We start from the raw sequence: 133,671 nt of genomic DNA, 5'->3' as shown, positions 1-133,671 counted from the left end.
TATCATGTATCTTGTGGCTACATGTGAGTCTGCACCCTCCCCAGATAATAGTGGAACTATAAATGACAAGAACATCCCAGGGGCATTGCCAAAGCAAAAATCTCCAAGGGAGCTCTTCCTCATGCTAAAGATGATCTGATACATGAGCTGATACAGGTCAATGTATGGACTGATACTGCCTCTGTATGCTTAGACCTTTATATACTCAACCAATCATGTCTCAGCATTAAGAAAACCTCGGTCCTTTGGCATTTAAAAAACTGCATTGCAGACCTTGTGTCTGCAGGGGCTTTTTAGCCTCTAGACCTGACATTTAAAGCCTCTGGAAGTCAAAGACACTCAACTTTAACCGCTGCACTGAAATGCCAACAGATCTCAGAGAGTAGACTTGTATTAAACAAGCAAGTCACAATTTGTATTCATCTTTCAGCCCAGCCAAGTGTGGCTGGGATCACTGTGTGCTTGTGTAAGTGAGTGTTAAACGCAGTAAATGCATGCAGTCATAGAGCTGTGTTTGTATGACTACAAAACGATTGTGTCTGTGTGCTTTTACATGTGTCAATTTGTAAAAGACCAAGCCATTGATTGATTGGCATGTCACAGACATCTGAAGGTCATGGGCACAGCAGGCAGTAAGTAGGGCACCATCGATTGGTCACACTGGCTACTGCTGGACAAAACTTTGTAAACGGCAACAACAAGCTAAACATGCTTAAAGTCATGTCTTTGTTCTGTCGATCTCGTAGACTTTATATGCTGTTTATGGATCATTTGATCATATCTGCCTCTACTAACAAGATTCTCCATTGTGTATTGAGATTCATTTAACCACGCATCAGCAACCCTATATACTGTCGTAGATTAGTAACCCAATAGGCAAGTATGATACCAAACAGGGGCACAAATAAATCTGCCCCACAAAACACACAGACATATAGATAGAAATGAATGCATCATTGCGTGCAGATTCATATTTACAGATACACAAACATGCCGCTACAGAATGCAGCTATTACAGCAACACTACATGCAGGGCCTTTGGAAAAGAAACGTTCTGCGCAGGGACCCTGAAATGGCTGTGTGCGCTTTAAGTGCACAGGAGCGAAGCCAGCAGTTAAAACAAAATGGAGGCTCAGCTTCCTCATCGAGCTTCTCAGGAAGCTGCAGAGGTGCGCGGGTAAGAGAGGCAGCTAATGTGGGAACTTGCTATTTAATCACACAGCTGTGACTACATAACAGCTCTGAACAACTATTTGCAGGAATCCTTGCGTGCAGGTGATTAATCATTTTAACCAACAGTGTACGTGGAATGCAGCTGATACGACATCAGATGCAGGGAGAGTTTGTGGAAGGGACATTTGCAGTAAATAGGGAACCGAAATCTGGCATCTAGTGGTTGCACAGTGGGTAAGTTCAAACAAAGCCAGGGAGGGAAATTGCTGTAGGGCAATGTGGACATTTCTGCTCTGCTTACCTGGAAGTGATTATAAGGGTTTCTGGGTTTATATTCCCAGATATAGCTGGATGGTTGATGGCCTCTGAAGGGATCGGTGAGTGTGAAAAGCATTAAACACACACAACCATAATTGGAAATTGGAAATGGAAATCCCCATGAGAAGTTGGGGCTCTAAGGTGATTTTAGATGTGTGCATAACACTACGAGCTTCAGTTAGTAGTTTGGTGTTAGTGCTGTGAATCGGAGCAGAATGATGGCCATGCAAAGAGACAGACAGACAGACAGACAAACCCAGACAGATACACGAATCAAATCGCAGAGAGAAAACACAGGGGAGGACATCATGAACAAACAGTTGGAGTAAATACATTTGTAGTGGCAGATGAGGGGACTGAAAAGTTAGACGAAGATTATGAATACAAAGAGGATGAATGGAAGGACAGAAAAGGGAGAATAAACATGAGGAGAGTTGGGGCGTACCTGACAGATAATGTTGTCATAGTACGCCAGGTTGTGAGTGTGAGCTTGGGGAGCAGACGGAGGGGTGTCGCACAGTTTCCTTACGTTTGGCTGCGAGCCGTCGGCTGTGGTGGAAACGGAGAGGCCGTCTGTCTGTGGCTCGGTGCTCTGTGGGCGGTACTTACTGCAGGAGGGCAAGAGAGAGAGATTTGTGTCAGAAATATTTGCAGGTAATATGTTTTTTCTTTTTAGCATTCTGTGCATTGCATCTCCACGTCCAGATTTCCCTATGTACAGTGTGAAACTGGGGTTAAAACCTCAAAAATATATCATCACAGTCTAAAAACATCAATAATTCAGTGGTTACCATATAGAGTTAGAATTACACATTGAGGCTGGTGACTATAAAATCTCATATAATAAATTTTTCTTCATCTCCATTTAACTCCATTCTCACCCGTCTCCCTCCCTCGCAACCCATAATTTGACATTCTCACCTCCAAGTCACTCACACACACACACACACACATACACACCTGCGTTTGCGAAGGCGCTTGTTCTCATTCTTGAGGCGATGCAGCCTCTTGGCAAAGAATACGATGATCATGAAGAAGAAGATGACCACCACTGAGGACACGCCCACCACCGCACACATCACCTGGAACTCTGTGACCGCCCAATCGCAGCGTGTGCCTTTGTTCCAGATGTAATCCTGCACATTGCACCTGGATGCAAAGTAGCAATAATGTTTTTGATCATCAATGTAACACTTTATGGTCAGAAACCCAGCACTAAATAATGTTCCTCTCTCCTGACCTGCTGTAAAAAAAGAAGAAGATGTTTATTATGAATTATGAAAACCCATTGCACTAGCATATTTCCCATAAATATAGTCACAGCATGTACGCCAGTGAAAAGAGTGTAAAATGGTACTCAGAGCTGATGACACGTTCTGTCCAGCAAAGCAGGGATTCGGCCTGCAGCCCAGCTCTTAATGAGATCAAAGGATCAGGATATGTGCGTGCATGTGTGTGTGTGTGTGTGTGTGTGTGTGTGTGTGTGTGTGTGTGTGTGTGTGTGTGTGTGTGTGTGTGTGTGTGTGTGTTTCTTTTCCATATTCCTGTCTTTCTCTGTGCAACTGCATGCAAGTTTTTGAACTTCTCTTTGAAGTGTGTCCGCATGAGTGAGTGTATGTGTATGTGTGTGTGTGTGTGTGTGTGTGTGTGTGTGTGTGTGTGTGTGTGTGTGTGTGTGTGTGTGTGATCTTACTCAGCAGGTACGATGATATGAGCAACAGTTTACCTCTAAGTTTACACTGAGTCTGCTGGATAGGACAGATGGTGCTATCATGTATGGCGTGTGTGCACGCAGAGCAAGTGTGTTTATTTGTATGTGTGTCCCTCCCTGACCTTACCATATTGTCCTGATACTTTCTATGTGTGCATACTGTGTGAGTGTGTGTCTATATCAGCTGTCCCCAGCCAATGAGCACACATACATACTCTTTACCACCAGCCTCCAAAACTGAGCTAATCCGTTCGTGACCCTGCTGGGATCTTGACGAACTATTGGCACAATAAGCCAACCTTCTAGCTACGTGCGTGTCTGTGTTTTCAGTGTCTGTACGCTTGTCTAAAGTGTCCTAAATCTTTTCTTTTGTGTTGGAGAGGGAAATCATCCCAATAAGGTATTTTAAAAGGGGGATATATTTAGAGCCTAACACCTCCCCCGCCCCCCCAAATGCCCCTGCTGCCACTCACATACTGTACAGTGCAGTACCCATTTTTCTCTAAAAAGGTCACTGCCTTCTTGTAAATGCTACAAAATAAAGTATTTTTTTCATTCATAATTACTTAACATGGTGAAAAAAAATGAAGAAGAGTGTGATCATCCTTACAATTTACTGAAGGAACGACAAACCAGCTTCTGTAATTAACAACTTTTTGTGTTTTTTCTCACCTGCAGAAGGCTCCCATTCCTGCTACTACAGGTGCACACTCCTCCATTGAAACAGAAATTGAGTTCAATGTCACACTGAGACACACAAACTCCAGGGCCAGAGCGCACAAAGCCCAGCCTGCAGCCGTCGGCCCCCATGGCCCCACCTAAGCCTAACCCATCACCTTTGTCCAGGTCTGGCATGGGCGGAGCTGTTAGGGAGGGTCCGCTATCCACGTTAGGCCTCTCGGTGTCAGGAACAGCAGGAGAACCAGCCAGGAGCGGATTCTCGTCTTCCATTTCAGGCGGGGGTGAAGGGGTGGGCTCAGGTTCTGGGGTTGTATCTAACGCCGAGAGGTCATCATCAGGGGACAGGTAATCGTAAAAGTCAGAAAGCGTCCAAGCAGTAGGGTCTCCCCCTTTTTGCTTCTCGGGTTTTGGGGCTTTGGCCCAATCCAGAGCAACGTCAGAGGGCACAATATCGGGCGCAGGGCTGTGAAACTCCACGGTGATGACGTCATCGGACATGGGATTTCCGGGCTGGTCTGGACCCGCCCCTCCGGCAGTGAGCTCCTCCCCTACAGTTGGGTCTTCCTCTACGACGTCTAGGTGGGCATGTTTATGAGAACGGCGGTATGTGGTGAACCTGACTGGGAGTTTAGCCCCGAGCCCGAGCCCTGCTCCGATCAGGTGGTCCCTCTCTGCCGAGTCGTCACTGAGCACCATCCTGGTGTTCAAAGCTTCCTTGTTGACAGATGATTGGTTGTGGTGATGATGGCGCCTGGCCATGGAATGTCTCTCTGTCAGTCAGACACAAAAAGGACATTAAATAAGCAAGCCTGGAATTTAGCATTGCATATCTATAAAGTTGGTGGACTCGCCAGAGAGAGATTACAAAAAGAATGGTCAAAAACACTTGACGCTACTCAACTCAACTCAATTTTGTCTTTTTTATCAGACCCTATCTACCTGGTTAACACCCATGTCTTGAAAGAAATGGTTCAACATTTAGGGAAATGCCCTTGTTTGCTCCTTTGCCAAGAGTTAAATGAGAAGATCGATGACACTCTCATGTGTGTCCGATCAATATGAAGCTACAGCCTGTTATCTTATTTGAGTATTAAGATGGGAAACAACAGGAAACAGCTAGTCTGACTCTGTCCAAACTGAATGATATCCTGCCTACTTAGTCCTCACTTATCTATACAAAAAACGGTTTAAATGACATGTAAAGGGGTTTATGTGCCAGGAGGAGTAACTTCATGTAGTGAATCAAGCAGTGGAGACTCAAGGAAGTTGCTGCACTTGGCAAAGAAATAGTCCCGCATATGACCCTCCTTAAAACTGCAACTTGACATTTTCACACTTTGGATTTATACAGATTAAATAAACAGGATGTGATGTGTTAGAGAGTGAGCTTCAGAGGTGCTGGTTGGTGGATTTAGTCGCCTTTGGACATACCATGCTAGCTGTTTCCAGTCCTTAGGCTAAGCTCGGCTGACTGGCTGCTGTTAGCCGGCTGTACATATTTAAAGGACAGATTTGTCACATCTGTGCTTTTAATCTTCTCATCTAATTTGTGATAAGAAAGCTAATTTTCCAAAATGTCGAACCAGCGCATAACACAGGCTTTTCCAGTGATTAGCATTAATCCACATGACAGGTAAACTGACTTTGATGTTTAAAATAACAATACTCTTATTCTTATTAACATCATCTTATTGTCTACACTGCATTGATGCCAGAACACTGTGCGAGTTTGTCAGTTATGTTCTGTGAAATGTAGATGACAAAATGATGAACATAGACTTGTACACATGCACATCTATAACTTTTTTTCAGTTCGGAGCTAATCCCAAGGTACTGACTGTGTTTTGTTTGATAAAGATTTTGGCCCAGGGATGTGAAATGAATCATTTAAATGGCTCCCTACAGTATACTATCACGATGCCTTAAGGTTGTACCAGGCTAGTTTTCTAAAAGAATACTATTATGTCACAATATCCTTCACTGTAAATGCATCTGAATGTGACAAACACAATACAATAAATATATGCAACAGGCCCTTGTAAGACTGCCGTGTAATCAGACTGTAGTGATGTAGGATTAGGCACATTAAGTAACTAATGTGCTCTAGTGACCGAGACTGAGTGAGGATTAGATTAGGATTTAGAGCAATAGGTTAGAGGCCGACTGGCACTTGTCTTGTACTTGGAAATCTGCAGAGAAAGACAGAGTTCAAACCCACAGAACGCTTTTAGTCCAAGTGGACATCCCAAAGTTGCCAAAAATGTGTAAACAATTAGGCTTTTTACAGAATGGTGCATATCATATGACTTCTATGGAGAGAAAAAGTTGGAAGCTGATAGAGATACTGTAAGGCAGTGTAGAAAAAATGGATTTTAAAGGAGTAATTCAACGCTTTCTTGCCAAGAGTTAGATGAGAAGATTGATCGCACTCTTATGTTTCTATGCTAATTATGAAGACACCACCAGCAGTCAGTTTAGACTGGAAACAGGGAGAAACAGCAAGACCGTCTCTGTCAAAAAGTAATTAAATCTACCAGCACGTTTAGCAATTATTTTAATTCAAAGGTGATGGGAAGTGGATTTTGTTACTTTTACAGTGATTTTGCTGAGCTAAACTAACTGACCTATTTAGCGCAGAAACATGAGGGTGCCATCTTCTCATTTAACTCTTGGCAAGAAACCAAATGTTTGCATATCGCAAAATGTCAAACAACATCTTTAAGGGAAAAGGGGACAAGAAAGAAAGAAGACTCTGCTGTTACACAGTAATATAATGTTCCCACAGTTGACTGAATTTCAAGAAGCCACTTCTTCACACTTTTCCACTGACCTGATACATCTGTGCAAACGGCCAAACCGTACCAAATACTTGGCTGGACGGCTTCTGTCCCACTGCCACCCTGAAATCACTGTGTCCAATGAGATCACTGCTTTCAGTGTCTGGTACTTCATTCAGCGCTAATACTAAAAAAACATCTGAACGTGCCTCGAGTCACAAAGACTAATGGTGGCATGAGATTCACCTCACACACACACAAAGACACACACACACACACACTGCAGTTGCCATGGTGAGATGTAAAGAGGTGCCATGTTGAAAGGAAGGAGTGGAGCGAGGGAGTTGCAGTGGAAACAGAGAATCCAGTGTTTGCGCTCTCTCTCTCTTGTTTTTCAATCAATCAGCCAGCCAGGCAGTAAGTGTTATATGCCAACTCCATCTCTGGGAAAACCGAGCTGGAATGAACTTGAATGCTTCACAGTTTGTGAAAGAGATAGTCAGGCTCCACCAGTTAAAACTGATTACAACTGATTCAAATTACATTTCAAAGTTCAATCTGCCAATTTGTTCCTTGTTGAGACTTCGATGCACAGCGTTCTGTTTGCAGCTGGCGGTCTCATAGCGTTTACAAGAGCAAAAGGGAACATGAAGAGATTACAAGGGCAAGACGAGCAAACTGAAGGCACGAGACCCTGCTTGGCAATTTCCATCGTAGAAAGGATGAGATTCGTGTCTTTAACTGCTGCTCAGCTCTTCCCCTCTGGCATCACGCTGAGCATGTTGCCATGGTAACAAGTTTTACCTGAGGTCACTGTGATTGGCTAGAGTGCAGATTCCCAGCAGCCTTGTCACCTTAACAGCAGAACACGGCAGGGAGTAGGTATCATGCACGCTTTTGTCGGATGGAGACACAACTAGTCCTTCTTTGTGAGCGTGCATGTCTACACACTCTTCGTACTTCAACCAAAATTACAACCAATTAATGATTGGTCGACCTGCAACATCCGCCCATATAATATTCTTTCTCCACTTCTGTGAACACAAGGGAGTCAGGAAGATGCTGATGATCTGATCTATCATGACATATCATGAGCTTTCTGTGGCTACAGGACAGATGGACCTCACAGTATGCACTCACTTAGACAAACACACAAACACATGGCAGCGCACCGAGAGTCTGGATTTGATCCAAATTGCTTTACATGGCTATGAAGGAAAATCTGTGTTTCTGTATGTTTCCGTGTACCAATCAATCATTAGATTAACAGCCAATGAATCAGCAACCATTTTAATAAGGGATATGTTGGTCATTTTAAAGTAAAATTTACTAAAATGTTTTGAGTCCGACTTCATAATTGTGAAAATGTGCTGCTTTTCTTCATCCCTTTTTATCGTCAATTAAATATCTTTGGGTTTTGGACTATTAGTCGGGCAAAGGTCTAAGTACAGAGGGTGTTGTGCTTTACAGATTCTAAACCCCTAAAGCCTAAAGTGTCAATTTGGTCTTTAGGAGTTTGTGATGGGGATTCACCCTTATGTTCTGACATTTATAGCAAAACAATAAATCGATTAATCTAGACAATAATTGGCAAAAGAATCAATTATATAAAAAAAAGGTTTTAGCTACTTTTATATGATCATTTAAAATGACAGACCTGCTATGAAAAGATTATCTGTGCATGAGTTGCAGCGTCGGTTTGCCTGAAAAAGGAGATAATAATAATCTATAAACCTTATAGGGACATTAGGAATATTAAGGCTATGTGTGTAATTGTCTCAGTTGTGGTCTTCCTTTTTATTGGCTTGGTCTATTACTGTTTAAGGGTCATGGAGAATAAAAAACACTTCTTCTTCTCACACTTCTCTCCATATTCTCCCCAAATGGCCAAAGAAATGAATGATGATTCGCCGACTGTACTGCTCATGATTCACATGCTGTATGTCGACAGCCATGTGGTCTCTGGGGTTGTAAGCATGACAGACAGGACGCCTGGCGTGTATTTACCGGTCAATATGTCACAGTGTTAACGCCTGGTTACATATTGAGGGCGCGAGAGGCGGCGAGTGGGGGGTGGGAGGGGGTTTGTGGCAGCGCGTGCCCAAGTCAACCCCGGCGACCCTCAGTGCACGAGCCACCCTGTTGCTGGGCAGCGGCAGCATCTAGAGCTCATTTCTACATTTCCGAGATTTGACACCTTTTCACTATACTGTCAGCGCGCGCGTGCGTGTGTGTGTGTGTGTGCTAGACAGAGCAGAGACTGGTTGTGACAGATTTTCGTTCCCACACTGACTGCTTCCGTGTCTCCAGGGATGGACAGTTAATGAGAAGGCGAAAGGGGGTGGGGGTGTAGCGGACCTAGTTGTCTCGGGCTTTCCCTGAATGTCTGGAGGAATTCTATCCTTTCAGCACCGTGAATAGGCCTCCTGTAGCCTGGCCACGGTGCACCTAATCCCGCCTTTGTCTGGGCCACGCACCGCGGCGGCGAGTCGCAGCTGCAGCAGGCTACTGAACTGTCATATGTCTCCGTCTCTCTCTCTCACCCCCATACCTGCCTGCCTTCTTCATACAGATGTTCCCTGCTAGAGCTTATGACATTAAAAACAAGTCAGTAAAATATAATTGTTACAGGAGGGAGAGGCTCCCCCTCAGACTATGAATGGACATGAGATTGGCCGGACCATGGTAACGGTTAAAGTGTCCTTAATGTTCAATGCAACAGCTCTCAGCATGACAAAAATATATGTGTGCAGACATTATTAGATCATACTACTGGATTTGTCAGCACATACTTGATTGCAATGTTAGGCCAAATGCACAAAAGAAAGAGGCCAGTGATATTAGTAATGCCAAAATGGATTATCAATGCATTTAAAAGATCAGTGTCCATAAAAAAAACCGGATTTAAAATCAGCCTATCAATACCCAGCGTGTCACTGTCAGTACGCTCAAATGTTATCAGTGCGGACAATAAACATATTATTGAATATTTGACCATGTCCAAATTTCCCTATGCCGCATACATTGACAATTGTAATTTTCCACATGCCAATACAGGTGTGATTTGAATCACGCACGTGCAGCGCTTGCTTGTCACACACGCACAGGGTGGGACTCCAGTAGTGCAGTGGACTTACTGTGAGCAGACAAGGGGCTGATGACTATTGAGATGGTCAGTAGCACCTGCCAGGTGCCCAGACGACTGTCACCGCGCGCCATTCTGTTGGCTTTCCCTTTGACACACTGATGCAAACTGTGATCCCGTTCCTCGTTGTGCCGGTCAGATTGTTGGGCAGTACGTTATCCTCACAGCAGATCCTCCAAAGTTCAGATCTTTCCCGTTTTCGCCATTAACCTCCACAACGTTTGGTCTCTCTGTCAGCTGCTGTGTGTGCGTTTATCTCTGAACCTTTTAACGGCTCGGGTTCGGTTCCATTGTACCGAGTGGGTTCCCTCTCTTCCACACCTTTAGCGCGCGCGTGTGTCGCTCTGCGCTTTGAGATCCGTCGGCAGCACCAGCAGCACCGCAAGGAGCTGTTGTAGTAGTAGGCTACTGCGCGCGACCGGTGGAGGGTCTGCAGACGAGATCTTAATGAGCCGGGTTTGTCGTTGCCTCCCTGTCTGTGTGCGAGCCGTTAAGCCTTTCCCTCTGGCTGCAGAGGCGATGAACGGCAAATCACGGCACGGTGCGGCGTAGAACGGCGCGGCACGTCGTGCGCGCACAGTGCGTTTGGGTGTCAAAGTGGCAGCACACACACGCAGACACACGCCCGAGTAAATGCTCGCCAGTGTCCAGCCTCAGTCTGCTGTAGCTGATATAGAAGGGAGCTGAGAGGGGGGTTTAAGCAGCTTCTGTTGTCACTGGAAGTCAATATGCTCCATTTTACACCATAGCTTAATGTGCGTGAACATCATGTCCAAGAGTCTCTCTCTCTGGGTGGGTTTATATGTCAGTGGGTTTGGCCAGCAGTGCGGTGTGTGTGTGTGTGTGTGTGTGTGTGTGTGTGTGTGTGTGTGTGTGTGGATGCAAGTGCACAGTGGGTGGATAATCCTCTTACTGTTATACTGTGATATATGCTCCAGACAATGACATCTGCTGCTGTATTGCCCCCCCTCACACACACCCGTACCACTAAAAAGTCTGCTTTTTCCACATGCCCTACATTGTTTAATTCACTGTCTCTCAATTTCCATTGTATTCTTCCTCTCCCCTTCCCATAAGACACTCTAATGTACACACATCACTTTTCACACTGCCTTTGCACCACTTGATTTTACTCCCTCTACCACCCTAAATGCTGTAATAATATTGCTTCTAAATACATGTATGTGATTACTGCTCTGTGACACTAATCCATTTTCCTGTTTGTTTGTCTTCTTTACTGCCACAAACAGCTAACAAAACGGCCTGTGGACTATCTGACTAGCCACTCTCCTTCTAAATGGGATTATGTCAAACACATAATGAAATATTATGACCAAATGCTCTGTTGATTGTGAAAAATTGCAGTTTCACTCATTACTCATTGAATCGGGATTGAATTGATCCCAGCCCCTGCTGTGTAGACTGTCCTGCTGTGCCCTATAAATTATCCTCCAAAAAACTGAATCCATACTTCAAATCCTCACTCTCAGCGACGGAAGTGATATATTGTACAAGAAGGACCTGGAAGTGTGAGAGGCAAAAGAGTGAGATGGAAAGATAAAGAAAAGGACAGCTACACGAGAGGAATGGAGAGAGAGAGAGAGAGAGAGAGAGAGAGAGAGAGAGAGAGAGAGAGAGAGAGAGAGAGAGAGAGGGTGTGTGTGATGGGATTCAGAGGATGGACAGACATAGGCAAGTGTTAAAGAGAGGGAGCTGGAGAAACAGAAAAATGTTCACTGATGCACTGCCAAACAGAGCAGAACGAAATTGCTTCCGCACCCGCCTACCCCCCCCTGCACACAAACACACACACATATCTGCCATGATAAATACACACAAGCATGCACATCCCATCTTTCAACTCTCCCCTTCCTATAGCGATTGTATTAATTCCAGTATTTGGATTTTCACAGGCCAGATAGATGAGTTTTCCGACTGTATGTGGACGAAAGAGAAGTGCTGTCTTGCGCATGATGAACAGATGGATCCCACTGAGAACCAGAATGGGAGAATAGCACACCTTTAGACGATGCCAAGCTCTCTGCGTGCATGTGTTTGTGCATGTTGTGCTTAAGCCACGTTTGCTTTTCCATCCTGTTCTTGTGCTGAACAGTGAGGGGTGGACAGGATGTCCAAATCCCCTCTGGAGCATTCCTTGTGTGTGTCAGGGAGTGTGTCCAATGTTGCAACGTCTACTCTAGGGAGAAGAAGAGGCTGCTTATTAAACTATGTATACATTCATAAAGCGTACAATATGCATAGTTAACAATGAGCGTAACAGTGAGGTCTTTTAAGAGTAGCAGAGTCTGGAATCTAATCTATTCAATGAACATTATACCCCGACTTTTATCACATTCTCAATTTCTTTTTTGGACCTCAATAAAGGCCTCTAAAGCTCATCAGGGGCCCTTCCTCACTTCCGACCGGCCTACTTCCAGAGATCTGTGGTCTGACCTGCCATCTTCGAATTCAGCCTTCATTTAGAACTCAACTACACAGAGTGTAAAGTTTTATGGAGCCAAATCTGGCCAATGTGTGTGGACCACGCTCATCTTTTAACTTGACCTTCAGTTTGATCTGAACTACACATCTGTGAAGTGCACGGTTGCGACGCTATCACGGTCACAAATATCTGCCCACAGTCACACGCAAACATAGAGACTCACAAGGCCAAAACAATACCAGCATCGCTGTAACGTCTGGTAATAAATAGCCTACATTTGCTCTTCTTTTTTTTAGCTGGACTAACAGTTGAACCCTTAATCCTATTCCTGTACGTATTTTAACTATCACAACTGTAAATCGACCTGACGCTTATTCTGTGTGATTTAGCACAATATTCACAGTGTGAGATGATGATAGGGGGGTGTCAGTCTGTGGATAAGTACAGAAAATAAACTCAAGGGAGCAGTGCGGCCACTAGGTGATGACAAAGCTTGTGAAGTCGGGCATCTTACCTTTCCTTCTGCACTGGTTAAGTTGACACTCCCTGTGTCATTATAAGAACATTGTGACTGCAAGATACGTACTATAATCAGAGGATGATAACATAAAACACAAAGTGGGATAGAGTAGTATTCTATTTTGTATTTGTTTGTTTTTTTAATTTTAATTCTAGTTAAATTATACAGTAAATTGTTGTAAGGCAGCAGTATTCACACAATGGTGATTTTATATTGTTTTTACAAATAGGGCACCATGAACAACAGAGCTGTTCAACATTGACCTAAAGATGCCTTTTGATGCAGGAGCTTGTTTGTATCTTTAAAAAGTAAGAAACTGAAAGAGTTATTTAATTGTTTCATTGTGTGCTGAAACGCAACACTTCAAGAATCCACACGGGAAGGGCTGCCACACAGTCCTTCCCGTGATGATTTCACAGGAAGGGAATTTATGTTTTTTTCCATTTTGTATCACATCTTAGTAACCCTTTGATGACCTTGCCTTCTTCGTTGTTTCAGAGTGCATGAATATGCGTGTATTTCAAATGTTTAGCATACTAGAAATACGTAGTATGATCAAAGTCATGAAGAACAGAACTTTTCAACATTGGCCTAAAGACGCCATTTGCGGAGGTGCGTATTTTTTTTTTTCTTGAAGGAGTAAGAATGAACTGAAGTGTCATTGCACATCAGTATTTTTCCACCATGGCACACACATTATATACTGTAACCATACAGCATTGTGCAAGAAATATAACTTAAAATACATAGATTAGTCAGTACAAAAGAATAACCTTACCTTTTGTGTGTTAAAATATCTACCGGTAAGTACTTCCCTGCTTTTAAAAACTATGACATGGCAGACATGGCTTTATTAATGTGTTGGAAACCACTCCCTCCCTTCATTCCTCTGGCATACAATTAAACCAAACACACAACTTTGAATCTGAACAAGCTGTACCCAGACAGAACTACTGAGGAGAGAGGATTAAGATATCGAGGATGACTTGCTTCATGTAAGTAATTTTACCTTCAACTATAGGTGATAGAGTCTGTCTGTGAAGGTGGTGTACTGATGAAGTGACAGAGTTCATTTCTAAGCAACATTACTGGGTCGGTAAGCTCACAATTAGTAGGTATTATTTCAGCCTACCTAACATTAGCTGGTTCGTACAAAACACACAGTAAAAAGCTGATGTGAGTGTTAGTAGTTTTGCAGATGTTTTGGTCATAGGCCCACACTAAAGTACAAATGAAAATGGTGTTAGATGAAGTTAGAGAATCACCAAAGTTATTACAATTCATCCTGAGGGGAACATAAATGTCTGTAAAAAAAAGTCCTGGTATAAATGAAATGCTGACTGTTTCTCACTCTTTTTTAGCGCAAAATTGTTCTTTACGGTTACGAGGCAAGGCGTCTACACAATGGGAGCGCAGGGTGTGGCTATATCCACAACTTGCGGGGTGTTAATCGTAGTTGGTGTAGTGGCAGTGGTGGCAGGAATATTAGTGTGGAAGTACCTGGTAAGTGATTCAACAATATCTCCAAAAGAAGCTTCTTTTGTCTGATAAAAGAATAAATTGCAATATATTCAAATGTTAAATTTAAACATTAAAACATGTAAAACTTTCACAATATACTGTAAGTTGTACTTATTCTTTTTTTGTAGGATAACCAAAAGACCTGACTGAAAGAGTTGATTGACTGCAAAAGCATCGATGGAATTATAACTCTGCAATAAAAGCAAAGATGGCAGACAACTGGTGGTTTTGAAGTTTTTGTGTGTGACATTTTTGACTGAGCCATCTCTGGCATTCGGTTGAGTCCTGAATATTAGTGCCAAACAAATCCCTAACGTGCACCGAGGATGTGGCTTGTGTATAATGTAAAATAGTTTCAGACGGCTTATTAAACAGAATGATGTAAATGCATAACCTCAAACCAGTCTGATAACTTTATCCGATTACAAATATATACATTATTTTAGACTGTAACCTAAAATGAAAGGAGCTTGTATGAAACCCCTAACATGTCCTTTGCTTACAGACTGATAAGAGACTAACAGGGAAACGTTTGTATCACCTGCTTATGACTGAAGCCTCCGCAGCACAATTTGGAAAGACAAGGGTCATCTCACTGGAGCCAAGTAACAAAACTGCTTAAACAAACTAAATGCTTTTCTCAAGAAGATGAATCCAATCCAGTTGCGGGTACCATCACTTCACTATTGCTGTGTTGAACAGTGAGGGGTGAGGACGTCCAGATCCCCTCCAGAGCATTCACCGTGTGTCAGTGAGTCTCAATGTTGCAACGTGCACTCCAGGGAGAAGAGGCTGCTTATTAAACTATATCCACATCCATAAAGCGTAAATGAGCAGGTAGCAGAGTGTGGTCTTAAGAGCAGCAGGGAATCTATCTCTTCAATCTTTTCAACATTGGCCTAAAGTTGTTTTTTTCTTGAAGGAGTAAGAATGAAACTGAAAGTGTCATTGCACATCAGTATTTTTCCACCATGGCACACACATTATATACTGTAACCATACAGCATTGTGCAAGAAATATAACTTAAAATACATAGATTAGTCAGTACAAAAGAATAACCTTACCTTTTGTGTGTTAAAATATCTAAGTACTTCCTTAACTACCGTGATGAAGAGACATTTCTAAGCATTATTCGGCCTACCTTGTTCAGCATGTTAACATTAGCTGATTATTGTGATGGTAATTAAAAAATAATCACCTTCTGGTAAGACATTAGCAAATATAGAAGTTATAGAAGCCATGTGTATGACAACTTCACAACAATTAGTACAAAACACACAGTAAAAAGCTGATGTGAGTGTTAGTTGCAGATGTTTTGGTCATAGGCCCACACTAAAGTACAAATGAAAATTGTGTTAGATGAAGTTAGAGAATCACCAAAGTTATTACAATTCATCCTGAGGGGAACATAAATGTAAAAAAAATAAAAAAAGGTCCTGGTATAAATTAAATGCTGACTGTTTCTATCTCCTTTTTAGCGAAGGTTTGGCGTTTCGACTACCGGCTACACAGTGGCAACGGAGAGTGTGGTTATATCCTTGCTATGTGGGGTGTTATTATTTGCTGCTCTAGCGGTAGGAGTAATAATATGGTGGAAGCACCTGGTAAGTGATTCAACAATCTCTCCAAAAGAAGCTTCTTTTGTCTGATAAAAGAATAAATTGCAATACATTCAAATGTTCAATTTAAATGTTAAAAGATGCAAAACTTTCCCAATATCAATTGTACTTTTTTTTTTGTAGGATAACAAAAGACTTAAAGAGAAGCATCGAAGGAATTATAACTCAAATGTACTTAACATGTTGGATGAATACGCATGCAAGTGGGACCCAGATTCCCCTCAAACAAAACCCTTCTGTTTGCTATCCTGGCTCCAAAATGGTGGAACGACCTCCCCATTGATGTCAGGTCAGCAGACAGTCCTCACACCTTCCGTCGCAGACTGAAAACTCACCTGTTTCCACTGCACCTCGATGAATAAAGAAAATAAAAATAATCTTGTTCTTTGTATGTTGTGCTTATTTGTAGCTAATAGTTGAATTCGTATTCTATTGTTTCTGTATGTTGCACTGTTGTTTGGCTTATTTGAAGCTATTGTTCTGCACTTAAAGGATTGCACCTACTTGAAGCTGATGCACTTGTAAGATTCTTGCTGTTCGGAGTTGTATCCTCATGATTGTTTGCACTTATTGTAAGTCGCTGTGGACAAAAGCGTCAGCTAAATGAACTGTAATGTAATGATGATTACATTAAAAACTAATGACAGTGTACTTAATGAACGGAAAAGTTTTATATTATCTTACCTGTGCACCACGAGTAGACTGCAATAGTTTTTTTTTTTACACTAACCTAGACCTAATTTTAACCTAAGCTTAAAACCAAAGTCTAAAAACACACACACACACACAAGATGAATTCAGTTTCATGTAAAACAACTTTAATGAGTTGAGTTCAATCTTCAGATATCTCAACTCTGACGTCAGAGCACAAATATTTCACAGATATAAGACGGACTGAGCCGTTGACCAAATTACACATTAACTGCATCTACGTGTTTGTGTGTCTATAAACATGTCACTAGCACTGAAGAGTTCAATTTCTTAATTGGTACTGAAGATTTCGGCCAGAGTTTACACGTGTGTTTTTGGATGAAGGAGGACTGGTATGTGTGCATCTTGTTTTCTGGTCAGTTCAGCTGTGACTGGACGCTGGAGGTCCCGGCTGAGCTGGTGCTGTCCCATCAGGCTGCGAGGACGGGTCTGAGACAGTAAGAAGAGGATCACACCCACAGAATCAGACCATGCTCAAAATAACACAAAACATCCCCATTGAAGCTAGTAAAGAATACTCACACATGCCATTGGGAGCTCCAGGGTGTCGAGGAGCCATGGCCTGGATGTTTCCTCCACCAGGTATTATCCGGTTGGGCATGGGCTGGCCTGAAGGAGGAGGCACGGCTAAAGTGTAACGAGAGAACAGGTAAGAAATTAACACACTGGGTGGGTTTTATTGTGTCATTAGAGGGTAACTTTTTTTCTTAGATGGTGTTTAATTTCTGGTCTGCGTGTGGGGTCAGACCTGGTTGCTGCATTGTGTATCCCGGCTGCGCTTGCTGCTCCCTCTGCTGGCGAACCTTCAACTCTGCCTGTTTCAGCTGCTCAGTGTGGAAAGTCTGTCTCTCCGACAGGAGCTGCTGCCGCTGCTGCTCCAGCTGCATAAGACACACAGACACAAAGCATTAATAATACGGGCTGGTTTCTAAACATCTTACTGTTGCTTTGGGATACAAAGGAAATAAACAGATGTAAAAAAATAAACCATTACAGCTTTTTGACATTTTAAGGATTTATGGTTGTTCTAGGCCTGGGGTCACTAACAGGGGGACCTATAATCAATAAATTATTAAGAGGTTTTCAATTTTGACAGGGCGCTTCTATTTTAACCGGCACAGCTTCACTCCGCTGTGTTTCGCGAAGGGCGGGGCTTCACACCCGACACACACACACAAACACGTGCGCACACACCTACAGTCAGAAACAGAGCGGAGGAGAGGAGAGAACTAAACTCCCCCCCCGCCGCACGGACCTCATCCAGAGGACATTTTCTCTAACTGGACCTCTTTACATTTTAGTTGTATACCGCTGTTCTAGGCTATAGCAGATATTAACGTGCACTCACAGCCTCTTTCTCACGGTCCATGATCGTCTCCAGCTCCTCAAAGTGCCTCAGCTTAATCTCCAGCTTCTTCATCTGGGTCTCCACCAGCAGAGCCACCAGAGACTTGATCTTCCTCTCTTCTACTGCTGCCAAGTGCTGCAAACACATGAGGCAAAGATGGGAGAAAATTAGAAGGTGAAAGCTTAAAAAGAGACAACATAAATGAGCAAGGAAGTGGGTGCTAAGTGCATGGGAAGGAAATGAAAAAGGTAGCAGAAGTAAAGATAAAAGACGGAAACACTGAGGAAGAAGAGATCAAATAAGAGGTGAGAGGAGGGGAGAATAAATTGGGCGTGTCAGAGCGTGGCAAGGAGGGAGAGAAAAAATAAATTAGGAGACTGAATGAAAGAAAAATACCAAATCAAATCATCAGCAACAAGTAGTGCGACTATTACTGATGTAACTCATATAGCTTTGTGTGTAGAGAGAAAGTGACACAACACCTCACTGGGTTACAATGAACCACACATTTGGAATCAAATCCAATTATATTTATGTACCATTTATTTGAATTGGTAAACTACATTAAAACAAACTTTTTGAGATAATCCCAGTCTCTAATCTGTCAGATGTACTGTATATCCTACATATACTCAATTATATGTGAAAAGTAAGGTTATGTTTTTATAATCTCTTGTTGCACTGTGGGTTGGAAGAAGAAGAAGAAGAAGAAGAAGAAGAAGAAGAAGAAGAAGAAGAAGAAGAAGAAGAAGAAGAAACTAAATCTTGAATCTTAAAGTGATCGCCAAGATATTGCTATGACACAATGGAAGATTTTTTTTGACAACCACTTTACATCCCTGTGATTGGTCTGTTTTGAAGTGGAAGGGCAGGCTTTACCTTGGCCTTTGTTGCAGCTGAGGACAGAGCAGCTGCTGCTGCCGCGACAACGCTGCCCTCCACCAGATCCTGCTCCCTCACTCTCCCCTCATCCACGTCTCCCTGCTCTACGCTCTCGTCGTCATCTGCCCTTCCTGGATCAGGGAGAGAATTTCTTTAATACAGACAGACACGAACATTTACACACGTATAGTAAATGCATATACTGTAATATTTACATACCGTCTCTCTCCTCGGCAAGAATATTTTCGGCATTTTCTCTTTTGACTAGTTCTCCCTTCACTTTGTCCACACTGGGTTCCACTTTGAGCCCATCTACACTTAAAGGGACCTGAGAAAGAGCCTAACACGCACACGCACATGCACACGCACAAGGTAAGCCACACAAATCACCAGCAAATACAAGGAAAACTTTCTTTAAGCTCTTATTGCTGTTTCACCTGATTGGACGTGGAGTTTGTTTCAATTTTCTCGGCATCCATCGACTCTGAAGGACAGAGGAAGACAGAATAAGAGATGCTTTGTAGACAGCATAGAGAAATAGATTCATTTGTGTGTGATTATGTGTATGTATTACCTGTTTTGTCAGGCTGGATGGGCGTTTCACAGATCTTATCCACAGACTCCTCCTGTACTTTGGAAAACTCCTCTGAAGACAAAAATGTACAACACGCATTAAACCATCTCACAACCATACAATAACCTACACTACACACATAGTTACACTCCTCCATCAGTCCTCTTACCCAGTGCGGCCCTAGCTGCAGATGATGCCACCCGTGGGTCCACCACAGATGCCAAAAAGGCCACAGTGCTCATGACGGGGTTTTCTGATTGACTGAAAGGCACAGGCTGGAACGCGAGTGGGCCGAGGGAGGCCGAGGAGTCTTCTAGGTAAGGGTCTTCTATCGGCAGACGAAGGAAGTGCAGAATACACTCGTCCTGTGTTCTGGAGCCCACATGCTCGGATACTTTGTTCCAGTCATCTCTGTAGACCTCTAAGGCCTGAAAGGGGAACGAAAGAGGAACAAAGCAAGTGTGAAAACAAGGTGCAAAACTTTGGGGAAACGATTCTCATGAATCAAATTGACTGAAACTAATTCCCTTTAAGAAGAGGAAATGAGTCATGTGTAACATCTATGATAGAATGACAAAAGACGACACAAAATATGTCTTACCTCCAACAGCAAGAGCGTCTCTTGCTCTGTCCATTCCCTTCCTGCATTTGTTCCTTTAGTCTGAGGCAGACAAAAATACTTTTTAAAAAAAATCACTCCAATAACTTTTTCAACACAAAATTACAGAAATTGTTACAATGAGTAAAATAGTCAAATAAATAAATTGTAAAATTACATAAGTGTAGAAAACAAGATTTAAACTATTGTTACTGTGTGAGACCTTAGGGTGTTTCTTGGTGTAGATGTCGGAGCGCAGACCAAAGTTCTGGCACTCTGATGGCTTCTCTCTGCCCTTTTCCGGGAAATACAACATGTGCTGCGAGGATGACACCTGCGAGAGCGAGAGCGAGAGCGGGCAGCAGAGTTTATCAAGCAGCATTTCATATGATTCAAATGTGTGTTTCAAATACATCTGTGTACAGCTGTTGTCTTGCGCTCTGTGTGTGCTTTACCTGCAGGGGTTTGTGTTGTAGGGGGGCCAGCCCGGACGGTGTGTCGGCCAATACGTTAAAATGAGGGGTGGGTGGGGGTCCCATGGGCAGGGGTCTGCTCTCGGCATCCACCTGGTAGTTAATCAAACCCCACTGCTCCAAAAATGAATGGACCCTGGACACAAAAGGTATGCATTCATTTTACTGTGTTGCAGCTTTAAAACTGCCCCCACAGATGACAAAGTGTAAAAACACTGACAAATCCACCATGTGTCAAATAAAATCTGTTGTAAGACTCATTTGGTATACCACATGTTCCTTCTCAACATTAACAGATTTCATTCGTTAACACGTTCATACATCAGAACGCCCACATACCACACTAAATTTGCAGACAATGCATAGCAGGAAACACCCACACCCACCCACACACACTAAGTTATACCTCATGACAGCACAGACGTCTCCAGTGAGGATGCGTCTGCAGGACGTTGAACTGAGGTATTCCTGGGGGTTGAGTCGGTATGTGTCGATCATGAAGTTACGGTATGCCAGGTAGCTGCAGTGCACAGGAAAGAGCATGTGTTATAGTGATGTCATCTCCATCACCTGATAAGACCTGAAGTCTGAAGATCTGCAGTACTCACATTTCTGGAGATTTAGACTTGTTCTTTCCATTGAAGAACTCAGGCAATGCACGTTTCTCTATAGAGTGAATGCTGGGACATGTGGATAGAAAGGTTTTTTTTAGGGGTTCGGTTATAACGTTGGGATTTACTTAAGAAGGGTAAATTTGAAGTGTTTATTAACCTGTTGTTATTGAACCAAGACGTATAGCTTGGTATTATGATGTGATGGGTTTGTTCTGTGATGTTGTCGTCTCCCTCTGACAGGCGAGCTATCTCCCCTCTCCCCTCCTCATCTTCCTAGACACACACATACACACACAGTACATTTAATAACACTCTTACGTCACTGAAACAAAGATGCTAATAATTGTCAGAGTTTGAATAAGAGTAAGAATTTGGTTGAGAAAAAATAGCATCATATTTACCCTTCCTGGGAAATCATCCTCCAGTTCATCTGAAAAAGAAAAGTGAAGGAAGCTTGAAAACTCAAGGTGCATACACACAAACAAAAGAGCAAATGCATTTAATTATTTGTTTATGTTTTAAACAGGAAAAAACATTTACACATGCTACATTTCTCTTTAAACACTTAACTTACCCAGGTCAGTCATGGTCCCTCCCTTGACAGGAGTATTCTCACTGTCCTTCTTCAGGTTGACTACGAGAACATGACAAAATGGATTATAGACAAAATGCTACACTTTTATGGGAAACATTTCCAAGTCACTGTTTTATAGAGTTGTACCATTCTTGGGTAGTATAACCTCTTCCATGTTAGGGACAGGGGTAGGGTCCTCCATGTCTTTGGTCAAGTCCTCTTCCGTCTCTTCCTCCTGTTGTCCACGCCTTCTCCTGTGCACACAGACAAACATCAATGCAGAGACCTCACCCTGAAATGCCAAACCAAAAGAATACCCTCATGTTTGGTTAAAACGATTTTTTCTTACCCCTTCTTTCCTTTCTTCCTGCCTTCAGAGGAGGGAGGAGAAGGGGAGCGTCTTCTCTTTTTGGAGGGGGTGTGTTTGGAGTCCTGCAACACGGTAGAGGTAAATGGTGAGAAACTTAGAAAAAGGAGAGTTCAAGCTCCATTAAGTCCAAGTCATCAAGACTCTTCAGATAAAGAAAGAAAAATGAAGGTCTCCTGGTTCACAGGAAACTGTAAGATCTATGTATTAATAATTGAAAACATATTCCCTTCACAAACCCTCCAGACTGCCTACAAATTCACACAAACCTGCTCGTCTTTGAGGTGAATACGCCGGCGGAGAATGATTGGTACATTCTTCTCATTCACACAATAGTCTTCTTCGTTCATCCACTCGTTGAAAACATCCGTGTCCAGAACCCAGCCAGCATGGACCTGGAGCGCGCGCACACACACACACACACACACACACACACACACACACACACACACACACACACACACACACACACACACACACACACACACACACACACACACACACACACACACACACACACACGAGGATGATGATACCAAATGCCAGTAATATTTACTAAGACCTATTGATATAGTAAATAAAAGTAGAAAACTGTTGTGTAATTAAGTATATAGAGTGGTACAGCATCACGTTTTTTGCATGTGTGCTGCTGTACTTACCCGCCACGGCTTTTCTGAATGTGGTGGCTCTTCAACCTCTCCCTCGACATCACTTGAGGAGAGCCAACTGTCGTAGCTGATGAAAAGTGGCAAAAGACACAATAGGTAAGTGTTGTGTTTGTTTGTGTATGAGCATCTGTGTGTGTGAGTGTGTGTGTGTGTGTGTGTGCTCATGCATTACCTGTCAGGGTGCATGCCCCAGTGTACCAAAACATGTTTGTCTTTCCGCATGACAGGACGCATCCATTCATCTGAAAATACAAGTGTATGAACATTTATATCAAGTTAAATACACTTAAAAAAGGAAAACAAACACACATTCATGCACAAACTGTAACTGACCTTCGTCTGTAGAAGCAGGTGAGGGGTAGATGTGGTGACTGGCGAGCGTTCGGTCCTCAGTGAGCGTACCCTGTCGAAAGACAAAACTGTAACCCTGCAGCACTGATATTGAACTACATTAACAGCGTTACACAGAGTTTCTATCTCAGACGTCAACCTATAAACATTTTCTCCATCAGTCCGTCTAACATTGTCTGCTCATCAGTTTATGCAACTCTCCTCTGTAGCACTTTACCTGGTGTTTGGTGACAATATCTGTAAGTCTGCTAACCAGCTCCTGGTCCAGTGTAGAGTCCACATATACCACAGGCAGTGACTTACAGTTGTTCTGTAGATGCACAAAACACAATTAGTTCATCAGTGGTGTGTCCCTGTTGTGCTGATGTGTGCATGTATTTAGGGGTGTCTATGTCACCTGGATCAGTGCTCTTTCAATGGCACCAAACATCTCAACATTCCTCTCAGTTCTTGATGGATTCTGCAAGTCAAACCGCCGCCTGTAAAACAGAGAGAAGGGAAGAGATTTCACATGAAAGACACTACAATGAAGAAGCAAGGACATCGGAGGAATGCAACTCACCAGCCTTGCTCAGCCTTGAACTTGTAGGCAGTGCCAAGAATGTGACAGAGCCCACCCCCCGGCCTCAGGTCCAGGAAGCTTTGTGCCTGTGGGAAAAGTGTAAAAATCAACAGTCGTTTTGCTTTTAATGTTTTTAATCCATCTTGACAGATTTTCTGTCACCTGACTCTATCTCCTTTGGAGACCAGTAATGAAAAAGCTTTGTTTGTTTTTATATTCTTTGTTATTCTAATTATATGAGAAGCCTGAAATCAATCAAATCATGTTTATTTGTCACATCATATACAGTACGTGTAGTGAAAATCTTTTGAGCCAGAAAGCAACTAACAAATAGAATATGATTGCATGAATGCAGAACTACTGCAGTATTGTATTTATATTGTTGTGAAACAAATATATCTATCGAATTACCAGTGCATTTCATTATATCTTGTCATACAATTATATGGTGATCACAACCCACAAAAGACTTAAATCATAAAAGATGGAAACTTTGGATACGTATGAGATATTGTAAATCCCTAACACTTATTTAGACAAAAAGAAAACAGTTAGAGACGGACTCACAGGCAGTTTGGTGAGAGCAGGACTGTTAGCTTGTCTGCCAAAGGCATCCTCCTGGAACTGGAGAAGCTGCAGGGTCATTGCAGCCAGAGCCTGGCACGAGGGAGCATCCACCAGCACATACTGACAGACACAGATTTTGAGAGGGATATGAAGAGGAGAATGTTTCATCGTCATGCTTTAATGCAACCTACTGCATTTGACCGATTGTCTACCCAGTTTAACTGTTGTATTTGTACTGATTAAACTCTAGGATATAGCTACATTTGCACTTCATTATTTGTATGTATTGTTTTAAATAGATATAGCACTCATTAACTTAATCACGTAAATCTTGCTGGCCAGTATAAACGTAACGTTATCCAGCATGAGACGTTTGTTTACAGTCTGAGCCATTGGACTTGCTAGTAGGGGGCGGCTAGCTTCGTAGCTAGCTTCGTAGCTAGTTTCCTAACCAGCTAACTACCTTTTTGTAGTGCTTCCCGATCCACTGTCGCACCACCTCCAGCTGGGCTAAAGTATCCGGACTCTCCCAGAACCGAGCGGACGGACTGCTGTCTTTTTTCCGGTGTGCAGATGTTCCGGAGCTGACTAGGCTTGTCCCGGGAATGCCGAGGTTTGTTCCTCCGGACATTGTGGCAATAATAAAACGAGATTATTGTCAAACAGGAGAACAAAACTGGCTAGCGTGCTCGCTAGCTTTTGCGTTCTCGATTTCTCTCGCGAGACGCAGCGCGATTGTCTCAGTTCAACAGGGTTTTCTATTTTTGAATAATTAACTGTCTTTCATGTTCACATTTTCACTAATTACGGGCATTTTTTATTCAGTAGTAAACGATTAATATACCCCCTAATGTATTATACAGAATACATGCCTTTGTTACAAACCAGAGGACTTTTATTTTGAAGTAACGGACAAGGAAATAACTACGCAAGACATGTAAACAGAAGTGAAGTAATTTGACATTGGTTAGTAGCAGCTCGTATATTATAATACTCTAATTCCAAGCTACCTTTCGATTAATTGTTGAAAAATTCGGTTTAGTATGTGAATTGTTTTGTTGCCCTAATTTCCGTTTTGTCATATTTTGCCAAGAGACAGTCATATTGCCTGTTTGGAAAAACAAACTCCTGACCAGCTGGCTGTCGACTCAGCAGTTGCAGCGAGTTTGTTATGATTATTTTCCGTCTCATTCTATAACTGGATATCTGCAAACCCGCAGACTCCACACACACCCTCATACCAACCAGGCAGTGTAGACTACTGTGCGTGGCACTGAAGCACCAGCTGTGAGTAACTCATTCATCCTCTCACTCCATGTCTTCCTAGGCCGTGAGATCCCATGGGTGTGCAGGGTCTGACCACCTATGTGGAGGGGAACAGAAACTTCCTCCAAGATGTGAAGTTCAGAGATAGTCGCCTGGTCATTGATGGCTGCAGTCTGTATTTCCGCCTCTACTTTAGCCATGGTTTGGACCAGCAGCATGGAGGGGACTTTGATGCTTTCGCTTGCCTGCTCACCCAGTTCTTCTCTGCATTGGCGGCCTGTAACATCCAGCCATATGTGGTTCTGGATGGAGGTAAGAATGCTTTAGAATTGCAACGCCCTATCAGCTTGTATATTTTATGTATGTTTAAAGAATGTATCATTACATACATATTTACATGATAGAATATTGTCAGATGTTTTGGATGATCAGATGAGACAGTTCTTTGATGAATGAATTGCATTCAACAAAATCAGTTTGCTCACCTTTGTTAAAAGTGGATTAACAAATTAAAAGTTTGTCTTCAGTTGTAACACCCACAAACACTTTTTATTTATTTGTTTGTTTGTTTGTTTGTTGTGGTTATAAGGGATTGACCCCAGTGAAAAGAAGTTTCCTACGCTGCGTCAGCGTCTGCAGTCGAAGATAAAAGATGCAGACAGTCTCTCTCGCGGCCGCAATGGCTCCGTTCTCCCCATCCTCACAAGAGACGTCTTCATTCAGGTCCTCATCCAGAGAGGAGTCCCACTGGTCCAGTGTCCAGCTGAGGCTGACTGGGAAATTGCGTGTTTGGCTCACCAGTGGAACTGCCCAGTTCTGACCAATGACAGCGACTTTTATATCTTTGATCTCCCAGGTGTGGGTAGCGACAAGATTGTTGTACTTTAACAAAGATTCAAATAAGCCGTTGTAATTAATGGTAGTGATAGTATCTCACTTGATGCTTTTGCTTTTTTTTAACATCTTGTTTATGTGTTTTCTTAGGTGGTTATCTGCCACTCCATTTTTTCCAGTGGACCGACCTGAACGGGAAAGCCTCTCACCGCTACATCTCGGCTCGGTGCTACACCACTGACGGGCTGTGTCGCTGGTTTGGGGGCATGAACCAGGAGTTACTACCCTTATGTGCCGTCCTGGCCGGTAATGACTATGTCACTCCAAAAGATGCTCAAACCCTCTTGGGTCTGTTAGATGCAAGTGCATTTAAGAGAGGTGGTGGCAGAGGTAGAGCGCCCACTTCCCGCATTGAGGGCTTCCTCCTCTGGCTGTCTTCTTTTTCAAATCCAGTAGAGGCCCTGGAGGAGGTGAGCAGGCTGATGGGGGAGGAAGGTGGGAGTTGTAGGGGCAAGAAGGGTGGGCTCAGTTCACAGCTGTGGGCAGGTATGCAGGAGTACCACATCACCCCTCAAAGCTGTTTGGCTCGCTGGTTCTCTGGAGGTAAAGAAGCTCCTGGAGGGTGGACCTCTGGACTGCCAGAGTGCCTGTCGCTGGCTGCAGCACAGGGACTGTTGGCTCCCTTAGTTGTAGATGCTCTGGTGATGCGCAGGGTTCTCCTCATCCCACAGGTAGAGAATAGCAAGCTAGCTAGCAGCCATTGTAGTGCCAGCGCCATACGCCAGGCTGTATATGGGCTATTACTGCACAGAGGCCAAGATGTCCAAGCACGGGATATGAGGATACAGGAAAACATCAGCCAGGGTACGAGAGGTGGGAGAGGGCGAGGGGGAAGTGGTCAGATTGGTGGAGGTCAGGGCATATTTACACAGCAGGGTGTAAATATAGGGTTTAGCATTGAACAAGCAGCCGGTGCAGCTACAATGCTGTCTCAAGGCTCTAGTGCCCTGATGTCTATCGAGGAGTACGACCGTGTGGATCTGAACTTTAAGAAAAACAATGTAGAGGTACATCCGCTCAGGACTCCCCTACGTCTAGATACACTCGGCCAGGTAAACACAACAACAAAAATGATGCTTGTTGAATTTATAGTTTTTAAAAGGAAAGGAAATTGTTCATGTGATTTATTTACCTTTCCCGTTGTTATCCCATATTTGATCCAGGCTCCTGTGGCAGTTCGTCTTGGTGTCCTGTTAGAAGTCTTGAAGATGAAGGAGTCTGCCCTGGCTCCTGTTGCCTTCCACCTGAGGCTGGCTGTAGCAGTGACAGCCTTCTGGCTGCGAGAGGCTATGCCGACACCCTCACAGCTCCAGCTCCAGGCTTTGGTGCTGGGCATGGTTTACGGAGAGCTTTCCTGGAACAACCAGCCCGAAGCTACCCACTACCAACATGCCGGTTAGTTGTGTTGCATCTTCTGAAAAAAAAGAAAGAAACCGCAATCGATCGTTAATGGTATAAAAACCTGTTGCTGCTGTGTATCATCCTAGTCCCACAGCCAAACTGGGCTGCGGAGAGCAAAGTGTGCGCAGAGTTGGATCGACAACGCGTGAGGACAGGGGAGCGACGGGGCTTGGATGTCGGAGCGGCTCACAGTTTCAGCCAATGGCAGGCCTGCCTCTGGAGTGCACAGTGTCTCAATCAGCTGTTGCTGCTGCCTTTGCCTCAACACCACCTATCATGGTAGGGGATCATCATCAACCGTTTGCATTTTCCACCTTTGAGAACTAGAGCTGCAACCCTTTTCATTAAATTATAATTATAATAAATCTTAAGTTTTTCACAAATATTCACTTTTACAAAAACAATTAATGAAAGATTGTCTTAAATGACAGTCAAAGAAATACATTTAAAAAGGGTCATTCACCCAAATAACAAGAAGAATAGAGAGATGTTTGTCTCTCTGCTGCCACCCCAATTCAAGGTTGATGGAATTTTGGATGTTTTGATTGAACATTGAAATGAAAGCAAATCAAGAGTAATTGAGACACTGGTCCAGATATGCACATTGCTAAAGGATTTCTTTCATTGAAAGACATTTTCAAACTCCATTCACCTCCATATTTATCGGTGTAGACCTGGGGTAATCTCAAAAATATCTGCAGCTACCACCATAAGTGAAAAAAATATATTTTGTGTAATTAGATTGCTTCTCTCCCTCCCTCCCTGTGTGTGTGTGTGTGTGTGTGTGTGTGTGTGTGTGTGTGTGTGTGTGTGTGTGTGTGTGTGTGTGTGTGTGTGTGTGTGTGTGTGTGTGTGTGTCTCAGGTTGTACAGTGGTACCTTGGTGCACGGCCTCCTCAGGTATCTGAAAGGGGGCCGAGCTGCTGAATCCCTCCTAGCCGGAGGTTCCTTCTCCAGACAACTCTACTCCTCCCTGCTGGACACTGTGAGGAACTGCAGCTCCAAAACCCATCCCTCCTCTTCGGCAGCAGCGAGGAGGAAGAGAGGCGGAGGCCAGGGAAGGAGAGGGGTAGGGGGTGGTGAGAGAGGAGGAAGGGGAGGGGGTGGTGGTGAGAGAGGAGGAAGGGGAGGGGGTGGTGAGAGAGGAGGAAAGGGAGGGGGTGGTGAGAGAGGAAGAAGGGGAGGTGGTGGTGGGAGAGGAGGAAGGGGAGGTGGTGGTGGGAGGGGAGGAAGGAGAGGAACTGAAGAGATAAACAACAGGTTTGCCCTCCTGATGAGCGACGAAGAGTCTGATGACAATTGATGAGGAGGCAGAGTATGAAGCAGTTGTTAGGGGCCAAATGATGGAGGACATTCCAGTGTTTTATCAAACACACTCAGGGAATGCTACAAATAACGACACCTCTTAATATTGACCACTGAGCTTCTACCTTTATAACCAGGTTGCACTAATTTTACTTTCCTCACTAATATTTTCCCGCCTATGAAAACTTCTGTTGCCATCTGAAATCAAGTGGTTAAAACATAACAAGCAAAACGTCAGATCAGTTTTTCAAAAGCACATTCTTGCCGTATTTTAGCAGATTTATGAGAGCTTTTATTAAAGTAGTCACTGTAATCAATGCTTGTATTCAACCTTACCGTTTTATTCAGTTACATTAAAACAATTACAAAGTAAATAAGAAATTATTAATTAAAAATACATTTTTATCATCTCTGTTTTCAGAAACTTGTATGGCAGCTGAGTTTACTCATCTTTCTATAATAAAAAATACAAACCAAACTTGACATGATTTTTTTTTTTCAGCTAGTTTGTACTTGTACATATGGCTAACTCACAACACAACCAGTATTCAACTATTTATAAATGCAGTTCATCTCTATTCTGTCTGAATGCACAGATAGAAGGAGCTGGCAGGCTTGCTTTATGAAAATCAGCGCCACTGTCAACTGGAGGCCTGAAGTGTCATCAAACGTCACAACTTAACATATACGGAATCTTCTTCTTGTCCTATGAGGATGATGAGGTTGAGGCAGACGACGAGGTTGAGGCAGACGACGAGGTTGAGGCAGACGAAGAGGCAGAGGCAGCAGCTGCGGCATTTGACTGAGAGTCTATGAGGTCCATGTCTTCGTCTTCGTTGACTCCACACGTGTCGACCACGCAGATCAGGCAGCTGGTGACGGGAAACGCTCGCACCTTGCTGCAAGTCACCCACCTGAACACACAGAACATTGACTTTAGAAGCAGCATGAAATGGGAATCAAAAGATGAAAACCTTCAGTAATGGTGAGGTAATTAGATTCAGGGTTTAAACAAGCTATTTGCTTTTGATTCCCAGTGTGCCTGTTAGTGATAGAATGTACTGTAGATTTATTCATTTCTTTGTAATATTTAGTTAATACACTGACTTGTCTGTATCAATGTGGTACTCCAGGACTTGTCCGAGCCGGCCCACACCTTGAAACCCTGCCAGCACATAGATGACCTCACCGACTGCTGCACACTTCACTGTTACACCTCGCCATGACATGGCTGAAGCGGCATGCCACTCATTGCTGGCAATGTTGTAGTACTCCACAGAGTCCAGGCCACCTAAAAAGAAAACAGCATCATACAGAGGACACACATGCTACAACTACTGTGTTCAATAGTATTATTACATTACTATTATAGTAATATCATTTTTTCTGTACCCAGTGCCCCCTGCCCTCCAACAGCATAGATCCTGCTGTTGACCACCACCAGCCCATGGTTCTTCCTGGCCTCTTTCATTCCACACAACTCCTTCCATCTGAGGACGGAAAGATGGAGACAGACACAGGGACAAATAAGGGAGTAAGGAAGAGTGTAACAGAAAACACAGAACTGTAGCAGTGCAACCCAACAGTTTTGACCTTTATGTCTCCCTGCTCTTTTGTGGAGACATTTCCATGACCTCCTGGTCTGATAAGAGCTTTTCAAAGCCAATTCGCTAAAATAAAATAATTATTTGCAGTCTAAGAAGATAGCTATTTATCCTCTTTCCTGAGACGTGGATTTTCACCAAACACGTCCTTACATTTCCTTCTTTTGTCAGCCAGCAAATAGCAATAAGGCAACAGTCTTTCCACTCGTATTCCTTTTCATAAACACTGCAAACAAGCCAGAGATCATCCTTTGTGTTGCATAGTTCTGAACCGTATGTTTGTTTGACTTACTTTTGAGTGCTGGGGTCGTAAACCTCGCAGTTGTTGAGGACCCTGCCAGACATGTTGTTGCCCACCGTGCCTCCACAGACGTATATGAGCCCGTCGGCCTCCACTGAGCCGTGGCTGCAGCGAGCCGTCAGCATGCTGGTTTTCACCTGCCAAGACTCTGTTCTTGTGTCGTAGCATTCGAAAAGGTCGAGGGCAGAGCTGCCTGCACACACACACACACACACACACACACACACACACACACACACACACACACACACACACACACACACACACACACACACACACACACACACACACACACACACACACACACACACACACACACACACACACACACACACACACACACACACACACACACACAATGACTAAATGCTTTCAGAAGGGGGATGTCTTTCCTCCATGAAGGATCATTACTGTCAAATATCCCCAAATCCACTCAGTAATCCTCCCCAATCCCAGGTCCCCAAATTCACCCCTTCCACCCTCCCTATGCTCACCCACTTCCGACCCCCCAGATGTGTAGATCTTGCCCTGGGAAGCGCAGGCGGCCAGGCTGTCGCGAGGTGTGGGCGGACCCAGCTTGGAGTACCAGCTGTCCTTCAGGACGTTGTAGCAGTCCATACGCTTGATGGGGAAGAGCTGTGAGCCACCCAGGATGTAGACAACATTATCCCAGAAGATAGCTGAAGCGTCCCGGCGCTTCTCGAAGGGGCAGCGGATGTCTGTCCAGGCGGAATCCTGCATCGAAAGCCAGACTGACACTCAAACACGGGCAAATCTGATTTCAATCCGTTTCTGCAATATCTGATCGGATTAAATTGAAATGTACCGTTGAAAACTAAGGAGGTCAAATATATATTTTTCAACTAAAACCCAAAATTGAGTCCTGAAATTTCACACTTTTAACACTGAACAAAAGCATATTTCTATACAACATTTCCTGACTTGAGCCCGGTACCTTGGGGTTGAAGTAGCGGCAGGACTGAGGCTGGGAGCCTCCAAACAGAGCGATGCGGTAGTCGTGCTTCTTGCGTCGCGGCCGGCTGCTCTCTCCCAGATCCTCCCGATCCTCCATGGACAGCAGGTGGTAGCGCATCCCACCTGGGACAAAAGCACAGGCGGTTTTGTTTTTGTTGTGCGTCTGATTTGACTTCCTCTTGTGAATTTGAATCTCCAATATGAGATCATGTAGATTTAATTCATATAAATGAAGACATTGATTAGATTTAGGCGAGTTAACACCAGCTGTGTCGGTGGCTCATATGTTAAACATCTGCCAGAACCTTGAATTTTACCCTTAATAATAATAATAAATATTAAATCTGTCACTACTATAATAGAGTATGCTGCACATAGTTTAGATCCAGTGTAATGTAACATTTTCCTACACATAGCAGACATTTCCTCACTACACCAATGTTTTTGTGTCCCTTCATATGAAAATAATACACTCCATTGTGTGTTTTTATGATGTCCACTTGTCCTACTCACTGATGACCATCTTGAGGCACTGTGGGTTGTCCTGGATGAGGGGCTCACCCTGCACCGTCTTGGAGAGGAAGGTTTTGGACACCAAAGGAAAGCGAACGCACCCAAACACCTCCACCATGTACTGCTGTCTGTTACACACATCGTACTTAAGCCAGCGCATTGCTGCGTCATAGATCTGAACACAAATGCGACAACAAAACATGTGGGAGCATACGGGGGGATTGTTTGTTTTGCCAGAGGTAATACTCATATTTGTCCTGACGTGATGAAACTCTATTTGTTTGTAAAAAGAAGTAATTCTCATAATTTGTACAGATTTCTTACAAAAATTTAGAGACTTATGATTTTGCCATGTACCTGAATTTAGGCACCAAAAGTGAGTTTCTATGAACAACTCAGACAATTATTTTCTTTATCATATTCCTAAAAATGACAGCACAAAATAAATGAAGTCAAAGAATGTGTCATGTGTACCTGGGCCTCAGCACGGACTGTGAGTTTGTCATGGTGCAGTAGGTGTGTGAGCTGTGTAACATTCAGTTGCAGGAACTCGTCCAGTTTGTAGACTTCAGTGAAGTGGAGCTCGAAGAAGTCCTCTGCTGCTGCCTTCAGCTCGGGACAGTCCATACAGTCTGCCAGGGAGGAAATACCTGCAGGAGGACAGGACAAGGATCAGTCAATCCAGTGAGTAACATGTTTGGCACATATGTGGGAAAATTAACTTTAATATTTAATTAAACCGCAATGCTCTTGATTGTACATACCAGGAACAAGTACCAGTTAAACCAGCTGGAATTGTTTGGCCATTAGTAGTAGTTTAATAATTAATGCTGGTGACTCGATGCATAAATGGCTCAGCTAATTATGGGGTAACGGGAAACGAGATAGGATTTAACCTTGATTGCATTTCTGCTCTTACCAAGGCAGTTTGTTGCATCAATTTGTGCTTTGAGGAACTCCACACACATCTTCTTCACAGGCTCAATCTGGTACTGGTTGGCTGCATCAAGCAACGACTGGACGTTACTGCTATTCACAGAGATCCTGACACACACACACACACACACACACACACACACACACACACACACACACACACACACACACACACACACACACACACTTTTTGAACATGTATGTACATTTTAACTATATAACTATATATATATATATAACTATATATCAAGATGTACTTTTAGACAAGACTCTTACCGAGCCGTGTAGATAAATTCAATCAACATTTCAATGATCTCGGGCTCGGCACTCTTGAGCTCCACCTCGTGGGACATCGACTCCATCATTCTGGCTGGAAGTCAGGAAAAAGAGATGTAGACGTCATAGAAAATGGGAACATACTAACAATACATGGCTGCTATAAATGTTTTTCCTGCTCTGCTTCGCAACATTTAGGGGCGCACTGAATCATTAATAATGTGACCTGCCGACAAATACTGCTGTATTAGAAATCACATGTTTTTATATAGCAGCAGAGGGAATTTTTCCACAAGCAATGTCAGTCATGATCAATAAGATTAAATATAAGAATTGTATCAGTAGGCAATGCTGTGCCCAATAACCATGTCCAGTGATCAATCTTGGGCTCAATGTACACAATATCAAGCGTGGCTGTCCTCTCAATGGTCATGTGTTTTTATATTCACACTTACTGGTGAACATGAGACTAAAGAAGTGGCTGGCAGCAGCCAACACTACTCTGTGGGCAGGAAAGCGTTTCCCCTGAACCACCAGGGTCACATCACAGAGTGTACCCTGAAGAGGAAAAAACACACACAGATAGAAAGGATCAGGAAAAGAGACACACACTGACAGAAAATGCATCATGTCAAGCCCTGACATTCACTTGTATCTTCTTTTGTATATTCTCTCTAACACACATACCTGTTTCCTCAGGTTGTTGATGACTTCCATGATGCTAGACAGCTGTCTGTACTCCTCCTTGATGGCACTCTTCCTCTCGCTCTTCTTCTTGGTGCTTGCAGCCTTCTCTGGAGAGGCCACCCCCGTCATGTCAGCCTGATTCATGTAATCTCTTCAGTGAAATTAAAATACTTTTAGCACCACTGCCAGCAGTGTGTGCAGCTGCAGGCTCTTTGTTGTCGCTCAGCAACTGAGCTTTGCTTGCTAGCAGGCAGAAGCTTGTTGCGTTTTAATGAACAAACAATCCGCCACGTTGACTGCAGCTTTTCCTCGATAAAATCAGAGATTATCTTTCTGTCGTGTCAAATAGGGATGAAATAGGTTAGCGTAGTGTATTTAGTAAGTTTGAACTACAGCTGGGGTTGTGGTTACCTTCTTCTTCTACGGTTTCTACTTTGGTTGAAGATACTCGCGTTCGCCCTCTACCGACATGTGGGATAAATCACACTTTAACCTGCAGTATTGCGGAACTTGTTTTATTTATCATTTCAAATAGTTAGTAGACTTCAGTGAATACGTTTTGGTATTCAAAATAAAAAATATTTAAGGTGTTTAACTTCTTGGAAAGACACATTTCAGATTAAAGAGAGCCAGGGATCTGATACGGCGAATGGCAACAACAACAACAGAGTTGTGTTCTTTACCTCGCTGCAGCTCACCTGTGGGTGCACCTGTCTGTCACGCTCACATGTGTACACTAAAACAGAAAACATAACCAGGAAGAAAACTTTTTCAGGAGTCGCGTGACGTTGACGTCATTTGGTATGTGCGGACCTCAGATGCATTGCCAGAAATAATTGACCTGAAAACTAATTGAGAGACCCCAGAGCTGCAGAAAAATGCTCCGTTTTCTCTGCTGTTGCTTCTCAAGTGAAAACTCCGCCAACGAGGTACGTGTTTATTGACTTTTATGTAAAATTTAATGCCTTCTATTAGACGAGAAACTTGATCACTGCTGTGCTACAGTGAGTTTACTGAATCGACCCATTTCTGCTATTTAATGTAAGAATGATGAGGACTACACCCATTATACCGATTAAATGTATTTAAATCATGCTGTACAGTTGCCATAGAAAAAACTCCATGTTGTATATGTAATATTTTAATAGTCTCTCACAAGACACGCAGATACAAAGTGCGTTAAAACAAAAGCGTGAGTCATTCTGTCACGAGTATCCTGGCCCAAATAATTGCGATTCACGATATTTTACAAACTTTACAAATTTGTCAAAATATGGTTAACACTTTAAAATTGGCAATGAAATAAATGGAAAGAAAGAAATAACTTATTTTCATCGCATCACAGATAGGACACACAAACCAAACAATCTTAAATAAGTTTATCATAAATCATAAAGTCCCTCTGCATAAATAAAGCATACACAATTAAAGAAAATATGTGTGATTCTGTTCATTCTTACATGATAATTTCTGTATATTTAAAATCAGGCTATATTTTTCACTTCTGCCATGATAGCAGGCTAGACAGCTTTTTCACTTCACTAATGAGGATATTCGCAAGTATCCCCATAAAAGAAATACACCACTTTTTGTAAATGTTTTTATCACAATCTGCGATAAAATCCTATATAGTCCCATCCCTAGGTCTCCATAAAGGCAGTATGAACCACATGGTACACTTAAATGTTTGTTGTTTTTTAAATATGAGCACTGTGTTTGTGCATTAATTTTATGACAAAGTAATTACATGTGTCCAGGTGAACACAAGCCTTATTAGTGCCTGGTCAATTTTTATGTAAAGAAATCCACTCTGCTATTCTATTTCAGAGGCAGCCTCTCCTGCACCCCGCACCATCTGACTTGAATGAAGCTGGATCAGCCAGGCAGACCCAACCAGCACACAGAGGTACATTTCTTCAGACCTGTTTGCCTTCAATGCATACCAGTTAAAGATTGTTTTGTGTGTGTCTGTGCCTGTTGTTTGATATTCTCTTCCCCTCCAGATGTACAGACCGTTAAGCGGATCGGCAGGCTGGTGATGAGGCGATTGTGTGTGCCAGAGTTGGACCAGAGGTTTTCGGATATGGCTGAGACCTTCAACGAACAGCACGAGCATTATGAAGCCATGGTCCGACATATCAGAAACCTGCGTCAGATCTACGGCTGTAATCACAATGATAGTGTGGCTTTGACCGAATGTGTGGGGAGGGTCAGAGATGAGCATGGTAAGTGACACACTCAAAGCTCCCTGCCGGTACAGGCAACTTATTGGCAGGTTTCCTTGCTTCAAATTTCTGTTTCTGTTGTTTTTTCTGTTTCGATCTCCATTTTTCTCTCCTTCCAGAGGCCAGGTACAGGGTCTCCCTTAAGATAAAGGGCTATGAGTTCTCCCTCAATGTGGTTCCTGTGGGCAAAAGTGAGGAGGAACCACTGCCTCCACATCTACAATTGGCTCAGGATGAAGTGAAGGGCATTTCTGAAAGCGCCAAAGCCACCATCTCAAAGGGGACCACACTTCAAGAGTTGATTGGTTGGCTGCTCCGTAGCAAGGATAAAATGGCTGAGAAAGTGAAGGGGGCTGCAGCAACTTACCAGGAGCAAGGAAGACTGAATGAGAACCTGGAGGAAAACCTGAAGGAAGTGAGGAGGGCAAAGGAGTTTTCGCTGGGATACAGACAACAGGCTGGGGAAGTCATCACTGAGGCTGCACAGATAGCAGGGGCTTTTCTTTAAACAATTAGGCACACACAGAACATTGTGCATGTATTTAAAGTATACTCTGCTCTGCAGGTCTTTGCAGCTTATCGCACCGCGTTTGTATAAGAACACAAAGATTTGCGATGATATCTTTCTTTTAAATTTTTTATTAATTATTTTAAATTAAAAATAGTAGTCTTTGCTATTTGAGACTCACATTAACACTTACAAAATATTGTTTGTATAAAGACTTACAGTATTTTCCTGGATGGGTGTAATCTTACCAGCTAACATTAGGGGGCATTTCAGACTCACTTTACTATTCCCCACAGTTGCTCTTTAATTCATATTCCTCAGATTTAGTTTGTTTCTCAGGAAATTGCGCTACATGGAGGCAGATTCCCTAAATTCTAGACTCGGGTATCAACATAATTCATAAATGACACATTTTGTAGAATTTTGTACCTGATTAGACTCTTGTATTTTTGCAAAACTTTGCCACAAGAAAAGATTGTTCTTTGGCTGCACTGGATTATACATATCTTCTATAATGAGGATAGGACACAGTATCCTACAGCAGCAATGGTAATTGCTGCCAGATGTTTTTTATAATTGTTTGTGTAGTGTTTTATTATTGTGACATACAGAGAGAGCAGATTTACTGATTATTATCTACAAAACCCATGCATGTATTAACTGATTAAAGGCTATCCATCTGTTATTAATATGAAAGCAAACAAACACATGGTCATATGCCATCTTGATAATTAATTTGGGAAAATCCATTGTTCCAGAGGTCATTGTCAACTGGTCATGCATTATTTATCCGACAGAGACAATTTTAGAGTCCTGCTTTTGCCTTAAGCTTTAAAGATTAATTTGTCATGAAGTGTATGCAGGATGTGGTGGGTAAAACCTGAGAATGAGTTGCTTATTTCTAAATGAAAAAGTTTGGGAAATAAATAAATAAAAGTAAATTGACAACATTTAATTGAAAAATAATTGTATTTTTTTAATAAAAACAAACTGTACTAATTATGTCCATAATTTGATCACATTTTTGTGCGAAGATTTATTTATTATCTTTTACTAATTATGTTCATAATTAAAATGTAAATATTTTTTAATCAAACGAATCAACTGCAGTTTATATGCTGCAGTACAATTAATTATTCTTACAACAATGCAATTATAAACCAACTGTCAATAAATTACTTATTTTCTGTGATTCATAAAAGCATCTCTGGTAAATAACTCTGCTGTCAAAGAGCAGTGACTGACAGCGACAACCTACCTTGATAGTGGAAATTATTGACATGCTGTCTAGAGTCTAATTTGATTGGATGTTGCGTTTGGGGGGTGCGGCAGTTAGATTATATACTGCTCACTCATTGGCTCAGACGCCTTTCACTCTGTGGAGACCGAGTCTCCTCGTCTAAGGTAGTCTGAGTGGAGAAAGTAATGAAGATGGAAGGAGCTGATGTTAATGAATTATTGAGGAGATTTATGGAGTAGCGAAGTGATATCCGTTTACTCGTCTTGTCGAAACGATAGAGGACAGCGATACCAGGAAATTGACAGATAGCATGACCGTAAGTAAACAGTAACTTCCCCAGTTTACTTGGTGTCGCGCCTTAGCCGAGCTAGCTAACTAGCTAATCTGGAAGCAACCGTGCTGACAGCTCGAAGTCATTCAGCAAGCCGAGACAGAGTGTGTGACCGCGGACGATTAATTTACAGTCTCTGCCTGACACTGGTTAACAAATAGACTGGATTATATGACTGGGAAAGCTAATGTTGGCCATTAAGCTACCAGTGCCTTGAGACAGAATTTCACGTTGTTTAAACGCAAGCTGTGTTACCAGTTGTCATTTTAGCAAACTAGCTGGTTAGCAGTGCCTGGGGACAAACTATAGTTACTAATTAAATTAGCTAGATATCATGAAATAAAAGGGCAGTAAAGATGGGAAGATTCCCCAATTTGTTAAACAAACGAGCTTTTCATTTGCGCCCATTTTGCTACAGTACTCACAATTGTCATAGAGACAGACTTTGTACCCGACTTTATCCTAAAGTAACAGCTGTATGTGTGTGTTGTGTGTGTGTGTGTGGTCTGAGATACTTCCTCAGGAGTTGTGTGTTTGTGTTGTTTTGTTGTGTACCAGTTTCGCAGGGGCACAGAAACCACTGCAGACTGGTATGTTAGATAATGCGTTGTTAGGATTTTTCTAATAGTTTTGTGTTGGTTTCCTCCTGTACAATGGGGACTTTGCCGCAGAGCCTTTTCATTCAGTCCTGCTGTATGAAAAGAGGTCCTTTACTACTGTACAAGGTGTCAAAAGTTGAACAATTATAATAATTTGTGGCCTGGTGTTGTGCCATATATTGTTTAAATAAGATACTGTTTGCAACTTAATTCATATGTCCTTTGCTTTCCATATATACCGTGTGTGTGTTTGCCTTTGTCATTATGGAGAGGCTTGTCCTTTAGGAAAAGGCAGGTTCGTTGGGTGGGGAATTGTGTACTGTTAAAGTGGTGTCATTAGGATGTGAATGTGTGTGCGTGCACGCGTAAAAACTATGCGCAGGCTTGTTAATGTGTGGCATTCAGTGGCTGCTGGTGTTTCAGGGCTCTTAATGCTTTTTGACAGTTAGGCTGACCAGGTCATGAAGCAAGAAGATCGCACAGGCTCTGTTGTCACCCAGCATCACAGCTAGAGTCACCCATGCCTGCGGTTTCATGGAAAATCCTGACAATATTTGTGTAGGCATAGATACCAGTAGATGTAGCTTACATTTTGCTCCATGAAGCCAATTATCTGAACCAAAAGTAGTATTTAAATGTGAAATCTAGAGGCTGAACATTAATAGATTACAAGACAGTTATCCAACTGTGGCAAAAATAAAAAAAAGCAGAGCGAAAAAGGAGATAAAAGAGAGCATTAAAATGGAAAAATCAGTGATGTTAATAATTGGTCTCTTCAGGCTCACTTGCTACAAGAAGACAGGCAATTGAAGTGGCGAGAGGAGGGACAAAGATGTATCACTGGCTTAGAGGCAATGGAGAAATGAGCGTAGGCTGCTAGAAGAGGATTCCTTCTTGTCAGATCTCAGTATCCGTCTCCCTCAGCCGCAAAAAACACACACACAAACCACAGACTGTATGCTGTGTGTAATATATGAGAAAAGAGGAACGCAGAACCCCACTCCACCCCCCTTCCTTTAAGCTATAAGCAACCTGCTATTGATGAAGACCTGGTGCCAGAGCGATGATGCAACCGGGTTAACCGCAGGTCAAGATAGTCCAACAAAAAAAATATAGCAACAGGCAGTATCAACAAAGATGTGATAGAACTGAAGAGAGATGTCAAAACAAAATACTACACTCCTAGGAATGGCCAAATGGTGTAAAGAGCTCTTAACATGGCCAGTGAACACGAGTTCAGGTGGAGCTGTGAACTCTGGGTATGTCTGCTCTTTATGACCACGGTTATATAACCCTGCTGCCACCATCTTTACTCTCCAAAATAGTTCCTTAACAGCTTTTGCTTTCAGCCAAGTTGAAACAAGTTTGGAGTCACTGGTCCAGCTTGTTGACTGTTGACAACTGACCTAGTTTGTAGATTTGGGGTGGAGTCATGTTGCTACAGTTCCTGGTTCTGACTTTGGTTAGTGCAGTAACAGTTTATTAGTGGTTAGGGTGTGTCTGTACAAGAGTTGAGTCAGCTGAAGATACATTAGCTAGGGTAAGGTCAATTAAATGGTCTATTTTGCTCTTTATCTCCCTTTTAGCTGTAATTCATTGAGGGCTTTGTAATGTAGGTGTTGTCATTTTCAGCCTTACCAGTAGTTTGTGTGGTTTTGCACCCTGTACCACAGGAAAAAGCAGCTAGGGCAGCTGTGTCACACTCAACACCACCCACTTTGTCTTTCTCTGTGGTTCCTTTCTTCCCTCCATTCAAGCACTTCAGTCTTATTGGTCTCTTCACTTCCTGGAAAAAAAGAAGCTTCCAAAGCATTATGTGTAATAGGAAATGAGGTAATCAGCAGGGAGGGGTATGTGTGTGGGTGTCCCCCTTATCATTCTCATTTGAACTCACTTCAGTTCTCCGCCAGCTTTCCCAGACAGGTATGTTCTCACTTCACTATATTGAGACACACCTGTGTTTTGTTAATGCCAACAACCTGTGGTTTTTGTATTAATTCATATGAAGTAGTATGTGTATGGTGGTGTTTGCTTCAGGTGTTTTGCAGTAACTCTGTCAAGACTTGCAAGCACACTTACAACTAGGATTAGGAATGTAAACTCAAAGGAAACCTGTTTGTGTTGGAGAAAGTCTTTGGAAGGAGGAGTCAAAAATAAGCTCATTTAGACCGCCAGTCCTGTGTTTGTGTGAGTTTAAGACCGAGGCGTGGGTGTAAATTCAGAAGGAACGCACTGTCAACTTCAGCTAGCTCACAGGAACAGGTTTTGTCAAACCAGACATTGAATAAACACACTTACACATACACACTTGTGCAATACATGACACATTCTGTGTGTGTGTGTCTGTGTGTGTCTTTATTGCTTGTGTTTTCACTCCTTTCAAATTATCCATCCCTTGGGTTGATACATTCCTTTTATCCCTCATACATCCAGCTTTCCCTCTATTAATTTAGCCATTGATTTCTGCTCCATTCATCCCCCTGTGCTCCATTTCTCTCCTGCATCAACTTGTTCCTCCCTTCATTGGTTTGTTACTACTCAGCCACTTATTCTTACTGCTGGTTTATACATGTATGTTTGTGCTGGTCAGTGTGGTTGAGCTCCACAGAGAAAGCTCACCACCTGCTGCATCATTTGCAGTGTGCTCTCTCTGGCTCATATTGATTTCTGTCACGATCTGTGAGCCCATAATGACTTTGAGATGGCTAGCCAGCAGTCAGCCAGACTAAGACGGAAGACAAACGTCTGCCTAATAACCCTCTCGGAGGAAAATAACAAACTAATTGCTTTATCAGTTGCTTGTGTGCAACTGATAGAGTATGTCTTATCTGTAGTATGTCAACAGAGCCTAGAAATCTTTGAGACGGGGCATGTTCAGCTTATTTGACTTTCACCTTTTTATAGGGTTGATTCGTTCATGTTTATATTGTCATTTAAATTGAAATGTCAAAATACACTTTGATGTACAGCTACATCCCGTTTCCGCTACAGTAGTTTTGTCCATCCTCTACTGCGGCTTTTGTGTTGCTGCAGTTGCTTCTTAACTTGCTGCTGAGGTGATCAGATGACATGCCCCAGATGGCAGGTAGACAGACAGAGATGACCTGTTAAAAGTGACTTTGTAGGAGGAGAGCCCGTCCTCTTGCAAGACTGACTCACCCACACGCTAATCACATCCTTTATTTTGTTCAGGGAGCTGGCCATTAAAACGCACATGCTGGCTTTAGATATCACTGTCCTCCTAGCAGTCTTCGCCAACATGAAAGAACGGAACAACAGACTGCCACAAAGGACTAATTTCTCTAAATGGAGTCTATTCTGCTTTATAATCCTTCCCCATTTCATGAGTCACTGGCTCCCCTCCCCCCTGTCATTTATGTCATTGGTACAGTCCATAAATAGACACCTGGCTGCCATGGAGAGACCTAGCACCAGAATAACACAGAATAAAGCATTTGGATGTGTAAAAGATAGATTAGAGAACGGGGAAAACGGTGAGAGAGAAATCTTGCCGTGTGGGAGGATGAGTGGATGTACAGAGGGAGAAAAGCAGTGAAGGGAAAGGGAGAGATGAAAATCAACATATTTATTTCTTATTACATACACATGCATGACACGTGTTAGAAGGCCCGTTGATGATAATCGTGGAGATTGAAAATCAGGCCTCTATAATCTTCTAAATCTGTAATCTATTGCTTTGAATTCACTTACAGAATAGGGTTGATATATTTTCTTTCACATAAAGGTTAATGCTTTTTTTAATGCGTGTCTGTCATCCACTAAGTAAAGTGTTGGAAGTTATGCCACCTTTTACCTCAAATCTGAGCACATGATACTGCATGATAAGTGTGCACATAGAAGGACTTTTTCCTCCCCTCTTTCTATTTCTCAGATTCCGTTACCAGACATACCAAACATGGAACTTTGTTTCTTCATCCAACGACCAATTTAGCCTTGTGCTTACACTTTCAGAGCACAGTCACGACCGATTACAGGCACAACATAACCTGCAGTGAAAACAGAGTGCTAGGGCAACATAGAAAACAGATTATCCATCAGAAATGCATAGACTGTGTTCTCCTCCACAACAGAAGGTATACTTCTTACGATGACAGTCACAGTGCAGAGTTGTTTAAGAGGACCCAAGTACATGGAAAGACCAGGACTCCAACTACTGATTATTTTAATTATCAATTAGTCTCTCGCTTGGTTTCAATTAAATTATTTATTGTTTAATCTGAGTTAAGTCTATACAGCTGTTGCGTTTTCAAATCAGCCAGATTTAACATGGTAAATGCTATGCATATTGCATATTAATTGCATTACCCATGTCTGAATTGAACAGCCACCCAAACAAATACTGCTCTGCGTCGTCGTCATCATCCCCACAATGTAGTGTATGTATTTTTCTGTCTCTCTGTTGCTTCTTTCACATACTTTCTCCATACTCTGATGTGACTGCATAACAGCAGTGTCATATACAAAGCAGCAGATGCTTTATAAAAACGCACAGATGGAGAATTAAAATGTCATTGAGAGCAAAAGAAACCCTTTCCAGAGAATAAGCACGAGAAGATATGGTAACTTTAGAGGTTCAATAGCAAAGAAGCTGCATGCCTAGAAGAGGAAGGAGTTAGGTTAAGATGCAGACAGTGTAAGTGCTGCGAAGGATAGCAAGGCATATCAAACATAACAGGGGGATGGAGGCAGAGAGGGAGGCATTTATTTCACCGTGAGTAAATGTTAGCTAAAGCTTTTTTTGTCTCTCTGTTGAAAGACATCGGAGCAGTACAGCCTGTTCAACAAGAATCTAAATTCTGCTGTGCTACTTTTTTCTTCTTCTTCAACAGTGAAGCCAGTCAGGCTCCTACATGTGGGTGATTTTTTTTCGATAGCCTGAGTTGAGAATAGGTTAGGTATATGCTGCAGAGATGTGTGTCTGGAGAGGAATGAGAGGGAAAAAGAAGCGCGAGAGGGTAGGAGAGTCTTATGGCACCTTTTTGGAGTATTGAATTGATGCCTGGAGCGTATACAGTCACTATCACCACTGCATTGGCATTGTTCGCTGTTTGTAATAGAATACTCTTATCGTGATCCCAAACTGGCAAACATGGAAGGAGCCTTGTGCAAGCCGTGATTGCTTATGTGCATGTGTATGCCCTTGCAAATGTGCTTGCAAATGCACTACATATTTGCTGTGTGTCAATAATTATGAGTGTGTGTGTGTTTTTATACAGTAATTCTTTCTTTAATAGGTAGAGGTGACTCCACTGCAGATGAGGGAACATGTTGGCTATGGACCAAGGAGTGGTGGAGGAATGGCTATCAGAATTTAAGGTAGTGTGTGTGTGTGTGTGTGTGTGTGTGTGTGTGTGTGTGTGTGTGTGTGTGTGAGCAATATAAAGCACATACCCCTGATTAATGTGCAGTATACTGCTTATTATTGGCATATTTCTTTCACACACAGAAAATTGCATGCTCCTATTCAAACATGAGCACTCACCGAGGTGTGATAATAAGGGTGCAGAAGGGAACTTCCTGTGTGAACGTATGAGGACCTACCTGTCATCCTAGCTCAGTGAAATTGACCTCTAAATGCAACCATATTGATGTGACTGACAGCTTCTACAGTCTCTATCACTGTCTGTCTTTCTCTGCAGGCTTTAAAATATTCAATATATCACACGGAATGTATTTCTATGTTGCTTATATCAATTCTGTCTCATTCACCTATCACCATAATATTGGGCAGATTTCTTGCTTTAAAATGATATACAGGACTGTCTCAGAAAATTAGAATATTGTGATAAAGTTCTTTATTTTCTGTAATGCAATTTAAAAAAAAACAAAAATGTCATGCATTCTGGATTCATTACAAATCAACTGAAATATTGCAAGCCTTTTATTATTTTAATATTGCTGATTATGGCTTACAGCTTCAGAAAACTCAAAAATCCTATCTCAAAAAATTAGAATAGTTCCTCAGACCAAGTAAAAAAAAAAAGATTTATAACAGCAAAACAAAATCAAACATTTGAAAATGTCCATTAATGCACTCAGTACTTGGTTGGGAATCCTTTTGCACGGATTACTGCATCAATGCGGCGTGGCATGGAGGCAATCAGCCTGTGGCATTGCTGAGGTGTTATGGATGCCCAGGATGCTTCAATAGCGGCCTTTAGCTCATTAGCATTGTTGGGTCTGGTGTCTTTCAGCTTCTTCTTCACAATACCCCACATATTCTCTATGGGGTTCAGGTCAGGGGAATTGGCAGGCCAATCGAGGACAGTAATGCCATGGTCAGTACACCAGTTACTGGTGGTTTTGGCACTGTGGGCAGGTGCCAGATCATGCTGGAAAATGAATTCCTCATCTCCATAGAGCTTTTCAGCAGACGGAAGCATGTAGTGCTCTAAAATCTCTTGGTACACAGCTGCATTTACTCTGGGCTTGATGAAACACAGTGGACCAACACCAGCAGCTGACATGGCTCCCCAAACCATCGCTGACTGTGGGAACTTCACACTGGATTTCAAGCAACTTGGATTTTGCTCCTCTCCAGCCTTTCTCCAGACTCTGGCGCCTTGACTTCCAAATGAAATACAAAACTTGCTTTCGTCTGAAAAGAGGACTTTGGACCACTCTGCAACTGTCCAGTGCTTCTTTTCCATAGCCCAAGTCAGACGTGGCTTGACCATGGGAATACGGCTATTGTAGCCCATTTCCCGGACACGTCTGTGAACAGTGGCTTTTGATACCTGGACTCCAGCTTCAGTCCACTGTCTTTGAAGCTCCCCCAAATTCTGGAAGCGACTCTTCTTCACAATGCTGTTAAGGCTGCGGTCATCTCTCTTGGTTGTGCAGCGTTTCCTGCCACATTTCCCCCTTCCAACAGACTTTTTGTGGATGTGCTTTGAAACTGCACTCTGTGAACAGCTTGCTCTTTGAGACATTTCTTTTTGTGTCTTACCCTCCTGATGGAGGGTGTCAATGATGGTCCTCTGGACAGCAGTCAGATCAGCAGTCTTCCCCATACTTGTGATTTAGTTTACTGAACCAAGCTGAGTGTTTTTCAAGGCTCAGGAAACCCTTGCAGGTGTTTCGAGTTAATTAGACGATTCAAGTGATTCGTTGAACTAGTATACTTTTTCATGATATTCTAATATTTAGAGATAGGATATTTGAGTTTTCTTAAGCTGTAAGCCATAATCAGCAATATTAAAATAATAAAAGGCTTGCAATATTTCAGTTGATTTGTAATGAATCCAGAATGTATGACATTTTTGTTTTTTTAATTGCATTACAGAAAATAAAGAACTTTATCACAATATTCTAATTTTCTGAGACAGTCCTGTATGTGGGCTCGGTGTGAATCAGCAGTTAAGTCAAATTCAAACGGATCAAATAGACTACAGCAACACATGTTTGGCTGTTCGGTACTCACTTTTCAACTGTGATTATTCTTAGAATATTAGTCAGTGAGTGTATCAAACTGTAGCTGTGTTTGTGTGCGTGTGTGTTCGTTCGTTCCAGACCCTCCCTGACAATGCTGTGTCCAATTATGCCGCCTCACTGAAAGACAAAGCTGCCCTGGTCCCTGCACTCTACAAGGTCATCCGAGAGAACTACAGCGATGTATGGACACGCACTTTAATATTCTTTATTCATGTAAACATTACGAAAATACCTCACCACACAAACATTAACCAAAATGTTTTATTAATTATATGTGTACACTCTCCTGATTATCTTATGTTCTTATGTCCTATTGGTGTATTGTTTTTTGGTTCTGCCTCACTGTCCAACACACTGTGCTTCCCAAATACTGCTGTGCATCATCCTGACGTTTCTAATTAACCATAGATGCAAAAATGTATTACAGCCACAGTGGCAGTTAATTATTTTGGATGTAACCATGAGCCCCTGTTTTTGGCTTACCTTCCTCCCCAGTTGCTGGAGCCAGTGTGTCACCAGTTGTTTGAGTTTTACCGAAGCGGTGAGCCGCAGCTGCAGCGTTTCACGCTACAGTTCCTGCCAGAGCTCCTGTGGAGCCTCCTGTCCGTCAGCGCAGCCAGAGACCCTCACACGTCTGGCTGCATCGAAGCCCTGCTGCTGGGCATTTACAACCTGGTAGGGGAGAGGATACAGCTGGTGGTGGCGGAGTGTGTTATTTATTATCAGTAGAGGAGAGCTGCTCTTGTTAATAACAAAAAAATGTTTTCAGTGTGATAAGTGAAAGGTAAGGAAAAGGTCCTTGGTCCTTGGCAAGTGGGTGTAATCATGCAGTTCCAGAAGCAGGGGACTTAACCGCTCAACTATTTCTAAAATCTGCGTCATGTGTTTTGAAAGATTCCTTTATGCCCTTTCTGCCTTGTTGAACAGCTATGCATGGAAAGTGACAGGAAACATGGGTGAGAAAAAGAGGAATTGAAACACAGCGACTACACAATATGGATGGGTTGCACCTTGCAAATGCTCTTAAGCTTCCCACAGAGCGATGTCAGTACTAGTAATTATTTAAGTATGTTGAGTCATATTTTTCATCCATTTTAGCTCTTGATGTTATATCTATCAGCAAAGTGCAGTGTCCCCTAACTTCCTCTCTGAATAGCAGAATAGGTCAGCTGTCAGTCAACACGGCTGGGTCCCATTAATGTATTTGACATTAACATGCACACAGGGGACACCAAAACCCTGGGGTTTGTGCGCGTGTGTTCACACAATATACACACAAATAAGCAAACGAACATACACTATCAGACTGATTTTGGAAACCGAGACCCTGAGGTCCACACACAAACACCCACACATAACAGATGAGTGTGCTTGAAGAGATAAGTACACACTCTTTAGAGGTTTAGGGCACACAGAAAAAAGCTACTGTTCTTCTCGCCCACAGGAACATTTGCTCATTGTCTTCCTGTCTTTCTCTTTCACAGGAAATAGTTGATAAAGATGGACAAAGTAAAGTATTATCTTTTACCGTTCCTTCCCTCTCCAAACCCTCAGTGTACCATGAGGTGAGAAATGCACACAACTATTTTAATTTGCTTTTGCAGAAATGTTTACTTCAAAAATCTTCATCTCCCCACTTTCAGCCTTCAGCCATTGGCTCCATTGCCCTCACAGAAGGGGCTCTAGCCAATCACGGGCTGAGCAGGGTTGTGTACAGCGGACCACACCTCCAGAGAGAGACCTTTACCGCACAGAACAGGTAAGAGGGTTGATGGGCGCACTTGTTTTTAAAGTCTGCTGGGCGGGGTATGTCAGTTGGGTGGAGGTTGTGCAATGGGCTTTCCTGGTCAAAGCCTGCCAGTCTGCCTGCTTAAAATTGTCATCAAACAGCAGACAACGGTCTTGGGGGTGGTAGTCTGTCACAGAGAAGAATCCAGATATCTTACAAACATAGAGTGTGAAGGTAATACACCAGTCGTGAGACTTGAGTATGAGGAACAAGTTAAACATTCAGTTCAGATCTGTTTTTGATGCAATCAATGGGAATCTGGAGATGTGGAGTTAGAAAGAAGGGCTCTTATCAGACCTGTAGCATAAATCACTCAACTCTCCAAACTGTCTGCAGTTGAGTTGCACTGTGGGTAATATAGATAAATCCATGGAATAAAAAAGACGATATCTCTGGTGCTAGTGTGTAGTACTGCTTTTGTAATCTATAAATATCTAGATTTTTGGTGAAATGTATATCATGTATGGATGGAAGCTTAACTGTGTCTGAATTTCTGATATGATATGTTGACAATGTTGTTTTATATGTCCTGTTGTAATGAATGAATATCTTAAGGGTATGGTTGTGTTTTTTTAGATTTGAGGTGCTGACCTTCCTGCTGCTGTGCTACAACGCTGCTCTCAGCTACATGACCGCCATCTCCCTCCAGTCCCTCTGCCAGCTCAGCTCCAGGTAAAACACACACACACACACACACACACACACACACACACACACACACACACACCCCTTTCATACTTACAACCTTAGTGTCACTTTCATGATTGTGAATGTTTTTGAGAAGGCTACTTGAATAAGGCTACACACACGCGGACACACATTTTGCAAGCTCTCTCTTAGCTGATCCTCTTATAGACTTTGTCAGAGAGCCAAGATACAACTATTCAACATAGAGCTGCGATGTACACATCCTGCTCAGTGATTTTTCTAATCTGCCAACTGTGGCTGAGCATTCCTGTAATGAGCACAGAGCTAAAGAGAAGTCACCAGCTTTGATTTCCCCATGACCATTTGCTGTGTGTCAGCTTTTTGCATTATATTGCAGCTCCTATCGCTTAATGCGCGGGTGCAACCTCTGCTTGAGCTGAATCCTCTTTGTTGCAACTTGTATGATACCTGTTACAGATAACAGTTTATGCTTTTAAATCTTGTGGATAATGTCGTAAACTGTTGTGTTGGTGTGTGTTTAGGTATTTCACAATATCAATATTTTGGCAACAATTGTAGCTAAAGGTATTATAACAATATGGAAATAATAATACTATCTGTCGAATTCATCTTTAGCTTTGTTTATTGTGAGTTCTGGCAAATGAATTACACTCAAAATAAGATTGTAGGGAGAGTGTCTGTAACCATCACTGTACAAAAAGAACAATTACACGAATGGATAGTGAAAAGGTGAAATATGTGTAGTATTAACGTGACATTTTTAAAATATCACGGTTCTCGTCAATACCGTTACATTGCGACACCCCTTGTTTGTGTTTGTGTTCAAGTTTATATAAAGCTATTATTTGCTCATTGTTGAGTTTATCAGCTCACCACAGGAAAGTAAATTGCCTTAATGGAGCTGCAGCCAAGTGGCTCAGTGGAGTGCTTCCCTGTTTCACTGATACGAGCTCCCCTATTGTGTTTTGATCTGTTATCCTCCAGGGTGTGTATATGCGGTTACCCGAGGCAACAGATACGGCGCTACAAAGGCATTAGCACACGGCTGACAGTCACGTCAGAGTTCCTGGTTCAGCTCATCACAGGGATACACTACGCCTTGTGAGTGTACACGCATGCCTGCACAAACAGCCAAACCATCGCAGCACTGACTCGCTGATCAGCTTTATCTTTCCATGTCTTACATTTCTCAGTGCTTTCACTTAAAATCTGCTCCATGTGTCTTATCGCGTTGACAGTATTGGATTTGTTCTAATTATGCTTTAATGTACCTGCTTTTAAAAGAGGTTGGACTGTGAAAATCATTCATCCTGCTCACTTTGTATTTTGAGTGTGAGCATTGCTGTGTTGCATTTCTCAAATGTCTTGACATCTTTATCACAATATAAACATTTGGCATCAGAAATGACTAAATGTCTGTTATCTAATATCTGTAGTTCTAATCATTTGAATATGTCCAGTATGACAGTATGTCCTAGCTCTGATCTGATAATCAAGTCTGTGGAGTTTTCTTGTAAACAAACAAAAGTTATGGTTGTGTTCAGCTTGAGGACTAATAAACCCAACTAATGCATTTCCTTCCTCCATAAAACATTTACGTTTTAAAGCCAGCGTTGTTTGCATTTATGTTTACAAGCTTGCAGTCTTCTTCTTCCTCCCTGTCTTTGCTGCTGCATTGCCGCATGTCTTGTTACCACCACCTGTTGATCAGTGAATAAAGTGACATCATTGGTAGGAATATGTATCACCTGCAACTGTGCATGTGCGTCATCACGCACAAGATAAGCAAAGCGTGGAGCCACTCAGAAAAGCGATCAATTGCGCTGCTAAAGGTCTAAAACTCCCCCAGGAAACCTTTAATATGTATCTTAAGCTAATGTGTTGTGTGCATTTACATGTTTTATGTTTTTGTGTCTGTGTTTAGGTGTAATGGAGAGGTTGAACAGGGATCCAAAGCACTCGATGACGTTCTGTATCGGGCCCAGCTAGAGTTGTTTCCTGAAGCTCTGTTGGTGAGTGCAGTCATGTTATTCTTCTTCTACTTGCGTCAGCGTGAGCGTGGGATTTAGACGCACATGCTCACATGTGGTTTTCATTCATGCACAGCACACTATGCTGTATTGTGTTGGTCTATGTGTGTGTCAGAGATGGCAAGCAGAATGTAATCTCACTAGATTATTTACATGCTTTCCACTCTGCTCTGTTAAGCCATAATCCTTGAGCCCCAGGGAGTAGAGGATTGAACCTAAGCTCACAGTATTACTACACAAGTCAAGGTGTGCTCCTCTGCAACAATCAAAACACACAACCTTTGGATTCATATTAATAAGAATGTTGTTGGGGTTTAAAAAGATGCTTAAAAAAAACAAACAGCTTTCTAGTCACATGCCATGAACACACTACGCTGCACGACATGAAGAAAACATGCGATAAAGTTGTTCAAATGCAACAAATTGCTTGTTGAATTAAAAAACTGGAATTATTTCCAACATGCTTTTAGTGAACAAACTGAACTGAACACAAACGGCACGAACAACAAAGAAAACAAAACATTTTAAAGTGCCGTTTTCTACTGATTTCAACTAACTCAAAGAATTCCTGAGTGCAATATCGCAGTCTGTTGTGATTTTCGTTATCGCGCAAATTGACATTGCGATGACGGAAACAATATATTGTACAGCCCTAACACACACCCCCTAGTGTCAGCATTTTTTCCAGTGTGTTAAACTTGTTGCAGTGGTGTGGCTGCGATCTCGGCATAGCTTGGTGACTTGCCCCCCATGAGACCAATGTGTTGCAGCCTCGCAGACAAAAGACATGTTGTATTGTGTTTATGATGCCCGACATCATGTTACGTACTCGACTGTGACATAATCATTGGTGCAAGTGCCACTTGATTATTTCCAGCAACAGTAGAGGTTATTATAGAAAGATTTGTGAAATTGTGTTATAAAGAGCAAAATACAAAGCCTTTCTGTTTTTCTTATATGACTAGTCTGTAAGTTTGGGATAAGCATTCAGGTTTATCCCTTTGCATAAATCTGGTAGAAATTGGATATTTGAACATTAGGTTAACTGCCTGTGTATGTTGAGTGAAGAGGCAAAGGGGGCTTTTTCCTGTAATTGTGCCCAACAAGCAAAACTGAAAAGTTTTTTCTAACAACTGTTAATATTGCAGTACACCATAATTAGTTAGTTAATATTGCATCGGCGAATAATAGGAAAGAGCGAGAGTGAGGGGACGACATGCAGTTGGTGTGATTTGAACCCAGGCCGCTGCCAAGGACTCAGCCTTTGTACATGTGGCCCCTGCGCTACCAGGCGAGCTCCACACAGCGCCACACAACTCTGAGTCAGCAGTAAGCATTGTGGTGTCATCACTGGTTGGTCAGAAGTAGCACAACAGTCAATAAGTGGACCTATAGTAGAATGGAGAGACACAAGCAACATGATTACTACCAGGTAGTCAGTGGGCCGGTCCAGTTCCTCACTGGGGGAGAGCCACTGGGCAATCCTCCTGTGAAACCCTGGCATCCTCCGAAGCAGTAATGTTTATGCTTTTCCCCGCACTCAGGTGGGTAATGCCATCAAGTCGTCACTGCATGGCGCTGCACTGAAGAGCAACAACAAGGAGGGTGCACGGAGTATCCAGGTGGAGATCACACCCACCTCCTCCAGGATCTCCCGAAATGCTGTCACCTCCCTCTCTATCAGGGGACACCGCTGGAAGAGACACGGTAAGAAACCTAAAAAGCTCATTGAGCTGTAGACAAAAGTGCTCCCACACGCACTTTGTACATTTCTGTAAACATTTTGTAATCACAATATGGGGAAATAAAAAATAGAATTGTTGGATTTGAAGAACATCCACACCAAAGGAGAGAGCAAGAGGTTTATAACTCTTCATTGTTCACTCGTACTACCATTTCATGTCCTACAGTCACTGTGTACATAAGTGTTGTTGTCATCATCAGTCCCTAAGCAGGTGGAGCACTCTTCCTCCGCTTGCTAGCTAGTGCCGTCTACCTCTTTTAGAATCTCCTCATTCAAAACTATGACTTCCTGTCCAATCTGTTAGGAGTACCACTACCTACTGTACCAGCGTGTAGATGCTTCGTTTGTTGAGTCAATTTAAGGCCATTCCTATTATTGGCTGATTATCGGCATGAATTAATTATCGGAATAATACATAATCGTATACATTTCCCATATTATATCGTCCCGATATATATATATTGTGCTTCCCTATTGAAGATGTTGTGTAGTTTCAGCTATTTGCCAAAAAGTTAATTGAGATTGAGTATTTAAATGTCCATAGAACCAAAGAGACTTGGTGGTTTAGAATTAAGAGAGCGGCTCTGTATTCCCAGAGTACAGATAAGGCCGGTAAATTACAGCTTTCAGCTAGTTTAATGAGCCGGTGTCATTTTGAGCCTAACACCCCCTTTTTCATGCCATGGATCCTGCTCATCGGTGCCCGTATCAGAGCTGCCTGTTATTATGCCTGCCTATGCGTGAAGCTATTGTTAGGAGCAGATGATGAAGGGAAAATAGTATTAATTACTAATTAATGTGGAGTGGGGACTCGATATGAAATTTTCATTCAAATACTGTGTTCATCTTCATATTGCATGTACTTTGACCATGTGTTATGTTCTGATCACTATGATTTTTGTCTTTTTATTTTGTTTTGTGTTACTGTGGTCGTGTGTGCCTGTGCACATGGCTGTCTTTTTGTCATTCATGTATGTGTGCATGATGCGTGTCTTTCTGTCCATCTGTTTGTGTGTATGTATGCGTGTATATATATATATGTCTGTATTGTTACGTATTGTCCTGCTACCCTCCATACTTCACCCCCACCAGAGTCCCAGGAGGTGAGTGTAGACAGTGAGGCTGCAATGGGGGGCGTGGCCATCCCCGATATCAGTGTGACAGGTGCGAGCGGCGAGCGAATGCCCAACGGAGAATCCCTACGACCACGCCCTGACGGCCGCGCCCAGCCTGACTGCGACCCGTTAGGCGCCGCATCCGAGGTCAGCCTGGAGCTCCGTGGTCATGACCCTGGCACACGGGGTCAGGAGGTCAGGAGGCAGAAGTCTGTGAGGCGAATGGTGGAGAGTGAGGGTTCTGGGTCGGCCTCCACAGGGAGGAGCCAGTACTAACGTCCTGCCCCTCCTTCCCCCTGCCTCGCTCCCGGGGTAACCTAGGTAACCGTGTGTGGGGGCGTGGCCTGAAAAGCTGCATGATGAATTCCCCCCTTTTTACCTTTTGCGCTGGTCTCTACCATCCTCTCTTCGCCTAATTGCACTATTCCTCTCATCTGTCTATCCAACGTCGCTCATTCATTTACTCTCTCCTTTGTGGCTAAAGCTTCCTCACAAAGATCTCCTGCTGAGATTCTTTAAATCAAATTAATTATTTAAAAATCTAACTGAATAACAGATCAATAACTTAACGAAAGCCTAATTAAAAAATGTGCTTCGCTGAATTGAGATAATGTGATGATTTATGTTGAACAGAATGAAGTGGATCCTATTCAAAGCAGAACATTAGTTAAACATAACGGTTTTAAAAGAATCCGTCAATGGACTCGCATACTGTAGATATAAAACGCCCTGAGGTCAGGTCACTGATAACAAAAGGCCTGATGACCTTGAATCCTAAAGCCCAGATATTATCTCTGTTAGCTGTGTTAGTCCCAGGAGATTGTACGCTTACGATGTTGTTCAGGGGTTTAACTCTTGGATATTTACTGGAGATCACTAAGCTTTTCAGACTCATATAGCACATCTTGGTACGCCTCGACACATTACTCCTGGGTTGCACCTGGACACAGATAACTTTCTTCTGACTGTTAGATAGGAGCTGAAGAAAGATATGCAGGTCTTGAGTTATTTGAAGCAAAAGCTGCTCAAACTGTGAAATCTGGACTTGAATTACACTGAAATGGAAGATTTTGACAGGACCTGTCTATCTGTCTGATAACCAGCTTCAGATAAAAAGTGTGTATTTGTGCATATGCGGGTGGCCACTCACAGGTGAGGATGCATGCCTTGAAGACAGCAGGAAAGATGTTTATTTATGTGCATGTGTTATTGAAGACATGCATTTAGGGTTTCCATATCTGTACCTTTGTATTTGCCTTCCTTTACTCTCCCTTTGTGGTCTTTCCTCTTGGACTCCTCTCCTGCCTTTGGGACAAACCATGCACTCCTCTGCCTATAAACCACTCACTGTTGTCTCACAGCGCTGCCGGTTGAACTAACCTGTGTGCTGGGCTAGAATACTGAACTTGCTTTGTCTCCTGACAAGATGTCCCTGGTAACTGTTACAGTGTATAGGCGCCACCTACTGGACAGTGATAGTGCTCCTCTGTCATGCAGCCCTAATGCAAAGCATTTAATACAGATATTGTTTTAAAACTGTTAATCTAAATCTTTTTGATTGGATCAGATGGGCTGAATGACAGATGAGGGTTTTTTCTCCTAAATGATTTTCATTTCAGTGATTGTTTTTTTTAACTCCCTCTGACCGTGTCACAGACGCAGTGGATCTGGGTTCCCCGGATGAGCTGATGGATATTTCGGAGGTGGATGAAGGGGTGTGGCCAGGCGGGGTTGGGCCAGACATGACTCCACCCACCATCACTATTAGCAACAGTGTTACTACATTGAATCTCGGGGCCAAGGCCATGAAGAAGTGTCGGCTAGGCGGGCGCTCTAACAAGGACAAGGAGGCGGGCGCTCTAACAACAGGCCGGGCCGCCAGCGAAAACGCAGAGCTGTCTTTCAAGCGACTGACACTCACTTCCAGCCAATCAGTGCCCAAGGCAGGAGCTCTCACCAGCCTGACACGCACCGCCAGCGCCGTCTTCTCCCGCTCGTTCGAGCAGGTAGCCAGCGGCATCGTCCCTCCCTCCAGCAACCACACCGCCTCTGAAGTTGGCCGCTATTCATGCAGCCTGCAGGAGGATGGGCTGGGGTACTTGAGTCCGGTACCAAACCACACGCAGCGCTCTCCTAGCATCAGCGTGCACCTTGGCTCTGACCTTTGAACCCTTTGTGACTCCTGACTACCTAATCCCTCCCCTCTGATCCTGTGACCCTGTACCTGTGACCAGGAACTCCAAGCCATGCCAACTGCAACGGACCACAAACACATGAACAAACACTCCCGCTTGTTCCCGCGTCACTCCATTTTAACGTCTTTTGATTCTCTGTGCTGTAAAGCAGTCTGCTGCCCTGCTCCTCTGCCCCAGCAGAGTCTCCTCTGGGCCTGGAGGAGACGGGATGTCAGAGATATCACTTTCAGCTTCCCTGATTTTTAGTAGTGCAATGTTGCCGTGCAGTCGTGCCAGGACAAAACTGCACTCCGTCACAGAACAGCCTGTCTGTAAATGGGTGCACTTAAAAACGTATTACTAAAAAACTGTGGAAAAGTATTTGGAAAGTATTTTAATCGGCAACCTGCATGGCTTTTCCATACGTCTATCCTGACCTTGCCCAGGTTTGTCAGAGGGCTGATGTTCAGTATGTGTGAGCATGCTTGAGTGTGTGTACTGTATGTGTGTATGTGCAATTGTTTTTAGAATAAAGGCTGCTGATTGATACAACGAACAAGATATGCTTCTCCAAGTTGAACAAATGTTTATACTATTTTTTTCTTTTTTTAATGATAGATCCCTTTCCATAGCAATACAAAGCTCCTATTCAGTGTTTTCCATCTTTTGGGATGATTACGCAAAACTTTCTTTATTCACACTTGTTTTGTAAACAGTTACAGCTTTGCTCCTTTTTAAAGATATTCTGCATCTAAAATGTCAGAAAAATGACCACTAAATAATCAACCAGTATGATAAAAATCGCGTCTTTATGTTTACAATCGCACAGTATTGCCATCATGATGGAGAAGCAATATTTGTGTCTTTCCTTCTCGCTCCTCTAGCACCTTCCTGAATAATGAATGAATCTGATAGCAAAACTAAAACTCCACCTTCTGACAAATGACGAGGATGATTTGAATTTTGGGGACAATGGGAGTTTATGATCTGTGAAGTATTACATTTTGCACTTGAAAGAATAACTTTGGTATTTTCTTATGATGAACAAGAGAGGTTTGACTCAACTGGTATGTTCCTGTGTGAGCTTTGTTGCACTGTATGGATTTCTACCACACAGACATGAAGTCAACCTACCTGCACAGAGGTAAAATAATCTGATATCCCTGACTAAAGATATTTAAACTCGACCAAAACTGTAACTGAAAATACTCCTGTGTGTTCTGCAGTAGGAAGGTGTGTGTGGGGGCAACACGGCTCCTCTTTTCTGATCCACCCACCATTCCAGCTGTTTGTAGTTCTTTGGTGATGTGTTTCCTGTGTCCCTCCTTGTTCACATCATCAAGTCACAAGACATGGTGATATTCTCTTGTACCAATAAAGAAATTAAACTCCACCCATCTGCTACCTTTGATGTCCTAAATCGAGCTGCCCCACCCTCAAGCAAATGTGTGTTCTGTTGTCTGTGTACGAGAGCTGTCGAGTGTCCATAGCTTGGGGGGGGACAATAACCATCATTGTGTTTCTGTACGTGGGTTTACAGAATGTGAATGGGTTTGCTCTTGTTGTACATCATACTGTTGTACTGAAGTTGGTTTAAATTTGCCTTTCTATGTCTGAAGAACTCACTGCGACATCTTCTGGGAATAAAGTGTTTCTATATTTCACTTGTGTGCTCATTTATTACTATTATAATAGTATAGTTAAAATGATTTTAGAGGCTGATTGTTCTGTCAAAATAAGGGCTTATTAGTTCCACTGTAATTAAATGTATTAAGAATGCCCAGTTAATTGTTTTTTTCACTTAAAAATAATTTATTTAGCATATAGACTTGAGGTTTCTAGATAAAAAAATAAACCTCAGGTTCTCTTTTCTTTTTTTTTTAACCCGTTTACATTTGTGACGACTCATTGAAACATTACCAACTGCATGTTTGAACTGAATTTAATTTTGCCCGTAGGTTATATCTTATAATAACTTATTCCTTGGACCAGTGACCCGCCGGTTCCCAAGCTACTGCAATGTAAATGCAGATCTCAGGCAGGTGTGCTAATATCTTCCGAATAATGCAACGTTATTTCGAGAGATCTATGAATAATCACATCTTTTCATTAACTTTTTTCTTTATTTTTAAGCTATTCTGTTATATCCAATTAAGACACACGTATAAACAAAAATAAAGAACAGGACAAAACTGTATGCATAGTATTCTATTAAACATTAGCTTTAATGGCATCTATTGCATGTAATATGTGAGCTGCAGCAGACCGTCATGAGGCGATACATACAGAGGCGCAGTTACACGTCTGTCCACTAGATGGCGATCTATGAGAGATGTCAGTTAACAGCCAGGTCCCTTACGTCACTTCCTCTTCCTCTTCCTTGTCCTTGGTGGTTGCAGCATCTTCGCTGTTCGGGATAAACACATGGCTAAACTAAGCAAAGAGACCAAACAGCGGCTGCAGCAGCTGTTCCAGTGCGGCCAGTTTGTCATCCGATGGGGTTTCATCCCGACCGTGTTGTACCTCGGTCAGTATCCGAACAGGAGCAGGAGCAAACGGCGGGCTCAGAAGATATGCTTTGCTAACATTAGCCAGTTAGCTTAGCACATTAGCCTTCAACTAGGAGCTACCTTTCAATAGGTTTTTAGTAGTAGTAGTTGGTTATAACTTTGAATTATTATAGCTAATGATCAGCACCCTTTATAGAAACAAAGTATAACAACATGGTTTCCAGTGCTGATTTAGTTGTATTAGTAATATATAATTGGTTATGTAGCATGTATGTAACGTTATAGCATGTATGTCTTCCAAATAGGCAGTAGACCTTAAGTGGCTCCCTCTGGAGAAGTAGTATAATGCATGTGATGTAATGCATGAGGATGGTGTGTGTGTGTGTGTGTGTGTGTGTGTGTGTGTGTGTGTGTGTGTGTGTGTGTGTGTGTGTGTGTGTGTGTGTGTGTGTGTGTGTGTATATATAGTGAAAGTCATGATTACGTGGGAAAACTGCTGAATCACTGAAGTGAATCTAAATTGCCCATGAAAGCAAGCTATGGTGATTATTAGATATTTACTAGCATGTGAGAGAGGGAGAGCTATTTAGTTCCCACCTGCTTGGATCAAAAATGTCAAAACCTGCTGACCTCGAAGTGCTTGGACTTACAAGAGGAACATTTTAAAACCAAAACCTGCCTGTTTAGCTTGTATATTAGTGTGAAATGTCTGGGGCACTAAAATATCTGGTTGTGGGTTTTTGGGGTAAAGATGGGGAAGTTGAGACTTCACAGCCGGTGGAGTTGCCATCTGAGTGAATCTTCTCTGACTTCACCATATTGGAAACACCAACGCTGATGTCATACTTTCTCCCCTCTCGTTTTTCCTCCATTTCTTAAGCTTTTTTTGCATGCATTTCCCCTTGCAACTCACGTACAACTTTAGGGCAGAATTCTCCTAAATTTGAACATGTCATTTCCCGTTCTTGTTCCACGAACATCTGAATAATGCTGCGTATGTCAACCAATCATGATCTTATAGTGTTGAAACAACTTTTTTATTAATCGGTAGGTTGTAGGTTTCCGCTTTTCTGTTGTGAGGACATGAAGGTTTAAATTGACCCCTAATAATAGAGTTCAACAGTTAATCAGACATGTCAGCCTCCGTTCTGGGAATTGTTATTTTTCTTTAATTAATTGATGAATCAAAAAAACAAAACATTTTCAAATAATTTGCTGTAGTGAAAGTTTTGGGGCTTAGTAAGGCGAGGCTTTTTTTGTCTTCTAGGAATCATCTTTTTCTCAAGATTCATAGTTTATTTTTATGTATGAAACTTGACTTACTAGAAATTCTAGGGAAATGAGAATGTTTTCCTTTCTGTGCGTGTGCGAGGTGACTGCTGTGAGTCAGATGTGGTAGTTGTGAGAGTTCTCTGGTGCAATGATGCTGTTAAATTAATCTGAAGTGTGTTGTAATGACCTAGTGAACTTGCTAGTTCATCCAGCAGTGACCGGATACACCCAACTGTCGAGGGAGATGTTTGCTGTTTAATTGTTTTTAGTGCATTGACACGCATTTAAAATGTGTTTTTTTTTCAAGCTGTGGGCCATAATATATAGTTTATAAGCCAGTTATTGTTCTATACTAGATGCTTGCAGCGAGTCTCAATAAGCTCCTATGGATGAAATGTATTCTGTTTTAACTGTGTCACACATTTATTCTTTTCTAAAATGTAAAACCCATTGCTTCAATTCTTCATTGTTTTGATTTCTAGGTTTCAAACGAGGAGCAGATCCAGGAATGCCTGAACCTACAGTCTTAAGGTAAGGACAGATGGGTGTGAGGTTTGTGCTTCCTGTCGAATCATATTTGGGGTTTCCGAATGCTGTGGATCTGATCAGTTTTGCGCCACAGTAACGCATTTCCTTTAGTCGTGGAATAGTTGGGCTGTCTGTCAACTAGTCGTACAAGTTGTTTTAATAACTGGCAGCAAAGCAAGTTAAAAACCTAATGAATTAAATTAAATTAACACAAGATAAGAAATTGAAAACAAAGAATTATGTAAAAACAGAAAACTCTCGGGTGTCGTTTTCTTTCTGCTATGTTGGTTATATTAAAGTTCTGTATGAACTGTGGAGCTTGAGGAGTCTAGTTGAACCTTTTTATTGTTCTTTTCTGTAGTTTGCTTTGGGGCTAAGGAACGTCTCTGTACAGCCGGCGGGCCCCTCCCCTCATCGAGACCATGTGACCCACCTGTCATTGGAAATCCAGGAAATGGAGGTGTTTCCCTTCCCTTTCCATAAATCATACTGTACCATGTGCAGTCATACTGTTTATAGCCACACATACAGTAGATGTATGGATAGAAGATATTTGGATTAACAAACTGGAATCAAGACTTCGTCCTTGAAGATATTCAGTGTTGACTGGACTGTCGGTATTTTGTTGGGAATGTGTGACAGCGATGTCTGGTTATACCATTCATTCCATGTTTTCCTCTTTTTATTTGTAATTTAAGATGTCTGACAATAAATCAACTAAGAAATATCACTTGTCTTTATTACCAGGAGTCATGTTGATGCTTTTTTTTGATTGATTGAAAAGATTATGAAAGATCTTGCAGAAAATCGGTGATGTCAATGGTTTGGGGGAAATCCTAGTTTCAAAATGTGTTGCAACTCTTTAATGACATGAAATGTGTGAAATGTTGGAATGAAGAAACTTGTTTCTTATCGAAACAGATGATTTTTTATTTCAGAATCAGTAGAAAATATCCCTTCCAATCACTTATTGGTTCAAAACAGCTCTTTGCATTGTTGTTAAATCGACAGCAAATTTAGTTGAATAATAAATGTAAAATAAATTAACAGTTCTGTAAGTATAAAATCATTGTTCATAAAGGTAAATGATACAATTCATGCCAAATTGCAGTCCTAACAATGTTGCACAAGTAATATTGTCACAATATAAATTAATCAAGTTCAATGCAAGAAACTTACAATCATGGATTTTCCTATGATTAATAAATAACACTTTTCATCAAGTATAAATAGTTTAAATAAGTTTTGCAATATTGGTTGATTTACACACTGCTACATTTAAAAATAAACACTTGATTGTGAGAACATCACCCAATTTCCCTGAGGTATTCCCTCGTAACTGATTTTAAATCGTTCACCGTTTGGTTATAGAAGCTGAAAGTTGCCAATACTCTCGTTGGCCATACTTCCTCTGGTCTTCTCCTTTTTAGTAATCACTCTTTTGCCATTAAGGAGGAAGAAGTGGAGCTGGCGCAGAATGCTGTGTGCGGTCATCTTTCTCTGGAAAGTGTTGGGGTTTTCGAGGTCCTTCAGCAGCTGCACCTCCTGAATGCTGGTCAGCGCTGTGACCTGGCTAGGGTTCCTCATCTGAGGGGCAGAAGTGACCGCTGTATCATAATAATAAACCTACGATGTAGTCCAATCTATCACCAAGGCACTTACAAGAAGACATTCACGCAAAAAAAAGAAAATCAAGACTTCTTTGAATGAGCTTTAACCAGTGGTGGGATGTAACTTAGTATATTTACTTAATTATTGAGCTTAAGTCTTGAGGTACTTCAACTCAACTACATTTGTTTTCCAGCTATAGTTACTAGTAACTTTGCACATTACACACAAAACTTACAAAGCATTGTTAAACTACTCAACAGTATACAAAGTATATAGACCATGGCCAGCTACAGCAGTGAAACACGACAATTGAATCAGTAACAATAACCCAATAATGTAATACATAATGAGTTCTTTATGATAATACTTTTTTGCTTTAGTCAAGTGTTGAATGCAGGAATTGATGGAGTTTTTTTTACAGTGTGGTAATGCTACTTTTACTTGAGTACAGATCTAAATAGTATTTCCACCACTGGCTATAACAAAGATGATAAACAGAAGAGCCAGTTGAAAAACAATTACATGAAGACAATAGCAGGACTTATACAAATGCCACCATTGTGAATTAATATAGCTACACATTGAAATGTAGGAGGAGACGCACCTTTTCTTTGGTCAGGTTGATCAGGAGGTTGCTGTAGTATTTGGCCTCTGAGCAGATCAAGCTGCTGGGATACTCCTTCTCCACATGCTTGAGAAGAACCTTGTAAATAAGCAGGCCGTGGACCATCCTGCGGAGACAAGCCTCCTGGAGAGAGGAAAGGAAATGACTGTTAGTGCCCAATTTAACCCCATCACGCAGTATCAGTGAAACACAGAGGGAGGAGACTTACCTTGCTGAAGTTGGAGTAAGGGCAGCGTGCTGGAAGTGAGGAGATTTTGTAGCTCCCAAGAAAATCATATTTCACCTCATTGTGGAATTCATCTTCAAACTGATAGAGGGGAAATGAGGGAAGAGAGTAAGACACCAGTCAGTCTACACAAATGACTTGGTAAAACATGTAAGGACGTCTCTCATGTAAGAAACTAACATAGTTCAGTGTCATTCCTGGAAGATGTAGGCTTACCTCCTTCTGGTGGCGGCTGGTTGCACCAAGGATCGAGTCCCAGACCGGGGAGTCGCTCAGTAGGTCAGAGGGGCCCATCTCCTCACCTGAGGTGTCTCCTGCCGGAATGTCGGTGGGCGCATCTTCAACAGGAGCCCCGAGAGCGCACAGCATCATTGCACAGAGCAAATACGCATCTGCGGAGAGGAAAAGCGTCAAAGACTGAACGACTGAATCAAAAAAAATAAAGAAACATGTGCACCACACAGGCTGCTAATCACTTACTGAGTTGAGAGGGCATGTTGCGCTGCTGGGAAGCACTTGTTGAGTTTCCACTGTTGCTGAGGGCTGCCAGTGCTTGAAGGAGTTGCTTTTGGCTTTGCGATGAGATGTCATTTTATATTCGTCTGGAGGGATTTCCCAACACCTCCATGCAACAGGCACGGAATTAATAGTTTGCGTCAAGCATCCGGTGGTTGATGGTGATTTTGTTGAAGCTGGAAGGAGATTCCATCATCAAAATGAGCAGCGGAAGCTGGAGTTCAATGTAGGCATACAATCGGATTTGACTCCTTTCTCGCTAGTTAACATTACATGATCAACTGCGAAGTCATTATTTTAATAATTTAAACAACAATAAAGCACTTTTCAAACACACACTCGGTATTGACTTAAAAAACAATCCCTGTGATATTTTAAGATAAGTAATTTAAAGGGAAAGTCCACTCACAACCAATCATTTGCATAAGATTATTCCCAAAAAATAAAAACGAGGTGGTAAAATCAGTATAAATAAAATAAATACCCGGTGACGAGAAGTCGAATTTATTAATTATATGTCCTATATGGCTTTAAAACAATGACTTATGCTTGACCTTGCAACTACTAAATGTTTGAAGGAGTCATTAAAAAAACAAAAAAGATAAATTAAAAAGCTGAGAAAACCCAAAGATATTATATTTTAAAAGTATTATTTATGTTGTATATAGCCTAATAATTATATTATAAAAAAGTTACATATAATTTACATTTCAACACTGGCTATATACTCTAAACAGCTCACATCTGTGCAGTTTTTCGACACACCTGAGTCTTAACAAGGAGTCAAGGGTCAGTTTATAATATACAGTACATGTACGGGTGCAGTGATGAACTAAAGCAAACATGGACATGTTTTGCTGGCCTGCTGAATCACATATTGTTCAGAGAAAAAGTGTTAAACAACTTAAGTTATCCATTCGGTTCTTGCTTGTGATTCCATGACACTCTTTTGAAAAATGCAGAATATCAAATGTTATTATTGTAGCCTATTAGAGTCTCAGTTGCATGTAATACAATTTCAGTTTTAGCTATTCAAGATAGTAAGTCATGCTGAACACTGTCAGCTCTTAAATATGTATTACATCTAAAGAACATTCTCACTTTGTGATTAATCACAGCCATGTTACAAGTTACGGGATCTACTCACTTGAAGCGACCGCACAGCTTGGTTTGCTTGGTTTAAATGCTAATAATTATATCATGTCATCTTGTAATCCTTATTTATATCAAACAATATAAGTTAGCATTTTTACATTGTGCCTGGTGCTTTTGAAACAGCTGTGTTAATGCCTCAGCAAATAAAAATAAAACACTTATATAGTTTATTTAATAAGAGACATCTGTATGACTAGTGTACATATTATCTGGTACGCCTTATACACACCTCCAGTTCATGCCAGATATTTTTATAAAGACGCTTTTGATTTGTATATACCATGGGCTATCACTGTACCATTTTCCACCATGCACGGACTACTTCTTCCTGGATGTGACCCTGCAAGCAGCAGGAGGGTTTCTCATCCGCCTCCCTTTCCTGGAAGGCTCTCCCTGCTGTGATAGTAGACGGAAACACTAAAATGTGTTTTTTTTAATCCTATTCTTATCAAGTTGTTCCATGATAAAAAAATAAAATAAAGTAAAAAAGCATGTCAATATCCAGGATATTCTACAGTAAGTCATCTTTATGTGGAACTTGGCTGGGATATGACGCTCAGTAATGTACTAAAATATGACCCTAACCTGGATATGAGTCTGTGCTTCATGTGTATGGTATGCCAATTGCTCACACACATTTCTTTCCTGGAATAACTTGAAAGAGAATCAAAGGGAAGAGTTTAAACATATGTTTTCATAACATTTTCAAATACTAATTACTTGCTAACTACCTTCCATTCAATTCAATTCAGGATTGCAACATGTGTGATGCTTTGTAATCAAAATATTTAATTTGTTATAATCCCCCCAATCTACTATTTTTGATAAGTAACTTCCCCTCGTGTCTATTAAGATTACTCATGGGGAATCCTTCTGGAGAACTCACAAATGGAGTTATAAATAGCAGTAACCTACGTACTAGTCGAGCCGGTTCGTGTCCACTTTTGATCAGGGAGTGTTTTTGTACTTTCAGTGGACAATTTGAGACTTTAGAATAGCTCAGTGGTTGCAGAGTCCGAGGTTATTGGGAAGTGCTGATCCTGTACATTCTCGCCGAAGAGCTCAAGACACACTTTCAGTTTTCTCTCTGGTATTGCAAGGTTTTGAATAAAACATCTATTCCAATTCTGATACTTCAATGCATTAATGTGCATTCATGAATGTAATGTATGTGTGATTATTGGGCTCAGTTCTCTTGTTTGGGAAGAAAGTCTTAGTGAGCTGGATGACTGTCATTTCTGCTTTTTGTTTGGGACCAAATTAATTTATTGTCTTCTACATTACATAGTTGATACAGAGACTTCCCTTTTAAGTCAGATACACCCTTAGAATACTACATTTATTATTCCTAAAAAATGAATGAACACAGATAAAGCAACCTTTTACTCAATTGTAAATTCTCAGTGCATGGCATTTGTACGTGTGTGTGTGTGTGTGTGTGTGTGTGTGTGTGTGTGTGTGTGTGTGTGTGTGTGTGTGTGTGTGTGTGTGTGTGTGTGTAATGTTAGCAACATACTTCTCTACTTTGTTACTTTGCATTTTAAAAAGGGGCTTAACACTAAGAAGCTTGGAGTGAACGCACTTTATGATTCACTGCATGTTTCTTTCTCAAAGAGTGGTTCTCTCACAAAATACACAAAGAAATGTGTTCGGAACTTTCTTCCAAGTTGAAAATATCTTCTATTTTTAAGATGATTAAAAAAACAAAAACGTTTTCTTCATCATCATTGTTATGTGCCTCGGGGAACCTAGACACAACATGCAGTGTGACTCCCCACTCTTCCCACTTCAAGGAAAGGCCAGCGACACTCAATCCAAAGTCAGCAGTTTTTATTTAACTTCAGAGGCGAGAAATGCCTCAAGCAACATTCACTAAACAGAACCCTGAACTTCCCTAACAAAAAAAAAGGAAAGTTAAACAAAAGACTAACCTGAGCTCCCACATCAGAAACAAGAGCAACAGTAAACACAAAGGGCTTCTCGTGTGCAAAAGTTAAAGTGACAGCAGAACATTTAAATAGGACAGCAATCACAAGTTTAAGTGGATTTAATCACAACAACAAACATATCAAATGGCCTTCTGAAAAACACGACTTACACACAAATCTCAGAACACACTAATAATGGCTCCCTGTAGGCTGCGGCTCAAAAGGGACGGATGAAATCAGGACGCAGCAATTAAGTGGAATGGTTCAATCACCAGGCACCACCTGTTTCACCAACACACACTCACACACGCGCACACACTCTGACTAATCAAACCCACAAAACAATCTCACCTTAAGGTCCAATTAGCTGTCCAGAGCTTTCAATCATATGACATGCTCTTTATCAGCAGAGGGAGATGTTCCCCAAGGTTGTGAACACAATTTTAAAGTCCTCAAAGTGCTCTAAGAAAATGCAGACTTCTGCTAATGAAGACCATGTGAAATGACCGGAAGCCCCAAAGCAAATGGACGTTGACGTGAGATTGTTTTGTCAAATACAGAAGCTGCACAGTATGAATCCAAGATTGCTGATTGGGGGTCATTCTATGTCATAAGAATTATACATTTATAATATTACAAACCACACAGACTTCCCATATCTGTGTCTAAAAAACAAATAGTCCATAGATTGAGTCCAGCAACAATCTGTTTCTCAAAGCAGCAATCTGCTATAAAGAAACAACAGATCGTTGTTGGACACGGTTCAATCTATGAATCATTTAAAAATCAATTCAATACATTTTTAATCATTATATTGTCAAAGTGTTGATTTGTGTAGTGTAGTGCGAGCCGGTCGTTATTGAGAAAATAACCTTTACACACTGCCGTTATTTTAACAAACCAAGTCACTCAGATGAGACCACCACGCACCTGAAATGGCCACATCATCTGAAGGTGAGTGGACTCTATCAAGCTGACATCTTCACAATACATAGAACAGTGTCTGCATCCAAAGAGAAACAATCATAACGTACAGACATTTTGAGAAGATTGCTCAATTTCCCTCATTTCCTTCGGTAGAGACACTCCTTTTATTATCATTACTGACGTGTGTGTTAAAACATCAGAACATCATAACTCATATGTCAATGAACTGCTTTAACTATATTCAGGTTCAACACGGCAGAGAGGATTAATGCTGATTACATCTTTTGAAACATTATTCATTCGTACCAGTCCATCTGGCTTCCCTCCAAGTTTCCACGACAGTGTTTTAGTTCCTCTCTTGCTTCCACTGAAAGTCTTGAGTAAGTCAGGGAGGGATGAAACTGGATGCAGTACGCTGTCCACCAAGGTTCATGTGTCTGCATGTGCATATATATTAAGAAATCGAGTATTTTCACTTATTTTATTTGCTTGCATCAGTTATATAAGAGATCATTTAATGCCCATATGGATCCATTTAACTTCCCACTTTCCTTTCCCCTCCAATCTCTTCAAAGACAACCCCATCTTAATAAAAACCCTATATCATAATATGATGTTTGTTTATAATGTTTGGGAGATTTAATAAAACATCATGTGTATACACATATTGCATAAGATGTATGTGACACTGCATATAGTAGAGCACAACAAATATAAACTAAACGAAACTGGATATGGATGCAAACATGACCAGAGTTCCCCTAAATTTGAGTTTCATTGATAATGAAAGAACAAAAAAAGGGTTATATTTAGACACTTTTTCTTGACTCAGGGTTTAACTAATACAGTAAAAACCTTCTATCACAGTTTATTTAATGATATCAAAAGTATATCATGATATTGGACAGTACATTTTCTAGGAAGTTGAGTTGAGAAACCATTTATAGTAATAACTGGGAATGTCTGAAAGTCCTGAAATTCCATTATTTGCAACATTGGCCAATTATTTTACTTTCCTTTATTTAGAATCCCTATTAGTTTTTACCGCAGTAACGACTATTCTTCCTGAGGTCCACATAAAAGACAAGACAAGACATTCAAAAAAGACATCTTGACAATCCACAATGTCAACAAAACCAAATGAAATAAAAATAAATAAGAGGAAGTGAGTAGATCTCTTGCATTCGTAATGTCACCCCAACAGTACATGAGTAAATCAAATAATAGATATAGTTAAATAGGTGTATAAAAGTCTACAACAAAGTTCTCAAGTCAACTAGAACTTAACTTAATGTGTGTTAGTAGGAACCGTTTATATGCAGTCAATCTGGGGGTCTGGGGCCCCTGGGGGGGGGGGAGCAGCCTGCCATGCCTGGATGATAATCCAATTTTTGTCATTAGACATGGCCGGATATAGAAGTTATATAATAGAGATACAGCCTTGAGAAGTAACCGATGTAATGGACTGGATGTGCCGCTGATACATAGCTGATCAAAGCAACGAGTTAGCCTTTTTATCAATAGAAATAAATAAATGAATATCAGATCAGGTGCAATGATCAAAAAATATATATGTTGAATTGTTGTGTAAAGTCGCACACAACTCTCTGTGGTTGAAAGTGCAGCTGGAGGATTGAAAAGTGTTTTTTGTGCTCTCTCTAAAATAAAAGAGTCTTCACTGAAATATGTGAGCACTCGTTTCTCTCTAAACTCTGTACTCCCACCTTCCCCCAGGTATCCTCTTGTGCACAGTGTCTGATCTGAATTGTTCAACGCCAGCGTCCCTCGTCACAATGCTTTGAAATCACTCAAGGCCTGCACTTAACAATGTGAAGGCATAAGAGGTTAAAAATAAAGTCTGAACTTCAGTCTGCAGTTCACCATGATCACTGCTAGATGGCAATCATGCAGCATATATGATGCGAGGCAAGCGTTCAGTCTTCTCTGGAAGGGTGACATCCTGAGGCATCAGTATGGAGGACTGTTCTGTGCTTTTCCCACGCAGTACAGCAATAATATATAACGCTCACATTGAACAGAATTAGCTTGAGGGCCTCTGTAGACATGGCAGTGTGTGTTTGGACTTGCATTTGACTGTATGCACATATGAATACCTTAGTATATATGATTTACTGTGGACTATGTGAAGTATTTATCATCTAATGGCTTTTTAATTGTCTCAGCAGGAATGGATCTGTATCGCCCTGAAGTCCATTAAAACTTTCTTCCATGTTTGGAAGCAAAAGTTTTAATCTCATCTCATATGTTGCCCTCCGGTGCTGGTTCATATAGTTTTTTGGCTTCATACACTAACGTGCTCATATCAATGTTTGGCAGGCATAAACCGACAGTGAGCTAAATGCTAACGCCAGCGTGCTAACATGGTCACAAAGACGATGCTAATAGCTGGTGTTTGGAGGGTTTGATGCTTGTAATGTTCATCTTAGTTTAATATAATAACATTTGTCAGGTCACGTCAGGGTATCATCAAAGTCAATAGGGTTCATCCTCTGGGGACCTTTAATGTTTGTCCAAAATGTCATTGCTATCCATCAAATAGTTGACATATTCCAGTCTAGCTAGCATGGCTGAAAAAGCATTTTTGTAATGTCTGTCATGCTCTAAAGGGCAGTGCAGTTAGCGAACACTGCATATAGCTCTTTCATGATGTGAGCCTTGCTTCTTTTCTTTTATATGTGACCTTATCTGTCACATTGTGTTATAGTTTCTTCTTCATTTTAGTATGGCAGTCCTCTCCTCACTATTTTTTTAATTCAGATTCTGCTCTGTTTGCTTCGCTCTTCTCAGTTTCTTCTTTCCTGTCTTGTCATCGCTGCTCAGCTGGTTTCTCACCCATCACTCTCTCCACTCCTCTCCATCCTCCCCTTCTCTCTAAGGCCACCGTGTTCTTGCCTCTTCTTCTCTCTCCCTTCCTTCGGCACTTATTTTTCTTCAATTGGAAGACAGAGAGCTCCATAAGAAAGGAGAGGAATTGTATCTATGCTCGGTCCGCCAGAGGCACTCTTCAATATTTAATCAAGAGTGCATTTGTTTGAAGAGAGCTCTGAATATGTGTGTGAGTGAGTGATAAAGAGAGATATCTGACCATGTGTGTGTGGATACGGTATTTGTATGCAGGAGGGAGGCAGAAGAAAGTGTGCATATTTGCGTGTGTGGTGACAGTTTTGGGATGAAAGTCTTTCTCAAGTCCTATGGTAATTGGTTTACTATCTCTCTCTCTCTCTCTCTCTCTCTCTCTCTCTCTCTCTCTGTTCCGGGCCCCTTGTTCTTCTCGCGCTTTCTTTCCCCATCTCCTTCCTTACTTCACTCCCCCTCCCCCTATAATCCATTCTCCCTGTGCATCATTATGTAACCCTGGTGTACTGTATAGTACCGTGTGTGCACTACTACTGTATGTAGGGCTCATTCATTCAAATGCTGTACTATCAGGCTTATTTAATTTAGCTGTGTGTGCATATGCGACTATGTGTGTGTGTGTGTGTGTGTGTGTGTGTGTGTGTGTGTGTGTGTGTGTGTGTGTGTGTGTCTGTGTGTGTGTCTGTGTGTGTGTGTGTATCAGCGGCTGGTCTCAGTAGTCCCCAGGGACCGCAGAGCAGCATATTTCATCATCCTCCAGACTCGGCACAAGAAAACCCAAAGTCCCCTCCTCTTCTTTTGCTTCTTCAGCAATTCAGCAAACACTGAGTGTTTTTTTTATTTCCTTCTTTTACTTTCAGGCATCTGCTGGTGCTTAAAGTGTAAAATAAATTCTGTTGCTTTCTTTAGATTTACTGGAGAGCTATTGAAGTTACGAGTCATATGCTGTGTAGACTAACTCCTAACTGAGGTCCTTTGAAAGTTAACTTCTGGACACATGTACGATGCCAATTCCAGGGATTAAATTTAAATGTCCAATGGCTTTGTTTATTTTAGTGCATACAAAGATCTTCAGTGGCATGTCAGGCAGCATTTCCCTCAACAGTAATATCTTCTCCTTCAGCGCCGTCCACCAGAGCTGAGGCAGCTATCTGCACAATGATCTGAAAAATAAATAATGGGTTTGGTTCCTTCTCAGTAACTGTAACAGTACCTCTACTTGAGCACTTTGGCAGATTATTGCCTACAGGAGGTCAGACATGAGGCTTTTGTTCTGCCGAGTATAGATCACAAACCGATTTGAAACAAAGTTTTCAGGATCTTTAACAACTATCAATGCTTTCTTCCTCTCTTAACCCACTACACTTTTTTTTGACATGTTCAACACAATGGATTTCAAAATAAAGTAACTCAACATGCTTGTGTGTACATTGTTCCAGCCCAGTACAGTTCTGTTATCACTGTTTTCATCAGTGTTCATTCAAATGCTGTATTATTGAGTTTATCTGATTTCGACAACATCACGGGTGCCCCGGTAAATAAAATAAAAACTTTTGATAATGTGTTCCAAACACAGCAGACATGCCATTCTATACGTATTATGGAATGACTGCGTGACTACAAATACTTGATTTAATCAAAGGTCTAAAGTCAAATAAACTAATGTTAGTCTTGTTTAAACTGTAAGCATTATGCCACTCATGCAGCCCTCTGAATCTGACAACTAAGACAGAAAACAATATCAGTGACAACAGCTTTCTTGTGTTGAACACTACACTAACACAAGGTGATCACAGGCAGTGACGAAGAGTCAGTAGAGAGTGAAACCTGATGCATCATTCACACTGTATGGACTTTCAGATTTTGTTAAGAGGCAGAAGCACTTTATTAATCACTCATTGGGGAAATCCATTGTTGTCATTCATTACACACATAGACCTGAAATCCACACACACACACACACACACACACACACACACACACACACACACACACACACACACACACAGGACCTTATTGTAGAGATGTCAGAGTGAAGAGGCTGCCACATAGTTGGAGCTCCAAGCAGTTAGAGGTCAGGAACTGGCACCTCTCTAGCTAACAGTCCACTATCCATACCGCTGTCTGTGCGGGAATAGACGCCGTCACCCTCCGGTTTGAAGCCGAGTCCCTCACGACTGAGTTACTGCCGTCCAATAAGTTAGTGTGTGATGTCAGTATTATCATAGGAAAAGTGACACTGACAAGTATTGAGAGTGAGAAAAAAAGTAATAATTGTGTGTTTCTGTGTTGAGTATAGTATAGATAGTATAGTATAGAGCACAGCTCTGTTCCTCTCCCTCATCTGAGTCTGAATTCAGCACCAAACTTGCATTTAACATGTTAATGGATGAAATGTTTCAGCTAGCTTTTGATCTAAACAACAATAACGTGTGTTCGAGTGTGTCTGTATGTTTGTGTGTTATTCAGCTGCTAAACAGTGTGGTGGGCCATTACATCTGACAGCAATGGTGTTGGTATAATCTGAGTCCCTGAAAGGGGCCAATTATCCCAGATTACGAGTCCTATTAGGAAAGCAGACTCGACATCTGAGTTATACAACTGAACCCACTGCACTCAAACTGAACTCTGCTCAGATGTATGTCATCTGGAGTATCAAACTCAGATCCGCTTGGATCTACTGAATTTAAATGAATTCTCTTTCAGATCATCTTCACTTGTAGTCTTTAATCAAATGTAATGCACTTTCCCCAACAGAGCTCCCACACACTGACACTCTGAGGCTGCTCTTTGTTTACTTTTGGAAATTTGAGCCAGGTAATGTGGTGACGTAGCCCTACCGAGTGCCTCCTGCTTATTTTTTCTTCCCCCCAGGCTATTATCTTTAGAGGTGTAGCCTACGATATAAATAAACATTAACATTATACTAACATGCCAACTGCACCAGCACAACAGTTAATATATAATGTTAGACTGGTCAGAGAATGAAAGGTGGAAGTGATGCAATGTTTCTATGCACCTGTGACCCCCCCCCCTGGCCCACCCACACACACACACACACACACACACACACATCAACCTGATAGTACTGAGGAGTAGTACGCGCGAGCCATTGGATGGAGCAGCAGCGTCGCTTGCTGCGGAATACATTCAGTAGGTGTAGTAGTGCAGTTTTGGTTGCAGATGCAGGTCGTTGAGTGTGTGCGCGAGGTGGGGGGAAATGGCGAACGGGCGCGGGCGGCGGTGCACCTTGTAAGGATACATTAAACTCCCGGAGCGGTGGCAGGCGGTAGCTCGAGGACAGACAGGAGAAGGAGAGGAACCATGGAGGACTCGGAGCCCGCAGAGGACGGCTTGCTCGCGGGTTTGCGATGGAACCGGAGTGCACGAGACCAGGCTCAACTCAAACACAAAATCCGGGATTTGCCAGGTCTACTCAAGCACGGGCTGCACCTGCGGAAGAAGAGCGTGAGTATTTCAAACCGACCGCTGACTGACTGACTGTCCGTCCTTCCGTGTTTTATGTTTTTGATGAACGTTAGCAACGGCTGACTTTATCTTTGCAACCGTGAGTGTTCTGCGCCGCGAGGCTGTTTTGTAACCTCGTCACGACTCAGGTGTTTTCATTTTGTTACAAGCGTTACTGTCGCAGAGGCAGTGTGTGCGTGAGTGCGCGCGTGCTACATCTATAATAACTAGAATTGCTTTTGGACACCATACCTTCACACTCCGGTAGTCAAGGCAACACTACCACCCCCCCAACAATTTCACTACACACGCACCTACATGCATACACTAAGAAATACACACTCTTAAATACTGTATATATATATATATATATATATATATATATATATATATATATATATATATATATATATATATATATCAAATCTATAGTATTTTCATTATTTAATAATATGTCAATTGCTTTTTCAATTACCTGTAGCTACTGGTTTGTTTTATAAAATGTGAAAATGCCCATTACAAGTTCTTAAGGCTCAAGGTGATCATCTATCTTCAAATGTCTTGTTATTTTTCCAGCCAGCCATCCACGTATTCTTTGAAATCATATAAAACTGAGAGGAAGCAAATGCTCCCAGATGAAAATTGCTGCAGTTTAATTTTCTGTTGATTTATCAGTTATACTAATTGTTTCATCTCTATTATGCAGTAAACATATTAATCTCCAAATCCAAATGAGGAACATTTGTACGTCAATCGTCAACAACTAATCTCATGGGTTGTCTGGTTCTGTTTTGTGGATGATTTGTCTAGTAAGCAGTAAATGTGTGTGACACAGTGTGCTCTGATGTGGAACGAACACACCTGACAAGCCAAATATCTGCTCACAGTGTCAGCTCCGCTCATCTTCATCATCATCTGTGGAGGCCAGGAAAGAAACGTGTCCCTGATTGCCTCTGTGGGAATCAGGGACAGAGTGCCAACACTTCCAGTCCCACTGGTGCCAAATGTGCTAAAAATATGCAACATTTGTCGTGTAAAGCCACTTTGGACCGAGGAGATGAGCAGTTTATGTCATGCACCAAGGGATGTTTAAAGGACTTAGATTTGGAGGCTGCTCAGCGTTCCTGTTACCTGCCTGATTTAATACGATTACATTCTCTTAGTGTAGAAACATATCAACCGTAGGTAATCCTGTAATAAACTGCAGAACAGAATATATTAATACGAAAGACCAAATTAGAATCCAGACAAAAACATTATAATAAAACCATGAAAGATGGATGAATGAATGGATTACTTTACTACATCACAGATGTGTCAAAATTATGAAGCTACGACAACATGTACCGTGTCATCTTTGGTGTTTTTGTTCATTGTCTGGGCTGAAGGGAAGGAAAAAAAGCAACTACTGAGTAGATGAAGAAAAAATGTTGAGTATTCCGTTCATCTAACTTAGTGTGCATGTGTGGGTGAGTGAGTGTGATGAGGCGTGGGTAAGTAGTGTAAAGGTATGGCTGCTCTGTGCAGACTGGTTCTCTCCAGACACTGGCAGTTGGCTATGCTTCACCTAGCACACACACACACACACACACACACACACACACACACACACACACACACACACACACACACACACACACACACACACACACACACACACACACACACACACACACACACACAAAAGACACACAAAAAGACACACACTTCTCCAAAAAGATGTAAGACTACAAATCGCGACATGATCTTAAATCACAGCATCTCTCCCAGAGGCGGGCACCTGCACACCATTTTTGTTTTTTGTTGATCCATGCAGAATCTTGAGCTATTGTTTGTTTTTGCTCTAATATTCGGGGCCCTGTAAACGTGCAAAAACATCTGACATAAGCATGTTTTCACATTACCTCATGTGCTTCTTTGATGTTCGCCGACAGCTCATGAAGTGAATTAAAACTGTTGTGTTGCACGAAGCCATCTGTCGCCTTTTGTTCCAGCATGCAGCAGCCTCACCTTTTCAGAATCCTTTCCGACATTATTCTCTGTTGTGACTTGCTCTGGTATTCATAATTTATTGCCTACAATATGATAGAAGCAGAGAAATTGGCTTAAAGGAACTGACTTTTCAGTTCACTTACCAGGGGGCTCTCTGTCTGTACAGTAGCCAAGGTGTAGAAGTTTGCACCAGAGAAAACCAGAGTGTGTTTCCTCCTCTTCCAAAGAGTTGACCACAGCTCAGTCAGGTATCAAATTTGAGAGCCACTTAATGGTCAGACGCATACTAATACATATTTACAGTCAACTTCAGTAAAACGTACTCTTATTAGCCCACTGGTGAAGAAATATAGCAGAGCTAGTCACAAGCTCAGGCTGCCATTGCTTTAGCAGTACTGCTAGCTGGGCTGGAAAGACAGATGCTGACAGGTCTCGCTAATTGGTAGTGTTTTTTTTTGTGCTGTTGTTACAACACCCTTAGGCTCCAAGTCTTCTGCAAACAGTTTTACTGTGTAGTGGACGGTTGGTGATTGTTGGATTTTGTTACTGACACCAAACCACAGGGAAGACCCGTGTGTACGGCAGCGTGGGACTTAACTTTCTTCACAGATAACGCTGCCAACAGTATCTCAACCCTAATACTGTATGTGCCTAAGTGTTGAGCAGTTTCTATTCAATTAATTTGCATTGTCAATGCGAGCAAGATAGAGAAGAATACATTTTTCACAAATCAAAAAACGCAGTCAAATCATGGTGCACCCCCCCAGATTAATCATCCCATGTTGTTTGGGGTTGCAGCTTCTTTTGTTTCTTTTTGGCAGACTACACGTGGAAATGATATTGCTGCCCCCAGATGATACTAGGGGTTACGACTCAATATGCAAGCAAGGCGATTTATTGCGACAAAAAAAAATCTAACTTTAGGAAAACGTTCATACTATAAAGAACAAACCGCCATATGCAGAGAAATCTGATTTTTAAAATATTCACGTTTTTATACAATCCGTGCAGGCACTACTTTTTGTGCAATCTGAGCCATTGTCTGCCAGGAGGGATTTGCATGTAAGCTACTAATTATAAATCGATTAGTGTTTTGAGAATCCATACAGTATCACAAAACATAATATCCCGATGCTCGAGTATATCAAATTTCGTGAACGTGATTACAGTCATAAAGTAAGCTATCAGACTTTATGAACGCCGTCTTAGAGGATGGTTGATGATACTCCTCCAGAAGATTATCTCGTTTCTGCATTATACATGCAGCAAAACAGTGGCTTGTGATGCGTTTTTATGTCTGCCAGCAATATTTTTACATCCATAACGGCATTATACATTGAGATAAGAAAGATGAAAGGGTAAGTGAGGGGTGGAGAGAAAGGCTCAGCACACATTCACACCCACTTTCTGTATAAACCTACACACAGTATCACTATAATCACTGTATTTGCCCGGAAGGTTTAGAATGGTGAGAAGTATGCTAATATTACTTCCAACCTTAACAACTTAAATAAAGTTAGGAATGCACTTTACTTAGATGAAAGAATATATGCACAATCATGCAAGTGTATATGCAGAGCTAGCAAAGGCTGATAATACATGAAAGACACAAAGAACATTTTTTATTTAAAACATTGTAGGGTTTTAAATTACAAAATCAAATCACAAGTAATTGAGTTTGATTTCCACTTTGATGTATAAATATGATATTTACTCTGATTAAATCAAACACATTTGATGAAATGTTGTCCAAATATTGGGATAAATCAATTTGTCAACCTTTTAAAAATGTAACTCATGACCGTCATACGTCACGATGTCCAACATGTTCTTCTTTGGGGATGTAAATGCTAGCTAATAATCTGCAGATTAATTCTCGATTAATGAAACGATAGCTCGATCTTTAAAATGAAAGAATATAGTGAAAAATGCTCATCCACATTTTCTAAAGCCCAATTCGACATTAGAATATGTTGCCCAATAATAGGTGTGTGTGTGTGTGTGTGTGTGTGTGTGTGTGTGTGTGTGTGTGTGTGTGTGTGTGTGTGTGTGTGTGTGTGTGTGTGTGTGTGTGTGTGTTGAGCAATAGCTTCTTTGATGTCTCCATTTTGACTTCCTTGTATGACGAATCTGTCGAGGAGTCGACAGGAGCTTAGTGTGTGTGTGTGTGTGTGAGGGGGCTTGCCAAGCATACCGTGCTACAGCTCTTCACTGTGCTCAGCAATCTAATCTGAGAGTAATCCATTTCTTGCAGATAATGACCTGCTCTCTGCTGCTCTTTCTCTCTTTCTGTATACACACACTTTGAAGTCCTCGCAGTGATAAGCAAGCCAGCATGTGCACTCTCTTTATAGCTCTCATTCATCTTCTCTTCTCTTCTGTCACTCTCTTTCGGCCTCCGGTAGGAAGCGCAGTATGCCCTGTGATGGAGAAGTGTATGTTTGTGAGAGAAGTCACAGACAAATAGACTCACAGGAACATGGCCAGCAGACATTTTCTCTCGTTGTGAGATGCAGCATGAATGAAACTCCTCTTGCGCTGGTGTTACGCGTTTGTGAGAAGAGATGATGTTGGAGAAACAAAGACCTCTCGAGAGACTTGTGTTCACCAGACCGGGAGACAAAGAGATGGAGAGATAAGATAGAGCGACCAAGACAAAAGGGAGAAAGAAGGAGCACGACCGAGATAGCGAGTGTCAGAAACAATTTATTTAGTCTGTGTGCTTGGCTGGCTGGTGTGCTCTACTTAACCCCCAGTCCAAACACTGCATGTCGTCACACACACGAGCACAGAAAGAGAAGCTTTCATCTTTACTAATATCTCAGGAGGACGTCCACCCCGAGCTGCCGATTTCATAGCCAAAAAGGTTTTCCAGGGTGGATAAATGTGAAACTCCATTCTTGCGTTTTTATTGTGAATGGGGGGAAAAACTGTGCTTCAGACTTTCTGTCATCTCTAACTTTCTCTGCAATCTATCATTTTAAATGTCATTGTTCATTGTCGATTAATTCCCCGTGTATTTTCTACATTAAACAATAAATAGTTTGGTCTTAAAAATGTGAGTAAAAACAAAATGGCCATTACAAGTTCCTAGAACCCAAGAAGGCGTTTTCATATTGATTGTTTTGTCCGACAGACGAGCCAGAAAGGTGCCGGTGGGCAGACTTTGTAACCTTTTGGAGAGAGCCGTTTCAAGTCTTCATGCTATGCTAAGCTAACTGGCTGCTTAGTGTAGCGTTAATATTTAACGCACACATACGACAGTGATATCGATCTTCTCCTCTAACTCTCTGCAAGAAAGCAACGATGTGTAAGAGCACTGTAGATGAGCTGTGAGTCTGTCACTTTGTTTCGGATAAGGTGTGTGCGAGTGTGTATCCTCGCTTGCTTGTGTGTGCGTGACACCTCATCTCTCTAATGAGGATCACACACACTGCTCTACATCTCTCTAATCATCTATTTAATTTTCTTGCAACTCGAAGCCAAAGATGTGCATTTCTCTCCCCCTCTGTCTTTGTCTCACTCACTTTTTCCTCTCTTTCACGATTACAATTAAAACTGATCTCTCCGTCTCTCGTAGCCTCGTCTCTCTCCAGCTCCATCTGTCATGCTTATTTCCCCTGTCATAGATTCATAGACTGTTGTGATTTGTTCAGCCGCCCTCTCCTATTACTCCTCTTGCACGCTAACTAATTAATATTTCCTCATCTACATCCATCTTCCACAGTTGCTGAGGTGCTTTTTATTTGCTCCATCATTTCATCTCTCTGTGTCTCTCTGTTCGTCATCAGGCGAAGGGCACCAGCGATTTCTAGCAGAGGCATCAGTGATCCCGCTTCACTGACTGAGCTCACACTCACAGACCAGTTGCACTCCTATTGCAGGAGGTTCTCATGCGTCTGTCTTTAATGAACGCTGGCAACGTGATTGTCATCCTAATACAGTTTGTATTTCTTATCTGTGATGCACTAAGCAAAGCAGATGCCAGTATCTGATATGTTCCCACAACATATCCTCTGATAATGATGCTGTATTGTTTTTAGACTGCGTACAAATGCTAAATTAAAATCGGCTAAATATTTTATACACTTTTATTTTTATTTTGAAACCCTTGCCTTGGCTTTCTTATCTTGCTGAGGGGAGGGGGGGGAAGCTTTCTCCAAATTCAGCATTCTCCACGATTGTTCTGTATTTTGCTGCATTTATTTGACCCTCTATCTTCAAAGCGTTCCAACGCCTGTTGCAGAAAAGCATGCCCTCCGGAAGACACTGCCATGACCGAGCATTTCATTTGATGGTTAAAAAAGATTGATTTTGGTCTCAAAGAAACTTGTTCCACTTTGTTTTACAGTCGTTTGCTCAGTATGTCATCCACTCCCTCACTTCCTGTTTTGTATGGACACTTATTGAGGATGGGTATACCTCACTTTCATGTTCAGTGCCTTGAAAATTCACTGGTATCCTTCCACCGATTGGTACTTTTCAATAACCTTTTCACAGATTTGTTTGACTGAACCTTTTAAAATCTAGATACATTTGTAGAGATGGTTTCTCTATTGATCATTTGGTCATAAAGCCTCTTTGAAAACATTTGGTTGGAGGTGAAACTTTTTTTAGATATGCCTCTTTAAGTACTGTAATTAAATGTTTTTATGAAATGGATTTTAAGTATTGGCCAAATATTAATTTAAATGATTAAATACTTTAAACAAAAAATTGAGTCTGGTACAACTCATTACTTTATTATAATGTAATGTTTGATTCAGTTTTCAATATTATGTCCCAGTAAACTTGATTAAATGTTATTAGTAAATTCGAATGGCCACACAGTAAGTTTTAAGTTTACTGCAGTAATGTATGAGCAATGATTGATACTGCTGTTGGTTTAAACACAACATGACTAATGTTTTTGGAACGGTAAAACTGGTCTTTCTCATCTCAGTCTCGTTTATTTAGTATATTTAATGTGTGTGTGCGTGTGTGTGTGTGTGTGTGTGTGTTGTCTCTGACAGTTTGTGTGTATTGTTTTTCGACAGCAATCACCTGACACTATCCCTGGACCGAGCACTGGACCTACAGTACACAAGGTAAGCGCACACACACACACACACACACACACACAGGTGATGTCATTTCTTTAGTTAGGCTGTGAAGCCAAAGTGTGTTTGTTTAGCCTCAATACAGGTGACATCAGTGGTGATATTATCTTGGACTTTCTCCAAGACACACACACACACACACACACACACACACACACACACACACACACACACACACACACACACAGGGAGTTGATTTGTCATGCCTCACTGAAATGCGGTTTAGCAAATATTTCAGTACTGTACTCTAAAAAAGCTTTAGGGCTTAAATTTCTCGCTTGAGTATATTTTTCTTTGAACATTAAAAACATTAGCTTAAGAAATAAAAAAATTAAACGTTTTTGAAAATGGAAAGAAATCACGATCTAAGACTTTGATGCTTCCTCGTTATGTCACCCTGTGCCTGCTTGGTTGTTTGTCCCTCAGCACTGTTGTATTTCTTATCGATTGTACTTTGATCAGTCAGTTTAAATCTCCCATCCTTTTTGTTACCAGATATTAGTCTGGAAAATATCAATACACTATGGAGATAACTGGTGACAATGAGTGATGCTTCATTTTCCACCTTGACTCTCAAACCTGTTTTACAAAGTTTGTAAAACAGCTTGAATATCTGAAGCAAAACATGTGTCAGCAAAGATAGAGTTGTAAATAATTTGTTATTATTTATCCAAACTTGATCCAATTGCTTGCCATGTAATATTGTTGTACTGGCAACCAGTGGCGGTCCGTGCATTTCACACCTCGGCCTTCAGTGATGTCTTACACAGTCCTACCTGAATTATTCCACCTCTTAATACCATCATTATGACGCCATGGCTATAGAAACTATACATTTACACAGAAACGCAGTATAACTGGGCCGTTGCATCACCCTAACAACAGAGTTATATTAATATTTACGAAACATTTAGTTGTAAATAGCAGGCATTCCCAGCAGTACAATGTGCAGTGCCTCTCGGAGGCTGTGAGCCGGGGTACCGCTCGTAGTTAGTGATCTGAAAGTGGCGGACGAACCCTTTTCCCGGCTGTGATAGGCTCGCTAGCGTCGGGGTTGGCCGTTCTCTTCTCACGATGTCTATATTTTCTTGAAAAGTTCGTCTTGGAAATGGCGTTGTAATTATATCTGCGACCAAATCGATCTCTTCTCCTCCTTCAGCCATTGTGGGATGAAAAAACAGCTTGTAGAAATCTACACAAATTAGCTCGTTCAAAGTTTGCTAGCTCTGCATAGCTCTGCCTCTCAATAGTGCGTATCCAATCAAAAGACGTGGACGTGCTGACGTTATCGTACGCCTGCTAGCTGGCCACGGTGTCCCCAACTCGAAATCTGATTGGTTAACACCACAGTTTTGTCTCCACTGTGCAGCGAGCGGTGTGGCGCCATTCACACAGTACTAAGCGGTGGGATCATGTAGTCCTTGTTGCTAGTGACGCAAAAGACACTTTGAAATAGAATTTGAGCGTTCGGACTGAGACACATCTGTATTTCAAACAACCTCCCAAATGTGTTTCAAGTTAGATCACATTTCATGTATTTATTTTCCAGACTTCGAATACAATCTGGATACAATCTCAATATGCCAAAAAAAAGAAAAGGATTCGGGCTGGCAGACTGAAAATGACATTAGAAACATTATCCCATAGCGCTACTCGTGGTCAAATATCCTCGGGGCAACTTCAATATTGTAATACATTTATCTAACACATGCTCGACCATCCTACTATACACGTTATAATGACCCGAAGTGCAGTCATTTGCAAAATCAGCTTCCATGAGGGAGTCTCTCATGCTGTAACAAAATGTGAATGGAGCCTCATCAAACGGGCTCTGCTCTGTCGCATGTAAACATGAATATGAATGAAACGGAACAAGCAGCCCATGTAAACAAATTCATTGAAAGACGGTCTTTTATACCAAAGTGCCAATAGCAGGATTATTGCAGAGCATATAGACACAGTCAATGTTTCACTCCTCGGGGGGGGCAAAGAAATCGAGCTGTCCTTGTGAGCTCGTCAATGACAGCATGTAGCCACATGAGCTCTCTGCAATCTGATGTCTAAAACAATGTTGGGATAAGATTGTTTTTGTCATTTTTAGACTAATTTGTTATTTCTTTAGTGTTTTTGATGTGGCTCTCTGTGTGTCAGTCTTGTTCCCAGAGTTTTCCATGTGCTGCTCGGGCTGTGAGGAATGCCTTCCTCTCTCATGGACCATACCCGGCTAAAGACAAGATACACCTGGCCAGAATCATACGGTACGTGTGTGTGTGTGTGTGTGTGTGTGTGTGTGTGTGTGTGTGTCTGTGTCTGTGTCTGTGTGTCTGTGTGTGTGCAGGGATTAATCGATGTCTTCGGTGAACCATGTTCACTGACACACCAGTCACTGTTGAGCACCGGCCCTGATTGGCCAGTCAAGTTGTTTATGCAGTAAGACGAGAAAACCGTGACGTAGACATTATACAGCAGAGCACAAGATGGTCAGGGAATACAAGCACTCTCATGCAATATACTGTGCCTACAACTAATACAGATGCACAGCGCAGATCAAGGGAACATCTGGACGCAAATATAAATAGGTGCTCTAATCCGTCATCGCTGATAAACTCACACAAACGCACACCCACACACGTACACAATGAGTTTTTCCTGGGGGATAGCAGACGGAAAGTATTCAGAGGAAATGGCTTACAGAGAACTAATGAATAATCAATGAATATTGATTAAATAAAAAAGACTAGCTTTGTGCAGAGGGAAGAAGTGTGTGTGTGTATGTGCATGTGTATCATAACACTGTTTGGCTGCACTTGTGTTGTAAAAATTAGTGTGTGTGTTTTAACAGGCGTAGCTACGTGGGTGTGGAGCTGGTGCAGTGGCTGTGTGAGCAGTGTGTGTACGTGCGCTGTCGGACTACTGCTGTGCGTGTCTGGCAGGTTCTGCTGGAGCTTGGAGTCCTGCTGTCTGGTAAAAACACAACACAGACACACACACACACACACACACCCACACACAGTACCATGCCTGGAGGTTTGAGTGTGCATCAAAATGTATCGTCACCTTCTTCAGGAACAATGTACACATGCGTAAAAAGACAACCCTGCCTCAAATCTTTAGTTTAAAAACGATAAAGGGAATATAGGAAAACTTAAATGAAATGAAATTCTCACATATTCTTTTCTGTGTTTCTTTCTCCAGTGGACCAGCGGGTGGTGTTTTCAGACTCAAACTCTTACTACCAGTTCATCTTTGAGGAGTGTGACTCCGCCTCCTGTGACTTTCGCTCCAATGAGGGGGAGTGGTCAGAGGCGGTTAGGCTCCTCCTACAACTTGCCCCGTACGTCCAGTTTCGCTCTGGAGGCGGGGCCAACAGCCCGTAAGTGACCATTTAAATCTTATTGCAAGTGACGCTATATTAAATTGGTGGTAGGGCGTCTTCACTTTGATGTTGATTCCAAAATGATTGAAAGAAGTAATGATTGGATGATGCATGGACCTAGCTGGCTAACATTATGTTTGAATAGATTTTAATTCTGGTATGTTTTTGATTGATTGACAGGATGATACATGTTGTGATTGGTCATGGAAATGTTATTATGGGTTTCGAAATTGTGTCCAGTCCATGAAAAAGTGTGCAAACCATGAGATTAGGGCCAAAACATGGTTGTTTGAATAAAAAGAAAAAAGAGTGAAGTCTCTAATGGATGAACATACAGATGGATATTATATTAGTCATATTTATAATAACTGTTATAAAGTCAAATCACTGGGTCATGAGAGCCAACATGTTAAACTGTTGCAGCATGTTGAGTATAGTTGATGGTGAATGTGTAATGTACTGGATGATCTCCATTGACCTGACATGTGCAGGCCTCCACAGCCATAGAAGAAATAAAGTCACACACACACACACACACACACACACACACACACACACACACACACACACACACACACACACACACACACACACACACACACAGAATGGTGTCAGCCAGAGTTCCCTGCCTTGCTGCTCCTGTGTGTGGGATTCCTGCTGAGGCTGCTTCTGAACTCAATCTGTCACTCAGAGAAAGAGAGTGAGGGTGAGATGGGTAACGAAGACATTTTTAAAAAAGTGTATATATGGAGAGAACAAGAGGACACGTCAACACATTCATCTGCGTGTCAACTTCAAAGAGTGTATATGCAGACACCAGAGAGAGAGAGAACGACAGCAAGGGGAATTGAATGGCATACTTACTAATATAAATCCCATGTAACATGCTTTACGGACCGCAATGTTACTTTCTATACATTATAGAGGATAACGTTGATACTTGGAGGCACTACACACCACAGGGTTTCCACAGCTGGACAGGGCGCTGAGGATTAGGTGGATTTAGGTGGTTATTAACATTTTAGGTGGCAACCCTGTTCATCTAATTTACAACCGATTACAATTGACTGGTTTTACCTGAAGTCTGGTGTGACTGCAGAAAGCTGAAAAACAGGTCTGCATATATGTATCATGTAGGGTTTTTCATATGATAGGGATGTAAAAAATATTTAGTAGGTGTTTGCTTAAAACCACATCTGGAAAAGTGCAGTCGTTTCATTTTTCGCAGATTAGACACTGATGAGATTATGCATTCAACAGCTCACTCTGTCTGTCACTTTGACCCCGCTGCTGTCTGTGTTTCTCTTTGAGTGGCGCAACATTCCTCTGCAGACCACTCTCATCTCACACCCTCCCTCCCTCCCTCTTCGTCTCTCACTCTCTTGTTGGTGAAAAGGAGAATAGTTGTAGCTGTCGGGGGGGGGGAAACACCTGAGGTAACTCCACTGGCTGCTTCCCAGAGACTTGACGACACATTGGTTACTGCACTAATCCATTGGTTAATGGTGATTCTTGTTGTTGACATTGTAAAAGGAAGTTAGAATTACCAGAAGGCTAATAACAGGCAGTCATTTTAAATAAAATCTTGGCAGTGTGCAGCGTCTGATCCTGCCAAAGCAAACAAACGTGTGTCTGTTCAGCAATGCTTATGGCTTTTCCATCTCCTTGGGTCGCTGAGTTAATAATGAAAAAAGTGTAAATTAAATACTTTTAATCAATAATAAAACATGTCGGATATGGGTTATCTTTTCCAGTCAGAGTGCTTCTTATCTTCAAAAAACACAAATATCAGATTGGAACAGGTTTGTTATTGTAAGCTTATCTAAATTCAAGAAAGCATGCATTTTCTCCACCTGTGTTGTTGTTAACACAATTAGAGAAATGCACTTTTAGAGTGCTGCAGAACGTTTTCAATGCAGCCGCGTGTAACTGATGCTAGCGCTCCTCATGAATTATGTCTCGCTCTCTCTCGCTGTAGTTTATTCTAATGAGGCAAATTAAATTGATAACTTGATGCTTCATAAGGCAACATCAGCTGACTGTTTGGCCTCCTGCTAGCGATTCCTTCTTTAGTGAAGCCTACTAAACAATATGATACTAATTAAATGGGTTATCTCCTCTGCATCATGTGTAGAAGATGTTTCTGTGTGTGTGTCGGACCAAATTGCTACCAGGCACAATGTAGTCATTAAAGTTGATTGGTTTATTGTTCATTGTACACGGCAATGCTCACTAGTTATACATTCTCTTTTTTGGAATGAAACGACAAGAATGTCATAGTTTCAAGTCTTCTTCTAAATCTTAAAAAGATACTGTTATTTTGACGCGAGAGTCTAATTTACTGTAAATATTTTACAAAAAAAACCCTGTCTCCTCTCTCTCTGTCTCCATCTGAATTCAATTCTGTTTGAATTTAATGAGCTTTATTGGGAAGAAAGTCTCGTCTCTGTCTCGTCTCTGTCTTCCTCTGTGGCTCACATTACAGTTAAGGGCGAAACTTGCATATATAGTGCTTTTTAGAAGAGCTGTGTAAGGAGAGGGCATTAAAGTTTAATTATGAAAAGATGTCCTGCACACTAACCCTGCAGCAAAAGTCACCACATTTGTTCATTTAATGTTTAGTCCATGTCAAGTTTACATCGTCAGAGCGTGAACTGATGGAGAAGTTAATGAACATCACCATATCCAGCACTGATTCAGTCCTTTACGGCACAGTATATTCGTTAAATATAACTTCCATATATACACAAAGGAGGGTTCACGGTGATATGAACACCTGCGTAGTATAATGTAATACAATACGATAGCCGTGCGAACATTTTAAGGCTATACGTTCAGATAATGTTCTCACATTAACACCACCACATTGTATATAACATACAGCACATTATATAAGTGCAGAATTGCCTGCAGCTAAAATATGGCACCTTAGCTTGGGAGGAGGAAACACACTTGCTTGCTTTGCATGGTGCTCTGCTCCAAAAAGGGCAAAATGCCAAACAGACTCTGCAGAATGACGAAGGAACGTTTTGACTACAGAGGAGGCAACCAAGATGGTTTTGACAGAGATTTAAATCCTCCTCCTTCACAAGTACCACCATCTGCATCTGTGGCACAAGCTTTTATTTCTCTGTTAGATGGGCAGCAGATTGACGTATGTAGTTACATTCTTCTGGCTTAAGCAATCTATATCAAAAATAGGTTGACACAAAAATAATTGGTAAGCTTTAAATGTGTGTCTTGTCACAGAACAGGAATACAACTTTGACTTTGAATGAAAAAGGGAGCCATTGCAAGCAGCGTACATGTTAATCCTCTATCAATACTGTTGTGCGCTGCTTAATGTTCGGTGACACACCTCCCACTGTGCCTGTCTCACAGCTCGGATACATTCAGGCTCATGGTGCGTCACCAAATTGCCAAATGAACAACTGCTAAAAAAAAAAACCCTAATGACCTTCCATGATGAGAATAGATTTAGCGGGATGACTCAGAATACATCTCATGATCCACTAACACAAAAGAAAAATCCCCGGCATTAAACTGCTTTGACAACTTGATAATTTGCCTTTTGTTCATCCAGCTCTGTGAGAAGATTGAGCATCAGTAATCCTATTTTAATAAAGGACAGTGGAGTCATTGTCACCATAGATCCTCAAAGGAAAAGCACAACAAGCTTTTATTGTGACAGTAGAAATATGGTATTTCCACAATCCTTAAAGGCATCTGTTGGTCTACCTGCCTACGTCTCGCTCTGTCTGTGTCAGAGCCGATAGCTGAAGTGTCGGGCCGTGGGCTACATCCCCATCCCCCCCGCTTCTGCCTCCATCATTCCCTTATCAGATTACAGTGTACACACACAGTCTCACAGTGCTTCATCTTCTTTCCTTCACAACTATTTCTAGTGCCACTGGGATCTGTTGATAAAATTCAAATTGTATGCAAATCGCTGTGTGTGTGTGTGTGTGTGTGTGTGTGTGTGTGTAGTGCGGGGGTGAGGCAGTGTGTGGGAGACCAATCCAAACAGTGGTTTTGTAAGAGAACATATTAGATGAGGGGCCCTCGGGTGCAGTTTGCCACCGTTGAAGACAAACTCTACAACCTCATATTATTGCTGTGGGAATAACACAGAGTTTACCCCAAAACAACCACCTGTTTATACAGCACACACACACACACACACACACACACACACACACACACACACGATGTCCTACACAAATGTATTCATGGATGCACTGAGGCTTGAAAAGAAATCCTCCACACAAGTTACACATCTATATGCATGTACACACAACCTCCGCACACACACAGCCTCTCCAACATCAATAGAAGGGTGTGTCTGAAAGCTATTTTAAATGAAACCACATGAGATGAGAGATGGGGGGTGCAGAGAGAGATGCACCATATAGAGACATGCAAGCAGTGAAGAAATGGAAAGACAGATGGGAGGGAAAATAAAACGGGCAGATACCAGTCTGCCGAATAGAACACAGAAAATATACTCATCTGTTTATTGTGTTAAGGTTCACAGGTAAGAACTTCCAGCTGAGAGGTAGAGTGTAGTAGTGTAGGTAGGTAGGTAGGTAGGTAGGTAGTGTTTGTAGGCTGTAGTTCTTCTCTAGGTTTACCAGGGGGCAGCATATATCAATGCCCTTCAGGAAACTTATTTCTCTGGAGAGTGTTTGATCAGAATAATGCACATGTCAGTTGGAAGTAAAGCTGTGTGTGTGTGTGTGTGTGTGTGTGTTTGTGTGTTTGTGTCTATCCAAGGTCAGAGGAGGACTCTGAAGGCAACAGGGACATGTGCAGTGAGATTCTCCAGATGAAAGCTCTTGAGAGGCTCACTTCTACGGTCAGTGTGTTTCTGAAGATCGGTAGATACGGTATCATTGCTGCTTCATTACCGTGTGTTTTTTTTTGTCTTGTTTTGACACCTTTTCTCCAACAGGTACAAAATGAGTTGGCCGCTGCTCTCGCCCGAAAGACTCGCAAGGCTTGTACGTATACACATTTAGCTTGAGAGAGAGAAAGATGGATAAATAGATGGAAGATACATCACAAAGACATAAGTCATAGTGTGTGCGCTCTCATTTCTGTCTGCAAGACATTGTTACATAATGAGTGTGAAGATCTTTTATAAATAACTTGATTCTGCTTGTGGTCGGTTGCAGTGTCAGAGCAGGACTCTGAGACGACAGAGACGAGCCAACAGGAGCCTCGCACACCCAGCGAGGAGAGCAGCCCGGTAAAACACATACACACACACACACACACACACACACACACACACACACACACACAGTAAATATCATGTTCTTTTTATAATGTCCCTAATCCTTCAATTAATTTTCAATCCAATCCAATATTTTCTGGGTAATCTGGATTGTGCACAATAGTTTTAAAGTGGGCCTTCAACGGAGTTAGTAAAACAAATCCAATTTAGCAGAGAAACATTCATGATATCTCTGCAATGGTATTATAGGTTTATAGTTTGATATAATATCATGTTTTGAATTGTTAAACCAGGAAGATGACCGCTTTGGCACACCTATAAAGCGGCTATTGTTTCAGCCCAAACGCATGCCGTCATTGTGAATATCATTATTTGGTAAAGCGGGATGCTATTTATTTGTTCGTGCTGCTCCACAGTTAATTTGCTTGTTGCAGTACTGTGCATTTGGGAGAGGTTTTAGTGTTTTTTGTAGGGCACAGTCAAGCTTTTTGACAGCAATTGTAACCCGATTGAAACAAAAGACTTGAAATTGACCAGGCGCCCAATATGACCAATACTGGCAACTTCAAATATAACTAGATCATCTCCAACACAGATCGGCTTGGGACATCCATAATAAAAGATCATCTTGTTTTGACTTCCCTGCTCTCGTTTTAAAGAGTTGTGTGTGTGCATGTGTGTGTCGTGTGGCTGAACCTAGAAAATGGGGTCAGAACAGAGTGCAGGCATGTTTGCTTTCTTTTGCCATCTCTTTACACTGTAAACCTCTTTTTCTTCATCAATTCTTCATCATCAGATTACAGATAAAACACAATTACATATACAGTACTGTATCAGTGGTAGATATGCCACGGTGAGGAAACCTTCCTACCGATTAAATGAAGACGTGACAACACCGGTGTTACCGATTACACATGATGTTTTACAAGAAAAGATATTTGTCGATGACATTCAAGACACTCAATATCTGTAGAGCGGCGCTTACATGCATTTTTTTTTCTGTAAAACAAACAGTATTTGAGTCTCTCGCTCTCTCTTATTTATATATATCTTTAATATATGTTTCAATAAAAAATCAGTATAGTAAAGCGAAAATGATTATTCCCTCCAGAATCGTATCATAATGCAATAAAAATAATCTCAATTAGATATTTGTTCCTTAACCTTTCAGCCCTAGTGGACACGATGGACCGTAACGTTCATCCTTCTGAGGGGTTTGGGAATAACTGCAGATTGTAGTAATAACATGAGTACTTGTTTCGTTTCTTTTGACTTAATGAGAAGGAGGACAATAAACCACACACTACTGCTACTACTTTACTTTCAGTAATCCCTCAGCCTACTGGAAGTTGCAGCTTCCAAAGAAAAATGAAGGAGAGGAAAGGAGATAGACGGAGACAGCCACACACAGACAGAGACCGGTTTATCTTGGTGTGTTCTGTGTGTAGGGCAGGAAGTTGACAACAGGTTAACAGGAAGCTGTAAGGGACAGGGGCCTGTTGCTCTGATTATAATGTCTGTATGTGTGTACGTGGCTATTCTAGCAGATAAGGGTTGTCACCGGGGGGAGTTTTCCTAGTAAACAAAATGAAGCGTGGGAGTAGGCGATCGTGTGTGTGTGTGTGTGTGTGTGTGTGTGTGTGTGTGTTAGCCTCTGCTAGAGCATGGCACCGTGGGATAGTTGAGCTCACAGATAGGGTTAACTAACTCTGAGCCAAATGAAATACCCCTCTCTTTCCCTTTTACTAAGGAAAATAAACAGACCAGGCTGGCAGCATCTGGTGATAACCATCATTCTAGCAGCACCTTAGGGAGCACACACACACACACACACACACACACACTCACACTCACAGTAATGTTTTCTGAGGACAAATCCATTAGTTAATCCAGCTGTTTTAAAGAAATCTATTTCTGTTTCTTTATCTGCATTTTTTCTCTTGTGTCTCTTTCCCTTTTTAAGACACACTGTTAAGTATTCACATTTACACACTTCAGTTGAACTGCCAGGATCGTTGACACTATTAAATCCAAACTATAGAGAGGAGACAGACACCACACACACACACACACACAGACACACACAGACACACACACACACACACACACACACACACACACCCCAGCACACACTCTTCCCACACAGACGCACACTCCCGCCCACTTGTGCTACTAATCACACACACTCACTCTTTCTCCACCAGATCCTCTGACACAGAGCAGTGAGACTGAGACAAAGAGAGAAGTGCAACAGATAAAGGGAATTACTGACTGTAATAGATAAAAAAGAAAAAGAGACGAGGAAGAATTAGAGGGCGAACAAGAAGGCTCCTGGATTACCATTTCATCTCATTCTCCTCTCATGGACATTAAGGGACAACTGAACATTTGCATGTTTCTGGATTATTCTCAAATTGCTTTCTGTCTCCCTTGGACAAAAACGCTGAACCTTCTTGACCTCCATCCTACAAACATTTTTTTGACTGTCTCAAGCATGTCTTGGGACTGCGGGTTGAGATATGTGTTCATGCCACCTGTGTTGCAGCTGGGCGGGGTGTGTGCGCTGCGGGATGGCGGTGGCAGCGGCGGCGGCGAAGGAATGGGGAACGTGTGCGGCCGCGAGGAGCTGACCAGCCGGCTGGGGCTGGAGGCCGTTCAGCGGCTGGCCAAGGACGGCTGCCGGCTGCTGCAGAACCACAACTACCGGCTGCCCGACAGGAACCAGGCGGTGAGTGGAGAGCGTTATAATGGCTCTTAGATTGTGAAGCGTCATTAATATTATATAGTATATCTCCAAAGGACTGATGTTGTTCTGTGAAGTCGTAGGTCTCTCACCATGTAATCTACAGAGCGAGTTGTGGCTATATGGTTAGTATGAGTAGAGAGTAATGGACGTCATCATGTGGTAAATGTCGCCATTATTGTCGTCACTTTTGGACGAACACACTTCAGGTCTGAGTGACTCATGGATTCAGGGTCAGGGATTATGCAAGTAAATCCTCATCAGGAAGACCGTCCTGATTTGTGTTGCTGTCAATCTAAAGGACACATGTACACACATGTACACACATGTACACACCTTTACTTTACTTTACTTTACTTTACTTTACTTACTTTACTTACTTTACTTTACTTTACTTTACTTTACTTTAGGATCCCAATACACAAGTAGGTTGATCTCTCACCTTCATAATGTCACCCCAAAAGTACACGATTAAATCAAAATAACAGATATCGTAAAATACGTAGGCTGGACAGTTAAACATTACCTAAATTACCACCACAAATATAATCCACCTTCACACACAGAGTATCATATGTAGCCTAAACTGATTTCTCTTAATAATTGCTGTTCTTGATTTATTTTTTAAACTGATCTGAGTTAAACGTAGCTATAGTTTATTCCATTACACTTATTTGTATTAGTTTACAACATGAGGACACATCTGTGCACTGACATACACCCACACACACGCAAACTAAAGTTATCATTGCACGCACACACAGAGCTTCGCTTCATTCATATCACTTTAGATTAAATAACCACCGGCTCTCTAGCTCATCTAATGTGGGTGTAAATAATCGCTTGGTGCTATGTGATCTCATAGCCTTTTACAGTCTGTAAAGTACTGTGTGTGTGTCTATGTTCACTTGTGCGTGTGAGTTTTCTGGCTAGAGCTTATAATCATGTGTGGGAGCTTAGGCGAGCGCGTGTGTGTGTGTGTGTGTTCATGCACTGCTGGTGCTGTGGCAGGCTGAGTCAGTGTGTGTGCACATAATGAGTGGGTTGTTAGAGAAGCGTTGTACTGTATAATCCCGCTCTACAGTGCACCTGGGGGCAGGAAACAAAGTGAAATGCAGTCTTATTTCACCCTACATCCCGATGCGTGTTTGTGAAATCTAATACATATCTCATCAGCTCGGTGGGTTTGACCTAAGCCCAGCCTTGGGGATTTTCAACAGAGCATATTTTACTTTCATTCCTTCTATACAAAAGTAGAATCATATTATATTGTATTAAAGCAGTGCTACTGTGTGACTGTGACTGTCAGGGTCCAAATATTCTCTTAAAAAGATGAGACAACAAATGGCTGGATTATAGTATGTTTGCAAATATCAATAAAATAAAAAGTATGGAATAACATCACCAGATGTTGCGTGGTCATTACTGCGCGTCACTGCTTTGTAACCACGTGCGAGCGTGCGTGCGTGCATGTGTGCGCGTGCATGTGTGCGTGGTGTACTAGGTTTATGACCCCATGAGGGACACAGTAAGTGCATGTCCTCCGTCTCTATTTTCTCTCCCAAAATTTCAAACCTCTAGAGCATAAAGTCTGACCATTCAAAGGCCGAAACAGAGAGAGACTTGGCTTGAGCACAGGAGAGGAAACAGACAAAGTATTTTCAGAAGTGTAGAGAGGAGACCGTGAGGAGGGAAGGGTGGAGACGAGGTGCACGTACAGATGGTTGAATTGAAGGAAGGGATGGGAAGGAAAGGGACAGACACACCTGTTAGCTGAGAGCATGTGACAGCCCCCAGAACTGACTACACAGAAGCAGTTATGGAGGTTTGTATATAGTTGCCATTACTGTTCCAGTTTTGTCATACAGCAGTTTGGAAGTAGATGTCATTAAGGATTATTTTCCTTATTGATTTAATCTGCCGATTTTATTTAGTTTTGTCCGAGCTGATGTCTTTAAATGTCTTGTTTACTCAGTCCAAAATCAAAAGATATTCTGTTTAATATGATATAAAACAGAGAGAAGCAGGAAATCTCCATATTTTAGAGGCTGAAAACGGCATTTTCTGCTATTTTTGCATGAAAAATTAATGATTTTTATCAATTATCAAAATAGATGGACAAATCAATCAGTCATCTAATCGGTGCAGCTCTATATTGAGGAGGACTTCCTGTTTGTTTGTTTGTTTGTTTTAACCATTACAGGAGTAATTACATCATTTCCTATTTCAAATATTGGTATTGACAATCTTCTTTTCTTCTTTTTCTCAAAGAGAATGAATTGACTTTACACTTGATGGATGCTGGTCCTTTTGGGCATAAGCACCTTCTTTCTGTGTCTTTCACACTGCCTCTTGTATTTCTCACTTTTCCTCACACTCCTCCGCGTCTCTCACTTTTCCGTCCCGGTCTCTTGCTTCTTGCTTTTCTTTTCTTGTTCTCTGTCTCTCTTTGTGTGTTGCGTAACTTTCTAACCCCTCCTCTCCGCAGCGTTCTTTGTATATTTTCTTTTTCATTGCTTGCATTCTTTCTCAGGCGAAATGAATGTTGTTCTTGTGAGCTTTGATCACAACTCTTTACATGTATTTGTGGGTGTGTGTGTGTGCCTGTGTATGCACTATTAGTTACATTTGCAAGTTTTACTTTTCTTTTGATCTCGAGGGTCTTTTAACTCCATTCTTGGCACGGAGTTGTTTTTCTTGGCGTCTGTGTAAAGAGTGTGTTATCGGAAAGATCAACAGTTTGCTACTGTGTCAGGAACACCACAGCAACATTTTCTTCTCCTTTTTTCATAGTATTTCTACTGTAATTAGTTACATAATCTCTCTTTTTCTTAGTTCACAGTATATTTGGAGCGCTTTTCCTTTCTCAGATAGTTGATGGTGTAGAGTGAGAGACAGGAAAGGTCAGAAGTGATATAGGGGGAGACTTGTGATAAAGCCTCTTGGGTCATATTTGAACCCTGGATAATGTGGGCTAATGGCATGCCCCTTTAGACCACAACACTCTTGTTATCTTGGCTTCACATCTGGGCCGCTGGGTGCGGTGCGGGTGCCAGTCCAAATTGTAATTAATGGCATGCAGTGTCAGATGTCTGCACATCAGCTGTCACTGCCTTATTTATCAGCTGCATGCATCTCTGTGTTGCTAATCCTTGAGGACATTTAATCTCAACATGTTATGTATATCATTGTGAAATGGCAATGATACTGTGTATGCACACATTGTCTACAGGTGGGTTGATAACAGCGTGGTTTGTCCTCAGTTAATGATGGGTGGATAGGAGGACTGAGCAATTAAATACATTTAAATTGCAGTTTAAGTCACTGCAATATGCATCTTAAAAGAAGCACCAGTTATCTTACCAAAGTTGAAGGTGCTCTAAATAGATTCCTGAGACGTTATGCTGTGTCGAACACCTCCAGTCTTTTAGTTTCTTTCCCTCCCTGAGTGCTCAACCACCTACCGGGAATCAAACCACAGACTCTGCAGTAGTGGGCGAGTTCTTTTTAACCTGAACTACCCGAACGCCTATACAATGAATCCTTATAAGGTGTTAAAATAAAAATGTTCTCTGTTGCAAGTATTTTATCATCTTTATCATTCAGCTGTAGTGTTAACATGGACACTCACAGCACACCTGAGGGAGATGATGATTCAGTGTCCTCAACACATTGAACATCTGTATTATATGAGTAATCAGGGCATGTATAGACACACACACACACACACACACACACACACACACATGCACAAAGAGCACTTTAGGCAAATGGTTTTGTCAGACCTGCTGTCTGTCAGGATCAGACAACTTCGTGTGTGTGTGTGTGTTCCCAGCTTCAGTTGATTTCTTTCTCAATAAGCTATCATCACTGCGACGTAATTGTGGCGTTGATATGCGACTCAACACAAATGCGTGAAGTCCTACGTAAAGTGTCTGATTGTGTATTAAAGGAAGACCCGGTGCAGAAGAAAGACGGCTCTGCATAGAAAGCTCTCTGTGTCAGTTGTGATTGCTGCACGATCCCTCTGGCTGCGACAGAGACTGCAGCGAGCAGCTGGAGGAAAGACGTCGCTTCTTTATCTCGCCTCCTGCTCCTCTCCTCTGCCTTTGATCTCCCTCTCTCCTCTCATTTTTCTTTCCTCTCCTCAGGCTGTTTCTTATTGTGCTCCTTTGTCCATCTGGAGCTCTGTTCCACTGTCACTGCAGGTGTGCGTGTGTGTGTGTGTGTGTGCGTGTGCGCGCTAAAGTCACAGATCAAAGTGCTGTTCATTTTTGGAGCGGGAGAGCATTTCAAGTGTCAGCCTACATTCCTAGTTGTTCCCATTGTTATTTATAACACAATAGCATTTCTGCTGAAGGCAGGAAATGCAATACTTCCCTGTGATGGTGCCAACACAATCTGTGTCTGCATGTGTGGACTGGTGAGCGAGTGCGCGCGCTGCATTTGCGTATGTGTACAAGAAACATTTTAATCTGAAGTGAAAGAGTCTGATTGGGATTGATACTGGATTTTTGAGGCCCATGACAATATCAATATTTATTCAATACAGCTGATGTTTGTTTTTAACAAACCCATTTGACAAAAAACATTTGGCACATTATGATCCCTTAAACTTTGTGAAATTTGTGACCAAGACAGCATGTATATTGAGCGAGACATTTACAGATGAAAACTAAGCTCATCAATGCTCTCTGGTGAATAAAATACATCTTGTAATAAGTTAAAATAGTTTAATATCAGCTAATGTGTCGATCGGTCTCGACTGGACTCTCTTCCCTGGTATGTAAAGCTCAGATGAGGGCTGACTGGGTCAATAAAGCTGCTAAGTCAAAGACAGAGTGGACACACAGCGAGTATTACAATAATGTAGACGGACGCGTCACATTAATTGTATGGCCTGTCGAGGCTGTGTCTACATCTAATGTCTTCACTCCAACAGTTTTGTCCTTGCCTCACTTTGTAACATGTCTCTCTCTCCCTTTCTCCCTCTCAGGAGGCGGTGGGGAGGGTTTGCCTGAAGGAGAGAGGACGGGACGTATTGGTGTTGCGGAGAGTGACATCATCAGTGACGTCGCCATCGGACCGGCCCTCACCGACATCGTCAGGGGGCGGGTCCAGAGAGGAGGATTGTGACAAGAGGTCAGTCCTTCCTCCTACAAAATAAGAGCCCTCTAAACCATCAATAGCAACAATAACATAATCATAGTGCGCCTCCCTCTCGCTTTCAGTTTTTTACTTTCGGATCTCAAGTTGCAACCACACACTCTTGCACGTACATGCAAAATATCAGCAGTGCTGTCAACACTGTGTGTGAATGTGTGTCTGTGTTTGTCTAAGATAATGTATGCTTTAGCTTCTGGCACAGAGCGGGAAGGAGAGAATGGCTGGTTTGTTTTCAGCTGAAAGGCAAACAAAGATGACACCAAGACTGTTTTACTTCCTTCTACAAATCAGCGTTTAGGATCATTTGTGTGTATGTATATGTTTGTCTGTAGAAGTGCACTGTCGTGTGTTGTATGTTTTTAGGCCAGTGTGTGCCAAGACCTAAGGCACAATGCAGGAAGTGCCAGTGACAGGCAGGTTAAGTGATTGTGTGTATGTCTGTGTGTATGCAGTGCTCAGTATCTTCAGTAGCAATCAGTTAGCCTCCGAGTGTTACTGAAGGAGCTGTCAGGGAGAGGGTTTTAATCTCTGGAGCTCCTAACTGATAGGGGCCGACGGCAAGGCAGTTTACCCCACAGGAGAGAAACCTTCCTGGGTATGCAAAGCTTAGATGAGGGCTGATCCTGCGGAAGTGTTTAGATATGAAGATGGCCACCGAGCTAGCTACGCTTGCCGAGGCAGAGGAGGACATAGATGAGGACGATGAGGACGATGAGGAGGAGGATAGCGATCATGATGAAGATGGTAGCGGTTCAGAAATTTGTACATTTGATGTTCCCCATTTTCGCTACATCGATGACGACGATGTGGAGGAGAATAAGGAGGAAGAGAGGGAGGCACGATGGAGGAATGGAAGTGGTCGTACTTGGTGCTCTAGTGAGGAAGATTGTTGCGACTCTTCGTCTTACAGGTATGTGGTGGTGTCGGGGACGCCGCTCAAGATCTTGGAGCATCTGCTAAGCGACCTGCGGTTGGACGACCAAAGAGGGGCGCCAGAGAGCAGGGAAAGCGGTAAGTTTGTACACACATGTTTTGTAAACACATCTGTAAAAGGGCTACCTTACACACACACACACACACTGTGTGTGTGTGTGTGTGTGTGTGTGTGTGTGTGTGTGTGTGTGTGTATTCATTCAGCCTGTAAACGTGTTAATATGAGGAACATTCAAGAGGTTCAATGCTCTAATGAGCTTGTGAAACGATTCCCTCCGGGTGCTGTAAGCATTTCTGCTGCAAACAATTTGAATGAGCTGTCAACTGTCATATCTAATTTTCACAATCGAGTGTACCTTTAGCTTCTGGGTTAGTTTACAGTGGAGCACTTACAGTGCTACTACATTGTTTTACCTCGGGAAATGTTTCGGCATTTGTTTTACAGCAGCGTAGTGAGTACATAGGTAGTTAGTACAAAGAAGAATTTTCTTTCAATTGACTAGTTGAATTGTCAAATAACCGTTTTGGGATTATTTTAAAGTAACTGTGATGTAAATTAGTTTAGATTTTTGTCCTTTCCATGCTGTTAAAATAAGATAATCGTTACTCCACAGAAAAACAACTAATATCTTGTCAATGTATCTTGACCTTTTTGTCCATTGGATTAAAACAAGGCCTCTTTATACATCAACTCCTCAGCACCACCAGTTCCCAGCAGTCCACAGTGAACCATCTTACTGAATTGCAGGAAATAGCAAACGAAGAGAGGGGAGAGGGGGGGGGGGGGGATACGGGGGAGAGAGAGAGATGGGGGAGAGAGATGAAGATGCATGTAGGAGAGAGAGAGAGAGAGAACTGAGATGGTCTTTGTGGAGGAGACACTTTTTTAATTTATTTAAGCAGAAGCAGGGATGCAGTTCAAGAGTGTATGTGCATGTTTGGTTATCTTTGTCTGTGTGTGTGTCTGTGTGTGTGTGTTGGCCCTCTGGGGTGGTGCTGAGCATCAGCGTGCCGTTTTAGCGGGCTTAGCTGTGCAGCATGTTGAACAGGCTCGAACACGCTTCCACAGAGAGAGAGAGAGAGAGAGAGCGATTACCCCAACCAACCCTCCCCACGTACACATAAAAAAACTTGCACAACAAAAAACACAGCAGCAGATTACTGCGATTAGTTCAGCACACACACGTTTTCTCTCTTTTTCCTTCCTGTGTCACAAGAGATAAAGTCCCCAAGGTCAGAACTGAATGAGTTATTCATCAGGGTGCTGTGTGTGTATGTGTGTGTGTGTATGTGTGAGTGTCTGTGTACTGTGATGTCTATGAGTGCATGTGTTTGACTTTGCGCTTGCCAGCGGGCAAACGCAGAGGGCATATGTTGAAGATGAAAATGGATATTTATCATCACAGAGAGCTGAGAGAGGGCGAGCGTAGGAGGAGAGTAGTAATGGGAGGAAATGTAACTGCGGAGAAGGAGAAAATTAAAAAGGGGGTGTAGGGAAGGGAAGCGGACAAGGAGGCTTTGGGATGGAGGGAGTGAGAGACAGAAATAGGAGGCAGAAAAAAGACTGATAGCTGGTCAAGAAGCAAGTCAACAAGGTTTTGAAAAAGTAATGAGCTCAGTCAGACCTGTCTTCAAATATTTCTTGAGAAAAGTTGTATTTTCATTTCTAAAGAGGAGACTGTTGATCAAATATTAATGCTGCAGCCTTTGCTCAGTCTTCTATAATTGATTTCTTTGCTCTCTGCCCGACAGAGCCATATTTGGGTCACAAATTTTACCAGGGAAAGAGTTTGACTACACGCACACACACACACACACACACACACACACACACATCTGAGCTACATCACACCACCAACAATGGCTCATTACCCATTTGCCACGGGGGCTGTTTATATTCGGTTCTTACCCATTGAACACTTGCTGAGTCTCACACACACACACACACACACACACACACACACACACACACACACACCGTTGCTGTCTCACTTGCACATTAGCTTTCTCTACTCTCCAAGTTGTTTTGAACACAACCCAAGATAAAGAAATGTTTGCTTAGCATCTTCTTTAACCTTGGTTTAAAATCTGAAGCATTTCTCTATTAAATATTCTTAACAAAATAAGCAACAACCAAAGCTAACATTGGGTCGAAGAGCTTTGTTGGGTGTCATTTATTCAAACTTAAACTCTGTGTGTGTATATATACAATAACTTATAATAGATAAATATATATATCTTCATCAGGACTGTGTGGGTGTGGTTGGATAATATTTGATTATCATAATCAGGCGACCTTTAACCTCTTCGACCCAAACGTTATGCAACCAAAACCCTAGTGGAGATCCCAAAGCCTCCAAAGATACTAAATATTTCAGTCTGGACTATATATGGCAAATAGCAAAGAGTTTTTTTTTTACACATCCAACATACACGGAGCAACATTAACTTTTATTATGAGTCGGGTCATTTTAGCTCACCACCAACTCCCAAAGGAAATATCGGGCTCTTAGCTGCTAAATGATCCACTAAGTTCACCAGCTAGTAGCTAACGTTGTCCTATGAATGGATGTCAAATGATTTATTTTCACTACATGGGTACATGGGAAGGATCATTCATGAAGTTGAGAGGTTAAAGTCTATTTGTAATGGCGCTGATAACATTCATTAGTACGTAATATAGACTGAAGGAATCAGAAGACGGGGACAAAGGGAGAAACTAAAAGACACTTTCAAACATCTTAATTCCACGAATAAATTGAAAACTTCACTTGCATCACTTTGGTAGTGAAGGCCTTGGAAGTGACTGATGATATGTTTCCTGTGTTTCAGAAATGCTGCTGGATGACTTCCTCTTGACCTACCTGGTGTTCATGTCCACAAATGACCTCTGTCAGGCTCTACTGGGACAATATCCTTACTGGAAAATGCACTTACATAATCACACACACACACACACACACACACACACACACACACACACACACACACACACTGTTCTTCGTTGTCTCCTTGACCACTCTCACCTACAGCAGCGCCCGCTGCAGGGGTCAAGAGGAGGGCAAAGACGCCCTCTTCAGGAAGCGTAAGGTACTGCAGCTGGTCTCCCACTGGAGCAGGCTCTACAAGGACTTCCTGAAGGAAGAGGAGCACGTCAGGAGCTTCATGAAGGTACGACACTACACGCCTTTGTCTCTTGAATTTCAATGGTTTAATCAGTTTGATCCTCTGGTGACATTTCACACACTGAAGAACAAAAGAAGCCTTATTCATCTTCATTTGCCTCTCGGTCTTGTTCTAAAATGGGGTTGTCCTTTTAATAAATTCTCCATGACAGGACATCAAGCATTTTGCGGCTACAGACAGAGAGCTGAGAACTGTGTGTGTGTGTGTGTGTGTGTGTGTGTGTGTGTGTGTGTGTGTGTGTGTGTGTGTGTGTGTGTGTGTGTGTGTGTGTGTGTGTGTGTGTGTGTGTGTGTGTGTGTGTGTGTGAGAGAGATATTTTGTTTGACCTGTTAAACTGAACTGTGTTTCAGCTTGCTCCCACAGGGGAACTTTGTTGATGTTTTTATCTCATCCTTCTGACAAAGCAAACTAATAAGAAAGAGAAAGAACAAAGGCTCTTTCATGTTGTATCATATGAGGATGATGTTTAGGTTTTTCTTTTTTCTTTTTTCCAACACCACAAGAATACGGCACGACGAACGCCCTACCTCGCAATGGTAACCCCGTTAATGTTATGGGTTCTTCCTTGGCCCCCTTCCACCAAGTTTCATGAAAATCGGGCCAGTAGTTTTTTTTTTCGTAATCCTGCTGAAGGATAATAATTATCAAAAATGTTAATATTCTTCTTATCGTATGTAGAGAATACAGAAACACACACGCACAGATTCTTAGTGTCACATTCTTGTGACACTAAGATTCTTGTTATCGCGTTTCTCATGACAAATGCTGCTTCATCCACTGTGTTCCTGCTATATTTTCACATGGAATTGCATTTGAATCCCCGTGACAATCGACACACACACACACACACACACACAAAACACGCAATCACACATGTACTCATCCACACGCTCAAGCGCACACACTCACCGATCACTTGTCCCTCCGTAACCTGGCTGCTTCGTTGCCGGGTTGCCATGGAAACCAAAGTGCGAGGGTTGGCATGGGTATAATCTCATATAGAGTGCGTAACCCAGGTGATAGTTGCCTAGTAACAGAGGAATGAGAGGGGAATTGGGATGGGAGGCTACGGTGGGTCAATGACAGCGATAAGCAGGTGTTTGGAGACGTGTGTGTCTGTGTGTGTGTCTGTGTGTGTGTCTGCGTACATACTTGCAAGTTGTTACTGTTCCTCCTGAGCTTTCATGCTTCTCACTAATTCTCTGCCTAGTCACCCATTTAAGTACAAGGTGCATCTTTTGTGATGTTTCTTTAATGTAATCTACCTGCGCAGCATCATTTACACTCGATGGTGCTCAGAGAATGAGCTGCACAGGCTGTAATGTTAATGTCATGTTGTTATGTTTTGTTCAAATCCTCCTCATGGACCTCAGATGTGTGTCATACCATATCTTGGCCTCTTTGTCCTTCTTGTCATTGGTTTACTAATAAACAGAACGTTTATGGGAAGAAGTATTTATTGACAGTATATGAAACTTAGGTCTTTCCTCTACTAAAGAAATTCTTAGTCGACTAACGATACAATTCAGTCAAATAATCGACAGGTCTGTAAAACTGAGTTTCTCCACAAAGAATCGTGCAAAAACACACAAATCTTGTGTTTACCAGAGATGTGCTCAGAGGTTTCTCAGAAATAATTAATTCAGCATGAAAAAAAGGAATAAAGAAATCTTTATACCTCCACCTAAATATTACAAACAAAACAAGAAAACCGCTCTCTTCTGTTATCCATACACATTTTGAAATGTGCCAACTGACCTTGAGATTTATTCCCCCCCCCCCACTACTAAGAATTAAGATGAAAGGAATTTCATTTACAATGCTCAAAGCGCCTTTTTTTTATCCATAATCTGCTATGTTAAGATGCATGTGCTCTCCTACAGTTGTGTTGAAACAGGCAGCTAGTCAAACGTCTGTTTGATGTGGAGGCAATGATGGAGCCTGCTGGGTGTCTGAGAACATCCAAAGGCATTAAAATGTTATGTGATGTCATTTATCTCATCTTGGTTTCTCTCTCTCTCTCTCCGTTAGACTCTGTACAGGTGTGTTTTAGAAGATCTCTATGAGTTCCCTACGCTGGAGAAAGATCTGAAGGAGTTCCAGAAACTTCTGCGTCGCAGACAGTAAGTGTGTTTGCACAAGGACATTGTTCTCTGTATAGTGTGTGTGTGTGTGTGTGTGTGTGTGTGTGTGTATGTGTGTATTTTTGTTGTTCCATGCCTACCTCTTCAACGTGTGCCTGTTTCTTTTCTTGTAGCACTGTCGATGACTGCCCTTCAAACCAAAAGGTAAGCCGGGCAGAGAGAGATGGTGGATGAGAGGGAATATTTACTGAACTCATGCTACTTGACACTGTCGGCTACATTTTACTGATATGACTTAAAATATGTAGCCATAGCTTTCAAATGCTTTCATGGTATACATTAAAATCAAATTTTCTAATGAGCAACTTTCATAGGAATGCACAGCGGTCCACATGCAACCCTGTACCCAGATCTCCTTTATATATCCATCAACTGTAGTAATTAAATCTGTGGAGTCGCTGATAAAGACGCTATCAGTATTACAGTGTTTTACATCTCCATGTTTGTTCTGCTCTCTTTTTCAGAGTAAACAAATGTATCAGCAGTTGAGTTTGAAGGAAAACAGTTTGCAACTCCGAAGTCCACCGACTGACACCAGAGAGGGTGAGTAACACACACACATGTACACGCACACACATGTACACAATACACTGCCCATGATTGCACACAATTATGCGTAATGACAGTCTGAGTTTTAATTTCAATGTGCTTATGCAAATTGCTTAAATACAGCGTGTTTAGTTGTTCTTTTCTAATTGAGTGCTTGAAAAAGATTAACTCAAATGTAAATGCTTGAGTTTCTTCTCCATCTGCTTCATTATGATTTTACAGTATTTTAGTATTTTAGTTTTAGACATTTACCGTGTTGCATAAAAGCATTTACAGTCCATGTTACATTGATTTTACTGCTCTATGAACATTTTCTACACATCTTCCAGTTATTTGCTGCGTGCACGTGAGCGCTGACTCCTACCTGAGTATCCACACACACCCCTCACTGGAGGCCCATGAGCTGCTAAGGATTGTGGGTCAGAAGATGGACAGAGCAGAAGAAGACATGGTGCTTGCTGTGGCATCTCACACCGGAGGTACACGCACACAAACGCACAAAGAAATGTATCACCATGTTCAGGTCGCTTTGGTCACGTTTGCATTTGTACCTCGGACTGGCAGAAACTGGATCTTTTATTTAATATATAAACATTTATCGATTACCTGCAGCTAATGCATGCATTACAATTAGCGATTTATATTAACCATTTATCCAATACTTTGATTTGTTACTTTTAGTTGACGCTAACTATCTCACTCACAATTATTTACTCTTATTTCAACCATTTATCCATTATTATTATTACGTTTTCTTTTTAAATAGTTCTAAATTGTTATTATCATCTCTCTGTTTTTCCTTTGTCTCTGCAGAGCGGAGGATGTTACAGCCCAGTGACTGTGTGTACTCAGAGTCTATGACCCCACAGGGAAAGCTTGTGGTCTGTCGCAGGGATCTCACTGAGATTCTGGTAAGTAAACGTTGCTCTTTTTTCTCCTTCTGTCATCTGTAACCCTCAAACAAGCATTTATTGAGGCTAAAGATGTATTTGGGCATTTGCTACCTTTGATATCGTTCCTATCCTCTAAATCAGGCATGACAATTATTTTCTTTAAATCCCAAACTGGCACTGGTTGTGAGCCACAATTGTTTTTGTTGTTGCCCAACCATGATGGCAGGATTGGAAAGTGCTGCATCAGGGCAAAGTGTAGTTCTGTTCAGTTGTGAATCCTTTTAAATTGAAGTACATTTTTTGCAATATTTGGCATTTAAAAACTGCAGTTTTAGCGATTGTGGTTTCTTTGGGATAGATATATTTAGCAGCCTGTAATTAACAAGCCAGTAGATGCTCTACATTAGACCGATGCATCTACTGGCAACCTGGCAAACGAGAGACACAGAAACTCTGAATGCTGAGTTAGAAACATTTATATGTTTGACATATACATATAGAGTATATACAGTTTGAGAGGGCATGATGTGCATACAGATGGAGAGAGAGATAGCGAGGGAGAGGGAGAGGAAGAGAATGGAGCTCGGTGTAAGTCCCCCGGCAGTCTAAGCCTATAGCAGCATAACTAGTAGCTTGGCAAGCCTGAGCCGGCTCTAACTAAAACACTAAACTATAAACAGGAAGGTCTTAAGCCTTCTCTTGAATGTGGAGACGGTGTCTGCCTCCCCAACACAAACTGGGAGCTGGTTCCACAGGAGAGCAGCTTCGTAGCTGCAGGCTCTGGCTCCCATTCTACTTTTGGAGACACAGGTGCTGTCTATTTCTGTAGATGGACAGCACCTGGTGTGTATGAACAGTATGTACTGTATTTTTTGTGTATACATTGTCTTTCTATGTACTAACTTAACTTTCCTTTCTGCGTGCAGCCTCCCTTAACGGACAGTGCTGAGCTAAGCAGGAGGCCGGTGCGACTCTTGGGTATTAACACCTGGGATGTGGCAGCTGCTCTCACACACCTGGACTGGAGCCTCTTCAAATCCATCCACGAGGTATACGCTCACACACACACACACACACACACACACACACACACACACACACACACACACACACACACACACACACACACACACACACACACACACACACACACACACAATCAACTAAATGCATGTGGTGTGTGCACATCATTCATAGTAAATTCATGTTCATGGCAGAGATTGCTGGAACATACCGGTAAGCATTAAAGATGCAAATGCTCTACAAGACGTGCTGCATCATGAGTACAGAAAGTCTTCTTGCAGCTGAGCTGAATGCTGAAGCAAAGCTCAGATGAAGAGACACAGGCTGCATCGTACACTGATGTTACTGTATCTTTAGGAAATCTAGACAATGTTTTCCTATTCTCCAATGTGAGCATTTGCTGGACACAATGAGCAGCATGTCCACTTGGGGTCTGAACATTGGACTACATATTTTGTGTTATTTTTCTAAAAAGCTTGATGTCTTTTACTCACACTTTCCTTCCCTCCACTTGCAGCAAGAGCTGGCGTACTACACCCTCAGCCGTGTTCCGGGTACCGGCCACACGGCGGCGCTCTCTGTCCTGCTCCAGCGCTGTAACGAGGTCCAGCAGTGGGTCATGTCCGAGGTGCTCATGTGTGTATCGCTCAACAAGAGAGTACAGCTGCTCAAAAAGTTCATCAAGATCGCAGCTCAGTAAGAAAGCGCACACATACACACGATCAGAAATTATATATGAATACAAATGAATGTATCAGGAACATCAAGATTCCTATGCACTATGATTGTATATATGTTACCTTTCTGTGTATTTGTAGTTGTAAAGCCCAAAGAAATTTGAACTCTGCATTTGCCATCATTATGGGACTGAACACAGCAGCTGTCAGCCGACTCAACCAAACCTGGGAGGTAAGCTTGTGTGTTGTTGCATTTAGATTTATTTATATATACACGGTGTACACATGGCTTTGTATTTTAAATCGGATTCTGACCAGACCACCTTCCTTTCAGAAATGTCCAGGGAAGTTCAAGAAGATTTTCTCAGAGTTGGAGCTGATCACGGTGAGACTAACTCAACAGAGATGGAGATGGATTCAGAGCGCCAAATAAATGTGTCTTTTGACTTGATAATTAAATCTTTAAATCTCTTCTCCTTTTTCCCGATCTCTTTCTTCATCTCCACCCCCAATCTTTCTTCAGGATCCATCTCTGAACCACAAAGCCTATAGGGAAGCCTTCAAAAAGATGAAGCCTCCCAAGATCCCTTTCATGCCTCTTCTCCTGAAAGGTATCATCTCTAACCTCTCCGCACACACACACACACACACACACACACACACACACACATGCACACCAAAAATAATACAGTTGTCCTCTGCTCTTAGATATCACATTCATCCATGAGGGAAATAAGACCTTCCACGACAACCTCGTCAACTTTGAGAAGCTGGTGAGTTGACTCAGTTTTGTAAAGTCATTCAGTGTTTGGCCCAAAATGTCACACAGCAAAGGCCACGTATTAGATGAGTGGGGCAATTGTTTAAATTGTCATCTAGTAACTACGTTCATAACAAGACGAGGTGCACCAACAAGAGATTGATTGCATAAATGGTAAATGCAGTCATTTTATATAGCGTTCTTTTACAATTTGACTCTAATTCACCCATCCTTCACAAGGATGGCATCGAGCTAACATGCAAGATGCTGCTCTAACCAGCAGGAGCTATTTGGGGTTCAGCGTCTTGCCCGAGGGCACTTTGACATATGGACCAAAGGAGCCGGGGATCGAACTGCCAACCGAGCGATTAGGAGCAGCCAGCTCAACCTACTGAGCCACAGCTGTTTCCATCAAACGTTTGCTTCACAGTAATTAATCAGAGCAGCATTTTGCCAAAAAGAAAAAACAAGTTGGGGTAAAAAAAAGAAAGAAATGGCCAAATTAGTCACAATCAGGTGCTGATGTGTGAGGTGGGAAGAACTCACAGCCAAACTGCAGATCAGACACAGGCTGAAGTTAGTTTGCGTGCATCTAAAAAGCCGGGGAAGGCCTGTTCTGTGTGCTATGTAGCCAGTCACCTGGCAAAGTATCACTGTGGTGTTTGTGTTAATGGACAACCAGAGGGAATTTAACTGTGTTGCATTGTTTTTAAATGCATTCATGCCAACTTTAACTAATATCACTTCTGGGATTACTGACTGATACTAGTTTATCAGTGCTGGTCATTAGAAAGCATAATTCACATTAGTGTAAAAGTGGTGAATGTGTCAGGCTGGAGAGTAGAAGACTGCTGCAGGAGGCAGCGACCAAAGATGGAGGATTCAGAGTTGACTGCTGAATGATTGATTGATTGATTGAAACCTTTATTTACCAAGCTCTGTTTTGCAAGAGTGCCATGTTTCTTTTTAACTGCTGACTTTCACCTCAATGCACCAACATTTGAAGTGAAATGGTTGCATGTTTACAGTTATACTGCCAATAACTAAAGAACAAGGTCACGGTTTAGCAGGGGACAGCTGGGGTAGCAGCTTTGCCTCGTTTTGAATAAGAAGAACTGCTGCGATGTTATTAATGGGGATAGTTAGTGTTCTCAGGCAGTACATATCTGCCCTAAAATATTAGATCTTACCCGTTTGGTATTGCACTGACGCAACATGTCTTCTTCTAAACCAACAGCACATGATCGCAGACACGGTGAGAATGATTCGCCACTGCCAAAGCGACCAGCCAGGTGAGTCTTCTCACTTCTGAGAGAATTCTGTGGGTGCAATGATCCGGACTTCCCACAGTCTAAGACCGGCTCTCAAGGCTCATTGTCTCCCCTCTTGTAAAGAAAACTGTTAATTCTGGATGAAGCATCAACGCTTGTATCCTTTTCATTGTGAGGAATGTAGCGCCATCTGCAGCTGAGTTAGCGTACTGCACCTGTACCACTCGGCTTTTCCTCTCGCAGTTTCTAAGCAACCATTTCCAGACAGCCTTCTACTCTTTATATGGCCATAACACAGTCTTTGTTTGTACCAAATGTGTGTGTGTGTGTGTGTGTGTGTTCTTTCAGCAGACCGAAAGAACTCTTCAGTGTGACTAATGTGCGTGTTTTGTGTTGGTCTCTTAGGCAACGAGGTAATCGGTGTCGACAGTGCCGAGGTGAGGGCGAGCGTTCACTACCTGCACATTATCGACAATCAACAGACGCTTTTCGAGCTCTCACACAAGCTCGAGCCTCGTGCTTAAAGACGCGCACGCACCCTCTCATCGACACGCGCACACACACACACACAACACACTGGACACTGAAATGCTAGCACCAAGTACGTGTCACACGGGAGACGCTCACACATACACTGCAACACAATTACACGACCAGCAGTGGTGCCAAGTGAACAATAAGGTGCCACGTGTTCTGAGGAAACCCATGAAGACACAGAGCTGCTCTCTGCCTGTTCTCTAAAGACTTTATAACACTGAAAATGTGTTTCATAAAGGATTTATGGTCAAAGAATTCAGGTCCGTTCACGCTCTGTGAAGACGGATAATTGCCAAACTGCGACAGACAAGAGGAGGCTGTAATTAGTTTGTACAGTATCTATTGGACTGAATATGTTTTTGTGATGAGCTTTTGGTTATTTATGAGCCTGTTTAGCAGGTGGAATGTTCTTTTATTTTTTGTCTTTCAATCCTCGTCCACCCCCACTGGAGGTCAACAAGGACTTGATGGCCTCTACATCCGTTGCAAACACATGTGTTTACAGCCCGATGGCCACAATCTGTCACATCGACGGTCTCGTATGATTTCATGTGCAGACCACATACCTGCCTCGTGATGCATGTATACCCAGGATACATGCCTTTAGTTATTTAGGTGTATGATGTGGAGCTTTTCTTGGTTATTGTGTGGTAGCATATTATGTAACGCAAGCAGCAGTACAACACTTTAACATACCTACAGTACACCTTTTTTTTTAACCTTTTCTCACTGAGGCTCCAGCTTTAGACTAGAAGACGTGCGGCCTCAGTGAGGGACAAAAGGTGCAACGTTAACAGTGTCTGGCATGTGAAGAAAAGCACTGCGAGAGGTTTTTATGGACTGACTGTGACGTTGGAAACACCAGAGCTCTACTGAACGTGCCAGAGTTCAAAGGCTGTTGGTGAATAGTGAACAGTTTTTGGTTCTCCTTGTTTCCATTTTAGAGTCCTGGTTGACTTTTTAGCCAAACACTCATCATGCCCTCTTCTCTATGATGTTTTTGTGTGAATATATATATATATATATATATATATATATATATATATATATATATATATATATATATATATATATATATATATATATATATAATGATACTTTTACATTGTATATAATATGGACCTATCCATTTTTCAGTGCCAAATATCACATTGAGTCCTGCAGCATAGATGTATTGTAGATCTCCTGGTTTGTTTAGAAAATCTTTTTCACCACAGAATTAGATTCGTCTGGTCTGTGATCATGTAAAACAGATTATGCTCCTCGCAGAGATGCCGTCTTGACATTTTGATGACTGATTTCAGGGTGTGTGTGTGTGTGTGATGGTATCCCACACTGGAAACACCCCACGCCCCATCATAGAGATATCTTTCCTTTTTTTTTTAAATCCATGAGTTAAATTATGTCCACAGAGATGCCAAGCACATGAGGAGATTTTAACTGACTGAAAATATCACTTCATTCACAAGTCTTGTGTAAACTGTGAACACCAACACGGGGTGTGGACAGAATAATGGAAGCACAAGCGTGTTTACAAGAATGTCGGGTTGGAAATGTACAGCGCTGGTTCTCACATTAATGACCATCGTCACTCAGACATTGGTTCTCATTATTTTTGGAAAAATGATCATTTCTGACACACACTTTGGGAACACAACATCCTCTCTGGCAGAGCTTATTAGTGTGTGTTATTTTGTCCTTGCCCTGTATCTGTCCACACACAGCCAGTCACTTCTGTGGTACATTTCTGCTGAGATTCCTAAATGTTATGTAGCGATGCATGTCTTGCATTGTTTGGATAGTTATAAAACACGGGGGGGGGGGTAAAGTGCAATACAGTAGAAATGTTCATCATCGTCATCATCATCATCATCATCTTAACACTAAGCCTTTCAGAGCTTCAGATGCTTTCTCCTGCAGATCATGATCAATCCAATGGACTGGGATTTCCCAAACTGTTTTTAGTGGCAAAAACATCTCATCTGGTTCATTACAAGAAAAAGATGAAAGATGGTCAAGGTAAAGACTCCCTTTTTAAATATAATTTGTGTGTTATGAGTAGCTTAGTCACTCTCTGTGCAAAGACTCTTTTTAAAGACAGACTCTAACCTGTAGTTGCCACCAACACATCGCATTGATGCTCTGACACTGTATGCGGAGCCAGTTTTGTGGACACTGTTCTAGTCACCCAAATTGATTTAATTCAGTGTTATACATGAGTCTTGAGATTGAGCCTCTCCAGGAGTTACTCATATCCACAAATGTTACTTAAAACCATTTAAGATTCATACATTCTGAGTGTATTCCCCCTTTAAAGGGAGACGATGTAACTTTTGCTGAACGGCAAACACTGTAGTTTCTATAGGCAGTTTTGGAATAACGCTAAATGCACAGCTATAGTTAATCAGGTTAGCATTTAGCTAAAGGACATCTGTTACAGTAGCACATGTTGAGAAGAGTCACAAGTCAGCAAACCGACTGTCCCTTGTACAGATATATTTAGCTAAAGCTTTCTAACGTTAGCCACCATGAGCTCCCGAGTGTGTTGACTTGAGGAGCACTTTGTTTTATTGCTTGTGAGCTCAGCTTTTCATTTGTGAGAGGAAAACTGTTTTCTCTTCTCTTCAAAGTTACGTAGTCTCGTTTTTTTTTTTAAAGATGCTTTTTGTGAAACCAAGTCAGTGATTCTTTGACTGCTCGAGCTGATAAATCCGATCCATGGTCTGTTCATAGTCAGTGTCATAGAAAGGCCTCGTGGTAGTCATTTTTACTCTTAACCTGTACATGACGCACACATGCACAAACACACCTCTGCTCATTGTGTTCAGAGAGCAGAAGAATTGTGCTATATTACTTATTTATTGTAATATATTGTTTATGTATTTTTGAGGTGACAAAAGTTCATGTGCCATGTTCAGAGGTTCAGCAAATGTGCAAGTGCGTTCTTTAGAAGAAAAAGATATTTGTGACTTGAAGCTGGAATGTAAAAGTACTTGTTATGTTTTGTGGCCACTTGAGGGCAGCAGAAGAGCAGCTCAGTGTGCCGACGCTCCTCTCTTTCCTCTGGTGTGAAAGCTGTCATAGACAGGAAACCAACAGGAAGGTGTATTTAGTGTTTTATCGGCCGTTGTCATGACTGTGTGAAGTTACGTTTTTTTAAAAAGCAATGTTGTTTAAAACCTGTTTGCATGTTAAAATAAAAAAAAAACTAAAAGTACACAATGCAAGAGAGGACACATTGAAGGCTTTGTACTATTGTTGATGTGTAAATATATGCCCATGTTTGGTATGTAGTTATTATTTATCAGTTGTAAATGAAAAAAATAGCCAACCACAAAGCAATATGTCTCCCCTCGTGTCCCAGCAACCTTCTGACAGCTGAAGCCACACTTTTCTAAAGCAGCGTTTTACTATGTCAACATTTGACTGAAATGAATAAATTATAGGTTTTATGTGACATCTCCGGGTGAGCTTGTGGTCTTTTTTTTGGGGGCTATTGTTCATATACTGTTTGCCGAGTGCATTTAACAAATGATATCACAGCAAACAGTTCAGACACTCTCAAGAAAAGAAAAGAAAGTCTCTCACCTCGGGTTGCATTCAACATGCAAACATTCATAAGGTCTCATTATATGACTTGGTGCTGAGAAGACTCTTGATCAAATACTCCAAATATTCCAGAATTGCGGCATTATAGAGCAACTACTGAATTATAAATAGATGTTTAGTGCTTTTACACTACATGTCAACATTTACGAATTCACGCACTGATGGCTGTACCTTTTAAGAGCAATTGAGGGTTCAGTATTTTGCCCAAAGAGACTTTGACATGCGGACTGCAGGAGCCAGGGATCAAACCACCGATGAGTGGACGACCTGAACTAGTCACAACCGCCCCGGTATGTAAAACTACACTGCAAACAATGTTTTCTTGACTGCCGTGCATTCGGGTGAGAGGTAAGTGAACAACTGGCTCAATTTACCAGAACCACTATTAAAACTGCCCAGCAATTCAGGCTAATCTTTATCTAAATGGTGCACGTGGTTTTATAAGATGGCAAATCACCAACATGAATAAAACACATTTTTAGACCTGGTTAAATGCATAGGCTACAATTGGGACATACTACTTTGTTATAATGTTGCGCCTTGATCAAGTGTCACCCTCTTGTTCATGAGGATTGTGGGTCAGAGTAGCCAGAACAGCATGCTGCGACTGGATGCATGTAGTAGGACATCCTGGTGTTTTTGTCATACTGCGTTTGACACACTATTTATTGGGACATTCATGCACAATCTTTTTCATGCATATTTAATAGTATGGTAGTATGGGTAAGGGAACGTACAGCTGATCTCCTTCATGTTGTCGGAGTTTGTTTTCATTCGATCAAAACCGTGTGTGTGTGTGTGTGTGTGTGTGTGTGTGTGTGTACAGAAGTCAATATTTTTTATTCTAATGAATGTTGGACACAAACACAGGTTATTTCAATGGTGGGTTCAAAGCATGGTTAATTTTCCTAAACGTTTTGAATAATGTAATTATGTGAAAAAATGTATAGATTTAGAAATAAATACTTTTAACTGTTAACGAGGATACTACTCATGAATAAAAGGGATTCTTTTTGATGATAATGGTGTTATGAAGGATTAGTGTTTTTTTTTGTGGACAAAAAAAACCCTGTAAATAACTGCAGAGTGGATTTACACAACACACAAGAACCAAATAACCCTGGAGAACATGAACACTGTGTGAACACCAAATATTAAGATCTGACACTCAACAAACATTTATACACTTTTTAAATATTGTATCACGAGGCTCTGTGGGGTAAAGTACAATAAAGTAGGAATGTGTGTCCCACAAGTATTCATCCTCATTTCAACTCTAAGCTAAGATCATGATTCATTACAATACAATATTAGTATTATTAGTATTTATTTCAAAGACTCTCAACACTTTTCACCAACACAAAGAAACATTCTTCTAAAACTCTTTGGCAGATCAGGAAAAAGGTTTGATTAAAAACCTTAATTTAGTCTAAAACACACAGCTTTTTACCTCAAAGGGTCTTTATAGGGGAGAAAATACATTTAAAAAATGACAGTTTAGAAGTTATTTACTTCTCCTTCAGGATCTTGTTCCCTTCCAGCGGTGCAGATCAACTCAGCTTCTGTGACGGACAGAGACTCTGACTCCAACATGCTGTTGTTCCTCTTCTTGTTTGGTCTGGCTCTGGGTGCTGTGTCTCCTTCAGATGAACCTCATGTGGAGCTACAGCGTGCCAGCTGTCCCATGTTATGGTACAGCTTCAACGGTCGCTGCTACAAGTACGTCGCCACAGGCATGACCTGGGCTGACGCAGAGCTCCACTGTGTGTCAGAGGGAGCCAACCTGGTGTCTATCCACAGTCGGGCCGAAGAGGATTTTGTCAGATCTCTGGTCAAGAACTTTGATCGTCATGAGAAATACACTTGGATCGGACTCAGCGACATTCACAAAGAAGGCAGATGGATGTGGTCCGATGGGTCTGCAGTCAACTATGTCTTTTGGAATAGTGGCGAGCCAAACAACGACAGAGGAAAAGAACACTGTACTCACACCAACTTCAATACGCAGTGGAATGATGTCAGATGTTCTGAGATTTATCCCTGTTTGTGTATCTCCCGCAACCTGTCCTTAGCAGCTGAGATAGATATACCTGTCTGATTGAACCTGGTCACTGCACACATGTTGCTCTGTTGACATGCGTTTGGCCTCCACAATAAAGATGCAGATGTACACTTATATGTGTGTGGACAGAAGTCTTCTTACTAACCTGCACATTCATACAGGTAACTCCAGTGGCTGATCAACGGGAATAGTTCCACACCTTGTTAATATTCTCAAAAATAAATCTAATAATAAAACAAAGCTATATATATGACATTTCAATCAACAGAATGTGAAAAAGTTATTTCCTTGTTTTACTCCTTGTGGTTACTTTTTATCCAAACGCTCCCCATGAACGTTTCTCATTGGACTATGTTGTTGTCATTTTGTAATTCTACATTGCACTGTAAATAACTGCAGAGTGGACTTTGTCTTTTTGGAAAACACAAGAACCAAACAACCCTGGAGAACATGAACACTGTGTGAACAACAAATATGATAAAGATCTGAAAAACAATGACCTTCTGTTTTAAAACACTCAACAAACATTTATACACTTACATACATTTAAAAAAATGACAGTTTAGAAATGATTTGATTAAATTAATGTATTTATGTGAGCTGGTTGTCTTTGTTTTTTGGCTATGCTCAGATGCGTGGCTTCGTGTGTACAACATTAAGGGGCGGTTTCACAGACAGAGTTTAGATTAAGCCAGGAGTAGGCCTTAATGTGGACTAGTTCATCTAAAGCATTTAAGTCTCTAGCATAAAAGTGATTAAGTCATTAAGTATGAGCACGAAATGGATTCCAAAACACCAATTCTGATGTGGATCTACCACATCTGGAGGACCACCAAACACAAACAACACCGATGAATTCAATGACTTGCTGCCTAGAATTATAGAAAACAAAATAACTGTTCTTTGTAGTTGGCACTTATATTGGTTTGGCTTATTTATAGCTAATAGTTGAATTTGTATTCTATTGTTTCTGTATGTTGCACTTCAAACGGGCTTATTTGAAGACAGTGTTCACTTATACGATTGTACCTATTTGAAGCTATTGTACTTACAAGATTCTTGCTGTTCGGAGTTGTATCTCCATAATTGTTTGCACTTTTTGTACGTCGCGTTGGACAAAAGCGTCAGCTAAATTAACTGTAATGTAATGTAATAGAGCACCAGCGACCTCTGGGTGGTGTACCAGACGATGACCATGTAGAAGGTTCAGATGAAGACCTGAGCACTAATGGTAAATACATCACAGAAAGTTAATTAGTTACGTTGTCAGGTAATTATAGTCCCCTGTCAGTCTATCTTTTTCAAAAGCTTTCATGTTGCTGATCTGTGAAGCGCAGTGGCACACACACACCACTGAACATAATACTACTGTACATACATTTACATAGGTATTTGGTATTATACGAGTATGACTGTGGATCATATGGTTATATTTGTGTTTCTAATGGTGTTATTTTCCCAGAGGAAAGGAATCTGAACAGGCTGGAAGAGCCAGGGCACAGTGAGTGTGTGCTATCCACATCTGCTGGACATTGATGGAAAACCAGTTCTTATGGTTCCTGTACTCCTCAGCATCAGGAGTTGATGGACACTTGATGGGAACATGACATCCATCTATGCAGCCAATCACTTCTGGGAAGAGGCCATATTCATAGAATTGCACTTTATTGTTGGCTTGGACAGCAGCATCAGGGAGCTTTATATAAATACTCCTCAATTCGCAAATGTCCTTGTAGACTTTGTGAACTTTTCTACAAATAGTTGCTTCACTGACGCCACACAAATCACCAGCTTCCCGATGAAAAGTTCCAGTTGCCAAAAACATGGTGCGAAGTTGGTAAATATATATAGATAGATAGATGCTTTATTCATTCCATTATTCATCATAGTAATTTAATGGATTACTCCTATCAACAAGTATTTGTCCGGCTGGCCTCTGCTGTGCATGTTCATCTTCATTTACGTAATCCAAGTATTCCATGCTGCCTCACAAACAAACAGTTGGAATTAAGCAGAGGACCTGCCTCCTTGAAGGATTAATTTAGGATTAAATTTAGTCCTAGAGTCGCTCTAATCCTCCCCCTTGCAACCAGTTTAGTTTAATCCAGAACAAGCTAAATCTAGGACTATTTTAAGATGAGTCTGTGCAGGTCACTTAGAGTTAGAACATCTTAAACAGGCATTTTAGTCTGGGACTAGGTTTAAACTCTGTCTGTGAAACCGCCCCTAAGCGACCTGCACAGACTCATTTTAAAATAGTCCTAGATTTAGCTTGTTCTGGATTAAACTAAACTGGTTGCAAGGGGGAGGATTAGAGCTACTCTAGGACTAAATTTAATCCTTATATATATATATATATATTAGGGCTGTCGAATTAACGCGTTAATTTCGATTAATTAATCACAGAATAAATAACGCGACAAAAAAATTAACGCAGATTAATCGCGCTCTTAGATTCCCCTTGACTCTTTACGTCACGACGCGGCGCAGCCGCAGCAGCTTCGTCAACATGTTGAAGCGGAGGAGAAAACGTTACTTGACCCAGTGAACGGATAGTTTACATTTAAAAAACGCCCAGATGGAACTGTAGATAGGAGCACCGTTCTGTGCGATTCCTGCAGAAAATAATTTTCATATCATCGCAATACTTCTAGCCTGACATTCAGTGGAACAGAATCAACAGTGCGGGCGCCTGTCGCTTAAAGTGAACGGAGACAAAACTGTGGCGTTAACCAATCAGATTTCGAGTTGGCAACACCGGGGCCAGCTAGCAGGTGTACAATAACGTCAGCACGTCCACGTCTTTTGATTGGATACGCACTATTGAGAGGCAGAGCTATGCAGAGCTAGAAAACTTTGAGCGAGCTAATTTGTGTAGATTTCTACAAACTATTTTTTTCAACCCACAATGGCTGAAGGAGGAGAAGAGATCGATGTGGTCGCAGATATCATTACAACGCCATTGTCAAGACGAACTTTTCAAGAAAAGATAGACATCGTGAGAAGAGCCTATCACAGCTGGGAAAAGGGTTTGTCCGCCACTTTCAAATCCCTAACTACAAGCGATACCCCCGGCTCACAGCCTCCGAGAGGCACTGCACATTGTACTGCTGGGAATGCCTGCTATTTACAACTAAATGTTTCGTAAATATTAATATAACTCTGTTGTACTTGACTATGTTAAGGTGATGCAACGCCCAGTTATACTGCGTTTCTGTTTAAATGTATAGTTTCTAGAGCCATGGTGTCATAATGATGGTATTAAGAGGTGGAATAATTCAGGTAGGACTGTGTAGGACATCACTGAAGGCCTAGGTGTGACATGCACGGCCCGCCACTGCTGACATATCATCTCAGACTTGCATACCTGTCAACATTGAAATTTCAAAATAAGGGAAATTTTTTGGCGGACTCCGCCCATATTTTAACAGCTCTCAGCCACCACCTATGTAATGTAAATGTTAACACCTAAGGGACGGGTATATACATTCAGGAAATACATGTTTATTTAAAGTATGTATTACTTGTACAGACATGTTTATAAAATGTATGTATTTTATTTATTAGTTATTATCATCAATTTATTTGATGATTGATGAGTTATGTGGCTTTTGTTTCCCCGACGAGGACTTCCTTGCGATGTCAGAGTCGAGAAACATGTGGCTACACTGCGACTGAAATAATCGCAGAAGCTGAAGGCTTCATTATTTTTTAGCGCAAAGCATTGACATCCTTCCCTCAGCTTTGGTCACTTGGTTTGCCTCCGACACAGTTCTTGTCACACATGAAGTCATTGACAGTGTATGTGTTTGTGCCTCTTGGAGTGCTTGTGCTTGGACGCTTTTTCATGCTGGCGAACATCGCTAGTGTGCAAACACGTGACAAAACTGTGTGACGTATGCGTGTGACGGCATTTTGGATGAAAAACAAATCAACAATGGCGTCTAAAGCGAACAATAATGTCGTCTAAAGCGAACAACAACAACTCCGACTTCTTCAAAGTATGTTGACTCTCTGGAGTCCTCTGCAAAGGCAAGATTCAGAGGAAAAGTCCAAACTTGCGGCCGTGACCCGTACACGCTAAAGCCGTCGGATTATATTGAGGATTTAGATTCATTACCGCTGATTGAATATCCGGATATTGTGAACTACCTTGTGCTACAAACGTCGTGGGCAACCAAAGCACAAATGAAGGCATACAAGAGCTTAGATGCTTATAATGTCTTTGTTTCTGGCTGGGTTGGTAGTTCTTACCAAACCAGTGAAAGATGACAGGGTGCTCGTCCATGCCCGTGTTAATCACTCTCAAAGAGCTTGAGATACACCGCTCAAGCCGTGGTTTGTGAGTGAGAAGAGCGGCAATGTTATCCTCGCACACTGTGATTGTATGGCTGGAGTAAGCGAAGCATGTTCTCACATTGGTGCTTTGCTTTTCGCAAGTGAAGTAGGCTCAAGAATAAGCAAAACAAAAACATGCACAGAAGAAAAGAGCAAATGGCTGCCATCACATGTAAAGAAAGTGCCTTATTTACCAGTCAGTGATGTGGAGAAGTAAGGTCTTACAGTGTTCGGGTATATCATAAGCACAAATGTTTAACGTAAACATTGAAAACATAGCTTTAGCATGAGCTCTTACCAGATATAAAGTGGACGCCACACACACGGCTGAATTGTGCTTTTTCTTCTGTTAAATCCTTACGAGTTATGTTGCTAAACTACACCTTACGGCGTTCGGTAGACAGTACTTCATCCCTCTTTTGTGGATCGTTGTTTTTGATGATTGTAGGAAATCTAAAGAACCGTTTCTCTGGGTCACGAGTAGCGTTATGACCACAATTATACACTGCGCACACGATTGGCATTTTCTTTCAATCTTAGACGTTTAAATACAAAGAAAATGACGAAGCGTTGCAGCAACTCCCACGTGAACGGGCGCCGTCTTGGTTGTGTATATCATCCAACATGGCTAACATACGGGTTGGGAAATAAGCGTGACGTCACATGCACACGATCTATTCCGCCGTGTGCAAAGCTAAAATATGAATGGCACACTTTACAAAAAGCACGAGTTTGCCCGACTCTGCTTTTTAGTAAATAAGAGAAGGTCTCCTCCCATTTGGCTAGTTACTTACATAAAGTTTTTACTTTTTTGGCAGGTACAACTGCGTCTCCATCTATCTCCCGTTCACTGTGACTCTCATCCATATTGTTTCGTCTTCTTCTGTGTATTGTTCCTGTTTTCTTCTGTGTGTTTACTGGTGGATAACGTTTTTCAGCTCATAAACATAATACTGCCACCTGCTCTATCGGAGGCCACTGTACACTTTTTTAAATTAGGCAAATTGAACACACACACACGCATACACACACACACATATATATATATAAATATATATAAATATATGTATATATACACACATTAACCAGTCTGTTCAGTCTCTTCCTGTCAGCAGCCGAGATGCTGCTGCCCCAGCAGACCACTCCATAAAAAATAGCAGATGCCACCACAGAGTCAAAGAAGGTCTTAAGGAGTGCCCCTTGCACACGGTGCCAGAACCATTCCTTGGGTGGCCCCCGTGCTGCAGACAATCGTGTCCGAGTGACACTCCCGGGTCCTCGCGTACTGTGGACGGTTGGTGAGGTAGTCCAGGATCCAGCTGGTGAGGTGATGATCCACCCCCGAGCACTCCAGCTTGTCCCCCAGCAGCCTGGGTTGAATGGTGTTGAAGGCACTGGAGAAATCAAAGAACATGATTCTCACAGTGCCTCCAGCCTTCTCCAGGTGAGAGCGGGATCTCTGCATCAGGTAGATGACAGCGTCATCCACCCCGATGCCAGGTTGATAGGCGAACTGAAGTGGGTCCATCGATGGTCTCACAAGGGGTCGAAGATAACCAAGGACCACCCTCTCCAGGGTCTTCATCAGCTGCGATGTCAGCGCCACCAGTCTGTAGCTGTTGAAGTTCTTGGGGTGGGGGGTATTTGGCACAGGTACCACACAAGATGTTTTCCACAGTTGTGGTACCCTCCCAATGCTTCAGGCTCAGGTTGAATAATTGCTCCACAATCCTGCACAGTTGGTCGGTACAGGATTTGAGGAGCCTTGAGCTGATACCATCTGGGCCCGCAACCTTTCTTGCCTTACACTTTCTGAGCTCACTCCTCACCTGGTTGGTTGTGAGGGACAAAGTGCAGGTAGTGGGTGGAGGGGTGTGTGTGAGTGGAGAAGCAGGAGACAGAGAGGATGTGTGAAGTAGCTGACAGTGGGGGGTTAAGTGAGGGGGCAGGGTGGAGATGGCAGAGTCTTTCACCGGTGATAAGAACAATGGAGGTTGCAGCACGGGGGAATGAGCTGGGGGAGGGGCGCCTGACTGATCAAATCTATTGAAGAAAATGTTCAAGTCAGTCACCCACTTTAGGTCCCCCTTGGGCTGAGAGTCTGGCTCCTTGTACCCAGAGATGGTTTTCAGGCCTTTCCAGACACCGCTAACATTCCTCTGCTGCAGCTGCTCCTCCATCTTCTTCCTGTAGGTGTTCTTTCCCTCCCTGATCTTCCATATATATATATATTATATATATATACACACATATTATATACATATACATATATATATATATATATATATATATATATATATATATATATATATATATATATATATATATATGTGCATATATATGTATATGTATATATATACACATTTATTATTATTATTATTATTTTAAATTAAAGCGTAAATGCTTCAAAATAAAGTATCACATCACATGCAAACACTTCAACTCATGTTTCTGTGAGAAGATTACAGCCATCATAGAGTGCAATCAGACAGGCAGGCAGGGATTGAATTAGGTAAAAAGTGGGAGCATGAAATAGTGAATGTTTCCAGACCTCTTAATCATCGCCCACGTCTCTGATATGTTCAGCAATTCATAAACGATTAATGATTATTTGGTTTTGTTGCAATAAGGACCAAAAATAATTCTCCAAAATGATATAGATGATTAAAACATACACCTAAGTTTTACACACTCTCTAATGGTTGATTGACAGAAGAAAAAAAAGAAAAAACTGCTAATTTCCCGTTTTATTTGATTTAAAATGATTGGGAATGAACTCGATGAAAGTAAACTGCACACAATCCTTCTCTGTAATGTTGACTAATGCAAACTTATGACACCCTGTTGTTTATGATGATAATGGTGTTATGAAGTATTAGTGGTATCAAGAGTTTTTTAGGGTTTTTACTAATGAAAAGCTCAGTGCCAGGATTACAGGAAGTGACAGCTTTAGGGATCTATGGCCGCCTCTGATAAATCACTTGCCATGTGATCTAAAATAATTTATTTCTAGTCTATCATTTCCTTTTTTTAATTTTAGAGTCCTGGTTACTTTTTATCCAAATGCTCCCCATGAACGTTTCTCATTGGACTATGATGTTGTCATTTCGTAATTCTACATTGCACTGTAAATAACTGCAGAGTGGACTTTTTGGAAAACACAAGAACCAAACAACCCTGGAGAACATGAACACCGTGTGAACAACAAATATGATAAAGATCTGAAAAAGAATGACCGTCTGTTTTTAAACACTCAACAAACATTTATACACTTACATACATTTAAAAAAATGACAGTTTAGAAATGATTTGATTAAATTAATGCATTTATGTGACATCTCCAGGTGAGCTGGTTGTCTCAGATGCGTGGGTTTGTGTGTCCAACATTAAGAGCTTGCCAGTTGACCAATAATATTATGCCAACAGTGTGTCACGACCATGCCTCCTGTCATTCCTTGTGTTTTCCCTGTGTCGCCTGCTTGTTTCTCTCTCTGTGTATGTGTCTGTGTTGTGGGCGTGTTGCCCCCCTCACTCTCCCTTGATTGCAGTTCTATCAACTCACCTGCTCCAAGTCTCACTCCTGCCATCCATTAACTCATCAACCCAGCAGTATATCAACCCCAGTCTTCAGCCACTCGTCGCTAGATCGTCTATTCAGCTACAGTGGTAGTTTGCGTCTCTGGCTGCTTGAATTGTGGATGCAAGTACATTTGCTTGTGTGTTTTTTTCGTATTAACTCTAACTGGTTTTTGTGCTACAGGATCCCTGACTTCCTGTTCACCCGCCTGCCTTCTACCTGCTACCCACTTCACCCTCTGCCTCCACGAGCCGGATGTTCTCTGTCCTCCCTCCCCTTTCCCTGGAAACCCCTTCAATAAACTTCCCACCTATTGCTCCAAGTTTGTGTCCTGCGTTTTGGTCCTTCCCTTGTTGCACACGTGACACAGTGAACACACCCTTTCTGATGCATATAAAAGAAAGCAGCCTGTCACTCTCCTCCTTCAGGATCTAGATCCCTTCCAGCGATGCAGCTCAACTCAGCTTCTGTGACGGAGAGAGACTCTGACTCCAACATGCTGTTGTTCCTCTTGTTTGGTCTGGTTCTGTGTGCTGTGTCTCCTTCAGATGAACCTCATGTGGAGCTACAGCGTGCCAGCTGTCCCATGTTCAGGTCCAACTTCAACGGTCGCTGCTACAAGTACGTCGCCACAGGCATGCCCTGGACTGATGCAGAGCTCCACTGTATCACACCCTGGACAACAGTATTTGTAATGGGACCACAGGCTTTCCTATGTGTTGGACATCTTGTTGTGAGAGGGGGAGCAGCGGGAGAGAATAGGAAAAGGAGGTAGAAAAGGAGAGGAGACTAATTGTTAACTTAAAGCCAAAATGTTTTTAGTTGCCCGTTAAAGGAAAGGCCGAATCATTTTGCAATCTATAAACGGCTGCCTCTGTCTCATCCACACTGATTCCAGCTGGCATGAGCTGTGGTGAGACACGGAAAGCACCCCCTGCCGTGTGTGTGTGTGTGTGTGTGTGTGTGTGTGAAATATTAAATCCTTTACTTTTTGCTTAGGAGTGGGCTACAGCCAGCAGTCTGAATCCTAGCTAAGCATTAAGACTGGAAACGGGCGATACAGCCAGTGGCTCTGACCAATGCTAAAAAATCACTTATACCTTCCAAGCTCACTTATTTCACATTTATTCAATACAATGTTTCTTACATACAAAACCTTTTCACCATGTGCCGGAATACTTGGCTCTGAGAAATTTCCTGGCACACCCTGAAAATTTCTGGAAGTTACTGAGACTGGCCAGGAATACATTTGGCACACAAGTTTGAGGAAACTTCTGGAAATATATAAGGAGAACATTTTGATAAATACCCCTTTGCTACAGACTCAATCAAGGTCTCCGGCAGATCAAGGGAGCCTCTGTTTGAACTAATGTTTTTATTTCACTTGCAGAAATTCCTCTCCAATGTTTAGCATGAAAGTCAGTAGTAATACTACCATGTACAAATACTTTAATACAAGTAAAAGACTTAAGTACAAGTAGCCTACATACTGTAAAACTTTAAACTGTTAAAAATACACAAACATTTGTTTCTACAATACAAGGACAGGCACAGAGAACAAACAGGCCCAGGGGCAAAATTTACAATAATACAGTAGCCTACTATAATACTTTTTCTTTTACTTTATTGAGAAAATATAATAGTCATTACACTGATATACATGTTCCAGGTTTTCATTATCAAAATAGCAGTAAATATGTCATAATCTAGAAATATAATACAATTAAATATATTCTACAACAAATAACAAAAAGGAGGGAAAGTAAAAAAAATAACAAAACTACACAATTAGAGTACATTTGAAATAAATATTCAAATATGTTTTGCCTATTTATAATTTTAGACTTTTAAGATTTTATGAGTAGTCAAATTTGTTTTGTCAAATAGGTATCTTAAAAAGTATAGGAGGGTAGTCTTTTGAGGTAAAACATTTTATAGGTTACTATTATGCTTTTTCTATGCAAAGAAGACGAGGGCAGGTTCTTATGGATTACCACGCCCATATGCCGTTTTCGCGGGAAAGGACGGACTGCACCATTGTGAGTGCGGGGGGGACGATGAATAAAGAGACTATTCCTAAACACCGAGATACATGTTTTTTTTTATCGAAAATCGAATTTGATCAAAGATCCTTTTACATTTTACAGTCGTTAGTGGAGTCTCAAATGTACAGCTATTGGACTTAACTAAAAACCAATGTATAAGTCATCAACAACAAAACCCCTACTTTTACAATTACCGGACTACACTAGCTTTTTAAATTTTAAACCCTCCTCTAGTCATTTGGTTTTCATGTTACAAGACAAAAGTTTCTGTTGGACGGAAATTTGGAGTAAAACGAAGATAAAAATGACCCTCACATTAAAGGTAAGCGGCAGAGCACTGCGTGTAAATGTATCTCTATTTTCCACTTTGATTTTTGTGGTGAAGGAAAGTCACAATGAGTCAAAATTAACACTGTTAACAACCAACGCTGTTTGCTTGGCTGGCCTCAATCTGCCCCATTGTAAAAGATGAATTCATATCTTTATCCTGTTGCTAGTTCAGTTCTGTAACCCAGACATTCTGCCATAATATAAAATAAATACCTGAATAGTAAACTGATGCTCAAAGTAAAGGATGCCAGGCCTAAAATGCCAGTCTTGCCCCTAGGTAAAGGCTTACACACTGTCATAAGAGCCCACGAAAGTACAACATGTCAACACTTAACCCAGATATTGTGTTTGGGGACCTGGACCCTCTTTAACAGCTCAAACACATATGTAGTTTACATTGTTTTATCATCTTAATAAGTCATGACTTTCCCTAATTTTATGAGATTTGTTTATAAAGATTATTTTAAATGATCATTTCATAAAGCCCGCTACAGAAACATTTGACATTTTAATTCAGTTGGAAGAAAAGCGAAAATAAGAATGACAAAACATGTTTTTTTAATATTTACCCTATTGATGCTATATTTGACCCCAAACAATGAGGAAGAAAAGTTAAGTGTGGAAATTGATCTAAGAAGTTGTCCTGTGAAGTATTCCTGTAAAGAACTGCAAAAGTTTAGTGTTACTTACAAAAATGCACTGTGTTCCCATAAAACATTTAGAAAGCTGAATTTTTGGAATCTGTTGTTTACATTTATTGTTTACTAGCTTGAAGTCTTTTTTTAACTAGTGTTTTACTTCTGTTTATTGGTATTTTAGTTTTAAAAAAGGTACTGAACAACGAATACAAATGATATGTATCAAATATTACAACAAAACATACATAATGAGCTGAGTTACCGCCACCTGTTGATCAGTAGTATAGCGTTACACCAGTGGCAGGACTGTGTACTGTGTCACCTGAGTGACAGAGATGAACAAAACAGGGACCTACTCATAGAAAAACAGCTCCATAGCGCTGCTAGAGATAAAAATACAAACAAACTCCATCTATTCCACCAAACCTAGTTTAATATGATGCTTGTCTGCCAACAGGCTCCATGTTTCAAATCCAAGTTCATCACTGCTGAGCTGGCTCGTCTGTTCAGCCAGTCCGACAGTGAGGAGGAGTTTGAAGGTTTCAGCGAGGATAAGGAAGAAAAGAAAAGAAGAACTTTTAACAAACGGCTAAAGACCAAGGTATGAAACGTTTATTGTCGGCTGTATTATTTGAAGGAAATGTGTGACATACTGCAGCCAAAGCACCAGACTGACTGTTCTCTCTGGTTTCTCTAGATGGTGGATTCAGAGGAGGACAGCGAAGTGGACACAGGCTTCTACTCTGATGGCGAGGAGACCACCCCACCAAAGAGGAAGAGTCTTTTAGTGGCCTTGAGGTGTGTGCCTCTTATTGTTAGTACCTCTTCTATGACTGATGAGGTTAATTAGGCTATTTGTGTCACATTTGACGCCTTAAATCCAGATCAGGGAGAAATATAAAGGCCCTAATATTTGTAATTTGTCCAAAAAAAAGCGAATTGGCCATAGATTCAGCTTATTGCTGTTTTCCACTGCATTTGCTCTAATGTATATTCTAATTAACCCTGTTTCATGACAATTGTATTGATTCTTAATTTAAACTTGTTCCTCAGATTTCCCGTCAGAAGACGGTCTACCCCCAATCCAGTCAAAGAAACTCCTCCTTTACTGAGATCCAGAGGAAGACAGAGGATGAAGCTGCTGCAGCAGCAGCAGCTGCAGGATGAGAAAGAGAAGGAGAAGGAGGAGGAAGAGGAAGAGGAAGAAGAGGTCCAGTCTCAGAGCCTACGAAAACGAGACAAGAACATCCAGGAAAACAAGGCCATGGTAATTAACCTTTTTGTTTTCTCCATATTCTGACAAACTACATGATCTGTATTATGCTAACATTATATCAGTCCTTCCTTTGTTACATTTTCATTGCCTCCACTCTTCTCTGTTGTTGTCTTTCAGCTGAGTAAGCTGTTTGCTGATCTGAGCACCATGGCTGACCTGACTCTGCCCAACACCCCTCAAGTGAGCATAAGCACCATTTCCTTAAAACCATATAATCGAAAATGTACATGGGAATTAACCATTAATATAAAGATAATATATCACAAGTAACATTATACTAATACACATTGAATAAACAACCACTATTATACATGGACACATAGAAACCAACGAAAACTTTTTAACATCGACTCAGATTATTTCTTACAATGTTAAATGGCATCTATGGAGTTTTATGGCACTTAGCGTGAATTGCTTTGGACAAAACATTCAGTAATGCCGGGTTCAGACTACACAATGTTTTCGTCTGTTATGATGGGCAACCGTCACATTAGGCGACTAAAGAGTCACAAAATCTTGCCGTGACTTTGCCGAGAAACATGACAAACTACACGACTGATCAAGGCTCACCGTTTTTTACAACATCATAGTGAACGAGGTGGAACAACATTGTAAACAAACAGTAGCGGCGTGAATGATGCTGGCTGTGTTCAGAAAAGCCTTAAATGGCCTAAGATAGGATGCAATACCCCTCCTTACATGGGCTCAAAGAAATACAAAAAACTCAACAATGAAATGAGTACAGAACAACCCAAGACACAAACAATGCTACAATAAAATCACCATATTGTTTATTTGTTTTTATTTTTCGTGTGACTTTAGAGGATTTCTTCTTTTTACCTTGAGATATCATGAAAAGTTAATGCAACAACTCTACAATTATGTTCATGTATGTTTGTGATCAAGAAGAACTAATTGCATGGTGGTAATTACTAGAAGTTGGCAATGTTGTCATCGTATTGGGTCATTAGTGTTGTAGTAACTCCTATTTACTTTAAACTAAATTTTATAAGTGTTCACGAGCATGTTAAACAGTGTTTGATGGTCGGATGACCTTTTCTGATTGATAATGATGTTCACTTATTATTATTAAAGATGTTTTTGTAATGAGACTGATTTCTTATTTTTCCTGTTCTGATTCATAAACACGGTCTTTGTTTTATTTCTACAGAAGAAGAAGCGGGGGGCAGAGAAAGCGACACCCCGGAAACGTAAGTTTGAACCAGACATGGGGTCTGAAAGGAGGAACCCGTCCCGTAAGGCTCGTCCTCCTCCGAACTTTGCAGTGGAGCAAAAGTGCGAGCCACGTAGACGCCGTTGGACTGTAGACATTAGGAAACTGGTGGAGGTACTTTAATAAACGCACACACACACGCACACTATATAATAGTTGCATGGAAGTGCTTTGGTTGTCTATTGATAAATGGGCAATTAGCTTTTATATTTTGTGTTGATGTTATATTTCATATCAAATGTTTTGTTTCAAACAGACACTCTTTTTAAGCCAGATGTTATTTAATTTTGAGATAAATTTGTGCACTCAAAAATATCACCATTACAGCTAACAGTTAGTTACCTAGTCAACTTAAATCTTAGAAGTATGTCAATACAGTAAATGTCTCAAAAAACTAATTATACTTTAGAAGAAAGTGCAAATCTGAATTATTTTTTTAACTGCAATTTGCTTCTTGTGATTTGTCAGGTGAATATCGGTGTGAAAAAGAAAAAGAAAAAGAGGAGGATCTCCAGGGTGAGCCAGATTGACGTGAGGTCAGTTGACAATGTCACCAAAGAAGACCTGGACAACATAGCGTACCGCAAAAATGACAAGATCTGGGACAAGGACAATGTGAGTCACATTAAGTGATTTTGGTGCTGTACTACACTGTCAGGTATCCTGGGTTAATGCGCTTCTTCACTGTGTGTGTGTGTGTGTGCGTGCGTGTGTGTGTGCGTGTGTGTGTGTGTGTGTGTGTGTGTGTGTGTGTTCCGTTCCAGGGCAGCTCATGTCACCAGTGCAGACAGAAGACTCTGGACACCAAGACAGTGTGTCGCAGTGGTTACTGTGTGGGGACCAAAGGTCAGTTCTGTGGGGCGTGCTTAAAGAACCGCTACGGGGAGGACGTAAGCGATGTACTGCTCGACCCGGTCAGTGCTAATACACACACGTTTAACATTTATTTCACTTTTTTTAAAATCTCTTTTGGATTTGGTAAACTTAAGATAAATGTGGGGTCTTCTGAGACAAAAGGTTTGTTAAATCTGAAGTGGCTGAATTTTAATGTCACAAAAACAAAACATTGCAAGTTACAAATGGATTAAAAAGCTATTCAATACATAAATTAATACATTTAATAAGCTGTCATGTTTACGAGTGAATAAAATGATATTTAGATTTTATTTTTCCTCTTTTTCCCCCACTTTGTTATGCTGTCTTGCTGCGTGTCTGGTGTTTCAAAGATTTTTCCCCTAATCATGTATATTGATTTATTTATTTTACATAAGAAAATAATATTATTTTATGTTTGTTAGATGCTTTTTTTAATGTTGACTTTTCAAATACAGGATTTTTAAAATAACAGGTTTCATATAGAGTATCAGAAGGGCTTTTGGATGAATATATTTTCTGTTATGCTGATTGATATCAAGGTATTCTTTTTCAAACACCCTGCATTTCGTGGGAGGTTTCAGTTTACATTTCTAGCGACAGCCGTACAGTTTTTTTGTTTTTTTGATTTAAGTAAAACTTGAACCGAGTAGTGAACAGAAGAGGTGGAAACCAGCATAACTGAACAAAGCAAAGAGCACCGCCTACAGAAACTTCAACATAAGAATGGTCAAAATACAGACGATGCTCTGCTAAACAGAACTAGACTAAAATGTAATTAAGGAAAGCACTTGTGCCTATCACAGTCTCTGTAGAAGTGGTTTGTTTTTAGGCACCTCTTTGAATTGTGTCTCTTTGCAGTTGCTCACTTGTCTTTGGTAGAACAGTCTGTAGTTATTTGTTTGGAAGCTGCAGTCTTTGAGGTACTTTTTATACTGTGGGAAAGTTATCACAGAGCAAATTAGTGACCACTTATCAGCAAAGATCCTGCCTAAAGAAGAATAAGAAATCTAACAAATGCCTGGACACACTTTTAGCAACAAACCTCAACATGGGTTCGCCTGTGTGGCATAGTAACAACATTGTTGTTCACCCACATTAAATCTGGGCCTTCTTCTTTGTAGACGTGGTCGTGTCCCATCTGCCGAGATATGTGTAACTGCAGTCTCTGTCGTAGGAAGGAGGGCCGCTGTGCTACCGGCGTCCTGGTGGGATTGGCCCGCTACAACGGCCACGACAATGTCCACGAGTATCTGGAGAGGTACGTCACCTCATTCTCACTCTACAGACCATGTTTACAGACCTGGATGGGAACTCCTTTAAACTGCCGTGATGTGAACTTTTTAGGAACTTTAATTAAGAACAGTCAGTGTAAAATCACTGTTGTTAAATGTCTGTGTTATTGCATTGCAAAGTGAATTAGGAGAATATACTGATATGTTAGACTAGTTTACAATGGAAGAAGGAAGTGCTGTATGGCTCTTTAGTAGGTCAGGTAAAAAAATAAAAAGTGACATGATATTATATATTTATTTTCTGTGCAGCATATCGACCATAAAGACTCAAAGCCTATATGAATTGGTCGGTTAGATATGCCTATATTCTCGAAGAATACCTTTTATGGACTTCCGGTTGACCGCGTGAACGAAATGGCTGCGTGAGTCTTGAGCTCCCCGACAACTTCCCACACATTTAAATCATTTCACGCCGAATCATCTCTTCAAAAGTTATAAGAATGCCGGAGGCACGAGGAAAATCGAATAAAATGCTGAAAGACGAAGATATTAAATCCATCTCTGAAGTCGTGAAGACCTTGCTACATGAGGAGCTAGATGGTAGCCTCAATCATGTAGCTAGCAAGATTGATGCTATGCAGTCAGAGCTAGCAACTGTGACTACAATAGTTATTTCGGTTGAAGGAGAGCTGGATGCTCTGGAAAAAAAGCACAAAGAAAGATTATTCCGTTCTATCCGCCGTTCACGAAAAGATGCTGGGTTTCGAGCAGAAGATAGCGGATTTGGAGGACCGTAATAGGAGGTGCAACATACGGGTTTATGGTTTACCGGAGAACACGGAGAGTGACGCCCCGGTGCAGTTTCTGAAACGCATGTTACCCACGTGGTTCCCCGCTCTGAAGCAACTTAAACCTGAAATAGAGCATGTCCACAGAATCTTCCGCGGCGGCCCCCCTACAGAGGGAGGACCACCCCAGGCTTTTATCTTCTGCTGTCTACGCTTCTCCACACGTCAAGCTATCCTCCGTGAGACAAGGAAACACCCCCCTTCAGTAGGCAACATATCTCTCCGTTTCGCTGCTGACTTCAGTGATTATACAGCTAAAAGCCGCAGAGCGTCCTCAAAGGCTATGGCTTTGGCACGTGAAAAGGGCACTGATGCTTTCCTGATTTACCCTGCCACTCTCAAGGTTAAAATGGGTTACTCCACTCATCTCTTTGCTTCACCCGCGGATGCGGAGTGGTTTTTGGAGCGGCGCCCTTCTCCTGATCGCCTCGTTGACGTCGCTCTGGTGGAGGACGAGCTGGGAGAGGAGCAAGCTGCACTGATGACCATTTCACCAGATCATATCGACCTTCATGTTGACAATGAGTAACAGGTTTGCACATCACGATCGCCCAAGCCTTGTGGCTGTAAATGGACTACTGTTTTGTGACTATCCATGGAAGCTATATGCGGCTAGCTGTATCAGCGCCGTTAGCACACCCGATTTCACTTATTTTATAATCAAATCAAATTTATTTGTATAGCCCAATATTACAAATTATACATTTGTCTCAGTGTGCTTTACAGACTGTACAGGTTACGACACCCTCTGTCCTTAGACCCTCGCATCGCACAAGGAAAAACTTCCTAAAAGAAACCCCATAATTAAAGGGGGAAAATGGAAGAAACCTCAGGGAGAGCAACTGACATCTCCCAGGACGGACAGACGTGCAATAGATGTCGTGTGTCGAGGATAAACAACATCGTACAAATACAACATTTGACAGAAATGATGTTGTGTTGAAAAAGAGAAAGTTTGGATGAATCCAGGAAAATGTCAATAAGGCTTCCCGGTGTCCAGCAGGACCAGGGCAACAGGCGCAGCCACGATTCCTGATCCTGACGTAAACTTTATCAGTGGCAACCTGCCACATGAGACACAGAAACCCCGGATGATGAGTTAGTAACATACATTTACATAAACTTATACAGATAGAGAGGGCGAAGAAGAGAGGGAGGGGAGGAGAGAGGTGTCCCCCGGCAGTCTAAGCCTATAGCAGCATAACTAGGGGCTGATCCAGGGCAAACCTGAGCCAGCCCTAACTATAAGCTTTATCAAAAAGGAAAGTCTTTAGCCTACTCTTAAATGTGGAGAGGGTGTCTGCCTCCCGAACACAAACTGGAAGCTGGTTCCACTGGAGAGGAGCTTGATGGCTGAAGGCTCTGGCTCCCATTGTACTCTTAGAGACTCTAGGAACTACAAGTAACCCTGCAGTCTGGGAGCGCAATGCTCTAGTTGGTTTATAAGGTACTATGAGATCTTTAAGATATGCTGGAGCCTGACCATTAATTGCTTTGTAAGTCAGGAGAAGGATTTTGAATTCTATTCTGTATTTTACCGGGAGCCTGTGCAGAGCAGCTAATACAGGAGTAATATGATCCTGTTTCCTTGTTCTTGTCAATACACGTGCCGCTGCATTTTGGATCAACTGAAGAATCCTAAGTGACTTTTTGGGACAACCTGATAACAATGAGTTGCAGTAATCCAGCCTTGAAGTAACAAATGCATGTGTGCATGTTTTTTGTTTTTGTTTCATCTTTTTGCTCATGGGTTTTTTGCGGGTGGGCAGGATACCTCAGGTCCTTTCAACAATTTCTGTGCATTCCTTGTATTATTGTACTGGTACACACTGCTCACCTTGATAAATGGCTAATTTAAATATATTGGTTTGGAATACAGGGGGCCTTAACACTCTACATAAACGCACCAGTGTCCTAGGCTTGTTGAGGAGCAAAAAGGTGGATTTGGCATTACTGAGTGAAACTCACCTTCTGAAGACTGATGCGGGAAGACTGGCTGACAAATTCATAGCATCCTCTTCTGCAAGTATTAAAATCCGGGGAGTGACCATAGTGGCTAAGCGCAAATTAAATATCAAAGTTTTAGATGTATGGCCGGATAACTATCGCAAAAGTCGAATGTTCTAATAGGAAAATTGCACTGG

At 41.7% G+C, this 133,671-nt stretch overlaps 11 protein-coding genes and 1 long non-coding RNA gene across 14 annotated transcripts in view; 8 read left to right on the top strand and 4 right to left on the bottom strand.

Annotated features, from left to right (window-relative positions):
• The window catches only part of LOC115016116 (uncharacterized), a 14,221-nt gene extending 3,784 nt beyond the window's left edge, over window positions 1-10,437 (bottom strand). Inside the window, 5 exon segments of the mRNA XM_029443783.1 lie at window positions 1,937-2,099; window positions 2,452-2,640; window positions 3,875-3,903; window positions 3,905-4,653; window positions 9,798-10,437. Coding sequence (XP_029299643.1) covers window positions 1,937-2,099; window positions 2,452-2,640; window positions 3,875-3,903; window positions 3,905-4,653; window positions 9,798-9,879 — 1,212 coding nt within the window. The 5' untranslated portion in view covers window positions 9,880-10,437.
• Window positions 10,438-13,476: 3,039 nt separating this feature from the next.
• LOC115015798 (uncharacterized) lies at window positions 13,477-16,236 on the top strand. The gene is made up of 5 exons (XR_003833030.1): window positions 13,477-13,763; window positions 14,130-14,271; window positions 14,418-15,040; window positions 15,769-15,894; window positions 16,033-16,236. It is a non-coding gene; the product is annotated as an uncharacterized LOC115015798 (long non-coding RNA).
• Window positions 16,237-16,705: 469 nt separating this feature from the next.
• On the bottom strand, window positions 16,706-25,088 carry smarcc1b (SWI/SNF related BAF chromatin remodeling complex subunit C1b). Of its 2 annotated transcripts, none has more exons than XM_029442693.1 (28): window positions 24,662-25,088; window positions 24,199-24,318; window positions 23,632-23,717; window positions 23,467-23,548; window positions 23,287-23,379; window positions 23,052-23,121; window positions 22,891-22,960; window positions 22,710-22,785; window positions 22,320-22,445; window positions 22,090-22,115; window positions 21,831-21,937; window positions 21,684-21,743; window positions 21,511-21,539; window positions 21,267-21,382; window positions 21,104-21,175; window positions 20,902-21,015; window positions 20,478-20,631; window positions 20,246-20,356; window positions 20,026-20,085; window positions 19,594-19,852; window positions 19,425-19,496; window positions 19,288-19,334; window positions 19,070-19,190; window positions 18,848-18,981; window positions 17,969-18,103; window positions 17,369-17,501; window positions 17,143-17,247; window positions 16,706-17,049 (listed from the first exon to the last, which is right to left on the bottom strand). In XM_029442693.1, exons 1-28 carry the CDS (start codon window positions 24,827-24,829, stop codon window positions 16,982-16,984), a joined length of 2,814 nt encoding a protein of 937 aa, XP_029298553.1. In that variant the 5' UTR covers window positions 24,830-25,088; the 3' UTR covers window positions 16,706-16,981. The 2 variants fall into 2 exon arrangements, with proteins under 2 accessions (XP_029298553.1, XP_029298552.1); XM_029442692.1 differs by having other exon boundaries at window positions 22,033-22,115; window positions 24,662-25,087.
• On the top strand, window positions 24,304-29,541 carry aste1b (asteroid homolog 1b). The gene is made up of 8 exons (XM_029442696.1): window positions 24,304-24,811; window positions 25,526-25,776; window positions 26,054-26,320; window positions 26,449-27,410; window positions 27,522-27,753; window positions 27,846-28,038; window positions 28,623-28,867; window positions 28,997-29,541. Exons 2-8 carry the CDS (start codon window positions 25,539-25,541, stop codon window positions 29,059-29,061), a joined length of 2,202 nt encoding a protein of 733 aa, XP_029298556.1. The 5' UTR covers window positions 24,304-24,811; window positions 25,526-25,538; the 3' UTR covers window positions 29,062-29,541.
• klhl7 (kelch-like family member 7) lies at window positions 29,389-34,526 on the bottom strand. The gene is made up of 12 exons (XM_029442694.1): window positions 34,356-34,526; window positions 34,124-34,226; window positions 33,669-33,762; window positions 33,376-33,500; window positions 32,931-33,106; window positions 32,457-32,631; window positions 31,924-32,066; window positions 31,463-31,703; window positions 30,960-31,161; window positions 30,456-30,553; window positions 30,171-30,354; window positions 29,389-29,977 (listed from the first exon to the last, which is right to left on the bottom strand). Exons 1-12 carry the CDS (start codon window positions 34,497-34,499, stop codon window positions 29,770-29,772), a joined length of 1,893 nt encoding a protein of 630 aa, XP_029298554.1. The 5' UTR covers window positions 34,500-34,526; the 3' UTR covers window positions 29,389-29,769.
• A 189-nt stretch (window positions 34,527-34,715) lies between these two features.
• On the top strand, window positions 34,716-38,038 carry LOC115015407 (uncharacterized). Its single transcript, XM_029442695.1, has 4 exons — window positions 34,716-35,284; window positions 36,183-36,261; window positions 36,359-36,580; window positions 36,700-38,038. The coding sequence occupies exons 1-4, from the start codon at window positions 35,234-35,236 to the stop codon at window positions 37,086-37,088; spliced, it is 741 nt and encodes a 246-aa protein (XP_029298555.1). The 5' UTR covers window positions 34,716-35,233; the 3' UTR covers window positions 37,089-38,038.
• Window positions 38,039-38,469: 431 nt separating this feature from the next.
• On the top strand, window positions 38,470-57,898 carry hycc1 (hyccin PI4KA lipid kinase complex subunit 1). Of its 2 annotated transcripts, XM_029443115.1 has the most exons (12): window positions 38,470-38,644; window positions 44,514-44,595; window positions 46,792-46,893; window positions 47,209-47,388; window positions 48,198-48,278; window positions 48,357-48,472; window positions 49,079-49,174; window positions 50,156-50,272; window positions 51,096-51,183; window positions 52,746-52,908; window positions 54,038-54,381; window positions 55,717-55,855. In XM_029443115.1, exons 2-11 carry the CDS (start codon window positions 44,545-44,547, stop codon window positions 54,334-54,336), a joined length of 1,293 nt encoding a protein of 430 aa, XP_029298975.1. In that variant the 5' UTR covers window positions 38,470-38,644; window positions 44,514-44,544; the 3' UTR covers window positions 54,337-54,381; window positions 55,717-55,855. The 2 variants fall into 2 exon arrangements, with proteins under 2 accessions (XP_029298975.1, XP_029298974.1); XM_029443114.1 differs by lacking the exon at window positions 54,038-54,381 and having other exon boundaries at window positions 55,717-57,898.
• A 700-nt stretch (window positions 57,899-58,598) lies between these two features.
• Window positions 58,599-61,271, top strand: tomm7 (translocase of outer mitochondrial membrane 7 homolog (yeast)). The gene is made up of 3 exons (XM_029442478.1): window positions 58,599-58,761; window positions 60,499-60,547; window positions 60,906-61,271. The coding sequence occupies exons 1-3, from the start codon at window positions 58,659-58,661 to the stop codon at window positions 60,919-60,921; spliced, it is 168 nt and encodes a 55-aa protein (XP_029298338.1). The 5' UTR covers window positions 58,599-58,658; the 3' UTR covers window positions 60,922-61,271.
• Window positions 61,272-61,449: 178 nt separating this feature from the next.
• On the bottom strand, window positions 61,450-63,584 carry LOC115015308 (interleukin-6-like). The gene is made up of 5 exons (XM_029442477.1): window positions 63,487-63,584; window positions 63,223-63,398; window positions 62,989-63,087; window positions 62,760-62,903; window positions 61,450-62,131 (listed from the first exon to the last, which is right to left on the bottom strand). Exons 1-5 carry the CDS (start codon window positions 63,500-63,502, stop codon window positions 61,910-61,912), a joined length of 657 nt encoding a protein of 218 aa, XP_029298337.1. The 5' UTR covers window positions 63,503-63,584; the 3' UTR covers window positions 61,450-61,909.
• Window positions 63,585-73,532: 9,948 nt separating this feature from the next.
• Window positions 73,533-110,464, top strand: rapgef5a (Rap guanine nucleotide exchange factor (GEF) 5a). The gene is made up of 26 exons (XM_029443810.1): window positions 73,533-73,877; window positions 80,906-80,956; window positions 83,120-83,226; window positions 83,811-83,932; window positions 84,164-84,341; window positions 89,118-89,199; window positions 89,296-89,344; window positions 89,519-89,592; window positions 92,126-92,308; window positions 97,320-97,465; window positions 98,400-98,500; window positions 101,255-101,333; window positions 101,449-101,593; window positions 103,640-103,731; window positions 103,866-103,896; window positions 104,217-104,295; window positions 104,631-104,780; window positions 105,115-105,212; window positions 106,121-106,243; window positions 106,735-106,913; window positions 107,036-107,126; window positions 107,229-107,279; window positions 107,418-107,505; window positions 107,603-107,667; window positions 108,892-108,946; window positions 109,331-110,464. Exons 1-26 carry the CDS (start codon window positions 73,734-73,736, stop codon window positions 109,447-109,449), a joined length of 2,682 nt encoding a protein of 893 aa, XP_029299670.1. The 5' UTR covers window positions 73,533-73,733; the 3' UTR covers window positions 109,450-110,464.
• Window positions 110,465-110,565: 101 nt separating this feature from the next.
• On the top strand, window positions 110,566-115,186 carry LOC115015853 (lactose-binding lectin l-2-like). Its single transcript, XM_029443452.1, has one exon. The coding sequence runs from the start codon at window positions 114,663-114,665 to the stop codon at window positions 115,167-115,169; it is 507 nt and encodes a 168-aa protein (XP_029299312.1). The 5' UTR covers window positions 110,566-114,662; the 3' UTR covers window positions 115,170-115,186.
• Window positions 115,187-125,290: 10,104 nt separating this feature from the next.
• The window catches only part of LOC115015730 (cell division cycle-associated 7-like protein), a 14,401-nt gene continuing 6,020 nt past the window's right edge, over window positions 125,291-133,671 (top strand). The window contains exons 1-9 of the mRNA XM_029443262.1: window positions 125,291-125,415; window positions 126,519-126,662; window positions 126,759-126,859; window positions 127,115-127,328; window positions 127,455-127,517; window positions 128,509-128,685; window positions 129,040-129,186; window positions 129,336-129,485; window positions 130,569-130,705. Of these exons, the coding sequence (XP_029299122.1) occupies window positions 125,341-125,415; window positions 126,519-126,662; window positions 126,759-126,859; window positions 127,115-127,328; window positions 127,455-127,517; window positions 128,509-128,685; window positions 129,040-129,186; window positions 129,336-129,485; window positions 130,569-130,705 (1,208 nt within the window). The 5' untranslated portion in view covers window positions 125,291-125,340. The remainder of the gene's footprint in view (window positions 125,416-126,518; window positions 126,663-126,758; window positions 126,860-127,114; window positions 127,329-127,454; window positions 127,518-128,508; window positions 128,686-129,039; window positions 129,187-129,335; window positions 129,486-130,568; window positions 130,706-133,671) is intronic.

The sequence above is a fragment of the Cottoperca gobio genome, chromosome 11, assembly GCF_900634415.1.
Source record: "Cottoperca gobio chromosome 11, fCotGob3.1, whole genome shotgun sequence".
Lineage (NCBI taxonomy): Eukaryota > Metazoa > Chordata > Actinopteri > Perciformes > Bovichtidae > Cottoperca > Cottoperca gobio.
The sequence above is the reverse complement of the archived record's forward strand: the minus strand, read 5'-3'. Positions and strand labels throughout refer to the sequence as shown.

Bases quoted from the DNA above. Each gene is read 5' to 3' on its own strand.
- LOC115015308 (XM_029442477.1), bottom strand. The intron at 63,088-63,222 runs GTAAGCCTACAT...CCCCTCTATCAG, and splicing joins CCAGCCGCCACCAGAAGGAG to TTTGAAGATGAATTCCACAA. The intron at 62,132-62,759 runs GTGCGTCTCCTC...TCTGCCCCTCAG, and splicing joins TCAACCTGACCAAAGAAAAG to ATGAGGAACCCTAGCCAGGT.
- LOC115015407 (XM_029442695.1), top strand. From the start codon at position 35,234: ATGCTCCGTTTTCTCTGCTGTTGCTTCTCAAGTGAAAACTCCGCCAAC. The intron at 35,285-36,182 runs GTACGTGTTTAT...ATTCTATTTCAG, and splicing joins GTGAAAACTCCGCCAACGAG to AGGCAGCCTCTCCTGCACCC. The intron at 36,581-36,699 runs GTAAGTGACACA...CTCTCCTTCCAG, and splicing joins GAGGGTCAGAGATGAGCATG to AGGCCAGGTACAGGGTCTCC.
- smarcc1b (XM_029442692.1), bottom strand. From the start codon at position 24,829: ATGTCCGGAGGAACAAACCTCGGCATTCCCGGGACAAGCCTAGTCAGC. The intron at 22,786-22,890 runs GTAATGCATGAG...ACTTTTCATCAG, and splicing joins TGGGGCATGCACCCTGACAG to CTACGACAGTTGGCTCTCCT. The intron at 18,104-18,847 runs GTAAAGCCTGCC...ATGTGTTTGCAG, and splicing joins CAGCTGCAACAAAGGCCAAG to CACTTGGCAGCAGTAGAAGA.
- LOC115015853 (XM_029443452.1), top strand. From the start codon at position 114,663: ATGCTGTTGTTCCTCTTCTTGTTTGGTCTGGCTCTGGGTGCTGTGTCT.
- hycc1 (XM_029443114.1), top strand. From the start codon at position 44,545: ATGTTGGCTATGGACCAAGGAGTGGTGGAGGAATGGCTATCAGAATTT. The intron at 48,279-48,356 runs GTGAGAAATGCA...CCCCACTTTCAG, and splicing joins AACCCTCAGTGTACCATGAG to CCTTCAGCCATTGGCTCCAT. The intron at 48,473-49,078 runs GTAAGAGGGTTG...GTGTTTTTTTAG, and splicing joins ACCTTTACCGCACAGAACAG to ATTTGAGGTGCTGACCTTCC.
- rapgef5a (XM_029443810.1), top strand. From the start codon at position 73,734: ATGGAGGACTCGGAGCCCGCAGAGGACGGCTTGCTCGCGGGTTTGCGA. The intron at 104,296-104,630 runs GTGAGTAACACA...CACATCTTCCAG, and splicing joins ACCGACTGACACCAGAGAGG to TTATTTGCTGCGTGCACGTG. The intron at 108,947-109,330 runs GTGAGTCTTCTC...TTGGTCTCTTAG, and splicing joins CTGCCAAAGCGACCAGCCAG to GCAACGAGGTAATCGGTGTC.
- tomm7 (XM_029442478.1), top strand. From the start codon at position 58,659: ATGGCTAAACTAAGCAAAGAGACCAAACAGCGGCTGCAGCAGCTGTTC. The intron at 58,762-60,498 runs GTCAGTATCCGA...TTTGATTTCTAG, and splicing joins CCCGACCGTGTTGTACCTCG to GTTTCAAACGAGGAGCAGAT.
- klhl7 (XM_029442694.1), bottom strand. From the start codon at position 34,499: ATGAATCAGGCTGACATGACGGGGGTGGCCTCTCCAGAGAAGGCTGCA. The intron at 33,107-33,375 runs GTAAGAGCAGAA...GTCCTCCTGCAG, and splicing joins TGATGCAACAAACTGCCTTG to GTATTTCCTCCCTGGCAGAC. The intron at 32,067-32,456 runs GTGAGTAGGACA...CTTTTGTCCCAG, and splicing joins GTGCCTCAAGATGGTCATCA to GTGGGATGCGCTACCACCTG.
- aste1b (XM_029442696.1), top strand. From the start codon at position 25,539: ATGGGTGTGCAGGGTCTGACCACCTATGTGGAGGGGAACAGAAACTTC. The intron at 27,411-27,521 runs GTAAACACAACA...TATTTGATCCAG, and splicing joins GTCTAGATACACTCGGCCAG to GCTCCTGTGGCAGTTCGTCT. The intron at 28,868-28,996 runs GTGAGAGAGGAG...GAGGAAGGAGAG, and splicing joins AGGAAGGGGAGGGGGTGGTG to GAACTGAAGAGATAAACAAC.